Below are 144,179 nucleotides of genomic sequence, written 5' to 3'. Positions count from 1 at the left end.
TGAGCCCTCATCTTATATAAGCCCCTAGTTGGAGGGGAGGGGAGGAAACACAGTTCTTGAGGCATGAGCCTACTGTGTTCCTCTCTCTGCTGGCTGAGAATTAAAGCTACCTTTCTACTTTCTCCAAACTCTGTCTCTGTATTTTTCATTTGTCTTTGGGGGGCTGAGAAAGCCAAGAATTTGGCCAGCCAACAAGTATTACTTTCTCTCTTATACCAGCCACACTGATATAAGACTATTTTTATTTTTTTCCTATGTCAAGGAGAAACAGCAGCAGAAATGTGAGTATTTTGAATCATGAGTCAATGAATAACCTAAAAGTCAGGTCATGGAACAAACTTAAATCCAAAAACAAGACAAAGAGTGGATGAGATTCTTGGTTGATAAGCAGGAACAAAGACGTCAGAGCAGCCTGAGGGGAGCAGCCTGCATCCAATATTCATGCAGCATAAATGGGAATTTTACAGGAAATGAAACTACATAATAAATGAATGAATGTGTGAGTGAATGAATGAATGAATAAATAAGTAAATAAAATGGAGCCAAGCTGTGTGCAGAGAATGAGGTTAAAGTGTAAAAAAAAAAAAAAACCATAAAAACTCTTTGATAACTAAATCAGCTTGTCAAGTCCTTAGTTAAAAAAAAAAAAAAAAAAAAAAAAACCTCAATTCAAAAGAACTAAATCCTTTTGATTTTCCTAGGTTACTCCTCCACAACTGGCCTGTTGTCCCAGCTCAGCCTCTGATGACCCTATGGTCGGTCACTGAACTCTCTACTCAGCTGCTGATTGCCTAAGAGGGTGAGACTGACAGATCTGTTTCTTTAGTATCCTGACACAGCTTTACAAATACATGATTTTATTAAAAGGTTAGGGCAAATAAAAAAGAATTACAATATAGGAGACGTATAAAGCCTTAAAATTTGACTTCTATATTAGTGTAATGGCAAAGCACCCAAGAAACACAATCCTTCCCTGAATAAACTCTGCATGTGTTCACTCTGGGGGCTCAACTTGCTCCATGGTTAGGATGAAAAAGAGCTCTATTTTTAATAGTTATCTGGATAACAAGGGTAAAATCAGAGCTCTCAGCCTTTTTGTAACTAGGCAGTTCTGCAAGAACTTCCCAGGTGACTCATTGGTGAAGAAGCCACCTGAAGGAAGCAAGAGACCCAGATTCAATCCCTGGGTCAGGAGATCCCTTGGAGAAGGAAATGGCAGCCCACTCCAGTATGTATGCCCCGCACCCCATAGTCCTTCTGTTGGTGCTTGTCTGTGAAACCGTCTGCTTCTTCTAAGTTCTGCTATGTGACTCTTCACCTTCTGCTACGAGGCTAACCACTTTTCCCTCAATACCTGTCCCTCTCTCAAGAACTACATTTTTCCTAGCTTGAATGTATTTGGAAATTCTTGAGTGGTAAAGCACAGGAAAGTATTGGTTACGATCTTCAACTTTTTCTATGAGAAAACTTAACAGAAAAAAAAAAAAAAAAAAACACAGAGAGAGAGAACTTAAGGAACTGGAAGCCAGTGACATTCCAAATCCAATCCAGTCTAGGCCTAGGTAGTATACCTCTTTATCCTCATGGTTAATCAGTAGGTAACTGTTCACTCAAACACACACTACAAACACACACACACACACACACACACACTCACACACCCTTCTGAAGGACATTCATCAAATCTCACAGATTGTAGGATATAATCCACTAAGAAGGGTACAAATATTTTTTTTTTTGTCCCATTCTGTACAATGATACTTTTGAGTAGAGGTAAATAATTTTTTTGCTGTCCGGGGCTGCCCTTTGCATTGTAGAATTTTTAGCAGCCCCTGTGGTCTCTAAAGGCTTCCCACGTGGCTCAATGGTGAAAGAATCCACCTGTCAATGCAGAAGAGGCAGGAGACCTGAGTTTGATCCCCAGGTTGACAAGATCCCCTGGAGGAGGAAATGGCAACTCACTCCAGTATTCTTGCCTTAGAAATCTAATGGACAGTGGTAGGCTACAGTCCATGGGGTTGCAAAGAGTCAGACATGACTGAGCACACACACATACAAATCTGTTATATGTCTACAGAGGTAAAAGCAACGAGGTAGAGAAGATAGAACAGTAACCTCAGAGTCAAACTCTTTGGTATAAATTCCTACATGGATTTAGTTCTAATATAGTTAAACTCTCTAATTGTCTCTTTAGTTATCTGTAAAAATGCAAAAATCTGTAAACTTGACAGAGTAATGCCTATTGCATCTATTCATAAAGGTTGCAGTAAAGAGTAACTACATTAAAATTGTTTGAGAATTGGGAATAAAATACAAATAGGCAGGTATGAAAGGACTACCCAGGTGGTGCTAGTGGTAAAGACTCCACCTGCCAATGCGGGAGATACAGGAGACGTGGGTTTGATCCCTGGGTCAGGAAGATCCCCTGGGTTAGGAAATAGCAACCCACTCCAGTATTCTTGCCTGGAGAATCCCATGGACAGAGGAGGCTGGTAGACTACAGTCCATAGATTCGCAAAGAGTTGGACACGACTGAAGTGACTTAGCATGCACACACAGGCAGCTATGAAAGGAGTTTGGAAATGGTAGTAAGAAACAACTTGGTTTAAAATCTTGGGCAAACAAAGGTACCTCTTAATTGGTGGATTTCTCTGGACAGTGACTAGATGCAGAAGGTTTCATCTGGACATTGGTATATGACTAAAACTGAGAAATGGAATATTACCTGCTGTTATAGTGGTCCAAGCATGGTTGGCAAAGAATTTTCAGATACAGAGCATTACAGAAGGTAGTGTGTTCATTAGGAACAAAGAATAGAGCTAATGTGGACACTGCAAGCACAGTGGGTTGACCTCCTGACAGACCAGGGAGAGTCAACTGAAGGGAGAGTAGAGGTTACTAGAGTAGGAGACACTGTTAGAACAGCAGACAGGCTCATGGGAGAGCCAACACTTTTCATGGGCTAGTAGCCAGATTTTATAGTCTCAAGACAAAGAAAATGCCTGCTGGAAGTGTGGCATTAGGTGATTGGTTAAGGCGCTATATGGTATTCACCAGGGTAAGTATTTTTGCCAAGGAAGCTAGTTGGAAAGGATCGGAGGTGGGGAGCCTTTGTCAATGGTTACAATAAGGCTTGGTGAGTTCCAGAGGTGACATTGGTGTGGGGCTCTACATCCATGGCCTGGTACAAGGCCTGGCATCTGTGACCTTGATATAGGGCTCCATACCTGTCATCATGTTGCTTCAGTTGTGTCTGACTCTTTTGTGACCCGATGAATGGTAGCCCACCAGGCTCCTCTGTTCATGGGATTTTCCAGGCAAGAATACTGGAGTTGGTTGCCATTCCCTCCTTCAGGGGATCTTCTTGACCCTGGAATCGAAGGCACATCTCCTGCATTGGTAGGTGGGTTCTTTAAGACTGAGCCTCAAGGGAAGCCTTTAAAGGTAAAAATATATATGTATATTCTCACCAGGGGCTTGTGATACAGCTACAGAAAAAGATGGAGGACAAGCTGGTCTGAGCTGAAAGAGAGGTAGGTATCAAGTGCAGTGGGAGCATTTTTGGAGAACATTGTTTATTTAGCAATACTCTTCACTAAAAAGAAAAAATGTAATTCCCAAATATCACTCTATCCTATTGGCGTGCTCCCAAAGTGAAACTATGGCTTTGCTTCATTAACACCAGATGTGAAATGCATTCATAGTGACCATTAGAAAGTAACTCAGGCCATTACCAACGACAGGGAAGCTGACAAGCTCTTTAAGCTTACACAGGCCAGCTAATTTATATAAGAGAAAGTCAGATCTTTAATGTTCTTCCCTGTATGCTGTTGCCCCCTAGTGGTCAAATCTTTCTGTGAAACACCAAGACAAGAAGATGTGTGTGTGTGTGTGTGTGTGTGTGTGTGTGTGTGTGTGCACACGCGCACACTCAGTTGCTTCAGTCCTATTTGACTCTGTGTGACCCCATGGACTGTATGCTGCCAGGCTCCTCTGTCCATGGGATTCCCCAGGCAAGAATACTGGAGTGGGTTGCCATTTCCTCCTCCAGGGGAATCTTTCTGACCAAAGGACTGATCCCAAGTCTCTGGGGTCTCCTGAACTGGCAGGTGGACTCTTTACTACTAGTACCACCTGTGAAGCCCCAAGACAGACCTAAACACTCTCCGCTTTACTTTTCCTTGGTGGCTCAGATGGTAAAAAATCTGCCTGCAATGTGGGAGACCCAGGTTTGGTCCTGTATTGGAAAGATACCCTGGAGAAGGGAATGACAATCCACTCCAGTATTCTTGCCTGGAGAATCCCATGGATAGAGGAGCCTGGAGAGCTACAGTCCATGAGGTCGCAAAAGAGTCGGACATGACTGAGTGACTAACACACACACATGAGCACAGTAAGTGCTCAATAGCAAAATAGGAAATGAGTAAAGTTTATTGAATAACTTCCATACTCATTATACATCTAGGTTCTATGGAAGATGCATAAGCCCTATTCTTTAAAAGCTTCAAATTGATTGATTCACAAAACTGAAAATAATACAATGTGAGTGGAATGATAATTCCTTTACTTCTGCTCTTACTTTGGTTCTTTCGATACCAAATACAATGGAACAAATAAAATAACTACCATGTGAAGAACAGCTTCATTGTGTCAGGCTTTGTGATTTTAATAAATTATATTCATAATCCTCACATCATGCCTTTATGAAACATTATTATTATCACACAATTAACTCTAACAAAAGTAAGTCTCAGAGATCATACAGTCTTGCTTGCTTGTGGGCTCAGTTGTGTCCAACTCTTTGTGACCCCATGAATTTTAACCCACCATCCTCCTCTGTCCATGGGATTTCTTAGGCAAGAATACTGGAATGGGTTGCCATTTCCTCTTTCAGCGGATCTTCCTGACCCAAGGCTCAAACTTGCATTGCCTGTGTCTCCTGCAATGCAGTATTCTTTTCTGCTTGAACCACTGGAGAAGTCCCATAGAATTGCTTAAGATCACACAATTAGTGATGTAGGTGGGATGTAAACTCAGTTAGCTACTTCCAAATTTGATATATTTTGAACAAGTGAGAATATATGTATTTTAAACAATGCAGAGTCTGAAGATCCAGACTCTGTTTCAGTCTGTTATTGCTTTTAAAGAATTCACCAGTGAAAGTTATCTCCTTTCATTATTCTAAGATATTCTTCCATTGCCTTAAAAAATTAGTGATCTGATTTCTGTTAATATCAAGATCTGCTTTATATAGAATATAACAATGGAATCATGAGGCTTCCCAGGTGGTGTTAGTGGTAAATAGTCCACCTGCCAATGCAGATGATGCAATAGACTCGGGTTCAATCCCTGGGTTGGGAAGATCCCCTGGAAAAGGAAATGGCAACCCACTCCAATATTTTTGCCTGGAAAATTCCAAGGGCAGAGGAACCTGGTGGGCTACAGTTGATGGGGTCGCAAAGAGTCAGACACAACTGAGCGACTGAGCATGCATATACACAGAGGCTACGTATGAGACGGGCCCGGGACCTGGGACCCTTTGCTGCAGTGCTTGCTCCTGAACACACCTCTCCTGAAGTGGCAGAATACCGGGAAACCGCATGGGACTAGGAATGGCTGTGTGCATGCGCAGTTTGGGCAAATTCCGAGCCCTAAAGAGAGAGACCAGAGAACACAAGAGCCACTTTTGAGGAGCATGGAACAAAAGCAAGATGTTGGGAAGCAAAGGCAATCTGCTGAGCATGCGCCCTGTATGCAGCACACCTAAGGGGTGAGCAAAACACCTAAGCCATCCCCAGCCCAACTCCTGGACACACCCCTACCCTCACCACATATAAGGAGGGGACTTTCCCCTGCCTAGGGAGCAAGAAACAAGGGAACCTATTTTTTGTTCTTGCTCCCCACTGCTGCAGCAGAAGCCCTGATAAAACCTTACCTGAATTCTTGTCTGGCCTCTAGCCAGATTTACTGATTGGGGAAGGCCAGGAACCCTGGTCAGTAACATCTAGAGGCTGTGTAGTATCCATTACAGATTCATCTTGATATTTTCCTTGTGACTAATGGTGTTGAGAATCTTTCAAGATGCATTTTAGCTTTCAAGACCTTCAGTAAACTGTTCATTCAAATCTTTTGCCCATTTTATTTGTTTTATTTTGTCACTAATTCATGAGTTTTATCTATTAAGGGTCTTACTTTCTATACATAAATATACACATATAGTAAATAAAATCGTTCAATCTGAGTTTTGATGGTTTTCCCCAGTTCATGCAGGAAAGATTCCTACCATAGAGTTATGAGACACACAACATATAATACTGCACAGATGAGATCAATAGCAGCATATTAGGCATATGCACTCACACCCTGTAAGAGGAGAACTCTGCTACGAAGGGCCACACAGGGATTGCATTTAGGAACAAGGTGAACAACCAGGGACTACAGGAAACAGACTTTGTAGTATCAAGAAAATAGGATGCCCAGGAGTATGTGATTGGCTTGTTTGAATCAATCTGTGGACTGGAAGTGGACTCAAAGTTCAGTTCAGTTCCGTTCAGTCTCTCAGTCGTGTCTGACTCTTTGCTAACCCATGGACTGCAGCTCGCCAGGCTTCCCTGTCCATTACCAACTCCTGGAGCTTGTGCAAACTCATGTCCATTGAGTCAGTGATGCCACAACCATCTCATCCTCTGTCGTCCCATTCTCCTCCTGTCTTCAATCTTTCCCAGTATCAGGGTCTTTTCTAATGAGTCAGCCCTTCTCATCAGGCGGCCAGAGTATTAGAGCTTCAGGTTCAGCACCAGTCCTTCCAATGAATATTCAGGAATGATTTCCTTTAGGATAAACTGGTTGGATATCCTTGCAGTCAGTCCAAGGGACTCTAAAGAGTCTTCTCCAATAGCGAAGTTCAAAAGCAGCAATTCTTCAGTGCTCACCTTTCTTTATGGTCCAACTCTCACATCCATACACGACTACTGAAAACACCATAGCTTTGACTAGATGGAATTTTGTTGGCAAAGTAATGTCTCTGCTTTTTAATATTCTGTCATATGTCATTTAATATGTTGGTCATAGCTTTTCTTCCAATGAGCAAGTGTCTTTAAATTTCATGCCTGCAGACACCATCTGCAGTGATCTTGGAGCCCAAAAAAATAAAGTCTGACACTGTTTCCATTGTTTCCCCATCTATTTGGCATGAAATGATGGGACCAGATGCCATGATCTTAGTTTTCTGAATGTAAAGTAGTAAGCCACGTTTTTCACTCTCCTCTTTCACTTTCATCAAGAGGCTCTTTAGTTCTTCTTCGCTTTCTGCCATAAGGGTGGTATCATCTGTATATCTGAGGTGACTGATACATCTCCTGGCAATCTTCATTCCAGCTTGTGTTTACTCCAGCCCGCCGTTTCTCATGATGTACTCTGCATATAAGTTAAATAAGCAGGGTGACAATATACAGCCTTGATGTACTCCTTTCCTTGTTTGGAAACAGTCTGTTATTCCATGTCCAGTTCAAATTGTTGCTTCCTGACCTGCATACAGGTTTCTCAAGAGGCAGGTCAGGTGGCCTGGTATTCCCATCTCTTGAAGAATTTTCCACAGTTTATTGTGATCCACACAGTCAAAGGCTTTGGCATAGTCAATAAAGCAGAAATGGATGTTTTTCTGGAACCCTCTTGCTTTTTCGATGATCCAGCAGATGTTGGCAATTTGATCGCTGGTTCCTCTGTCTTTTCTAAAACCAGCTTGAACATCTGGAAGTTCACAGTTCATGTATTGCTGAAGCCTGGCTTGGAGAATTTTGAGCATTACTTTACTAGTGTGTGAGATGAGGGCAGTTGTGAGATAGTCTGAGCATTCTTTGGCATTGCCTTTCTTTAGGATTAGAATGAAAACTGACCTTTTCCAGTCCTGTGGCCACTGCTGAGTTCTCCAAATTTGCTGACATGTTGAGTGCAGCACTTTCACAGCATCATCTTTCAGGATTTGAAATAGCTTAACTGCAATTCCATCACCTCCACTAGCTTTCTTTGTAGTGATGCTTCCAAAGGCCCATTTGACTTCACATTCCAGGATGTCTGGCTCTAGGTGAGTGTGAGTGATCACACTATTGTGATTATCTGCTTCGTGAAGATCTTTTTTGTATAGTTCTTCTGTGTATTCTTGCCATCTCTTCTTAATATCTTCTGCTTCTATTAGGTCCATACCATTTCTGTCCTTTATTGAGCCCATCTTTGCATGCAATGTTCCCTTGGTATCTCTAATTTTCTTGAAGAGATCTCTAGTCTTTCCCATTCTATTGTTTTCCTCTATTTCTTTGCATTGATCGCTGAGGAAGGCTTTCTTATCTCTCCTTGTTATTCTTTTGATCTCTGCATTCAAATGGGCATATCTTTCCTTTTCTCCTTTGCTTTTCACTTTTCTTCTTTTTACAGGTATTTGTAAGGCCTTTTCAGGCAATCATTTTGCTTTTCTGAATTTCTTTTTCTTGAGGATGGTCTTGATTCCTGTCTCCTGTACAATGTCACAAACCTCTGTGCATAGTTCATCAGGCACTCTGTCTATCAGATTTAGTTCCTTAAATCTATTTCTCACTTGTAGTGTGAAATGCCAGGCTGGATGAAGCACAAGCTGGAATCAAGAGTGCCAGGAGAAATATCAGTCACCTCAGATATGCAGATGACACCACCCTTATGGCAGAAAGCGAAGAACTAAAGAGCCTCTTGATGAAAGTGAAAGAGGAGAGTGAAAAACTTGGCTTAATACTTAACATTCAGAAAACTAAGATCATGGCATCTGGTCCCATCATTTCATGCCAAATAGATGGGGAAACAATGGAAACAGTGAGGGATTTTCTTTTTTTGAGCTCACGACTGAGAAACTGAACTGACTGACTGACTGACTGACGGACAAAATAAAAACCTCGAATAGCCAAAGCAATCTTGAGAAAGAAGCATGGAACTGGAGGAATCAACCTGCCTGACTTCAGACTATACTACAAAGCTACAATCATCAAGTACAGTATGGTACTGGCACAGAGACAGAAACACAGATCAATGGAACAAAACAGAAATCCCAGAGATAAATCCATGCACCTATGGACACCTTATCTTTGACAAAGGAGGCAAGAATATACAATGGAGAAAAGACAACTCTTTAACAAGTGGTGCTGGGAAAACTGGTCAATCATTTGTAAAAGAATGAAACTAAAACACTTTCTAACACCATACACAAAAATAAACTCAAAAAGGATTAAAGATCTAAAAATGAACTAAAAATGGATTAAAGATCTAAATGAAACACCTGAAATTATATAACTCCTAGAGGAAAACATAGGCAAGACACTCTCTGACATTAATCATAACAGGATTCTCTATGACCCACCTCCCAGAGTAATGGAAATAAAAACAAAAACAAACAAATGGGACCTAATTAAACTTAAAAGCTTTTGCACAACGAAGGAAACTATAAGGAAGATGAAAAGACAGACTTCAGAATGAGAGAAAATAATAGCAAACGAAGCAACTGACAAATAATTGATCTCAAAAATAAGCAGCTCCTGCAGCTCAATTCTAGGAAAATAAATGGCCTAATAGAAAAATGGGCCAAAGAACTAAACAGACATTTCTCCAAAGAAGACATACAGATGGCTAACAAACACATGAAAAGATGTTCAACATCACTCATTATCAGAGAAGTGCAAATCAAAACCACTATGAGGTACCATCTCATGCTGAAAAGAATGACTGTTATCCAAAAGTATACAAACAATAAATGCTGGAGAAGGTGTGGAGAAAAGGGAACCCTCTTACACTGTTGGTGGGAATGCGCTAGTGCAGCCACTATGGAGAATAGTGTGGAGGTTCCTTAAAAAACCTGCAATAGAACTGCCATATGACCCAGCAACCCCACCACTGGGCATACACACCAAGGAAACCAGAATTGAAAAAGACATGTGTACCCCAGTGTTCATCACAGCACTGTTTACAATAGCCAGGACATGGAAGCAACCTAGATGTCCATCAGCAGAAAAGTGGATAAGAAAGATGTGGTACATATACACAATGGAATATTACTCAGCCATAAAAAAGAATGCATTTGAATCAGTTGGATGCATTTGAATCATTTCAATCCAGTGGATGAAACTGGAGCCTATTATACAGAGTGAAGTAAGTCAGAAAGAAAAACACCAATAGAGTATACTAATGCATATATATGGAATTTAGAAAGATGGTAACAATGACCCTATATGAGAGACAGTGAAAGAGACACAGATGTAAAGAACAGATTTTTGGACTCTGTGGGAGAAGGTGAGGGTGGGATGATTTGAGAGAATATCATTGAAACATGTATATTATCATATGTGAAATAGATTGCCAGTATAGGTTTGACACATGAGACAGGGTGTTCAGGGCTGGTGCACCGGAATGACCCAGAGGGATGGGATGGGGAAGGAAGTGGGAAGGGGAGGTTTAGAAAGGGGAACACATGTACACCCATGGCTGATTCATGTGAATATATGGCAAGAACCTCGACAATATTGTAAATTAATTAGCCTTCAATTAAAATAATAATTTTTTAAAAAAGAAAAAAAAGCTATCTACAGATTCAGCATAACCCATATCAAAATTTCAATGGCATTTTTTCACAGAAATAGAACAAACAATCCTAAATTTGTATGGAACCACAAATGACCCCAAATAGCCAAACTAATTTTCCAAAAGAAGAATAAAGCTTCAAGCATTATGCTTCTTTATTTCAAACTATATTACAAAACTATAGTAACCAAGAGTATGATATTGGCAAGAAAATATAGATTAATAAAAAAGAATAGAGAGCCCAGAAATAAACCCACACAGATATGGTCTATTAATTCATGACAAAGAAGCCAAGTATATACAGTGGAAAAGGAACAATTTCATCAATAAATAGTATTGGGAAAACTGGACAGCTCCCTGCAAAAGAATGAAACTGAACCATACCAGACCTACAGAACACTACACCAGACACAAAAATTAACTCAAAATGGATTAATGACTTGAATATAAGACTTAAAATCATGAAACTCCTAGAAGGAAACAGGTGATAAACTACTTGACATAGGTCTTGATGACGATTTTTTAAATCTGATACCAAAAGCAAAAAGTAATCAAAGCAGAAATAAGAAAGTGAAAAAAGCTAAAAAAGATTCTGCACAGCAAATAAAACATTTCACAGAATGAAAAGGCAACCTACAGAATGCTTATTCTTCACTTTAAAATAGTAAACCTCTTAGCATGTGCAGTATCTCAAGATGGATTTCCCTAGTGAAAAATCTGCCTACCAATGCAGAAGATGTAGGTTCTATCCCTGGGTCGGGAAGATCCCCTGGAGGAGGAAATGGCAACCCACTCCAGTATTTTTGCCCGGAGAATCCCATGGATAGTGGGTGACAGTCCATGGTGGGTGACAGTCCATGGTGTGAAAAAAGTCAAACATGACTGAGCAACTAAACAATGGTATTTCTCAATAAGGTTATTATTTCTAAAAAAGAAAATCTATCAGGACTTCAACTTTAAGTCAACATGGAAAAACATATCATTTAACCCTCCTAGCAGACTCAACCCTCCTAGCAGATATAAATAAACAACCCTTCTAGCAGACACAAAAAACTGGGAAAAAATTATTAAGCAACAGTTTTCAAGAATTTGGACATTTAGCAATTTAAAGACAGTGATCCCAGAAAGATGAGAAACATGGAGGTAAATCCCACATCTGCTCCAGCCTGGAAAGATTTTCCATGACAAAGCACAAGAAGGCAGACCCAAATGCATAGTTTCCCTGAGCTATGAAGACGGAGATGAGAATCCCAGGCAAATTTTCAGGGCAGAGTATTTATCCTACAGAAATGAAAGCATGTGCCCATACAAAGACTTAGACATAATGTTCATAACAGTTTCATTCATAACAATCAAAAATTAGAAACAACTCAATTGTCCATCAACAGATGAATGAATAAATATATTGTAATACACTCATGTAATAAAATACTACTCAGCTCTAAAGAAATGAATTATTGATACATACATAGAGCTCAAAATAATTATGCTAACATTTTGCCTTTGGTGGTAAGCTTGGTAATTTTTTGTTCCTTGGTCTAGTTGCTGATTATGAGTTTATATTCAATTTATGAAAATTCATATGACATATACACTTTTCTAAATGTATATTATATTTCAACAAAACAATTTTTACAAGTAAAAGAATTTTCTATATTTTGGTAAATAGTTTTAAAGTTTAAAAGCATATAAAGACCTCATTTGAAACAGAAAAATCACCTTGGAATAAATTTAGTAATTTATCTTCACATAAAATATATGCACACTTGGTTATAAATTATAAATGAATATGTGAATCAATTGCATCATGCTTTAGTCCTAGATGGAAATACTGAGTATTATAAAATGCAAATTTTTTTCAATTTATCTCATTGATTTAAATTTATTGTAATGAAAATCTGAACTCTACTTGATAGTTTCAAACTGTATCATATGACCTTATGATCCCTTTGGAAACGGTAAGATTGAAATGTTGAGAAGAAATGTTTTTCAGAAAGAATACATGAGCAAGAACCTCTCATACCTACTATTTGTCATTGTTTTTGCATCCCAGCAACAGAACTGTTTCCTGTACTTAGAGACTCCTTTTCCTGAAGAAGCCAATGCTGCTTCCTTAGAAGGCTTGTAAATGTGAAATATTTGCATTCCCAGCCTCCATAGCTCAAGTTGCAGTCACATGGTTTATGCCAAGCCAATCAGACACACTCTTCCTCAGGTCCTAATTGGAAATTCACATTGTGTTGCTAGGTAGGAGTAGAAGCACTAGCTACTTGGAGTTTCCATTAGCAGCAGTGACAGCAATGCCTGGGGCATCAGTGAGTGGTCAGCATTCCTTATACACAACAACTATGTCCCCTGGGGCTTCCCGGGTGGTGCTAGTGGTAAAAAACCATCCTGCCAAGGCAGGAGATATAAGAGATGTGGGTCCAATCCCTGGGTTGGGCAGATTCCCTGGAAGACGAAATGGCAACCCACTCCAGTATATTTGCCTGGAGAATCCCATGGACAGAAGAGCCTAGTGGGCTACAGTCCATGGGGTCACAAACAGTCATACTTCACTGAAGGACTTAGCATGCACCAAGTTGGAATACCTAGGTCCCTGTAGTAGTAGAAGGGTGGTGGGAAGGATTTGAAGCATTCTTCCTGCCTGTGTAAGTTCCCCAACATGTATACCTGTGGCAGATTCATTTTTATATATGGCGAAACCAATACAACATTGTAAAGTTAAATAAAATAAAATTAAAAAAAAAATCCTTTCCAATCTATATAAACCTAGCATCCTTTTGCTTATAACAATGTTTTTTTTGACTCTTAACATTATAAGTTATACTCTTATGTTTACAACTAAACTAAAGCAATCAACAACAATTCCACCAAAGAAGTCGGTGAAATTTAGGATATATTACTGGCTCAGTTGATGCTGAGAGCAGTGAAAACTCTTGGTGCAATTAAGGGCTGGAACTCTGGAATCTAGAGGCATGCATGGCTGTCTGGGATCACAAGTAATAAACAGCACATAACAGGCAACACTTGAAAGTCTGAGTGGCCTGTGCATGGAAGAATATATAGTATATAGGGCAAGAGAACTTCAAGGGATTGGAGGTGAACTGGTGGCTTCTAATAGTAGTTGACAGCTTAAAGACAGGAATTAACAACTTACATACAAGTCTAGAATTCTCAGCCCAAGGCATAAACTGAAAAACTGAGAGTTTTAATAATAGTAACAGTTATAATCTCTTACCTCTTGCACCCCAAGGCAAGGACACCTAAAGAAATAAACATTGCAAGTTTCAGTAAGACAATAGATTATACCCACATTAAATCATTTTCTATTGTTATATCCTTCAATTTTTTTCTAAAACATTTCTTATGTTTTATTCATGATATTTTCATTTTCCTTGTTATTCTAAATGAAATTTTCTCATTACAACTTGTTATTGCTATAATGAGAACATCTAATAATTTTCATATGTAACTATTATAATTACACACTTACAATCTCTTGTTTCTAAGTAATTGTCAAAGTAGTTTATTGATTTTCTTGATTGGTGCACCATCTACCTATAATAATAATTCTTTGTCCTCTTTCCCATTACTTATATATTATTTTCCTTAGAAAACATATTACATATTTATTCTAATTATTGTTGTCACTGTTGTTTAGTCACTAAGTCATGTCTGATTCTTTTGCAACCCCAAGGTCTGTGACCTGCCAGACTTCTCTGTCCATGGGATTTTCCAGGCAAAAATACTGAAGTAGGTTGCCATTTCCTTCTTTACCCACGTCTCCTACATTGGCAGGTAGATTCTTTACTACTGAGCCATCAGGGAAGCCCATTTATCTTTTAATTCCAAATGTCCTAAAATATTTTTCACTTGGGAATAGTTGTTGAGCTTTTCATATTTTCAAATAACTTTTCAGCATCGTTTGAGATTATCCAACTTTATTTTGTTTAGCCTATTAAGATGATAAAATACATTAATTGATTTTCTATCAATGTTCTTCCTGGGTCTGGGTCACAATATTTTACTAACAGCAAGTCTTCTTCTCACGGGATGAACCACGTTGATTTAGGAAGATTTCAGGAACTGACTCGAGTCCACACCTCCAGGTCCTTAGCACTTCCTAGCTCTGATCTGGCAGGAAACAGAAAAGAGAAATGATGTTTTCCTGTTTTCACTTCAGTCTGTTTCAGGGCCAGAAAGTCAATGAGCCAAGGTATGAAATGAAAAAGAAAAATAATAGCATTTAAGAGGAGAAACACCACCAACTTTTGTGGAGGGGTAGATTTTTATTGTTCCTTCACCAAATAGGATCTATAGTGTTTTTATAAGGATCAACTAAATTCCATACTCAAAAATCAATCCTGGATATTCACTGAAAGGACTGATGCTGAAGCTGAAGCTCTAATACTTTGGCCCCCGGATGTGAAGAGCTGACTCCTTAGAAAAGACCCTGATGCTGGGAAAGACTGAAGGCTGGAGAAGGGGTCGACAGAGGACGAGATGGCTGGATGGCATCACTGATTCCATGGACATGAGTTTGAGCACATTCCAGGAGATGTTGAAGGACAGGAAAGCCTGGTGTGCCGCAGTCCATAGGGTTGCAAAGAGTCGGACACAACTGAGCTTCTGAACAACAACAAAATTTGTGTTACCTCTTACCTTATCTATCTGAGCTTTGCTCCTTGAAGATGTCACTTGACTCTTTGTTTCAGTCATGTTCCACTTCTTACATGTGAAAAGCTAGATTTCCATCTTAACCTATCTCACTTCTTGGGACAGGGGACACCTGATGACTTGTGAATCTGTTTCAGGCAGCACTGACCTAGGAGGCAGAGTTCCTTGCCTACCTGACAGTGAGAAAATTTTCACAGAACTATAAGCACTCATGTTTGAAAATATTATACCAATTCTCAACGTCACCGATCTACAGAGAAAGTGTTTCTTGCCATATCAGTAAACAAAGGATGTCACAGCCTTCAGCATTTGCAGCCACAGCCTGTAGTTCTGATGAGCCCTGAGGGAACTCAGGAAGGAAAGAACATCTGCCATCTAGCAGCTATCAGACTGCAGTCAGTCCCCACAGTGAGCCCTGAGGAAATTCAGGATATGCAAACACAATATATTGGCCCCAGATAACTGAGGTGGACAGCAAAGGAATGATTTCAGTGAGCTCAAGCTCTTGTATCTTCGCATACACAGAAAAGCACTAAATTCCTTAACTGGGGATATCTGGTTTTCTTTAATTAACAATAATTTTTCAAAGTTCCCAACTACCCACCTTCTGTTGGAAAACTCCTGTATATCCTGTCTGCCTCCATCACCTTCATGGAGCAGTTCTCTCAGGGTTCCTTGAGATGCTGCCTCCTAGACTTGCATGTGTGTGTTGTTGCTCAGTCATGCCCAACTGTTTGTGATCCCCATTCCATGGACTGTAGCCCACCAAGCTTCTCTATCCATGGGATTTTCCAGGCAAGAACATTAGAGAGGGTTGCAATGTCCTTCTCCTGGTGATCTTTCCAACTCAGGGATTGAATCCACTTCTCCTGCATTGACAGGTGGATTCTTTACTATTGAACCACCTGGGAAGCCCCTCCCAGACTTAAAGTCCTACAAATCCCCACTGAGTAAAACACAGTTCTCAATGTTTAGGTTGTGAAATTTTTTTTTTTAGTTGACATACTTATTAAAAAATGAATTATCTGCTTAGAGTAAGGGCTATAACATAAATACATTTCAAAGTATAAGTCGTGCACTTCTGCCATAAATATGCTGTTATTTTCCAGTAGTTTCACATGGCAAAAATAATGTGTAAGTGGAAGCCGAGTGAATGGATTAATATTTTTCTTCACATCCCCCTTTAAAGAGAGAAGCAGAAATGAATTGGTTTCAGTGCCAAATATTTTTATGTCTTCACAAACATTCTTTCACTGACCAAGAAGGAAAGTCAGGGCCCAGCAACAGAGGCGCTGACCCCTGCTGTTGGTCCTCCTGCGTATCACACAACCTCACACAGCTGGTCTCCGTGCATTCAGTGCCCCCACCAAACTTGTATAAAGATCTCATTAACCTCTGCTCTTTTGTGTCTGTCCAAAGTCATGGTTTCTTCTAGTCTGAGTGCATCTCACTTGGTTCTTTTTCTGACTCCTGCCAAAATTGCCTCCTTTTCCTCTGAACAGCAATAAACTTTAGACAACTTTATCACATAAATGTCAACACATATATATTTTAATATGATCCAATTACTTATGATGCGATACTTTATAGCTTTCAAAATTTTGTCAATTAGTTTACGCCTCAACTGGTTTCTTTATCCTGACAAAAACCCAACACCAAGTTGAGTATCTGATACTCAATAGTGTGTGTGATTAAATAGAATCATTTATAGATTTATAAAGTCTCAAAAGCATGAGGATAGACATGAACCTTGGAAGTTCATCTTTTCCACTTTATTATGTTTGTGTGCATGTTGATGACTGGAGTGAGAAAATAGTTTTACTACAGAACAGCAGAAAAATTAAAATTGTAGAACACTATAAGGAAAATGACTAAGTAATACTTTGGAACATTTTTTAAATTGGAGAGTTATAAATAGTAATGATGGCTAATACAATGATTTAAAAACTATATTCCTTGGAGCGCTGAGATTCTCTAAGGTGTATCAAGGACTTTGGGGGGAATCAAAAGGAAAGGAGACTAAGTATGTAAAAATCAGCCTCTTCAGCAAAGCCTAAGCCAGAATGGTTCCACTCCCATTTATTTGACATTTTGGAGTTATAAGGAATATGTCTTTCATAAAGAGAGGCTCAGCTGATTAAACCAATAGATAACTTCAAAAACCACTCATTTGGTTAAGTGCTTTTCTTTTAAGAATAAAGAAATTACAGGTCAACCAGGACAAGTAACTATTTGACCTCACCCAGCTAGACCGTGGCTGACTTGAGACAAGAAAGAGATTCAGTAAATATTTATGAAGAACTGGCTGCCTGTTCAGTATCTGCACATGCCCTCATGCATCCACAATGCAGCCTTCAGTGTAGGGATAGAAAGATTTGTCTCAACAACCTCTAGAGGGGTTAGATATTAAGAAAAAAAAATTTCTGTACTTATATTTTCCTGTTAAGAAGAGATACTAATATTATTTTTTTAATTCTTTTAGTTTTGGCCACATCACGTGGCTTTCGGCATCTTCGCTCCCCAACCAGAGATCGAACCCATGCCCCTTGAAGTGGAAGTGCAGAGTCTTAACCACTGGACCACCAGGAAAGTCCCTTTTCTTATTTTTATTAGAAAATGTTTCTACCCACTAATATTATTTTTAAATGTGATTCCCTGGTGGCTCAGGTGGTAAAGAATCCACCTGCAAGGCAGGACACCAGGATCCAATCCCGGGGTTAAGAAGATCCCCTGGAGAAGGGAATGGCTACCCACGCCAGTATTCTTGCCTGGAGAATTCCATGGACAGAGGAATAAAGTGAAGACTGCCTGGCATTTTTATACATGTAAATCAGTTTGCTTAAAAAATATTAACCTAAAAGGCCTTGTATGCTTTTGTCATATATTGATCCCCCTTTAAACTGTAGAGTTCAAGGGCATTTTCTGTGCCATGAGCTTCAGCTCCGCAGCTGAGTAATTTCTGCCAGAGGAAACCACTTGAGGGCACCAGAGGCATTGCTCTCAGAGTCGCCTCTGGAGGAAGCGTGCCTTCCATCTCATTGTGCATTTAGAGGAAGTGGGTGGGGGAGCCCAAGGCCTGGGAAAATGACCATAATAATAGTACCTTGTGTTTATATAGCACCTTTCTTCAATTAGCTCAGCATGTTTGGATGTGATTATTCAGCTGGGAGCTTCCAGTTGTGGGAAATGAGGCACAAGGCAAACACGTGGCCTAGGTGGGACAGAGGGTGAGGACTAATTCTTACTCATTTCAAATGCCCATTCATTATTTTTACACTAAAAAGCTGATGGTGACCTTTCTGAGCCATTTCCTTAGAAACAATAAGCTGAGAAATCAGAGTCCCAAACTCAAATTTAATGGAAAGGTTCATAAATTCTATGAGGAAAAGAGATGGCATATTTCATACTTCGGTGCCAAAGAGGGAACCAAAACAGAATCATTTTCACCTACCTAGTGTAATTAAAGGTAGCAAGTTGAATGTATTGATTCTAAAGCACATCACGAAAGTAGTATGGCTTCAATTGGCCACTGCGCTTTTAATCCTCAAGTGAATCTAGTCAGATCTGTGTCATAAATCATGTATCTTTTATCCATATTCTGCCAAAAATGACCAAAAGAGGGTAAAGAAAAAAAAAATTGTCGTATTAAAAAAAACTAAACTCTTGTTCCACACAAGAAAATACTTGTCCCACGTAAGAAAATATTATTACAGACTTTAATGTGTTAATTAAATACTCCAACATGATTTAGTAAAGAAACATCATGACAGAGCATTTAATTAACAGAGACAGTGAGGTCTAGCTTAGTCGTCTACTGAGAAGATTGCTATAGTGAAAGTTTCCACTAAGAGCACTTGTAATGCTGATGTGTAATTCATGATTAAGATGTTAGCTTCCTGCAGAGTCATTTAGGGTCTCACTTGCTAATGAAAAGTGTCACTTTTTCTCCAAATACTAAACATATGCCTTTGACCTTTGAGTTAGGATGTGGGCACTCACTCATTCACCCCTGTGTTTGAGGCTGGCTGTTCCTTTACAGGTTTAAACCTAATAGATTCACCCTCCAGGGTCACCTATTTTCACCAAGTCCCTACTTTTTTTTTTTCTTTAAATTTCAGATGATGCTTGAATATGTCTTCATTAATAGTTCAAATGATCTTAACACATGTCTGTTATACAAAGGGTTTCTCCAATTGTTACAGGATTACGGGCATATGTGTTCAGTTGCTTAACGGTATCTGACCCTTTGAGACCCCCTGGACTGTAGCCCGCCAGGTCTCTATGTCCATGGGATTTCCCAGGCAAGAATACTGGAACAGGTTGCCATTTCCTTCTCCAAGGGTTCTTGCTGAACCAGGGATCAAACCCACATCGCCTGCATTGGCAGGGGGTTCTTTATCACTGAGCCACCAGGGAAGCCTGTAACAGGATTGATATGATTGAAATTAACTGACTTTCATTTTATGAAAATATATAATCCAGAGACTTTGCGTATCTTGAAATGGAAATTAATCAAACCATACTTCTTTCTCCCTTACTTACCTCTTTCCCAGGTCCCCATTATACTAAATTTGAGAGATGCCAATCCTAAAGGTACATGTGTGCTCAGTCATGTCTGCCTCTTACTTTGCCGACAAAGGTCCATTTGGTCAAGGCTATGGTTTTTCCAGTGGTCATGTATGGATGCGAGAGTTGGACTGTGAAGAAAGCTGAGTGCTGAAGAATTGATGCTTTTGTACTGTGGTGTTGGGGAAGACTCTTGCAAGTTCCTTGGACTGCAAGGAGATTCAACCAGTCCGTTCTAAAGGAGATCAGTCCTGGGTGTTCTTTGGAAGGAATGATGCTAAAGCTGAAACTCCAATACTTTGGCCACTTCATGCAAAGAGTTGACTCATTGGAAAAGACTCTGATGTTGGGAGGGATTGGGGGCAGGAGGAGAAGGGGATGACAGAGAATGAGATGGCTGGATGGCATCACCGACTCCATGGACGTTAGTTTGAGTGAACTCTGGGAGTTGGTGATGGACAGGGAGGCCTGGTGTACTGCGGTTCATGGGGTCACAAGGAGTAGGACACAACTAAGCAACTGAACTGAACTGAATGATTTATTGGGTTTAATGGGAAAATATTTTTTACTTTATTGATTTGGACACTTAACCTCAGATGTCTACTTTTCTAAGATGGGTACAGATTGACTTCTATAAACTACCTATAATAGTAGATCATGTTCACTCTCAACACAATATATAACACAGATTTTTGCACTGGAAGTTAGGGTTTTAAGGGTGTTAGAATCTCTGGTGACTTGGAAGGTTAAGAACCCTCCTGCAATGCAGGAGACCCTGGTTTGATTCCTTGGTAGGGAAAATCCCCTGGAGAAGGGAATGGCTACCCACTCCAGTATTCTTGCCTAGAGAATTTCATGGACAGAGGAGCCTGGTGGGCTATAGTCCACGGGGTCACGAAGAGTGGAACACTACAGAGCGACTAACACATACACAACACACAGAATCTTTGAACAGCTCAAATACACATAAATCTAAAGGTACAGAAAGAAAAGTGGTACTGCCTCAGACTTGTTCTTATCTTCATCCCATTCCAATTAAAAATAATTGATTCCTCAAACTTTAAAGCTAGAAAACCAAACCACAGCAAAGTAGAGTGACTTGCTCACGCACAGACAGTGGTAGATTCAAGTCTCCAGTCTAGTTCTTCTGTGATAGCCCTTACTTTATTGTTTTCATTTATCTTTATAGTCCATGTGGATTTTTAATTTCCAGGTAATTAGTAGGATGAAAAAGTTACATTTTCCTAAGATAGAGAATAAATTCCATTTTATTTCGTAAATATTTTTGAGGCACTACTCTTTATGGTGTTTTGCTTCACATAGAACCCAAGAGGTAGAGTTTGACTCTCAACCAATCAAAACAATTTCTTACATTTTCTGATCAATTTAGAGAAAACGAAAAAATAAACCTTGGCATGTGCAGATTTAAATTTCCTGATTAGTAGTGTTTCAGCACTGGGAAGAATCCACATGTAATATTGAATTAAAAATAGCATGTCCTTGAAACTTCCTTTCCAAGACAGTTTTCTTTTAGAGTTCTTTCATGTAAATATTCAAACAACAAGCTTACCTGAAAATGATTAAGCAAAAGATTTCATTCAAAATTTGAGAGCGTTAGCCACTATTATTCATATTTTAAGTGTAATTTTATATGAATAACTTTGAATATTGTCAGATTTCAAATTTGTTATCCTCATTAGAACTGGGCTTCCCTGGTTGCTAGGTTGTAAAGAATCTGCCTGCCAATGCAGGAGATGTGGGTTTGTTCCCTGAGTTGGGAATATCCCCTGGAGAAGGAAATGGCAACCCACTTCAGTATTCTTGCCTGAGAAATCTCATAAACAAAGGAGCCTCACAGGCTACAGCCCAAGGGGTCACAATGAGTCAGACAGGACTTAGCAACTAAACCATCATTATCACCACTACATATCACATATAATATTTATTTAATAAAACATGCAGCTTGTTTTTATAGAAGACTATTTTATATTTTCCATTGTAACTAATCTGTGTCTTCATTTAAGAGAGAGCTTTTTCTTGATCATCTTTATGTCACATAGTACATGTAAGACTGGCAGTAAGTACTGGGTAAACAAACGATGAAAGATCAGGCTGAAATGTTGTTATGTTTAAATGTTACTATAGGGTCACTCAAGGACAGACAAAAGAGATAAAATGGAAAATGAACAGTGACAGAAATTTAAGGATCAACTACACTTAGGTCATTGTGAAAAAAGAAGTTGGAGGAAAATATGATAAACAATCAAAGAGCTAGGGATTGTTTGTGTCATGGAAAATAAAGAGTAAATTTTTAGAAGTTTGGGTTGGCAATAGTGCTAAAGGTTAAAAATTATGGGAAATGTGGTAGTTATTAGAACTGTCCATAAATATTCTAGCTTTCTGTTCTTCATGGTACACTAAAGACTGTGTTTTCCGGACTTATTTTGGCTATTGAAATGTGACTGTAAGTGATGCGTGTTATTTTCCATTGAAAGTTTTGCGTGTCAGTGAGAACTTCCCGATGTTTTCTTTCATTGCCTTTACCATGGTAATGGAAGGTTTAGATGAGGGCTGTTTCATTAGCTGGGGACTAAGCATGAGGACACAGTGTGTGCACATCAGATCCCCGTGCCAATCCACAAAGGGAAATGCATCTCATTTGTTTAGAAACATACATGTGGGATTGTTTGTTACCATAGCATACAGGTAGCTTATCCTGACTGATACAGAGAGTAAGAAGACATAAGAGCTTATTAGATAAGACTGATTAAAATAACCAGAATTTTTAACTGCATGCTCCCACACTGGAAGTGGATTTAAAATTTTAATAATGAGTTATTGAAAAAACTTATGATCAAAGAATACCAATTATCTATTTAAAATATTTTACACAAAAGGAAGAGAATCGTCTCTTCTCATTCCTATCAAAATTTCTTTTAAAATAAGCATAGGAAAGAAAATAGTGGGAGAGAAAGTATACTGACACTAAAAACAAAAGAATAGTTCCAGCAACACACCAACACTTTGAACAGAACTGATGGAAAATATCTGAAATATACCTGGGTGTGAGACAGGATTGAGGGAATTACTGAGTGGCCTGCTGTTTACTACAGAGTAGAAAAAGCCTGTTTTTGAGGAACACAGAATTCACTACCAAACAGAGCCCTAGTAACATCTCCTGGTGCAGAAAACAACACACCGGAAGGAAAGAAGTCTCTGGTGGAATTGGTAAAAGCCTATTTTCTATCCTACTGATCTTTTTAGGAAAATGAAGTGAAAGTAAAAGTCTTAGTCTCTTAAGTCATGTCTGACTCTTTGTGACCCCATGGACTGTAGCCAGCCAGGCTCCTCTGCCCATGGAATTCTCTGGGCAAGAAATTTGGGGTGGGTAGCCATTCCCTTCTGAAGGGAATCTTCCCAATCCAAGGATGAAACCAGGTCTCCCACATTGCAGGCAGATTCTTTACTGTCTGAGTCACCAGGGAGGTAGAGTCCCCGCCCCCACCTTTTTTAAGAGACTCCTTTTTTAAAGTCACACCTTTTACTTGCTAAGGAAAGAACAAGTCAAATAAAGTGTGGGTAGTGGCAATATACCACTGGTCACATTTGGGCTTAGCTAGAGAGAATAATTCGGAGAAGGCAATGGCACCCCACTCCAGTACTTTTGCCTGGAAAATCCCATGGACAAAGGAGCCTGGTGGGCTGCAGTCCATGAGGTCGCTAGAGTCGGACACGACTGAGTGACTTCACGTTCACTTTTCACTTTCATGCATTGGAGAAGGAAATGGCAACCCACTCCAGTGTTCTTGCCTGGAGAATCCCAGGGACGGGGGAGCCTGGTGGGCTGCCATCTCTGGGGTCACACAGAGTCGGACACGACTGAAGCGACTTAGCAGCAGCAGCAGCAGCAGAGAGAATAATTATGGGTTATCTTCAGTTCTGTTCAGTCGCTCAGTCCTGTCCAACTCTTTGCGACCCCGTGGACTGTAGCACACCAGGCTTCCCTGTCCATCACCAACATCTTAGCGCATAATTAGATCTTACTGGCGAAGATATAAACAGGCTACCATAATAGCTTTTATTTTTTTTAAGATTTTTATATGGATCATTTTTAAAGTCTTTATTGAATTTGTTTCAATATTGCTTCTGTTTTATGTTTGGGTTTTTGGCCACAAGCCATGTGGGATCTTAGCTTCCTCTGGAGATTGAACTCGCACCGCCTGCACTGGAAGGTGAAGTCTTAATTACTGGACTTCCAGGGAAGTCCTGATAATAGCCTTGCAAAGGCAACTTTTAACCACAGAATCAAAGCTGCTTCCATGACATACAGTCCTCTATTACCACCAAAATTCTTGAATATGTGATGTGGCAAAATTAAACTCTAATAAACATAATTTTTCCACCTCCTCTAGGGTATCAGTGACTTAAATAGGGACCCAAACATTATCCGAAAGTACCCATTTCAACTCTCTAAAAAACATGATCTCGTTCTATTAGATTAGTAAACAGAAGTGTCACTATAAATAGAGGAGAAATCAGTAAGTAAACATATCTTATGGAACACAGCCACTGAAAGAAGTAAAAGAAAACTTTAGACTATCTTTAACTGAACTTTCAAAGAAATCTAAGCAAACACTGCAGCTATGGATATAAAAAAAGAAACAAATTCCCAACAGAAAAGAAGTTAAACACATGATTGCTAAACAAAAAAAGTATAAGGGAGGCAGTGTACTTAAAAATAAAACTTAAAAATTAGAGGGCATTTTAATAAGTTACTTAGAAAAATCAGAGTAAGGCAATAAGGAAGTAAAAGATAAGAAAGAAATGATCAGAAATATAGATCACAGAACAAAGAGCTCAAATATAGTCAAAATAGGAGTTTTTTAAAAAATGAATTGAGGAGAAGACATAATAAAGAAAAGGGAGAAAAATTGCCCAAGGATAAGAAAACTTTGATATTTAGATGCAGAGGGCTCCCAACTAAAAACTAGATAATTTTAATGAAAACATAACCCACTCCAACAATATTTTTGTCACTAAACATTTTATGCTGCTGCTAAGTCACTTCAGTCGTGTCTGACTCTGTGCGACCCCATAGATGGCAGCCCACCAGGCTTCCCCGTCCCTGGGATTCTCCAGGCAAGAACACTGGAGTGGATTGCCATTTCCTTCTCCAATGCATGAAAGTGAAAAGTGAAAGTGAAGCCACTCAGTCGTGTCCGACTCTTCGCGACCCCATGGACTGCAGCCTACCAGGCTCCTCTGTCCATGGGATTTTCCAGGCAAAAGTACTGGAGTGGGTTGCCATTGCCTTCTCCGAAACATTTTATAGGGAAATTTAAAAAAATTATTTCTAGAATAAGAATAAGTATCCAGTCAGAAAATGATATGAACATATAACTTTGAAAAATAGGAAATAATATTAATCATTGGTTTACAAAAGAAGAAATCCAAAAACATATGGAGAAACAAAGATGTGAACAGAATGACAGTTTTCTTATCATATTGAAGTAAATTAAAATAGTACAAAACTTGGTATTATCAAAAGTTTGGGAAAGGTGCACTCTAATACATTTTTGAGGGTATAACTAGAATAAACTTTTTGCATAGCAGTTTTTAATATTTATTGGAGTATATTTGCTTTACAATGTTGTATAAGTTTCTACTGAACAGCAAAATGAATCAGTCATACATATACATCTATCCCTTCCCTCTTGGGCTTCCTTCTCATTCAGGTCATCACAGTGTATAGAGTTCCCCGTGCTGTACAGTAGGTTCTCATTACTTACCTATTTTATACATAATATCAATAGTGATATATATATATATCCCAATCTTCCAGTTCTTTTCACTGGCCTCTCTCCCCCTTGGTATCCATACATTTGTTCTCTAGTTTGCCTAACTAACACATAGCTAATGCTTTTTTCAATTCTGACAAATTTTCTATCTCCTAGTGTTTATTCAAAAGAAAAAAAAATGTGTAAATACCTAGCCGTAAGAATATTCAGCAAAAAGTATAATAAGAGTATAACTTCAGAAACAAATATCTGAAATTTGTCCTTTGGGCAAAGACAATATGATCATAAGTAATACACTTAAATAGAAAAATATTCACAAAATTAAAAGAAAACAAGTTTTAAAATCTATCAAGACTATATTTTCAATTTATGTTTACATGTTAAGTTCATTGCTATGTAAACAATATGTTCACCCCTTTGTTACTACAAAGCCTTCCTCCCACAGCCTCTGGTTATTCACTCTTTTCTGACTGGCTACCCCCATGCACTCTGTATCGTAAGTGTTGTCCTCCTCTGGGCTGTGAGTACATGTGGCTAATAAACTGTCATCAAGCACACCTGTACAGTGTCAGATGTCATGTGTTTGACCATCCCCATAACCCTGCAGTGGGGATCCCTCTTTCACCAGTATGGTTAGGAAGAGGCAAGTAAAACAAACAAACAACAAAAAAGAAATAACAGGGAGCTCAGCTGGGTGTTCTGTGACAACCTAGAGGGGTGTGATGTAGGAGTGGGAGGGAGGCTCAGGAAGGAGGGAATATATGTATACTTATAGCTGGTTCAAGTTGTACAGCAGAAACCAACACAACAGTGCAAAGCAATTATCCTCTAATTTAAAATGCAAAACAATAAATAACTAAGGAGAATCTACTGTATAGCACAGGGAACTCTATTCAATGCTCTGTGGTAATCTATACGGGAAGGAAGGGGGGGTATATGTATATGTATAGCTGGTTCATTATATGCTATACAGTAGAAGCTAACACAAAATTGTTAAGCAACTACACGAATAAAAATTAATTTTTAAAAAAGAAATTAAGGCTTGAGTGAATGGAAGATTGATGGAACAATATCCTAGAGCACGGACAAGCTGATGGATTCCAACAGAAAGATAAATGATTTAATTTTACCAAGAAAGAGAGCTTCATCCTCTTAAATAGAAGAAAGGGAGAATAGAAGGATGGTGATCCAGCTGAGCCCTTGCAGAATAGTTTGGGCCTTATTAGTAAAGTAGCAAACAATGACATCTGCTAAGACCAAGAGGCAACAATAAGGGTTGGACTTATGATGTTGATCCCTTAGGATATTTTTGCTCACAAGTAGCGTAATTGCCAACAAAGAGTAATTCACAAGCAATGAACTATCTCTGATGTAGGAAGCCTAGAAGCAGGCAATTTCAGAATGGGTTGACAGGCTCAACAAATATTAGGACACAGGTGTGTCATTTTAAAAACATTCTCCATCTTCTGAAAGTGCTAAGATGGAGGTTGCATCACAATTTCACATGCCCTCTCCAAAGAAGGGAGAAAGAAAATAAAAAAGAAACACATTTTTGCCTGAATATAGATATTCAGTTAATAGATAGATGATGATGATGATGATGATGTGTGTGTGTGTTACTCAGTTGTGTTAGTTGTTCTGTCGTGTCCGACTCTTTGTGACACCCCATGGACTGTAGCCCACTAGGCTTCTCTGTCCATGGGATTCTCCAGACAAGAATACTGGAGTGGGTTGCTATTCCTTTCTCCAGGGGATCTTCCCAACCCAGGGATAGAACCCAGGCCTCCTGCATTGCAGGCAGATTCTTTACCATCTGAGCCACCAGATAGGTGATACATACATACATATATAGGTTGATAGATATATAGATAGATAGATATTATATATATATATATATATAATGTTTTACAGAAGCCACTGGCCAATATCCCCTAATCTCATTGGCCAATACTAGTCAATAATAGTATTAGTACTAGTACTAATACTAACAGTACAATAGTACTAGTACTCCAGTACTCTTGCCTGGAAAATCCCATGGACGGAGGAGCCTGGTGGGCTGCGGTCCATGGGGTCGCTAGGAGTCAGACATGACTGAGCGACTTCACTTCCAGTTTTCACTTTCATGCATTGGAGAAGGAAATGGCAACCCACTCCAGTGTTCTTGCCTGGAGGATCCCAGGGACAGGGGAGCCTGGTGGGCTTCCGTCTATGGGGTTGCAGAGTCGGATACCACTGAAGCAACTTAACAGCAGCAGCAGCAACAGTCAATAAATAACCATAAATGAGAAGGAAAAAAATGAGATTAGCATGACTGACAAAATAATTCATTTTTACTCTGGGGTTGAGCATTTTTTTCCTTAATTAAATGGGGGTTCTGTTAGCAAATAACAAGGAAAGGAATAATTCAAATCAAGCAACTTACAGAGTTTGTTCAAGGGAGTTAGGAAAAGTTTTGGAAGAGCAGTTGTGGATAATGCCATAAGGAACCCGTAAAACATGAATGAAAGGATTACTGGGCAGCTGTCAATACAACATTGAAAGTAGAAAATCATGAATTTATAGAAAATATAATATTCTAGTTTGAGGCTTTCCTTGGAAACACATAACAGACTAGGAATCAGAAGTAACTATGTAGAGTATCAAAGGAAACAAGAATGCTGGGATGTTCATGAAAAAGATTTCTAATGTGTCACTATGACATTCAGAACTTTAGAAGGATGGACCTAGCTATGAGTTACAAGAATGGACCTAACTATGTTACAAGAATTAAGGGAAAAAACATATAGCTTCGGGCATTTGGAGATCTGGATGAAAAAAAAAAATTGAAGTAGCAGGTGGCATAAAGGGAATAAAGAGATTTTAGTAAAAAAAAAAAAAAGGAATCCAAATTCACTGGCATTTGGAATAATTTTGCCTCAAATTGTAGACATGGCACAGAAAGTCTGAGAAAATTTAGATATAAATGCAGTGGTTGTAAAGAGATTAAGAATATCAGAAGGATATTTTTTGGTGCAATGAGGAGAGTGGCAGGAATAAATTTTATTTTGCCTATATTATCTGTATTCCTAGTTATACTGCATTTTTACTTCAGGTCAGGGAGCATATTTTACATTTTTTTCTTATCCTAATCTATGAAGTTGGAGAAGGAAATGGCAACCCACTCCAGTATTCTTGCTTAGAGAATTCTGTGGACAGAGGAGCCTGGTAGGCTGCTGTCCATAGGGTCGCACAGAGTCGAACACGACTGAAGTGACTTAGCATGCATGCATGCATTGGAGAAGGAAATGGCAACCCACTCCAGTATTCTTGCCTGGAGAATCCCAGGGACAGCAGAGCCTGGTGGGCTGCCGTCTTTGGGGTCGCACAGAGTCAGACACGGCTGAAGCGACTTGGCAGCAGCAGCAGCAGCAATCTATGAAGAAGAGTGAGGAATGGTGATTGTGGTGGGGTTGGAGACAGTCTCCTAGGCCTCCAAGATTTCACATGGGCTTCAAATTTCAATGATCACGTTCAGTTCAGTTCAGTTCGTCGCTCAGTCGTGTCTGACTCTTTGTGACCCCATGAATCACAGCACTCCAGGCCTCCCTGTCCATCACCAACTCCTGGAGTTCACCCAGACTCACGCCCATTGAGTCAGTGATGCCATCCAGCCATCTCATCCTCTGTTGTTCCATTCTCCTCCTGCCCACAATCCCTCCCAGCATCAGAGTCTTTTCCAATGAGTCAACTCTTCGCGTGAGGTGGCCAAAGTACTGGAGTTTCAGCTTTAGCATCAGTCCTTCCAAAGAAATCCCAGGGCTGATCTCCTTCGGAATGGACTGGTTGGATCTCCTTGCAGTCCAAGGGACTCTCAAGAGTCTTCTCCAACACCACAGTTCAAAAGCATCAATTCTTTGGCATTCAGCCTTCTTCACAGTCCAACTCTCACATCCATACATGACTACAGGAAAAACCATAGCCTTGACTAGACGGACCTTTGTTGACAAAGTAATGTCTCTGCTTTTGAATATGCTATCTAAGTTGGACATAACTTTCCTTCCAAGGAGTAAGCATCTTTTAATTTCATGGCTGCAATCACCATCTGCAGTGATTTTGGAGCCCCCAAAAATAAAGTCTGACACTGTTTCCACTGTTTCCCCATCTATTTCCCATGAAGTGATGGGACCAGATGCCATGATCTTCATTTTCTGAATGTGAAAAAGCCAACTTTTTCACTCTCCACTTTCACTTTCATCAAGAGGCTTTTAGGCTGGCACAATTAGATTTTAAGTACTTTTGTAAATAATTTTAAGGATTCATAATAATTTCATATTATTAATTGAGTTGGAGATATTCTATTTGAATACAATTCTTTCTTTTATAACTTCAAAACACATGCTCATCTTATCTACCAGTGATGCATTTCCTCCAAATTCAATCTAGGTGAAGACTAGAAAATGCAGGTGCTGGGAAATTTAAGCCATGCCATTGAATGCCAGTTGCATATCTGGTATCAGAGTGGTATTTATTGTACTTAGTTTAAAAACAGGAGGCTAGAAAAAAAATTGTCAGATTGGAGGTTAGAAAAAAAGGTCAAACAATAGTCAAGAGGTTGAATAAATTGTGATATTTCTATAAAGGAATATCCTATAAGACATAGCCATAGACAGTATTATTTTAAAAAATATGTATTGACATAAAATTAAAGCACAATGAAATTTTAAGAATCAATACTTTTACTCATGTGAAATGTCCAACAGTTTTGTTTATAAGAATGTGGGTGATTTTCAAAATGATCTTTAGGATTTTATTATTTTTCCAAAGCAAATATGTATTATTTAAATAATAAATCTTGGGTTCATGTATAGTTGAATCTGACTCGCGACCCCATGGACTGTAGCCCACCAGGGTCCTCTGTCCATGGGATTCTCCAGGCAAGAATACTGGAGTGGAGTGCCATTTCTTTCTCCAGGGAATTTCCCTGACCCAGGGATTGAACCCAGGTCTCCTGCATTGCAGGCAGATTCTTTACCATCTGAGCCACCAAGAAGCCCAATTCTTATGTAACAAATATCAGTGACAGACCTAAAGCAAACCAGTCCATCCTAAAGGAAATCAGTCCTGAAATATTAATTGGAAGGACTGATACTGAAGCGGAAACTCCAATACTTTGGCCACCTGATGCAAAGAACTGTCTCCTTTGAAAAGACCCTGATGCTGGAAAAGATTGAAGGTGGGAGGAGAAGGGGACGACAGAGAATGATATGGTTGGATGGCATCACGAACTCAATGGACATGAGTTTGAGTAAACTATGGGAGTTGGTGATGGACAGGGAGGCCTGGCATGCTGCAGTCCATGGGGTCACAAACAGTTGGACACAGCTGAGTGACTGAAGTGAACTGTAGGCAAACTATCCTTTAAAAAATAAAGAGGATGATTGGACCCGGAAGGAAAGAATACGAATTGTTGAGAGCACCAGAGGCTTTTCACATGCAGAGGCAAGATTTCCACCCACTCCTGGACTCCTCTCCCCTCCCTCTCTCCCTTCCCTTCTTCCTCTTCCTGCCAGGTAAGTAGTGAGATTAACCTCTGAGTCACCATAGTTCTTATAGCTTTGTTTCTTGTTTGGGACTCAGGCCAGAAGATATGAGCACAGTCTGATTCACCCACTGTTTTAAATAAATATTATTTTAAAATAAAGAAATATTACCCAAGGCTTTTCCGAGTCCCTCAGGCAATTTTCCTTCACCCTTTCAGCATGTTTGTGTTTTATCATCCTATGATGCCTCCTAGATTGCCTAATTAAAAACACTCCATACATGGTCAAGATGCCTTTGAGCTCTCTGAACACTCCCCACGTTCAAACAGGGCTGAGTGCATCACAGCTGTGAGGGTCCTTTGGTTTTAGCTGGGGCTTTATGAAAAGCAAGCGAGGAAGCTGAAGGGTACTCCTGGGGCTGACGACTGGATTCCCCAGAAAGAGCATCTATACCACTTTCACAAGTATCCTCCACTGGTACCCAGGACTGACTCTTCTAAAACTGCAGTATGAGTATATGAACAATCTTAAAGCAAATAAGCCAATGTCAATAATGATTACATCTCAGGATATTGCCATGGTCTGCTCCTCTTCTTGTTTTTCCTGATGCTTTCTTCACTTGTTCAGGTTTCTTCACAAGCCTTTCTTCTTTTTTAAAATGTCAATTATTCTCAAGGATCATTTCTATTTTCTAAACTGTCTGCCTTCATACCCCATCCTCTACTTGTTCTAACTTCTACAAACATGTGGGTGAATTCTAAACTTAGATCTCTTTCAGGATGCTTCAGTGTTCTGTCTAGATCCTTCTCACATCCCTTTTTCTAGTTCCATGTGCCCACCCCCCAGGTTCTGCAAGTTTTGTTTCTGAAGGCTTGCTTCTGCAACCCTCTTTGGAAGGCAGTTCTTGGACTACTGGAGTCACTTTGCCTGAACATGTGAAGTAACTGGAATTTTGTTCCATGGTGCAGACCATAGGTAATGACGGATGCGTGTGTGTATGTGTTAAGTCGCTTCAGTCAGGTCCAGCTCTTTGCGACCGTATACTGTAGCCCACCAGGTTTCTCTGTCCATGGGATTCTCCAGGCAGGAAAACTAGAGTGGGTTGTCATGCCCTCCTCCAGGGTATCTTCCCTATCCAGGGATCAAACCTGCATCTTTTACCTCTCCTGCATTGGCAGGCGGGTTCTTTACCACTAGTGCCACCTGGGAAGCCTACTGATGATGGATGCTACAGTATAAACACCCAGCTCCCTTGTTTTGAGCAGCATTGTTTTGTGTGTGGTTTGTTCTCCAGAGTTCCGTTTGGGATCAGAGAAGGCTGGAACTTCACCTGAGAGTGCATCCTAGATTTTATTGGAGTGTAAGTCTTTACAATATCGTGTTATTTTCTGCCGCACAGCAATGTGAATCAACTATTTGCATACATAAATCCTGTCCTTTTTGAGGCTCTATCCCACCCCTCTAGCTTGTTACAGAGCATCGAGCTGAGCTCCCTGTGCTATACAGCCAGTTCCTGTCTTCCCCTTCCCTATTCAGCTTCCACTACTCCTGGAAGCACTTTTATAAATCACTCACGCATGAATTTTTATCCTAGAATCTCATGGGGAAAACTGACCTAAGATGCTGCTAGACTTGTAGTTTATTTATACAACATATCTATCAACACAGTCATCTGGATGACCCCCGTGTACCTTAAGTTCAATTTGTCAGTAAGTGACTTTCGTCGTTTTTCTGCTAATCCTGCTCCCACTTTCATATTCTCTAATGTCTAAATGTACTCTGCCAGTCCAGGTTCGATGCACGATACTGGATGCTTGGGGCTGGTGCACTGGGACGACCCAGAGGGATGGTATGGGGAAGGAGGAGGGAGGAGGGTTCAGGATGGGCAACACATGTATACCTGTGGCGGATTCATTTTGATATTTGGCAAAACTAATACAATTATGTAAAGTTTAAAAATAAAATAAAATTTAAAAAAATAAATTAAAAAACAAAAAACAAAACAACAAAAAAAATAAATGTACTCAGGCATCTGAGACAGAAGCATAGAAGTTATTCTAGATGTTTCTTTCATCTTCAACCCCCACATTCCCTCAATCACAATTTTTACCCATGTTAATTCATTAGTGTTTCTTGAATATGTCCTCTTGTTTCCATTACCTTTGCCATTATATGTTTCTAGCCTCCATTCTTAACACTTAATCTTACTGAGACAGGGCCCCAGAGACCATCAATTAGCCTTTTACCAGAACACTCCTTTCCTTTTCATTCCTTTCCTTCTGCCACAACCACCAACTTACCACTCTCAATCAGTTCCAGGATGTCTTACGTCCTCTTTCATATAGCTGAATACTGCTAGAAAATTATCACTCAACTATCTTAAGTGTGCTTATATTTAAAAACAGGACTTCCCTGGTTGTCCAGTGGTTACAGCCCTGCACCTCCACTGCAGCGGGTATAGGTCGTTTGGTCGGGGAACTAAAATCCCAAATGCCAGGCAGCACAGCCAAAAAACTTGAAAAAAAAAAACACCTATTTTTAAATGAGTTTGCTCATATAACTCAACTAAATTTACTGATTCATTACTTGTCTTACACAGTACTTTTAAATTTATTTCTGTATAGTATTTTAGGGTTTTTAAAAAATTTATTTTAATTAGAGAATAGTTGCTCTACAGTATTGTGATGGGTTTTGCCATACATCAATATGAATCAGCCATAGGTATCCCTGTGTCCCCTCCATCCTGAACTCCCCTACCACCTCCCTCCTCAGCATATCTCTCTAGGTTGTCACAGAGCACCAGTTTCGAGTACCCTGCCTTATGCATCAAACTCGCACAAGCTATCAATTTTACATATGGTAATGAATATGTTGCAATGCTATTCTCTCAAATTGGGTTAGGGCTCGTTAATTTTGTCTTCTGGGATATAATAAGCAGTGAATTTTGTTTCTGTAGTCTCCAGTTACCTTACTGAATTTTTTCATTAGTTGTGATAACTTTTAGATGTTTATCAAGAGTGCTTAAAAAGAATGTGTACTGGATTTAGTTTTTATATATTCTACTGAATCATATGAAGTTAATTGCCAGTATTATATCAAGAATGTTTGAATAGTGGTAATTTCATAAGTTGTGTATAGACCTATATGTATCTGTTGTTGTTGAGTCATTAAGTCATCTCCAACTCTTTGCGACTGCATGGACTGTAGCCTGCCAGTCTCCTCTATCCATGGAATTTTCCAGGCAAGAATACTGAAGTGGGTTGCCATTTCCTTCTCCAGACAATCTTCCTGATCCAAGGATCCAACCCATATCTCTTGCATCTCTTGCATTGTGAGGCACATTCTTTACCACTGAGCCACCAGGAAAGCCTCTATATGTATCCCTATATCTGTATCTGTCTATGTTTTCATTGTGTAACTTAAGTTTTATATACGCTTACTAAGATTTTTTTCTTTTTGTTCAGTTAATTAGCTAGTGACATACTAAATTCTGTCACTGCAATGATATATTAATATTTAAATTTTTCTTTCTGTAATTCTATCAAGTTTGCCTTATGGAGTCTGAAACTTTATATACTCTGAAACATGCAAGTTTATATCTTCTTGATAAGTTTTTTATCCTATAATTATGTAGTGACATATCTATGTTTCTGCCTTAAAATTTTTTTTTCTTATAGTACTGTAGCTTTACTAGCTTTCAAATGGTGATTTGTCTATTGTAACTTTTATATTCCCACTTTCAACCTCTCAGTGCTCTTTTGTTTTAGGTATGTTTTTGTAACAGTATTTTCTTCCATTTTTCCCTTTTTACTAGATTTCACAACTTTTTAGCTGATAAGCTTTGTCTTATTACTTACATTGCAAAAGTTATGTTTATCACATTTTTCTGTGTTTCTGTTTATCATGTTACTTCTACAGATACTTTCATTTTATTGTTTCTTTTATTCACTAAGCTTGACATTTATACAGTGTACTTCTGTTGATAGTTGATTACCCTAAACTTGTAGCACATGTATTTCCTTAACAATGTATTCAGCCTCCCAAAATCTTCAGGAGCCTTAAAATGCTTAAATTTCAATTATTCCCCTTTCAACTTATACCATATTGTTGGCCAATATGTTAGTTACACCTGTATATACCCTCTGCTAAATTAGTCTTTGTTATTATTAATACTATTATTTTAGTCCATTAATGCTGGTTCTATTTTCCTTCATGTTCACCAGTTTATTTATTTACCATTCTGTTTTTCACATCCTATCTTCTTTTGGTTTTTATTGTTTTTCTTTCATAAGTAAATTGTTTAGGGCTCCTTCAGTGAGAGTATGTTAATGGTAAACATGTTCTTCGTAGAAAATTTGTTTTCCATTTCTGGTTATTTACAGAATCTTTTTTTTCCTTTGGTGTCTTGAAGTTCCCTGTGATGTGTTTAGCTGAATCTAACTTTATTTATCCTTCGCTAGATTCCTTAGGCTTCCTAAATCTGAGCTTCTAAGCCATTATGTCTTCTTTTATTTCTGAGAAAATTCCACCCATTCCTTCTTTAATGCTGAAATCTCTTTGTTCTGTCTTTTCAGTGCTCCAATTGGCAGCACTATCTGAACACTTGGGCAGGAGAGGTTCTTGGATACCATATTTTAAAAGGTCCTGCAGATCACAGCACACACACACAGGGAATATTATAAAACTACTGTCACTTGGAAGTCAACATTCAATGTTGGTACCCTACACTGCAACCTAAAACTAAATATCTGGTCGTACAAGTAACATCATTTAGACCCTAGAAACCTTCTCTTTTGAATTCTTGGTGGGGGGGATGGGAATCAGTGAAATGCCACAAATATTTGAAAATTGCTTGACAACCATTGTCAAGGATGGACAATGCTTCACAGTGAAGAGGTTAGTAAGAGAAGGTTAGTTAGTTAGTGAAGAGTTAGTAAGAGAAAAAAACTATATAACTTGCCAGACCCTTCTTTTCCCAGAGATTGAGTATTAAAAGCTCTTCCGTAACATAATGTATTTCCAAGTAGTGCCTTAAGTCCAGTCTCTTGCTTCTCTCTCTCTTTTGGCAAGGCAGGGTCTTCAATGCTACATGGGCTTTTCTCTAGTTGTGGAGGGTAGGGGCTACTCTCTGGTTGTGGTGTACAGGCTCCTTGTTGAGACGACTTCTCTTGTTGCAGAGCATGGGCTTAGCAGGATGTGTGGGCTTCAGTAGTCGCAGCATATGGGCTCAGTAGTTGCGGCTCCCAGGCTTTAGAGCACAGGCTCAGTAGTTGTTGCTGCGCAGGCTTAGTTGCTCTGCAGAATGTGGGATCTTCTCGACCCAGGGAATGAACCTGTATCTCCTGCATTGGCAGGTGGATTCTTTACCAATGAGCCACCACAGGGAAGCCCTTGTGCTTCTCTTTTTATTATCTTTTAGTTTATTCCAATTTGTAGATTGTTAGTTCTGCCAGTTTTATTGTGCAGGCCTTAGGATTGTGTACAACCTGTTTACACATTACCTGCAAACAAGATAATTTTACTTTTTCTTTTCTGATATAAATGCCTTTTATTTATATTTCTTGGCTAGTTGCTCTTTGGATTTCTGATACTATACTGAATAGAAGTGATGAGAGTGGGCATCCTTATGTTGTTCTTGATCTTAGATGAAAGACTTTCAGTTTTTAACTGTTGAGTACAATGTATTTTGTTGAGAATTTTCACCTCTCTGTACATTAATGATACTGGTCTACAGTTTTTCTTCTCATGTAGTATCTTTGCCTGACTTTGTTGCCAGGATAATGCTGGCCTCATAAAATTAGATTGAAAGTGTTCCCTACTTTTCAGTTGTTTTGGAAGAGTTTGAGAAGGATTGGTGGTAATTCTTTAAATGATTGGTAAAATTTACCAGTGAAGCCATTTGGCCCTGGGTTTTTCTTTGTTGGGAGGTTGTTGATTACTAACTTATTCTCCTTATTCATTTTTAGCTGTTTAGAATTTTCATGACTTAATCATGAGAGGTTGTGTGTTTCTAGGAATTTGTCCATTTCTCCTAGCTTATACAATTTATTGATGTATAATTGTTCCTAGCAATCTATAATATTGCAGTTTATTTCTATGGCATTAGTTATCATGTCTCTTATTTAATCTATAATTTTACTTACTTAAGCCTTCTCTCTTTTTCTTCATCTATCTAAATGTCAATTTTTCATTTTTTTTTCCTGTTGTTCTTCTGATCTCTATTTTGTTGATTTCTCTCTACTTCATTGTTTCCTTCCCTCTGCTAACTTTGGGCTTAGTTTGTTTTTCTTATTTGAGGTATAAAATTGGGTTGTTCATTTGAGATATCTCTTTTTCTTAATGTAGCATGTATCGCTAGAAGCTTCCCTCTTAGAACTGATTTTGTTGCATCTCATAAGTTTTAAGATGTTGTATTTTTATTTTCATTTGTTTCAGGATATTTTAAATTCCCTTTTAATTACTTCTCTGACCTATTAATTGCTTAGGGGTGTGTTGTTTGATTTCAACATATTTGTGATTTCCCAGTTTTCCTTCTGTTTTCTATTTTTATTTTCATACCAATATGGTTGGGAAGATAGTTGGTATAGTTTCAGTCTTCATTAGTTTTTTAAGACTTGTTTTATGGTTGAATATATGATCTTTCCTGCAGAACATTTTTTGTGCACTTGAGATGACTCTATTGCACTGCTATTGGATAAAATGATCTGTATGTGTCTGTTAGGTCCTTTGGTCTATAGTATTCATCAAATTCTCTTTTCTCATTGATTTATTGCTGGCATGTTTTATTTATTGTTGAAAATGGGGTTCTGAAGTTTCCTGTTATTTTATTGCTGTATATTTCACCACTTCTTCCCTTCCTTCCCAAGGGGGAAGTTTCATGCCTGCACACCTTCTCCCAACCTTGCAGATCCATGATGGCTGATGAGCATCAATTGTCCATTTTCTTTGTTCTTATCTACCCCCAGCCCACTCATTGGAAAAAGACCCTGATGCTGGGAAAGACTGAAGGCAAAAGGAGAAAATGGTGACATAGGATGAGATGACTGAATAGCATCACCAATTCAAGGGACATGAACTTGGGCAAACTCTGGGAGATAGTGAGGGACAGGGAGTCCTGGCATGCTACAGTCTATGGGGTTACAAAGAGTCACATGACCTGGTGACTGAACAACAACAACTACTCTCAGACTTTCATACTTTGTTAATTCCCTCAACACTTCAGTTCAGTTCAGCCACTCAGTTGTGCCCAACTCTCTGTGACCCCACGATCCAGAGCACGCCAGGCCTCCCTCTCCATCACCAACTGCCAGAGTTTACCAAAACTCATGTCCCTTGAGTCGGTGATGCCATCCAACCATCTCATCCTCTGTCGTCCCCTTCTCCTGCCCTCATTCTTTCTCAGCATCAGCGTCTTTTCCAGTGAGTCAGCTCTTTGCATCAGGTGGTCAAAGGATTGGAGTTTCAGCTTCAACATCAGTCCTTCCAATGAACACCCAGGACTGATCTCCTTTAGGATGGATTGGTTGGATCTCCTTGCAGTCCAAGGGACTCTCAAGAGTCTTCTCCAACACCACAGTTCAAAAGCATCAATTCTTCGATGCTCAGCTCTCTTTCTAGTCCAACTCTCATATCCATACATGACTACTGTAAAAACCATAGCCTTGACTGGACGGACATTTGTTGGCAAAGTAATGTCTCTGCTTTTTAATATGCTGTCTACGTTGGTCATAACTTTCCTTCCAAGGAGTAAGCGTCTTTTAATTTCATGGCTGCAATCATCATCTGCAGTGATTTTGGAGCCTCAAAAAATACAAGCAGCCACTGTTTCCACTGTTTCCCCATCTATTTGCCATGATGCCAGGGACCGGATGCCATGATCTTAGTTTTCTGAATGTTGAGCTTTAAGCCGAATTTTTCACTCTCATCTTTCACTTTCATCAAGAGACTCTTTAGTTTTTCTTTGCTTTCTGCCATAAGGTTAGTGTCATCTGCATATCTGAGGTGACTGATAATTTTCCCAACAATCTTGATTCCAGTTTATGCTTCATCCAGCCCAAAGTTTCTCATGATGTACTCTGCATATAAGTTAAAAAAGCATGGTGACAATATACAGCCTTGACGGACTCCTCTTCCTATCTGGAACCAGTCTGTTGTTCCATGTCCAGTTCTAACTGTTGCTTCCTGACCTGCATACAGGTTTCTCAAGAGGCAGATCAGGTGATCTGGTATTCCCAACTCTTTCAGAATTTTCCACAGTTTATTGTGATCCACACAGTCAAAAGCTTTGGCGTAGTCAATAAAGCAGAAATAGATGTTTTTCTGGAACACTTGCTTTTTTGATGATTCAGCAGATGTTGGCAATTTGACCTCTGGTTCTGCCTTTTCTAAAACCAGCCTGAACATCTGGAAGTTCACGGTTCACATATTGCTGAAGCCTGGCTTGGAGAATTTTGAGCATTACTTTACTAGCGTGTGAGATGAGTGCAATTGTGCTGTAGTTTGAGCATTCTTTGGCATTGCCTTTCTTTGGGATTGGAATGAAAACTGACCTTTTCCAGTCCTGTGACCACTGATGAGTTTTCCAAATTTGCTGACATACTGAGTGCAGCACTTTCACAGCATCATCTTTCAGGGTTTAAAATAGCTCAATTGGAATTCCATCACCTCCACTAGCTTTGTTCGTAGTGATGTTTCCTAAGGCCCACTTTACTTCACATTCCAGGATGTCTGGCTCAAGGTGAGTGATCACGCCATAGTGATTATCTTGGTCATGAAGATTTTTTTTCTACAGTTCTTCCGTGTATTCTTGCCACCTCTTCCTAATATCTTCTGCTTCTGTTAGGTCCCTACCATTTCTGTCCTTTATTGAGCCCATCTTTGCATGAAATGTTCCTTTGGTATCTCTAATACCATGTGGGGCCACCCAAGACAGATGGGTCATGGTGGAGAGGTCTCACAGAATGTGATCCACTGGAGAAGGGAATGGCAAATCATTTCAGTATTCTTGCCTTGAGAACCCCATGAACAGTATGAAAAGACAAAAAGATTGGACACTGAAAGATGAACTCCCCAGGTCGGTAGGTGCCCAATATGCCACTGGAGATCAGTGGAGAAATAACTCCAGAAAGAATGAAGGGATGGAGCCAAAGCGAAAACAACACCCTCAACACTTCACTCTGGGTTAATAGAGATAGAAGCAGGTCTCTTGGTAGAGACTTCCCTAATGGCCCAGTGGCTAAGACTCTGCACTCCCAATGCAGGGAGCCCGAGTTTGAGCTCTGGTCAGGGAACTGGATCTCACATGTTGCAACTCACTATGAGCTCACCTGCTGCAATTAAAGATCCTGCATGCTGCAATGAAGATTGAAGTTTCAATGTGCTGCAGCTAACACCTGGCACAGCCAAATAAATACATATTTTATTTAAAAAGAATTAGATCTCCTGGAAAATACCCCCAAATACTGGAGAATTGATTGCATACCTCACTCTTTCTCCCAAGGGAGACATCCCAGGTCAAGGTGATCTTAGTACAGATCTGTGACAGTTTGTGGGAGGGTCTAACATTGTAGAGTGATGCTGGTCTTCTTATTCATTTTAATAAGTTTACTCTTGGATTTGTGTTCATCTGGGACACTGCCAGCTCTTAACTGAATTCTGGAAATTGCATAAAGGTATTTTGATCCATACATTGATATTGTCGGTGCTTTTGTGAAAATACAAAAACTAGGGCTTCCTATTCCAAGATCATGATAATAACCCTAAGAGTCACTTTTATATCTCAAAGTTCTATTTTATTTCTTTTAACTCTGTTATCAATTAAAAAAATATTGAAGTATAGTTGCTTTGGGCTTCCCAGGTGGCTCAGTGGTAAAGAATCCACCTGCCAAGGCAGGAGACTCAAGAGATGCAGGTTTGATCCCTGAGTTGCAAAGATCTCCTGGAGGAGGAAATGGCAACCCACTCCAGTTTTCTTGCCTGGGAAATCCCATGGACAGAGGCTTCTGGTGAGCAACAGTCCATAGGGTAGCAGAGTTGGACACGACTGAGTGAGCACACATGAGTATACACATACAGTTGCTTTACAATGTTGTGTTATTTTCATTGTACATCAAGGTGAATAAGCCATTCATATACATACATATATATACCCATATATTTTTATATATATATACACACACACACACACATACATACATATCCGTCTTTTGGGGATTTTCTTCCCATTTAGGTCACCATAGACCATTGCGTAAACTTCCCTGTGCTATACAGTAGGTTCTCATTAGTTATCTGTTTTATGCATAGGTGGCTCAGATGGTAAAGAATCTGCGTGCAATGTGGAAGACCTGGGTTCAATCCCTGGGTTGGGAAGAGCCTCTGAATGATGGCACCCACTCCAGTATTCTTGCCTGAAGAATCCCCATGGACAGAGAAGCCTAACCAGCTACAGCCCATGGTATCACAAAGAGTCAGACATGACTGACTCTTTAATATTTTATTTAATATTTAATTTAAATATTTAATATTTAATTTAAAATCACAACACAGCACACATGGTGTATATATGTCAATCCCAACCTCCCAATTCATCCCACTCCTCCATCCCACCTTGAGGTCCATACATTTGTCCTCTACATCTATGTCTCTATTTCTGCTTTGCAAATAGTTCATCTGTACCATTTTTCTAGATTCCACATGTACGTGTTAATATAATTTATATCATCTTTTTTGTTTTTTTTGAGTCCTTTTTATGTGTATAAAAGCTTTAAACATTTTTCCTTAATAGCTCAATGATGTACTCTTCATTCTAGCTCCACCCCCTTGATTTTCACCGAACACAGTGTTATACAGGTGTATTTGGCTTGAGTGTGCCTATTTCAAGAAGCAGTGAAGATGATGGTGCTGAAAAGGGGAATGTCCACACACTAGTGTGTATATGTGTTTGTGTGTGTGTTTGTATTTTAGGTGGCTATTGAGATGGCAGAGAACACACATAAGATTAAACATCTATAATTTAAAAAGGTATAAGCATGCATTGTTTTACAGAGTGACAAAGTATTAGCAGAGCCTTGAAGGATTCATGCATCTCCAAAACTGAAGAATATTCTCATCTGAAGTAAATTAGTCTCATAGCTGTTGATTATAATCGTCATCATACAATAATGCAATTGCTATTTTGCTCAGTACTTTTTTAAAAGTATGTTTTTTCCATTGTTGAGATGGTTAAGCTGTTTCAGAAAATCAAAACAAAGTACAAATGAGTAAGTGAACATGCCATAAAAGCCTTTCCTAAATGATGAAAACCCTGGCTATCTCAGTTATCGTCAGTATTTTACCTGCCTCCTTTATAAATACTGCTTTTAACAGTCAGCCAGCACATTATTAAAGGTCCGTCTGTACTCCTTACTTGGGCTGAGGGTCTCAGAAAATTGGAATGATTGTTGAAATCACTATATGTTCCCTTCTCCCTATACTGTTATTATTTGTGCTTACAGCAAGGGAAAGTGTTAGTTGCTCAGTCATGTCTGCCTCTTTGTGACTCTATGGACTGTAGTCTGCCAGGCTCTTCTGTCCCCGGGATTCTCCAGTCAACAATACTGGAGTGAGTTGGCATGCCCTCCTCCAGGAAATCTTCCAGACCCAGGGGTCGAACCCAGGTCTCCTGCCCTGCAGGAAGATTCTTTACCATCTGAGCCACCAGGGAAACAGCAAGAGAAGGATATTTAATTTAAAATGCTGGGCTTGAATTTTCTCTCTTTAGATTATCTGATCTCTCTGAGCCTTGTTGATAGCAGATCAGAGGAAAAAGGAAGAAGAGGTACCTATACTCATAGTAATGGTTATTTTCCTACATCATAGACAAAATAATTTCTAAATCTTAGCCTTTGAAATCAACCATTTTAGGTAGGACACCTGACTACAAAAGACAGAAATACAACTTTAAAAAAAAAAAATCTAAGGGAAAAATTGTGGATAAAAGAGACATTTTGTTTTGTTTGTTTGAAGAATACTGAAAGCGTATATACTCAAAGAGTTAAAAACCAACCTCTGAAAACAGAAACTAAGATAGTTCTAGTTCTCAGGCAATGAAAACCAGGATCCAGTTCTCAGTGTTCTCTCCCTCCCCCCGCTTCCCTTTTCATCTCTGGTTTTGCCTATTAGTTTTACTCTTTCCTATTATAAGCCAGTGTCTTCACACAGTGGGGGATTTTGACTCTAACAGCAATAGGTTCACAACCTCACAGCTTCAGACCAGAGATAATAGAGTTCTTTTTCTACAGCTCCAGCTAAAAATATTCTTGGAAAGGAATCCAATTAACCAGGCTCAGCTGGAGCCACATGCTCACCACTTGGATAAACCACTGTGACTAAGGGCTGAGGAGCATTACTATGATTGCCCCCAAATTAAATTATGTCCTCTCCTTTGACTGTCACTGAACTTTGATAAAAGTTACTGTCAAGGGGTATGGAGATGCGCTCTGAGGACCATTGAATGAGAGTTAGAAAAAGCAGTACTGTCCAAACAGCAGAAAAAAGGAGGGATTTAGGCAGAAAAAAAAATCAAACTTAGCATAACATTGATTTTATGGGACGTTATGTTCTCTGTTCCAACAGTTCTCCTGATGAATGAACTTTGTGAACTTACGAGTTGGGGACCGCCTAGATCTGAAAAATTACTCAAGGGAAAAAAAGACAATAGTTATGGGAGAAAATGCATCATGTCATTTATCATCTGTTTTCCCCTTGAAGAACAGGCGTGGCTTTCCTTTGGGTTTTTTGGTGGTTCCAGCAAGGTCGCTTCCTTAATGGAGAGTCCAGAGCCATTGACCTTCAGGTCAAAGCCCAAAGTCAGTCTGATTGTCAGCATTAATAAGGCCCTATGAAGTACAATCTCTCCTGTCCTCTGAGGATTGAATGAAGAAATTCTTCACTTTTAGTGGAGTATAAAACATGTAGGTTATCTCATTCAGGTCAATGTTTCAGGTCAATTATAATATGTATAATATAAAGGTTTAAATTAACACCATAAGATATTTTATTTATATATATATATATATATACTTTCTATATTATTTTACTTTATTCCAAAACACTTACTCTAAAGTTCACATTAGAATACTCTTTATGATGAGATTTTTGTAGTAATTATCCTTATACCAAATAGACATATTTTTGTTAGACCACGCCTACATAGAAACACTATGGTGTGTAGTGTATTCATTTTATATGAATGCCAAAAATATACGAATGAATACAACTCAAAAGCCATGCTATGTTTATTTGGCCACTGAGCCCTGCTGTAGGGCATCTGAGTAACTCATCATTTCTGAAGAAAGATCTATAGGAATAGAGTGCAGGAAAATTTACTCAGAGATACTTGGCAAAGAACTCTGGAAAGATTTTTTTAAAGTCACTTCATAGTATTATTTTACAAATGTTGAAAAAAGAAAAAAAACAGGACATGGAAAGCTTCCAAAAAATGGAAAATGCAAAATCCAACAATCAAAACTGAAATACAGTTCATAACAGCTACCAGATTCTCAACAACTTCCTATGGAATAACTCACAGAACAAGTTAACATCTTCTTGTTTGTGAAATAAAAATGCCCCCTTCTCCTATGCTTTTTTTTTTTTTATTACTTTCTTTCCCTTCACTGTGAGAGAATGTAAGATTTCATAACAGCAGACATGCAGCATGCTTTTGATTCAGTCACTTTATGTAAATGTTAGACTATGCAAAAGAGAGAATTGGGCAAGAAAATACTCTTCCTATCTCTGACTGGCATTCTTCATTTACTCAGTGGAGCATTTGAGGTGACATCCTCGTCCTCAAAAGTTGTCACATTCTGTGATTTAATTAGAACCGCTCACTTTCAGGACAATTGAACTGAAGAGTTTTGCCTTGGGAACAATGTACCCAGTGTGAAACAAGCCAGACTTCATCAAGCAAGCCTTCAACTTCTACTGCAATTGATCTTGGATTTGTAGCATAGAGGAAACAAGTAAGAAACTTTGCCCTGTCTGTCTTCAACTTTGGCAAATCTTTTCTGTGGGATACAAATACTTTATTATTTTCTTCAGTGGGTGTTGAGAAACCCACTAAGATCTGCATCTGCTCTGTTGCAAAGCATTTCAACTGTTTATTTTGGCTTTAAATTATTTCTTTTAGTCAAATCCATTGTCCAACTCATCCCATTGGCATAGATGGAGTATTAATTGGAATTAAAGTTTAACAAGCTCATGTGACTATCATTTCAATTCAAAGGGAAATTTGATCCCTGGGAACAGAAAATGGACTTATTTCATAAGCAGAGTTAGTAGTAACTCTTGTGATTTAATTTTGAATAATTGTCTAATGTCCATATACATCCCCCCAACTTTTAGCTAGACTTCTTAAAATTCACAATTTCAGAAATTATGTTAGGAGAAGCAATGGCAAGTACCCAAAGAATGAGTGTTTTGAAATTCAAGAGTTGCATTTTTTAAGTAGTAATTAAGTGGGTAGTAATCAAGTGGGATTTCTATACATTAAACATCTCAATGATAATTTTTCATATTTTGACTTCTTTTCTTTTTTTATAAAATAACTGAGATTAAACAGTGAAAGGAATAAAGAGAAAGTGAAATCAAATTCGAGATCAGAAATTTTTATTTCCAGCCCCAGCACAAAGTCATATGTCATCTGGGACAATCTGCTTCAACTCACTGAGATTCAGTTCTCTATCTGGGTATTATTGAATGATAACTGCTATAACAAATGGGGCTTCCCTTGTGGCTCAGACAGTAAAGAATCTGCCTGTAATGTGGGATATCCGGGTTTGATTCCTGGGTCAGGACGATCCCCTGGAGAAGGAAATGGCAATAAACTGCAAAAAAATATTTTATTGTGTATAACAATCAATAATTATTAATACATAATAAAATATATTCTCATCTTTAAGCTGGATGAAGATTTTCTATATCAGATGATTCTTAAATGGCCCTTGAGGTAGCATTCTGACAAGAAGTAATTTAGGGACCAGTCCCCTCCCATTGTGGCTCTGTTATTTTGGAGTCCTTCAGTTTTGGCTCCACGGGGAGAAGGAAAGCATGAAAGACCTTATGGGATGATTTCACAGCCAGACCTGAAAACAACTTATATCACTTTTAACTACATTCCATAGACAAAAGCTCCAAGACATCCACAGGGTGGATAATCTACACTAATTCTGACAATTAGCAAACTAAAGAGAATTCTCTAGATGTAAATCAAGTTGCGATGTTGGACACAGGGTATGAGAGCATTATTTTTGCCACAAAATGTAAAATGGCCTGGGCTATATCAGTTTAACATTTCCCTCCAAGGGTCTGTAATTTAGTGGAAAAATTAAAGAGAAAATACTGAGTAGGATTCAAGAAAGGCAGAACTAAGTCAAAGTTGCAAAGTGCAGCATAAAAGACTTGACTGTGAAACCCTGGGGAGTAATAACTGTATGTGTGATATTTCTCATAATTTTCAACACATTTTCAAGAAACTTATGGACATGTTAATATCTGCTGTTGATGATACTGGAAGCATCATTGACTTAAAGATAGGCTGAAACTCTTGCATTGTGTCTGTTGCTGGCCAGGCTCCTCTGTCCATGAGATTCTCCAGGCAAGAATACAGGGGTGAGTTGCCATTTCCTTCTCCAGGAGATCTTCCTGACCCAGAGATCGAACCCACATCTCTTGAGTCTTCTGCATTGGCAGGTGGGTTCTTTACCACTAGCACCACTTTGGAAGCCTGAAACTCAGGCTGAAACTCACAAAGAGAGAAAATAAAGGTTGGGTATTCGTCAAGATAAACTTTTTAACCTCATTGATGGCAAAAGGAGAAGAGGGTGGCAGAGGATGAGATGGTTAGATAGCATCACCAACTCAATGGACATGAATTTGAGCAAACTCCAGGAGATAGTGAAGGACAGGGAAGCCTGGTGTGTCCATGGAGTCCAAAGTCGCGAAGTCCATGAAGTCACAAAGAGTTGGACACAGATTAGTGACTGAACAAAAACAATAAATGTATCAATAGCCAGTCTTGGCATGGTTTAAAAAAGTCACTATGGAGCCAAACAATCAGCTCAGAAGAGAACATACTCCTATATGACCTACCCCTTTACATGTGCATCTCCATTTCTGTTGAAGGGCCTGGGTCATATTCCTAATCATGGCATTGCAATTGTATATATCAAAACAGAGAGAAACGCCTTTTGGGGAGAAGGACAGGCCTTCAAAATCTCCACAAATAATTTTATTTTAAAATTTTGTATTGGGTTTATTTGCTGTTGATGGTTCTTTGTTTATTGTTTTTTTTTTTTTTTTTTTGAGATGAAAAACAAACACTTGTGGATCAAAGAGTCTTGTTTTTGTAGGGATTTTTCCAGAATCCATAAACTATCCATGAAGATAACTCTTCAAAAACACAATAATTTCAACAAAATAAAACAAAGCTGCTGGAGTTTTGCCATGTGTTGTCAGAATCAAAGACGTGTTTCTTAATTAGAAAGCCTTTTACTATAGCCTAGCCACATGGCTTGACATTGCTTGCTGATTTCTATCAGTTATGATTCCAATACGAGCATGGTTTCTCAACTCAACAAGGACAGTGAAAACACTGTCTTAAAAACACTTAAAAACACTCGTACTCTCACACCAATACAGGAACAAACAAACTTCTAAGAAGTTTATCAGCAGTCAACAGTTTTTAAGTACTTCATTTGTGCCAAGCACTGTTCTAAGATGTTTGTATGTAATAACACAATTAATCTTTCCTTTGAGAGAAAGTTGCTCTTATGGGCCTCAGTTTACAGATGAAAAAACTAAGGGAAAAAAAGGCTAAATATTTTCTCAAAGGGACATACTTAGAAAATAAGTAAAGTCAGAATTCAAACTCTTTTATCTATTGACTTCAGATTCAAGTTCTTAACTGCATCATCTATATTGCCTGTGGAGACATGAAATATCACAATCAGTCATTTCCAACCATAAAGAAAAAGAAATTTTGCTCTGAGAAAGATTTTTTTTAAAGAGGACGATGCCTCTATTCTTAAAATTAGAGAATAAAGAGTTAGTATTCTACGGACTTCCCTGGCAGTCCAGTGGTTAAGACTCTGCACTTCAAAAGCAGGAGGTGCAGGTTTGATCCCTGGTCTGGGAACTAAGATTCCACATACCGTGTGGCATGGTCAAAAAAAAAATTAAGAGTTAATATTCTAATAGTTCACATTCGTCTTCCAGCATCTGTGACATATAAAGAGCTTGAAGTCATCACTTTCATCTTTATAACCAGAAAAAATTAAGCCAACTAAAATCAAGGAAAAAATAACAACTCTTCTTAGACCTACTCAAGAACTAAGGTTGTTGGGAAAACTGTCACCCCAAAACCATGATACAGGGGACTCCAAAGAATCACAGCTAAGATCTACTTACCTGAAGACCAGAAACCACTGGAATCACAAACTGGTAGAAACACTTAACCAGTAATTTTGATAAACTGCTGGAGATTGAATTGGACCAACCTGTGGGAGAGAAATCCCTGGTGGCCAGAGTCTTTTGGGGGCCTCATAATTTCCTAGACTTTACCTCCAGGAAACCCACCAGGTTCTCAGGGTGAAATGCTGAGAAAGATCCCCTTCTGGCTCCAACAGGAAAAGGAGAAAAATAACAATTATGAAATATGCCCAAAGCCTTCTCCATAATGGACAACTCTCCAGGGAAAAATAAAACGTCACCAGAGCCTGGTCACACCTGAGATAAGGGCACTTCTCTCACTTTGTTACCTTAGAGCTTTTGTGATTCATGGAAGGAGGTAAGAAAATGTGAGACATACATGCCCAGACACTTAGTTGTGTCTGACTCTTTGTGACCCCATAGACTGTAGCCCTCCAGGCTCCTCTGTCCATGGGATTTCCCAGGCAAGAATACTGAAGTGGAGTGCCATTTCCTCCTCCAGGGAATCTTCCCCACCCAGGGATCAAACCTGTGTCTCATGTTTCCTGCGTTGGCAGGTGGGTTCTTTACCTGGAAGCATATGAAGGCTCATACTTCTCGGCTCACTTGGTGCCAGGTAGCCAACCATCATTAACTTCAATCCCTTTGTGACCTAGGACTGCAGCAAACACTACTTCAATGTCTCCCTTGCCTGTGTGATGGTAGATCACGCCTGCCTGGCTCTCCAAGGAACTGCTGCAGAAGTACAATGTCTGTTTCATGCTCATGTATAAGGATGACGAGGTCCAGGTGATACAGGGATACTACATAGGTTAGTGAATTGGGAATGCAGCACAGGTGTAGAGAAAGAAATATATCATCTACATCAAGTGGATGCAGTGTGAGAAGGCAAACAGCACAATCGTCCACATGGCCATTCATCTGAGAAGGTGGTTATCTCTAGGTTAAAATAGGGGGAAATGTTCTTGAATGTAAAGAAAATCTTGAAAAGTTGGGAAAGAGAAAGACTGTGAGGTAAAAAGATCTTATGAGAAAAAGTAAGATTAAAGGTAACCTGTTGTGCAACCAAGGTTCAACTGTAGATTTTTAGCTAGTTTGTGTTCCTTTGGAATTTTTCGAGATGTCCCTGGTACATTTCGTTTCCCTCATGTTTTGTTATTGATCTGTGGCTCTGTAAATCTAGTTTTTCAATTTCCATCAGTAATCCTAAGGATAAAAATTGGCAATGTTTCCTAAAAAAATAAAAATTGTGAAGGTCACAGAACAGGGACATAGACCTACTAAAAGAAGGCGATTTGATCATATGATTACAAAATGGTTCTTCTCTCCCATCCCACACTACCGCCAAGCCTCCAGTATAATAACATTGGATTGCAGCTGCTAGTTTTGCAAGACACAGACTTCCTTTGGGGAGTAATATTTAGGAAAGTACAAAGTCAACAGAGGAAACAAAAACAAGGACGCTAAATTCATGGAGGACTGGCACCTACAGCTACAGTAAACATTAAACGCAACCCACTCCTACCTAGATTAACACAAATGTCACACTAAAGGCCTACTTAGCGCACTTTCCATTCACCAACACATAATGTCAGGCTCTCAACAAAAATAACAAGGCAGGCTACAAGGAAAGAAAAGGCAGTCGAAGGATCAAAGCAAGTATCAGAACTAAACTCAGATATGGCAGAGATGTTGGAATTACACTGGAAATTTAAAGTAACTCTGATTAATATGCTAAGGGCACTAATGGAAAAAGTGGACAGGATGTGAAAACAAATGAGTAATGTAAGCAGAGTGATGGAAACTCTAAGACAGAATCAAGAGGAAATGCTAGAAATCAAAAACACTGTAACAGAAATCCAGAATGCCTTTGATGGACTCATCAGTAGATTGAACATGGCTAAGAAAAACAGTGAGTTTAAAGACAGATCAATAAAAACTCCCCAAACCAACAAGAAGGTGAAAAGACAATGTAAGAGGAGAAAATTTCCCCAGACACACTGTAATTAGTAGACTTATACTACTATCGAGTACTAGGACTCGTATCTAATAAGGAGTTCAACTTGATTAAAAATCTATGTGTTCTAGTCTCTAGCATTGACATGTATTCACTATTATGTGTAAAATATATAGCTAGTCGGAAGCTTCTGCATAGTACAGGGAGGTCAGCTTTGTGCTCTGTGGTGACCTAGAGGAGTGAGATGGGGGCGGAGTGGGAGGGAAGTTCAAGGAGGGAAGAATATATGTATACTTTGGCTGATTCATGTTGCTGTATGGCAGAAACCAACACAATATTTTAAAACAATTATCCTCCAATTAAAAAGAAAAAAATAAAAAATTTTTAATTGAAGCTAGAGTATAGAGAAGAAAATATTTTAAAAAATGAAGTAAAAAAATCTATGTGTGATTTTTCATATCTGAGCAGAGACAATTATTAATACAAAGGCTTTACCAGGCGGAAGACCTCATGTGGGAAATCTGCCCTCCTCACACGGGACTTGGTGCATAGCTGTGTGTTACAGTTTCTGAAAGGAGGTGTACTCTGGCTGGTTAAGAGCATACTATTTGCATATTTGTATTCCTAGGCCCCTTCCTAAATTTGGGCAGATCTATGTAGATCCCTCTGCTAAAACCTCCTTTTGTAGGGGAACAACTTTAAGATACTGTACCTTCTTCAACTCTGTACCCAGCACTTTCACACTCCTTGCCTTTACTCCTCTCCTCCCAAACCCAAGGTCTATAAAACTGCCAGCCTTTTGCTGGAAGCTTCCTCAACACTGGGACAACCATTATGTCCAGGCTGATCCACACAACTCTCAACTGGTTCCTTGTTCCATGGGGAAAAATGGAATACGAGAGTCAGTACTTTCTCTGATTTTAGCCTCTTGTTATACCGTTTCAGTAAGAGATTAAATGTTTAACTCTTTCATTTTTGCCTTGTGGCTTTAAATGACTACTCTGACAAATGGCAGCTGTACTCTGTCTCCCAGCTCAGCTGCACTCATGAAATCTAAAATACTTTTCAAAAGTTTACAGCTCAATGACAAAACAACAAATAACCCAATTAGAAGACAGCCAAAGGATCTGAATAGTTTTTTTTCCAAAGAAGATAAACAAAGGGACAAAAGCCACATGAAAAGATCTTCACCATCACTAAACATGGAATTGCACAACAAATTAGATAATACTTCATATCCACTAAGATGACTATAATGAAAGAGACACATAATAACAATATGAATGAGAATGTGAAAAAATTGAAACCTTCACTGCTGATGTGAATATAATATGATGCACCTGCTTTGGAAAACAGTCTGGCAATTCCAGGAAAGGTAAAAATAGAGTTACCATATGACTCAATAATTCTACTCTCAGTTATATATGCAGAAGAGGTGACATAAACTGAAAGATAAATGAAAACGTAACCATATAAAAACTTGGGCTTAAATGATCATAGAAGCATTATTCATATTAGCTAAATAGTAAAAACAATAGAATGTCTATCAGCTGAATGAGCAAAGTAAATATGGGATATCTATACAATGGAATACTATTCAACAACAAATATAAATGAAGTATCATTACTTGCTAAAACATTGATAAACTTTGAAAACATCATGCTAAGTGAAAAAGTCACAAAGGATCACATATCACGATACAATTTATATGAAATGTCAAGAATAGGTAAATATACACAATATATATGTATACATATATATATATATTATATATATATATATAATATATACAGAAATCAGATTATTAGTTGTCTACCCCTAGAGGGTAGGGTGGAAGGTTTGAAGAGTTATTTTTAAGGCACATGGGATTTAATTTGAGAGCAATGATAATATTCTAAAGCTGATTGTGATGATAGATGCATTCAGTTCAGTTCAGCTCAGTTCAGTCACTCAGTTGTGTCCAACTATTTGCGACCCACGGACTGCAGCACACCAGATCTCCTTGTCCATCACCAACTCCCAGAGTTTATCCAAATTCATGTCCATTGAGTTGGTGATGCCATCTAGCCATCTCATCCTGTCATCCCCTTCTTGTCCTGCCTTCAGTCTTTCCCAGCATCAGGTCTTTTCACATGAGTCAGTTCTTTGCATCAGGTGGCCAAAGTATTGGAGTTTCAGCTTCAACATCGGTCCTTCCAATAAACACTCAGGACTGATCTCCTTTACAATGGACTGGTTGGATCTCCTTGCAGTCCAAGGGACTCTCAAGAGCCTTTTCCAACACTACAGTTCAAAAGCATCAATTCTTTGACGCTCAGCTTTCTTTATAGTCTAACACTCACATTCATTTGTGACTCCTGGAAAAATCACAGCCTTGACTAGACGGACCTTTGTTGGCAAAGTAATGTCTCTGCTTTTGAATATGCTATTTAGGTTGGTCATAACTTTCCTTCCAAGGAGTAAGCGTCTTTTAATTTCATGGCTGCAATCACCATCTGCAGTGATTTTGGAGCCTCCAAAAACAAAGTGAGCCACTATTTCCCCATCTATTTGCCATGAAGTGACAGGACTAGATGCCATGATCTTAGTTTCCTCAATGCTGAGCTTTAAGCCAACTGTTTCACTCTCATCTTTCACTTTCATCAAGAGGCTCTTTAGATTTTCTTTGCTTTCTGCCATAAGGGTGGTGTCATCTGCATATCTGAGGTTATTGATATTTCTCCCAGCAATCTTGATGTTAGCTTGTGTTTCATCCAGCTCAGCGTTTCTTATGATGTACTCTGCATATAAGTTAAAAAAGCAGGGTGACAATATACAGCCTTGACGGACTCCTCTTCCTATCTGGAACCAGTCTGTTGTTCCATGTCCAGTTCTAACTGTTGCTTCCTGACCTGCATACAGGTTTCTCAGGAGGCAGGTAAGGTGGTCTGGTATTCCCATCTCTTTCAGAATTTTCCAGTTTGTTGTGATCCACACCGTCAAAGGCTTTGGCATAGTCAATAAAGCAGAAATAGATATTTTTCTGGAACTCTCTTGCTTTTTTGATGATCCAGTGGATGTTGGCAATTTGACCTCTGGTTCCTCTGCCTTTTCTAAAACCAGCTTAAACATCTGGAAGTTCATGGTTCACGTATTGCTGAAGCCTGGCTTGGAGAATTTTGAGCATTATTTTAGTAGCATGTAAGATGAGTGCAATTGTGCTGTAGTTTGAGCATTCTTTGGCATTGCCTTTCTTTGGGATTGGAATGAAAACTGACCTTTTCCAGTCCTGTGACCACTGCTGAGTTTTCCAGATTTGTTGGCATATTGAGTGCAGCACTTTCACAGCATCATCTTCCAGGATTTAAAATAGCTCAACTGGAATTCCATCACCTCCACTAGCTTTGTTCATAGTGATGCTTCTTAAGGCCTACTTGACTTCACATTCCAGGATGTCTGGCTCTAGGTGAGTGATCACACCATCGTAATTATCTTGGTCATGAAGATCTTTTTTTGTACAGTTCTTCTGTGTATTCTTGCCACCTCTTCTTAATATCTTCTGCTTCTGTTAGGTCCCTACCATTTCTGTCCTTTATTAAGCCCATCTTTGCATGAAATATTCCCTTGGTATCTCTAATTTTCTTGAAGAGATCTCTAGTCTTTCCCATTCTATTGTTTTCCTCTATTTCTTTGCATTGATCGCTGAGGAAGGTTTCTTATCTCTCCTTGCTATTCTTTTGATCTCTGCATTCAAATGGATATATCTTTCCTTTCTTCTTTGCTTTTTCGATTCTCTTCTTTTTAAAGCTCTTTGTAAGGCCTCCTCAGACAGCTGTTTTGCTGCAAGAGTGATCATCAACATTTTAGGAATCAGCGAACTAAAATGGACTGGAATGGGTTAATGGGTTAATTTAACTCAGATTACCACTCTATCTACTACTGTAGGCAAGAATCCCTTATAAGAAATGGAGTAGCCATCATAGTCAACAAAAGAGTCTGAAATGCAGTACTGGATGTAATCTCAAAAACAATAGAATGATCTCTGTTCATTTCCAAGGCAAACCATTCAGTATCATGGTAATCCAAGTCTATGTTCCAACCAGTAATGCTGAAGTTGAATGGTTCTATGAAGACCTACAAGACCTTTTAGAGCTAACTGGAATGCAAAAGTAGGAAGTCAAGAAACACCTGGAGTAACAGGCAAATTTGGCCTTGGCGTACAGAATGAAGCAGGGCAAAGGCTAATAGAGTTTTGCCAAGAGGACACACTGGTCGTAGCAAACACCCTCTTCCAACAACACAAGAGAAGACTCTACACATGGACATCACCAGATGGTCAACACTGAAATCAGATTGATTATATTCTTTGCAGCCAAAGATGGAGAAGCTCTATACAGTCAGCAAAAATAATACTGGGAGCTGACTGTGGCTCAGATAGATGCATTACTGTATGACTATAACAAGAGCCATTGAAATTTGTACTTCAAAGTGACAAGCTGCAAGTTATATAAACTATATCTCAATAACTCAAAACTAAGTCATACTTAAAGTGTTAAACTATATGCAATTTATGATTAAAGGTGAAATTATTTAAAAATGCCCTGACCATATCTTTATACACTTTAAAATGCAACTACTATATTTTTCTGTGTACAGGTATATTTATAGGTCTCAAGATAGTATTTAGTACATGTGCTGTGCTGTGCTAAGTCGCTTCACTTGTGTCCAGCTCTTTGCAACCCCGTGGACTCTAGCCCATCAGGCTTCTCTGTCCATGGGGTTCTCCAGGCAAGAATACTAGAGTAGATTGCCATGCCCTTCTCCAGGGGCTCTTCCCCACCCAGAGATCAAACCTGTGTCTCTTACATTTCATGCATTGGCAGGTGGATTCTTTGCCACTGAGCCACCTGGGAAGCCATTTAATACATACTGGATGGCATCACTGATTCGATGGACATGAGTCTGAGTGAACTCCGGGAGTTGGTGATGGACAGGGAGGCCTGGCGTGCTGCGATTCATGGGGTCACAACAGTCGGACACGACTGAGCGACTGATCTGATCTGATCTGATCTGGTGTTCAATAAATATTAAATTAATCAAAAGTTGTTATATTAGTGTAATAGAATAGCAGCAGGAGAATAAAATGAGAATAGAAAATGAGAACTATATAAATTTATAATGGTTCTGAACTATTCAAAATTAATAACAGACATCAGCTCAGATCAGATCAGATCAGTTGCTCAGTCGTGTCCGACTCTTTGTGAACCCATGAATCACAGCACACCAGGCCTCCCTGTCCATCACCAACTCCCGGAGTTCACTGAGACTCACGTCCATCGAGTCAGTGATGCCATCCAGCCATCTCATCTTCTGTCATCCCCTTTTCCTCTTGCCCCCAATCCCTCCCAGCATCAGAGTCTTTTCCAATGAGTCAACTCTTCGCATGAGGTGGCCAAAGTACTGGAGTTTCAGCTTTAGCATCATTCCTTCCAAAGAAATCCCAGGGCTGATCTCCTTCAGAATGGACTGGTTGGATCTCCTTGCAGTCCAAGGGACTCTCAAGAGTCTTCTCCAACACCACAGTTCAAAAGCATCAATTCTTCGGCGCTCAGCCTTCTTCACAGTCCAACTCTCACATCCATACATGACCACAGGAAAAACAAAGACTAGATGAACCTTTGTTGGCAAAGTAATGTCTCTGCTTTTGAATATGCTATCTAGGTTGGTCATAACTTTCCTTCCAAGGAGTAAGAGTCTTTTAATTTCATGGCTGCAATCACCATCTGCAGTGATTTTGGAACCCAGAAAAATAAAGTCTGACACTGTTTCCACTATTTCCCCATCTATTTCCCATGAAGTGATGGGACTGGATGCCATGATCTTCGTTTTCTGAATGTTGAGCTTTAAGCCAACTTTTTCACTCTCCATTTTCACTTTCATCAAGAGGCTTTTGAGTTCCTCTTCACTTTCTGCCATAAGGGTGGTGTCATCTGCATATCTAAGGTTATTGATATTTCTCCCAGCAATCTTGATTCCAGCTTGTGTTTCTTCCAGTCTAGCATTTCTCATGATGTACTCTGCATATAAGTTAAATAAACAGGGTGACAATATACAGCCTTGACGAACTCCTTTTCCTATTTGGAACCAGTCTGTTGTTCCATGTCCAGTTCTAACTGTTGCTTCCTGACCTGCATACAAATTTCTCAAGAGGCAGGTCAGGTGGTCTGGTAGTCCCATCTCTTTCAGAATTTTCCACAGTTCATTGTGATCCACACAGTCAAAAGCTTTGGCATAGTCAATAAAGCAGAAATAGATGCTTTTCTGGAACTCTCTTGCTTTTTCCATGATCCAGCGGATGTTGGCAATAGATTCAAGAATCTCAATCACCAAACAAGCTAAATACCAATAAAACAAAACCATACCTAGGTTAACATATTAAAACTGCAGAATATCAAAGACAGCTGAGAGGTAGGATAAGAATTATATACAGCACACTTCTTGTCACAAACCATGCAAGTAAGAAAAAAATAGAGTGTTGTGTGTGTTGAAAAAAAAAATATCTTGTGTGTTGAAGTAAAAATCCAATCACCTAAAATTATTATTCTCAAGAGTAAAGCAAAAATAAAGACTTTCAAACAAAAAAAAAAGCTGAGGTAATTCATTACAAAGAGATAAGATCCTCAAGAAATATTAAAAATAAGTTTTTCAGGAAGAAGGCAAATAATATAGATAATTTTACAGGTTGAATTTTGTCCACCAAAAAAGGTATCTTGAAGTTTTAACCCATAGCTCTATAGAAAGTGCTCTTATTTGAAAACAGGGTCTTTACAGAGGTAGTCAAGCTAAAATGAGGTCATTCTGGTGTAAACCAATATTAAGGGTGTCCTCTTAGAAAGAGGAAATTTGGACCCTGGGACAGACACAGATAAACAGAAGACAAAGTGAAGATGTAGAAAGATGCCATCTACACTCTGAAGAATGCCTGGAGTTACCACAGCCTGGACTATGAATCATACCCCAAGTTTCAGCCATAACTGATTTGAGTAATTTAGATAATGAGATTTTAAACTGAGAGTTGATGCTGGAATAATTAAAATTTGGGGGATAGAGGCATAGGGTGGACAAGTCTCAGAAATAATCGAGATTACTGACATTTTGATTTTGGACTTCCAGCCCCCAAAACTATGAGGTAAGTGTCTATTGTTTAATCTGCCCTGTGTGTAGTACTTTGTTATAGCCACACAAGGAAACTAATACAGAAGATAGTAACAGCAAGTGGACTGCTGCTGTAACAAATACTTTAAAATGTGAAAATGACTTTGAAATCTGGTAATGGGTAGAGGCTAGAAGGGGGCTTCACTGATGGTACTAGTGATAAAGATTAAGAAGACATAAGAGACTCAAATTTGATCTTTGGGTCAGGAAGATCCCCTGGAGGAGGGCATAGCAACCCACTCCAGTATCCCTGCCTGGAGAATCCCATGAACAGAAAAGCCTGGTGGGCTACCATCCATAGGGTTTCAAAGAGTTGGATATGACTGAAGTGACTGAGCATGCACACACTAGAAGAGACTAGAAGAGTTTGAGGAGTTTGATAGGAAAGTCTAGGTTACCTTGAAGAGAATACTGTAGAAATATGAATGTTCAATATGCTTCTGGGGACATCTCAGACAGAAATGAGGACTATATTATTGGTAATGAGAAAAAGTCACCTTATTCACAAAGACAGAGAATTTGTATGAACTGTTTTCTGTTGGTCTGCAAGTAGAACTTGTAAGTGGTGAACTTCAAAAGGAAATAATAATAAACCAAAGAAGGAATATTTTTAACTTTTTATTTTGTATTAGGGTACAGCCAGCTAACAATGTTGTAACAGTATCAGGTGAGCAGAGAAGGGACTCAGCCCTCAACCATACTTATGCATGTATCCATTCTCCCTGCAAACCCCCTCCCATCCAGGCTGCCACATAACATTGAGCAGAGTTCCCTGTGCTATACAGTAGGTTCCCAAAGAAAGAATTTTTAATCAGAATGTGATGATATGGAAACTGTCAGCCAACTCATACTGCACAAAATTAAGAAACAGATTCTGGAGACAACTCCAGTGGGGTAACTGGATAACCATTTGCTAAAGAGATGGCATGTGACTTGGATTCAGTGAACTAGAAACACTTAGCAGAAAGATTTGTAGCTTGGACTGAAGAAGATAGAGATGAAATGAAATAAAGGAAGGCTGTCAGACTTCTGGGATTCTATAGGCAGCAAACAGGAAAAATAGAGCTTCCTGGCTGTGAATGGGTAATATTTTTCTAGAAAAGGGAAGAATGACCTTAAGGGAAATTCAGAGGCCAGTGGACCTGCACTGACATTAGAATTCAAAGACCTAGGAGGCCTTCTCAGTTCCAAAAGGTAGAGCCATATCATTAGCTCCATGGGGTGGTGTTGTTTCCCAGGAGAGAGGAAGCAGGATACTACCCATGGCTGTCATCAGGAGGCCCAGAAGACAAAGCATTGACCCAAAGAGGGTTAGGCTCAAGCCCTAAAATCTAATGGAATTTGCTCTGCTAGTTTTCAGGACCCATGACCCCCTTCCCCTCCTATTTCTCAGTTTTGGAAAGGGAGTGTCTATTCTATGTTTGTCCATCATTGTAGTGGGCTGGCCAACAAGCTCGGTCAGGTTTTTCCGTAAGATGTAATGAAAACACCTAAACAAAATTTTTGTCCAACGCAAACCTTTGAAAGCCCCTTTACATCAGAAAACTTTTCTTCTTTTAATATGTTGTTTGTTTTCACCTACATCCTCCTTCATCCTTTTAGTACAACCATACAGTTCAGCAGAGGACTGACCCACACGGGCGGCAGGAGTGAGTCCTGTCAATGTCTTCCCCTTTGTCAATTTCTATCAAATTGAGTAGAGCTGGATAAATACAGGCTTATGACTATTCATTCACTGAGTAGGAAAGTAGAAAGAGATCCAGCTTAGGCAAGTGGGAAGAAACAACCACCCATCATTCCCTTAGGAAATCGCACAGTGATATTTCTGGATACTATCATACTATCTCAGGCTAAGTAACTGATTCTTTATCTGAAACTCTTCTATGAAATCCAAGTTCTGGCACTACATAATCAAGGAAAGACAAAGAAACAATTTACAAGTAGAGAAAGCTTTTGTGAGTTCCTTTGCCCCACCCCCTCCTCTCCATCTTCTCCACAGTTTCTCAATGATCCATCCAATGACAAACCCCCTTTACTTCCGTGCATTTTACATTTTACAACACATTCATCCAATCATGGAAGCCATCTCTTCAGCCTATGGTCATTCCCAATTTAGTATGCAAGTACTTCATCTGCTCATTCCGATTTTTAGTCAACCCATGACTTTGTAGGGGTCAGCGTTCTTTTACATGATGCTTTTTAGTTCACACTGCAGTGCACATGCAATAAAATTGGTTCTTTGATTAGGTGACAAATAAGCAAGAAGTCCAAACTGAAACTTTATTTTCGGTTCTAGCTTCTATTTTGATAAGGGAATTGCTTTAACTACAAGACATGCAAATCCAAACCCAGAATGAATATCTATCCCAATGAAGACCCATTGGTATTCACCACAGAATCATAATTTACCTGCCAGATATGGGTGGACTCAGATCACCCTGGTATGAAGCCCATGGTTATATCATCTCTCATTTTCTTGTTTTTTTTTTTTGTTTTGTTTTGTTTTTTAATGTTCTATTTTATTGATTTGTTTTTGACTGTGCTGGGTCTTGGTTGCTGCATGGACTTTGCTCTAGTTGTGGTACACAGGCTTCTCATTGTGGTGGCTTCTCTTGTTGTGGAGCACAGGCTCTGGGGTGCACAGTCTTCAGTGGTTGTGGTGCACAGGTCTAGTTGCCCTGCAGCATGTGGGATCTTCCTGGCTCAGGGATGGAACCCATGTCTCCTGCATTGACAGCTGGATTCTTTACCACTGGACCACCAGGGAAGCCCTCTCATGTTCTTGTTGACAAAAATAACATTTTCCAGTCACCTTTCAAGTTTCTGAGTGGGATAGTTGAATACATTATTTTCCTGCCCATCCTCGTATTGCTTGAATGTTGCTCCAGCCTCTGATTTCCTGTATCCAAAACTCTACCCCCAAAGTGCAAACGGGGCTTTTAATTTGTGGCTCAAGTCACCTTAGAAATCGAAAGGGGGCTTTTTGATGTACAACAGAATGTCTCATTTTAATTCCCCCCTTCAAGTCCATAATCTTTTCCATAGCAGAACACCCCAGGTCAATATTCCTTTAATTTTCTAGTCATCTAAGCTCCCCCTTTTCCAAATTACATTACCAGTCCATTATTCCTAATCCAATAATCCTAGCTATTGCCGCTGGGTGGCAGTAACAGACTTTTGCCAGAAGCTCTTGTCAGCAGAACTTCAAAGTAGAAATTTCCACAGCCATGCCAAGTTCTTTATTCAGTTCTCTTATCATGTACAGTTAACCTCCAGGATCTGTTGGCTTTTCTTATAGACTCCACTGAACTAGGAAGTAAAGAGTTTGTGGTCACTGATATCACTGTATATCACAGGCCAATACTTAAAGCCAAAATTGCTTTCCAGGGCATCCTATATTGTTTTAAATTAACCGCTTGAGTAAACTCGGATAATTCTAAAGTTTTCCTTCTAGCATGCCTAATTATAGTAGAGAAAGGAGAAAACTTGCATATCCATTCCCCAGTGATTTAGATGCAGAAAGAATTTCCATTCAGACATCACGTCTATTGCAATGATACATTCTGTGCAAGAGCAAGGCAACAACCATGCACAATTTGTATTCCTAAATCCCCATTTTGAACCATGCTTTCACTTGCAAGCCTTCCACACTTATATCATCATATTCTCCTACTGTAATTACATTGCCTTCAAACCCTTCATGAGGAGCTTTAGGTACCAATGCCCAGGAATCCCGGAGAAGGCAATGGCAACCCACTCCAGTACTCTTGCCTGGAAAATCTCATGGACGGAGGGGCCTGGTAGGCTACAGTCCATGGGGTCGCTAAGAGTCGGACATGACTGAGCGACTTCACTTTCACTTTTCACTTTCATGCATTGGAGAAGGAAATGGCAACCCACTCCAGTGTTCTTGCCTGGAGAATCCCAGGGATGGAGAGCCTGGTGGGCTGCCGTCTATGGGGTCACACAGAGTCGGATACGACTGAAGCGACTTAGCAGCAGCAGCAGCCCAGGAATCCTAATAGATTTGTCACTACCTAAAAGCCACTGGAGCCAGACCAATGTTAATGGCTGGAGTTTTCCTGTGACTTGGGCTCTCCCATCACACAAAGTCCCAATCCTCTTTTTCCTTCACTCTTCTCTTTCCATTGGCAAGCACTCTGAAAAGACTCTGCTTTTGTGTAATACTCATGTTTTTAATCCATCAAGACTATAGGATAAATTGAATAACTTATTTTATAATTTGAGGAGTTGCTGTTGGCACTTGTGTAATCTTTTATAATGATTCATTAAAAGCTACTGACAATTTCATTGATCTCTTCCTTTTTCATGCCTTTTAAAATCAACTATAAGACATTTCTGCCTGGTTCAACTGTCCAGGCCCCCCACCCCTACCATCTCTCATATTCTTATCATTCCATTTTTTCTGAATCTCCTTAATTTTTTTCCCTATCTTTAAATCCCATTCAGGGGAGCTGAGCAAGAAGATCTAAGGCAGCTTCCCTCACATCCTCTCACCCCCTCAATGATGTAGGTACCAAGGATTCCACAAAGTTGAAGCTCTCTTTTATCTCAGCATCATCATCACCCGAGTTTGAGTCATAGCACTGGGTTATGCATCATCATACAGACAATCTAAAGCTAACTAGCATTTCCAGCTTTTCAGTAGCTTCAGGCTATTCCATTTAATACCTAAGAGAGCACATAGACAATATCCCTTTTCAGGACACAAACCACATACTCTTGCCTTTATGCGACTTAAGACTAGGAGTTTATCCCTCTAAACACATTTCTAGGAAAGCTGCAAGCTAGTGTAAGATCCTAGATAGTGTAAGATCCTGAGTAAGATTGTCCCACAGGCTGCCCCTTCTAATCTTCCAAATGCAATTTCCATTTCAAAAGCAATTCCAAAAAGAGCTCCAAAAGCTTTGGAAAAGGTAACTTAACTCTTTATCAAATTCCAGTGAAAGCAAATTCCTCCTGGACATTCCTCCCCGTCACAGACAGTCACAGGTCCCAACACAGTGACTGGCAGCTTCACTGATTTCAGAAACTTTACTTAGAACAGGCTTCCCAGGTGGCTCAGTGGTGAAGAATCTGCTTCCCAAGAAGGAGACACAGGTTCAATCCTGAGTAGGGAAGATGCCCTGGAGAAGGAAATGGCTACCCACTGCAGTATTCTTGACTAGAAAATCTCATGGATAGAGGAGCCTGGCGGGCTACAGTCTATAGGGTCACAAAAGAGCTGGACATGACTGAGCAACTAAACAGCAGCATCAGCAGTTGGAAAAGACAGGGGCAGAAAGGCACTTCTTATTAAAAATATATATAGTTTTATATAATTTTCAAAGGCTGTTTCATTAAAGTTATTACATAATATTGGCTACATTCCCCATGTTGTACAAAGATGCTTGAGCTGATCTTATATCCACTAGTTTGTACCTCCCACTCCCCTTCCCCAATAACCCCTCCCTCCACACACACAGATGGTAACCACTAGTTTCTTCTTTATATCTGTGAGTCTGCTTCATTCTTTTTAAATTAATTTTTACTGGTGTATTGTTGATTTACAGTGTTGTGTTGGTTTCTGCTGTACAGCAAAGTGAATCAGTTCTACATATACATATAGCCACTCTTGTTCTGGATTCTTTTCCCATATACATCATTACAGAGCATTGAGTAGAGGTCCCTGTGCTATACAGCAGGTCCTTATTAGTTATCTATTATTTTGATAGTGGTGTGTCTACGTTAATCCCAATCTTTTTTTTTTTATATTCAGTAGAAAGGCATCTCTTATTGACTTTCCCTCTGTTTGAATCTCTTGTGTTGTCTATTTAGCTTCCTCCTCAGGCCCTGGATCTATAACTACATTTCTGCTCATCAGTAGAAGGAATATTTTTGTGACCTCAGCTTAGGAGTGGACAGGGAGAAACCACATAGAAACAATATTTTCATTCTCCACCCCTTACCTCATTTTTCCTTTCCCTAAACAATGACTTTGCCTTTCTTATCTAAATTACAGCATGGGGGAGGGTCGTTTCCCATGTCCCATCTGGGAGGCTGACTATTTGGTGTTCAGCGAAGTATACTGTGTTCTCCAGTTTGGGTATGCCACCACTGGACTCTACAGCATGTACTCAAATGTACTTTTATTTAAAAGTAAAGGATACCGGTGGAGAAAGGAATGGCAACCCACTCCAGTATTCTTGCCTGGAGAATCCCATGGACAGAGGAGCCTAGTGGACTACAGTCCATGGGGTTGCAAAAAATTCACACAGAACTGAATGACTAACACAAAAACAACAAAAGGATACAGGGGTGCTTTCCTGGTGCCTCAGTGGTAAAGAATTTGCCTGCAATGCAGGAGACTTGAAGGAGACTCGGGTTTAGTCCCTGAGTCGGGAAGATCCCCTGGAGAAGGAAACGGCAACCCACTCCAGTATTCTTGCCTGGGAAATCCCATGGACAGAGGAGACTGGTGGGCTACAGTCTATGGGGTCACAAAAGAGCTGGACACCACTTAGCAACTAAACAACAACAACAAAGGATACAGGGGAACAAGAAACAGAGAATGCAGGGGAGCATCAGAGGTCCAAGAGACATCACATGGCCCAAACAAACAAGGACCTTTTGTCTGAACACCAGGCAAGGGACTGAGCCTCTCACTTAAACCAGAAGATCTATGTCATGAATCTTAGAGAGAAATCCCCCAAAGCTCTCAATGGCTCTTTAAGTAATCAAGTTAGGTTACAAAACTAGTTAGACTTGCAAACTATCAGTAAAGAAACTGACCTAGAGGTCACTAGGGGAGTTTCAGCACATTGTAAATACCACTGCCATTATCTTGGCTAAACGTAAAACCAGACATCCAGGGGTCCTTAGAGATAAAGATCCAGCATTTCTAGTCCAGCTGTAAGTCAGGTCTCTCTCCACATATCACTTCACCAGAAATCTTCAAGCATTTATTGCTTACATCATTATTGAATTGCCAAATATTCAGTAAAAATTTTAAAGTTTTATGTGTATATGTTTTAGCTCTCTAGCCATATCATAAGCTTTTTGGAGAGTGAGTCTATTTATGAATTGCTACATTCACACTTACTGAAAAAAAACATGAAAAATTATATAATTAATAAGTGAAAAGTTGGGGCTTCCCTTGTGGCTCAGCTGGTAAAGAATCTGCCAGCAATGCAGGAGACCTGGGTTCGATCCCTGGGTTGGGAAGATCCCCTGGAGAAGGGAAAGGCTACCCACTCCAGTATTCTGGCTGTAAAATTTCATGGACTGTATAGTCCATGGGGTCGCAAAGAGTCAGACACTACTGAGCGACTTTCACTTTCACCAATACGGTGGGAAATTAGAAAAAAAGTCCCTACTTAGCCAAGATAATAAAACAGAGTCTGTTGTCACCATGGGGCTTCCCTGTTGGCTCAGACAGTAAACAATCTGCCTGCAATGTGAGAGACCCAGGTTTGACCCCTGGGTCAGGAAGATCCCCCAGAGAAGAAATGGCAACACACTCCTGTATTCTTGCCTGGAGAATTCCACGGACAAAGGTCCATGAACTCTCAAAGAGTCAGACACAACTGAGCGACTGACATTTTCACTTTTTCAGTTTTCATAGTCACCGTGATAAAGACACTACTAGCCAGTTCCTGACTAAGGAAATCTAGTATCTAGATTTTGAAGATTTTGAACTTTACAATGTTGTGTTAGTTTCTGCTGTACAGAAAAGCGTATCAGCCGCACGTATGCATATATCCTCTCTTGTTTCTTTCCTTCCCACTTGGGTCACCATAGAGCACTGAGTAGAGCTCCTTGTGCTATATCATGAGCCATCTTTTCTTTATTTACCCATTTTTATTCTTTTTTGATCAAGATATGAAGCCTTGGCCTAATTGTCCGACTTGGAGTTCATTTGATCATGCTAGTTCAACTTTAGTAAGCATGGTACTAAAAAGTATTTGTTGTTTAGTCACTAAGTCATGTCTGACTCTTTTGTGACTCCATGGACTATAGCCTGCCAGGATCCTCTGTTCTGGAAATTTTCCAGGCAAGAATATTGAAGTGGGTTACCATTTCTATCTCCAGGGGATCTTCCCAACCCAGAGGCAAAACTTGAGTCTCCTGCATTGGCAGGTGGATTCTTTTACCACTAAGTCATATGAGGTCATACAAAAAAGTCCTGTATGAGAAAAAAACTATCTGATTGTCTAAACTGGGTTTTCTTCCAGATGCTGACACTCATTTCCTATTATGAATTATGTTTAATTTGTACATGTGACATGATCTAGTCTCCCTATTAGGTCTGTTTCTCTTTAAAGACCAAGATTCCATCAAACTCATCACACTTGCCCAAGTATCCTGACCATTCTAAGCATTAAATTATGTGTGCTAACTTTATTTTTTATAGCTGTCACTCAATTACTCATTTATTCAATATAAAAATAGTATAATGGAGAAATTTTAGAGTTCTGTTTTTTTTTCTCCCCACATTTTGGTATGCAAGGCTAAATAATTAATAGGCACAATACGTTGCATTATTCTTATTTTGGGGAGTAAGAGGAAAACTCGATTCCCTTTGGATTTCATGCTTCCCAAGTCATCTCACAAAGTGGAAATTAAATAGTACTGCTATTTGGCTGAACAGATGCAGAACAACAATTCAAATTGGACTTTAACAAGAACATGCCCAATAGTGATGACACCACATGCATTTACAAAGCATTCTGAAGTTACCAACATTCTTTCACCTTTAACCCTCATGACAACCCTTTAAAGTCAGATATTCCTAAGAGGTATTACCGTAGTTTCATGGATAAGGAAGCAGTTTTTAGTAATGCTATGCTATCTGTTCAAGTGACCTGCCAGAAGCAGGGTAGTCAAGCTTGAATCTAGAACTTTGGAGTCATCCAGATGCTCTTTACACTATATGATACTGAGGTTTGCAGACTTCATATTGCATAAAAAGAATTAATCAACAGAGAAATATTTTGTTTCAAAATGTAAAGCCACTGAATTAAAATAATGAAATATAAATCAAATATCAAATCATACTTAAAGAAGATAAAATGAAAATGGAACTTTAAGCAATATAGTTTTTGTGCATAAAATTAATACTTTTTTTTCCTTCTCATAGATAGATGGCTTATTCACAGCTGAATTAATCAGAGATTTTTAGATTTTTTTTTGTTGTTGTTTATCATCTGTCAACCCAAAATGTAGTAAGACTAAAAATCTATACTTGCAATTTTTTAAAGCTACCATTTTTTGAGTGCCTGGCATGATACAAAGTATTCTATAATTTTCTTTAATCCTCATAATGGTCTTATGATAGAGATAAATATTAACAACTTTCTATTATAGGCAAGAAATCTGATATTTAAAGAGGCTAAAAATTGTCTAAAGAGACATGAACAGTTATGTCAAAGCTAAGATTTGAACCTGGGTTAGCCCAAACTACAAAGTGTGCTGCTACTGCTGCTAAGTCGCTTCAGTCGTGTCCGACTCTGTGCAGCCCCATAGACGGCAGCCCACCAGGCTTCCGCGTCCCTGGGATTCTCCAGGCAAGAACACTGGAGTAGGTTGCCATTTCCTTCTCCAATGCATAAAAGTGAAAAGTGAAAGTGAAGTCGCTCAGTCGTGTCCGACTCTTAGCGACCCCATGGACTGCAGCCTACCAGGCTCCTCCGTCCACGGGATTTTCCAGGCAAGAGTACTGGAGTGGGGTGCCCTGTGAGCTCCTAACAATTCTGCTGTCTGAGCCTCCCATATGTAAACGGAAGGAATTAGAATAAATTTTAGAAATGATCTGATTGTAATTTCCACATCAGTCAGGGTTCAATCACAGACACAAAATCACTAGGCTATGCTTGGATTTGTTACAGAGACTTGATTTTATGCAACTGTTGATCTCAGTCGGGTTGTATTTGTGACCAATTCTGGAGTCCAAAATTCACAGGACAGAAGTTGGGAAGGGGAGATGGGTATGGAATGAGGAAGAAGAAGATCAAGCAGGAACCCATGAGCACAGATGAAGGTCGGTATGAAACCCACATCAGTTTCAGTCATCTCTGAACTCTATGCTGAGGAAAGAGCTAGGGACACAGATACACCTGGCCCAGGAACTGGAGAAATATAAAGAAGATAACTGACACGGTTTAACAATCCAGGCTCATTTGCTGCCTCACACTAGCAAGGTGAGTCAGCAGATGAGTGGCAATGCATACAGTCTACAGAATGGCTCTTACTTCACTTCTATCCTCTAAGTCTCCTGTAAGAATCTCTCTTCTGGTTAATGCTAGCTGGAAAGGAAATTGGGGGTTAAGTAATTCAGCCCAGCCATGCGGACACATCACAAAGGCACTGCAATTCTCTTGTTTTACACATGAGAAAGGTAGGTCTTGGACAAGTTGTGTGATATGTCTAAGACCTCAGAGAGAACTGAGAGGGAAGCAATCATGTTAGCTTGCTGTGCATCCTTCCTTTCCCTATAGACTGGATGGCCTATGGGTTTCATTTTACCAGTCAAGTATTACAGACTGGTAGTGGCTCCTGGAAACACTGTGAAGGATTCTGAGACCATAAGTTCTGTTACTGACTTGAAATGTCTGCTGTGGGCACAAGAGAGGGGAGCCATCATAAATATGACACACAGGTGTCACCTTGTCTTTTACTATTCTGCCTTTTTTCAGAAAAGAAGATTGTAAGGGATATGGATAAATAAATCGGTGATAGCACCATATCTTGCTTAGAAATGCATATAAATCTTTACTTACAAGCACACTTTTGACATGCAAATTATAAACATAAAGTACTTGATATTCTGTAATTACTCATAGAAAGTAAATTAATTGTGTTTTAACTGGTACTGTTTTTAAAGTTGGGTTTTCATTGCAGCAGGCTAGGGCAGTGAAGGGTTGAGAAAATGTTCTTCCACTTAGACATAGGAATGTTCTGCAAAGTTTACTAGAAATTTTTGATTAGAATCACACAAACATGTATCTTTTCTATGCATATTCATTATCTCACTCAGAAGCAGATATAATTCCTATTTTCACAGATGAAGAAATTCAGGTTCACAGATGTAAATTTACTTATGGTCCCATAGCTGATGAATGACAATATAGCAATTCTAATTTCACTTTAACGACTGCAGGGTCAGCTGTACATAGTTTTCCTGATGATTATATCATATATAAATACATATGTTGACACTAGCAAGAGGGAAAAACTTTCATTTTGAGATTGACTCAGGAAGCATGCCAAGGAATTCTGCTTTCCACCTGAGTCTCCATTCATTGAGTGCTTTGTCATTTACTCTCATGAAAACTTGCTTGAAACACACATTGCTATTGCTATTGCTAAGTCACTTCAGTCGTGTCTGACTCTGTGTGACCCCATAGACAGCAGCCCACCAGGCTTCCCCGTCCCTGGGATTCTCCAGGCAAGAACACTGGAGTGGGTTGCCATTTCCTTCTCCAATGCATAAAAGTGAAAAGTGAAAGTGAAGTCGCTCAGTCGTGTCTGACCCTCAGCAACCCCATGGACTGCAGCTTTCCAGGCTCCTCCATCCATGGGATTTTCCAGGCAAGAGTACTGCACAAGGGTAATACTGTCTCCCTCCTTGATAGGACACACACACACATACACACACACACACACACACACACACACGGAAAAGTAGGAACAAAAGAATAGTAGGGCATGCTGGAACATTTTTAGCTCTCTGGCAAATTTCTATCCTCAAGTATATGCATCTATATTTATGTTTGCCTTAGCTACAGTAGAATAAGTGTTACATTAAAACAGAAGATAAAAATAGGGCCTTTCCATCTGAATGTGTGGCGCCTTGACAACTATGAATGTTTTTTAAAATGTGAAATTTGTTCCTTTCAGACAAGCTAAAAGGGTGAAAATCACAGGAATTTGCAAAGGGAGCTAATATTTTCAGAACATGGCATTCTGGGTCTCATTTAACCTTTGCAACCATGCTCTAAAATAAGTGTCATCATTCCTGTTTTATAAGTGAATAATTGAAAAAAACTTGAGGGGACTGCTAATGGCCCCAAACAAGTGAGAGACTTTTATTATTCTTGTTCTAATGGAATTCTTCCTTACTGAGAAAAAATTTTCCTTCTTGTTTCATTTTTTGGCCCACAAATGAAGTATAAATTTTGTGCAAACAATAAATCTTTAAGGACAGATAATGGGGTGAAACCTAAAAGGTATAAATCATTCTTCAGGATGATAAAATACAGTCAAGCAATGGACAATGATCAGGGATTTGAGTAGACTGCTGGTGGGCTTCCCAGGTGGCACAGTGGTAAAGAATTCGCCTGCCAATGCAGGAGACATGAGACATGGGTTCGATCCCTGGGTCGAGAAGATCCCCTAGAGTAGAAAATGGCAACCCACTCCAGTATTCTTGCCTGGGAAATTCCATGGACAGAGGAGCCTGGTGGGCTACAGTCCATGGGGTCATGAAAGAGCTGGACACGACTGAGTGACTGAGCATACACACATCATTAAATATGACATTGGTTGTGAACTTTTTGGTAAATGTTCTTTTCAAGTTAAAAAAGTTCCCCTCTTTCTCTAGTTTGATTAGTTTTTGTCATAAATAGGTGTTGGATTTTGTCAACTGCTTTTTCTGCATTTACTGATATGATCATGTAATTTTTCCTTCTCTAGCCTGTTGATGTGATGGATCACATTAATTGATATTTGAATGTTAAACCTGCTTTGACTATATGAGATGAATCCCACTCAGTCATTGTGTATCATTCTTTTGATATATTGTTAGGTTTGATCTGATTGTATTGTATTGAGGATTTTTGTGTCTATATTCAAGAGACATATCAGCCTACAGTTTTCTTTTCTCATAATGTCATGTCTGATTTTGATATTAGGTTAATTCTGGCCTAGAAAGAGTTAGGGTTTATTACCCCTGCTTATATTTTTGGAAGAGATTATAGAGAAATGGCATGTCTTCATTAAATATTTGGTGGGATTTACCAATAAACCCATCTAGGGTTTATTGTGCTTCTTGCTTGGGAAATTTATTAATTTCTGATTCAATTTCTTTAATAGATATAGGCCTATCTATTTCTTCTTGTCTGGGATTTGACAGACATTTCTTTAAAAGAATTGGTCCATTTCATCTAGGTTATCAACTTTGTGGGCATACAGTTATTCATAATATTCCTTCGTTCTCGGGGTCCAGCCCCGGTTGGATCCAGGGATTCCCTCAGGATGACGGCGTCGGTGATTAGAATAGCAATAGCTTAATTAGGTATTAATTAGAGATATAAAGAGTGGTTAAATAGGGATAGCTCAGTGAGAAAAGTCAGTGGAGAAAAGAGGCTGAATAACTTGGTTTACGTGGAAAACCAATACAACTCCAAGACAAGGAGTTTGCATCACCTACATAGGCCGCAGGCATCCTCCCATTCTCCCAAAGGAGAGGAGACACTAAGCCCTCCCCGGTCACATCTTAGAAGCCCAGGAAAATTAGTAGGCTTGATGAGCCTCCACGCTCCAGATGGGAATTCAGCCAGAAGGTGAGAGAAAGAACGACATGAGGAGACCAAGCTTCGGTGAGCAAGGCCCGTAGCTTTATTTTCAACAGGGGCTTTTATACCCTAAGTTGCACATAGAGGATAATAGGGGTTGTGAAATCATGCAAAGTCAGCAGTCTTTGATGCTTATTGAGACCAGGCTTTCTTTTCTGCAAATTTATCGTATACAAATAGTTTAGGTGATTTACCTCATCTTCTGGCCAGAAGGCCTGTTAACATTTTATGACTCTGATAAAGGTTTGTCAACCATAAGACTTATTTTCTCTAAGAGTAATTATTTTAAAGTTTGGCACCATCCTCCAAAGGTGTTAGATAAAGTTGCATTCCTATAGGGCAAAGGTGCAGTGGGTTTACAACAAAGTAAAGAATTTATTACCTTAAGGGTCTAAACTTGTTAACACCAAGGCCACTACTTATTTTTTCTACATACCAACTATATTAATTAATACACTTCCAAGGATACAATACAGGGGATGTGGAAACTTGGCAGCAAGCATTGGCTCAACAATGAAATCTTCTACTAGTTCTATTCTGACAATTTCTGACTCTCCGAGAGGGTCTATACTATTTGAATATCTTAAGCTCCCCGTGCCTCTCACGGTTGGGAGACTGTAAACAATCCTATGCGTAGCTGTAGGAGTCCTGGTACACCTGTCAGGCAAGTTAGAGAGCCATCTGAGGGATTTGGATTGAAACACTACTATTATGCCCAAGAGGCTAATTAGCTAGAGCTCTAAGTTGATTTCCTTCAGAGACAAGGTGGTTGGGGATAGCCAACCCCCCCCGCACCCCCCCCCACGCCCCCCACCCATGACTGTCAGAGGAGTTGGTGAAAGTCATGAAGCAGTAAAACAGACTGACTCTGGTTTGGGGGTAGATGCTCAGGCAGATCCAGGGAGGGGGGGCCTCAAGCCCTGACTCGCCTTTGCATATCAGGGCTCTCCTCATGACCTTTGCCATGGGTGGGAAATTCCATGCTGGCTCCTGGCACTTCATTATCTTTTTAATATCCATATAATCTGTTCTGAGGTCCCCTCTTTCACTTCTGATATTTGCAATTTGTATCCTCTCCTTCTTTTCTTAATCAATCTGGCAAAAATTTATCTATTAAATGATCTTTTCAAATTACCAGCTTTTGGCTTCATTGATTTTCTCTACTGAATTCCTATTTTTAATTTCATTGATGGCGACTGTAATAGTGTATTTTTCACCTGGTTACTTTGAATTTCAGTTCAGTTCAGTCGCTAGGTCATGTCCGACTATGCGATCCTATGAACTGCAGCATGCTAGGCCTCCCTGTCCATCACCAACTTCCGGAGTCCACCCAAACCCATGTCCATTGAGTCAGTGATGCCATCCAACCATCTCATCCTCTGTCATCCCCTTCTCCTCCTGCCCTCAATCTTTCCCAGCATCAGGGTCTTTTCAAATGAGTCAGCTCTTCCCATCAGGTGGCCAAAGTATTGGAGTTTCAGCTTCAACATCAGTCCTTCCAATGAACACCTAGAACTGATCTCCTTTATGATGGACTGGTTAGATCTTCTTACAGTCCAAGCGACTCTCAAGAGTCTTCTCCAACACCACAATTCAAAAACATCAATTCTCCAGCACTCAGCTTTCTTTATAGTCCAACTCTCACACCCATACATGATCACTGGAAAAGCCATAGCCTTGACTAGATGAACCTTTGTTGACAAAGTAATGTCTCTGCTTTTTAATATGCTGTCTAGGTTGGTCATAACTTTCCTTCCAACGAGTAAGCATCTTTTAATTTCATGGCTGCAATCACCATCTGCCGTGATTTTGGACCCCCAAAAATAAAGTCAGCCACTGTTTCCATGGTTTCTCCATGTATTTGCCATGAAGTGATGGGACCGAATGCCATGATCTTGGTTTTCAGAATGGGAAACTTTAAGCCAACTTTTTCACTCTCTTCTTTCATTTTCATCAAGAGGCTCTTTAGTTCTTCTTCACTTTCTGCCAGAAGGGTAGTGTCATCCGCATATCTGATGTGATTGATATTTCTCCTGGCAATCTTGATTCCAGCTTATGCTTCCTCCAGCCCAGCGTTTCTCATGATGTACTCTGCATATAAGTTAAATAAGCAGGGTGACAAATTTAGTTTGGTCTTTTTCTCTAATTTCCAAAGTTAGACATTTAAATTATTGATTTTAATCTTTCTTCTTTAATAATATGTGCATTCAATGCTGCAAATTTTCCCTAATCACTGCCTCACTCTATCCCACAAATCTTAATAAGTTGTATTTCCAATTTATTTTATTTTTAAACCTTTTAAAATTTATAAACACTCTTGAAATTCCATGGGCTATATTTAAAGCAGTTGGATGAGTAAGATTTTGACTTTAGCTCTGATAGGTTTTTGAGAGTTGCCATCGGTGATACCATCCAGCCATCTCATTCTCTGTTGTCCCCTTCTCCTCCTGCCCCCAATTCCTCCCATCATCAGAGTCTTTTCCAGTGAGTCAATTCTTCACATGAGGTGGCCAAAGTATGGCAAGAACTGAGATCAAAAGCGCTCTGGAGAGAACCAACAGTAGAATAACTGAGGCAGAAGATAGGATAAGTGAGGTGGAAGATAGAATGGTGGAAATAAATGAAGCAGAGAGGAGAAAAGAAAAAAGAATTTAAAAAAATGAGGACAACCTCAGAGACCTCTGGGACAATGTTAAACACCCCAACATTCAAATCATAGGAGTCCCAGAAGCAGAAGACAAAAAGAAAGGCCATGAGAAAATACTTGAGGAGATAATAGTTGAAAACTTCCCTAAAATGGCGAAGGAAATAGCCACCCAAGTCCAAGAAACACAGTGAGTCCCAAACAGGATAAACCCCAGGCAAAACACCCCAAGACACATATTAATCAAATTAAAAGAAGATCAAACACAAAGAACAAATATTAAAAGCAGCAAGGTAAAAACAACAGATAACCCACAAGGGGATCCCCATAAGGATAACAGCTGATCTTTCAATAGAAACTCTTCTAGCCAGGAGGAAATGGCAGAACATACTTAAAGCGATGAAAGAGAAAAACCTACAATCCAGATTACTGTACCCAGCAAGGATCTCATTCAAATATGAAGGAGAAATCAAAAGCTTTACAGACAAGCAAAAGCTCAGAGAATTCAGCACCAAAAAACCAGCTCTTCAACAAATGCTAAAGGATCCTCTCTAGACAGGAAACACAGAAAGGTTTATAAACTTAAACCCAAAACAACAAAGTAAATGACAATGGGATCATACTTATCAATAATTACATTAAGTGTAAATGGGTGGAATGTCCCAACCAAAAGACAAAGATTGGCTGAATGGATACAAAAACAAGACCCCTATAGATGCTGTCTATAAGAGACCCACCTCAAACCTAGTAATCAGAAATCTTCCAACAAACAAAAGCCCAGAATCAGATGGCTTCACAGCTGAATTCTACCAAAAATTTAGAGAAGAGCTAACACCTATCCTACTCAAACTCTTCCAGAAAATTGCAGAGGAAGGTAAACTTCCAAACTCATTCTATGAGGTCACCATCACCCTAAGGCCAAAACCAGACAAGATGCCACAAAAAAAGAAAACTACAGGCCAATATCACTGATGAACATAGATGCAAAAATCCTTAACAAAATTCTAGCAAACAGAATCCAACAACATATTAAAAAGATCATACACCATGATCAAGTGGGCTTTATCCCAGGGATGCAAGGATTCTTCAATATCCTCGAATCAATCAATGTAATACACCACATTAACAAATTGAAAAATAAAAGCCATATGATTATCTCAATAGATGCAGAGAAAGCCTTTGACAAAATTCAACATCCATTTATGATTAAAAAAAAAAAAAACCTCCAGAAAGCAGGCATAGAAGGAACATACCTCAACATAATAAAAGCCATATATGACAAACCCACAGCAAACATTATCCTCAATGGTGAAAAACTGAAAGCATTTCCCCAAAAGTCAGGAATAAGACAAGGATGCCCAATCTCACCACGACTATTCAACATAGTTTTGGAAGTTTTGGCCACAGCAATCAGAGCAGAAAAAGAAATAAAAGGAATCCAGATTGGAAAAGAAGAAGTAAAACTCTCACTGTTTGCAGATGACATGATCCTCTACATAGAAAACCCTAAAGACTCCACTAGAAAATTACTAGAGCTAATCAATAAATACAGTAAAGTTGCAGGATATAAAATTAACACATAGAAATCACTTGCATTCCTATACACTAACAATGAGAAAACACAAAGAGAAATTAAGGAAACAACTGCATTCACCATTGCAACAAAAAGAATAACATACTTAGGAATAAATCTACCTAAAGAAACAAAAGACCTATATATAGAAAACTATAAAACACTGATGAAAGAAATAAAAAATGACACAAATAGATGGAGAAATATACAATGTTCATGGATCAGAAGATTCAATATAGTGAAAATGAGTATACAATCCAAAGCAATCTATAGTTTCAGTGCAATCCCTATTAAGCTACCAATGGTATTTTTCAGAGAATTAGAACAAATAATTTCACAATTTGTATGGAATTACAAAAAACCTTGAATAGACAAAGCAATCTTGAGAAAGAAGAATGGAACTGGAGGAATCAACCTTCCTGACTTCACGCTCTACTACAAAGCCACAGTCATCAAGACAGTATGGTACTGGCACAAAGACAGAAACATAGATCAATGGAACAAAATAGAAAGCCCAGAGATAGATCCACGCACCTATGGACACCTTATCTTTGACAAAGGAGGCAAGAATATACAACGAAGAAAAGACAATCTCTTTAAAAAGTCATGCTGGGAAAACTGGTCAACCATTTATAAAAGAATGAAACTAGAACACTTTCTAACACCATACACAAAAACAAACTCAAAATGGTTTAAAAATCTAAATGTAGGACCAGAATTTATAAAACTCTTAGAGGAAAGCATAAGCAAAACACTCTGTGATGTAAATCATAGCAACATTCTCTATGACCCACCTCTCAGAGTAATGGAAATAAAAGCAAAAATAAACAAATGGGACCTAATTAAACTTAAAAGCTTTTGCACAATGAAGGAAACTATAAGCAAGGTGAAAAGACAGCCTTCAGAATAGGAGAAAATAATAGCAAATGGAACAATTGACAAAGAATTAATCTCAAAAAATATACAAGCAACTCCTGCAGCTCAATTCCAGAAAAATAAGCGACCCAATCAAAAATTGGGCCAAAGAACTAAACAGACATTTCTCCAAAGAAGACATACAGATGGCTAACAAACACATGAAAAGATGCTCAACATCACTTATTATCAGAGAAATGCAAATCAAAACCACAATGTCCTCACACTGGACAGAATAGCTGCTATCCAAAAGTCTATAAGCAATAAATGCTGGGGAGAATGTGAACTAGTACAGCCACTATGGAGAACAGTGTGGAGATTCCTTAAAAAGCTGGAAATAGAACTGCCATATGACCTAGCAATCCCACTGCTGGGCATACACACCGAGGAAACCAGAATTGAATGAGACACATGTACCCCAATGTTCATCACAGCACTGTTTACAATTGCCAGGACATGGAAGCAACCTAGATGTCCATTGGCAGATGAATGGCTAAGAAAGCTGTGGTACATATACACAATGGAATATTACTCAGCTATTAAAAAGGGTGCATTTGAATCTGTTCTAATGAGGTGGATGAAACTGGAGCCTATTATACAGAGCAAAGTAATTCAGAAAGAAAAACACCAATACAGTATACTAATGCATATATATGGAATTTAGAAAGACAGCAATGATGACCCTATATGCAAGACAGCAAAAGAGACACAGATGTAAAGAACAGACTGTTGGTCTCTGAGGGAGAAGGCAAGGTTGGGATGATATGAGAGAATAGCACTGAAACATTTATATTATCATATGTGAAATAGATTACCAGTCCAGGTTCAATGCATGAGACAGGGTGCTCAGGGCTGGTACACTGGGATGACCCTGAGGGATGGGATGGGGAGGGAGGTTGGAGGGAGGGTCAGGATGGGGAACCCATGTACTGATGGGGAACACATGGCTGATTCATGCGAATGTATGGCAAAACCCACCACAATATTGTAAAGTAATTAGCCTCCAAAAAGAAAAATAACAACAAAAATGAAGTAAACATAGGGCCAACATACAGGGGGCATTTTCCACTCATTTGTATATCAATACATCCCTTGGCCATGCCGTTATACAACTTGAGTGCATACTATTTCATAGAGCCTGGGTTTGGAGTCAGTGATAGAGCAGTCTAAAAACACAGAATCCTTTATAGTGATGAACTAGAATTTCAAAGCCCACTTGAAGCAAGTCTGACCAATTGAGGGAGGGGGAATTCAGGAGGATGGATCAGAAACTAAGACATTGATTGGTTTAATCCTTTAGTAATAAAGTAACATTATGATCCTTTGGTACATGTCTCTGACTGTCTGTAAAATTTGCTGAGTCTACAGCAAAGTGTGTTAGTAAGTGAACAGAAAACCCCCTCCCTTTATCAGCCAGTAAGTAATGCAGGACAGTGTGGTCATTTAACACCATGGACCCTTAAGTATGATGAAACTCAGCCATGAGTTTTAGCTCTTGGGCCATTTGTTTAATATGTGTAGATAACTCCGAGGATATGTTTTTCATAACTTCTTTTAAATTCGGGACATGTCTGGCCTCTTAAATTGTTTACTGGCCACCATTGCCATTAAAGAGAACTTATATTTTTCAGAAGCCCCTCTGAGAAACAACTGGGTGGACTCAATATTCATTTCAGCCTCCTTTGGGCTTGCCAAGTCATCATGCTACAACACCATCTGTTGCCTGATAACCTTACTCCAAAATCCCTAAGTGGTAGAGGAGATCTTTGGCCTCAGTGAACATTTTCCACTGACCGTCTGCCCAGGCCATTATGAGACCTAATTGTAGGCTAACAGCTTTCCAGGACTTAAAAATTCACATAAGCAAGGTATATGTGTTCAGTTCAGTTCAGTTCAATTCAGTCACTCAGTCGTGTCCGACTCTTTGCGACCCCATGAATCGCAGCACGCCAGGCCTCCCTGTCTATCACCAACTCCCAGAGTTCACCCAAACTCATGTCCATCAAGTCGGTGATGCCATCCAGCCATCTCATCCTCTGTCGTCCCCTTCTCCTCCTGCCTCCAATGCCTCCCAGCATCAGAGTCTTTTCCAAAGAGTCAACTCTTCACATGAGGTGGCCAAGTACTGGAGTTTCAGCTTTAGCATCAGTCCTTCCAAAGAACACCCAGGACTGGTCTCCTTTACAATGGACTGGTTGGATCTCCTTGCAGTCCAAGGGACTCTCAAGAGTCTTCTCCAACACCACAGTTCAAAAGCATCAATTCTTCGGCACTCAGCTTTCTTCACAGTCCAACTCTCACATCCATACATGACCACTGGAAAAACCATAGCCTTGACTAGATGGACCTTTGTTGGCAAAGTAATGTCTCTGCTTTTGAATATGCTATGTAGGTTGGTCATAACTTTCCTTCCGAGGAGTAAGCGTCTTTTAATTTCATGGCTGCAATCACCAACTTCAGTGATTTTGGAGCCCCCCAAAATAAAGTCTGACACTGTTTCCACTGTTTCCCCATCTATTTGCCATGAAGTGACAGGACCAGATGCCATGATTTTAGTTTTCTGAATGTTGAGTTTTAAGCCAACTTTTTCACTCTCCTCTTTCACTTTCATCAGGAGGCTTTTTAGTTCCTCTTCACTTTCTGCCACTAGGGTCCAAAACTTCCTCTGTAGATCATTCCCACCTCCTCCACTAATTGGGCAAGAACCTATAGTAGTTTTGCACCCAAAACTATAGTAGCTGATTATTTAAATTCAGCCCCTGTTAGCTGGCATTCACTCTCCACCAGATACTTTCTACATAGCAAAGTAGCCTAGTTTGAATTTGTTTCTTGGGTTACTCCTTAAGGAGAGATTGATCCCCAAGGTAAGAGAGAGACTGTGTTTCTGACTCTGAGAACGTTCTCCTCCTTTTTGGCCCTTTACTTTATGTGTGTGTGTGTGTGTGTGTGTGTGTGTGTGTGTGTTTCTTCATCCTCTCTCTCTCTTTTTTTTTTTAATTGTATTTATTTATTTGGCTGTGGTGGGTCTTATTTGCAGCTCACAGGATCTTTGATCTTAGTTGTAGCTCACGGGATCTTTGATCTCAGTTGTGGTATGTGTGATCTAGTTCCCTGATCAGGGATTGAAAGTGGGCCCCCTGCACTGGGAGGGGAACAATGCCAAATTTTTATCTTATATTGAAGCATGTGGCTCAAACAGTAAAGAATTCGTCTGGCAACACAGGAGACCTGGGTTTGATTCCTGGTTCAGGAAGATCCCTTGGAGAAGAGAATGGCAACCCATCTCAATATTCTTTGCCTGGAGAATTCCATGGACGGAGGAGCCTGGCAAGCTACAGTCCATGGTGTCACAAAGAGTCAGACACGACTGACTGAGCGAACACTTTCTTTATTTTCATAGTTGATTAATAATGTTGTGTTAGTTCCAGGTGTACAGAAAAGTATATATATATATATATATATATATATATATATATATATATATATGATAGGTACACACTACAATATTTAAAATAGATAACCAACAAGGATCTACTGTTTTGCACAGAGAGCTCTGCTTGATATTCTATAATAAACAAAATAGGAAAAGAATTTGGCCCTTTACTTTTGTGTTTTCTGTCTTTATTACTCTGTGGGTGGTTACAGGCAAAGCAGAGGGTAAATTACCCCAGTCACTATCTTGGAGGCACTCTGCTGCCTTTGCATCTGGAGAGAACACCAGTCCATCCACCTTCCTAGGGTCTTTCTATTCTGTATAATCTCCCTCAAGACTCTGGGCTTCTCCTTCTGTCTTTGTGAGAAGCTGCCACAAGCAAGGCTCAGCATATAACTTACGGTTTGGAGCATCCATTCAGCAGCACAGCTATCTCTTTGGAGTCCTGGGATGGCCAACAATATAAATTCTCTTGCCTTTACTCACTTAAAGTTATGCTTTTCCTAGTTCACCCCAGGGGTTGCGGTCTCAATATCCCTCTTACGGGAAGCCATGATGATTACATCATAGCATAACCCAGTACCACAGAAGTATTCAGCTGCTAGCAAAGGCTACTCTTCCAACTGTACTTAAAAGATTAGCCACAGCCTCATGTGTGTGCCTTATTGGCTTGTTTACCTACTACACAAGTCCCTAGAGATGAGGGCATTCCTTAGTTTCAGGGAACCCCAAATCACTGGTCTAGCTGTGGAAATTCCTGCCACTAATGTATTAGCTTGTTATGGGGTCATCAATGGCTCCTACATGGTCTGCATGAATGCTCCTTTGCTTCAGTCATGTCTGACTCATTGTGAATCCATGGACTGTAGCCTGCCAGGCTTCTCTGTCCATAGGATTCTCCAGGCAAGAATCTGGAGTGGGTTGCTATGCCCTCCTCCAAGGGATCTTCCCAATCCAGGGATCGAACCCATGTCTCTTATGTCTTTTGCATTGGCAGGCGTGTTCTTTACCACTAGTGCCATCTTGGAAGCCCTTATAATAGAATTAAACTGATAAAATATGCCAAGTAGCTTCTTGTGATAATACATATCAACTAACTTCTACAGATTGAGTTTTGCTATTGTTTTTGGTTTTTTGCATGATGATAGTCTTTATCAAACCAGGGTAAATTAAATATTTTAGTATTTTACATTTAATTAACCAATTAAACTATGGATGGATCCAGTTTTAAAATATGAAGGGTGTAATGTTAGACATTACCATCATACTGATAGAGAAATTTATGTATCCCAATAAAATTACAGCTCACTTCTAACTAAAATTTATTAAAATTTGGCATTATTTACTATGAACTCACTCTCACGATATTTTTAAATGTATTTTAATTCACATCAAATGCAGATTTGGTAATTTGAGTTGTCAGTAAAGTGTGGAATATTTTCCAGTTATGGCCTAATGTGGGAAAGGAAAAACCCACATCACAGGTCCACATCATGGCTACCACCCTTTCAGATTATTCACAAGTGTGTCTGTTCAGTCAGTGAGTTACATGGATATATATTAACCCAGGGCTTTACTTTACTGCAAAAGCTATTTGTCCTTTCTTTTTGTAAAGACTTTTTCATTCCTTCTAGCAAAATACCGAGGTTACACTAAAAATAAACCCTGTCCATTAGTTTTAGATTAAGACCATCACAAGCAACATTGTGGAGAATTACTGTAAATGTGTGTATAATGATTGCTCCAAGTTGTACCAGTAAATTACCATGGACAAAATCTGAAGTATTATAGCTAAATGAAAAGAAGAAGTTGCTTTCGGATGCAAAATCCACACTATCTACTTCCAGAAAAAGGACACGGAAAATTAAGGAAATCATCTGGGTGATTTACGACTAAATTTCCAAACAATCAAAGCTTGAGTAGTTGAATTACTCTATCTCCCTTCCCCAGTTCCCAAAGTATATATGGATCCAGCCAGAATAGTTTTTAAAGTTCATGTATTTCCTAAGTCCTGGTGTTTCACAAGAGAGAATACACAATGAGAAGGCTTCCGGTCCCAGTGGCATAGGATGTTTAACAGGGCTTAATCACATCCATAAATGTCTCTCTCAAAACAAAACATCTTGCTTATGAATGACGTCTGTTGCTGTGTGATGTTTCTTTCAGGTGGTGAATTCGCAGATGAAAAATGACTAACACGCAATACCCCAAATAAATTCTATCTCCTCCATCTCTATTGCCCGCAAACTTCTTCCCACACACTTCTTCCCTCTTGTTTTAACAGAATGGAAATAAAGGCAAAACAATCTAGACTGCCAAATTCCATTGTGTACAGAGGAGTCATTTTCTTCCTAGGGTAGTATCCCAACCTCTTTTCCTCTGCCTTTCATTCATGTCCCTGTTGTTGCTGTTGTTGTTTTTATTTTAATTACAGAAAGCAGTCTTGTTGGACTCCTGCCCATGAAAACTCAGAAGCACTTCTAAGTTGTCTTTTTATTATCAACATATCCTAGTGAGAGATTGTCGAATAGAGGTGACTGAAAGATAACACTGCACCAAAGGATACTGGCACATACTTGAGTCTTCTCTGAGCAGCAAGATTAAAGAACTTCTATAATGTAGAGCTGAGAAGGATTCAGAGACTGTCTAACTCACCCTCTTTGTATTAAACCCAGGACAGAGGCACAGACAAGCCAATACCTTCTCACACCATGGGCTAGTAGGTTGCTACAAAAGTAATTGCTGCTTATGCACTGTTAAAATTTGCCTTTGATGTTGGGATATATTCTTAAATAAATGTGGTTATGTTATACATCATTTTAATGCACATTTTCCATTTTATGTTTGTTTGTTTTTCCTAAATGGCTTATTACTTGCCATTTATTTTGTATTCATTAAGAGTTCAGACTATGGAAATGGTGTTAGACAAAAAGCAAATTTCTTTTTGTGTTAGACAAAAAGCAAAATTCGAGCAATTTTCTTATTCAAGTTCAAAATGAGCAGTTAAGAAGTGGAGATGACTCGCAACATCAACAACGCATTTGGCCTAGGAACTGCTAATGAACGTACAGTGCAGCAGCGGTTCAAGAAGTTTTGCAAAGGAGACGAAACTTGAAGATGAGGATCACAGTGGTTGGCCATCAGAAGTTGACAATGACCAACTAAGAGAATCATTGAAACTGGTCTTCTTACAACTACACAAGAGGTTTCCAACAAACTCAACGTTGATCCTTCTATAGTAGTTCAGAATTTGAAGCAAATTGGAAAGATGAAAAAGCTCAGTAAGTGGGTGCTTCATGACAGCTTTCTGAATCCCAGCAAAACCATTACATCTGAGAGGTATGCTCAGTAAATCGAAGAGATGCACTGAAAACTGCAACCCCTACAGGCGACACTGATCAACAAAATGGGCTCAATTCTTTTCCATGACAATGCCCAACCACACATCTCACAACCAATGCTTCAAAAGTTGAGTGAATTGGGCTATGAAGCTTTGCCTCATCTGCCATATTGACCTGACCACTCACCAACTACTGCCACTTCTTCAAGCATCTCAATAACTTTTTGCAGGAAAAATGCTTTCACAACCAGCAGGATGCAGAAAATGCTTTCCAAGAGTTCATCAAATCCCAAAGCGCAAATTTTATGCCACAAGAAGAAACAAACTTACTTCTCATTGGCAAAATTGTGTTGGTTATAATGGTTCCTATTTTGATTAATAAAGATGTGTTCGAGCCTATATATAATGATTTAAAATTCATCTGAAACCACAATTACGTTTATACCAACCTAATAGTTCTACATAACCCTTAATAAATTGCCTTTCCCACTCTGCCAATCTACCTAGTTGCTAACATAGCACAGACTCAGGATTAGAGCCACTGCCCAAAGCCACGTGGCTGTTTAGACCTCAAGTTAAATATTTTAAACAGGAAGAACCAAATACTGACTAAAATTGAGATTTTCTAAAGGAGTAAACAGGTAAGTAAACACAGAGGAAAAAATTAACAAACTTGAATTATATTTCCTCTCATGTAATCCTTATTTCTTTTCCAGAGGATGTTAATAAAATAGAGAATTAGGAGAGTTTGAAGGAGGAAGGGATTAGCAAAGATCTTGATGACTCCCCAAAACAAGTAATTCATGAACTATTAATTCCAGTCTCATCTATTAAAGTTGATAAACCATGGGTTTCTCAGCCACTCTATAGCATCCAATGGATTTTTTGGTGAACTGAATTAAGTAAATGTGGAGAATAATATTAAATCAGATTAAGCTATCTATTGTATTTATTTCATGTTGTTTTGCCAGGAGGAGCAAGATTCATTTCTGTGAATCTTGTATTGCATATTTTCCCTCTTGCTTTATTGGTTTAGGAAATCCAGACTTAAATTTTTAACCTCTTTGTATCAACAATAGCATTTTTATTGCATATATTTAATATACTAACACTAATTATACAACCAATTTTTTTTCTCTTATTTTTAAGTTATTCACATTCTTTTTGGAATGAGCTATAGTTTAAATCAATCATATAATCCATAAATTATACAGGTTTTCTCATTTCTCAAAACAAGATGAAGTGTTTATAGGCATGAGCTGGAAAGAAACATGCAGGGTAAAATGTATTCTATGTAGTGGTAAGAATGCCATTTATAAAGCTTAACCAATAAATAACACTCTCCTTTATCTCCTGCTGCTAAGTTGCTTCAGTCATGTCCGACTCTGTGCGACCCCATAGATGGCAGCCCACCAGGCTCCCCCATCCCTGGGATTCTCCAGGCAAGAATACTGGAGTGGGTTGCCATTTCCTTCTCCAATGCATAAAAGTGAAAAGTGAAAGTGAAGTCGCTCAGCCGTGTCCGACTCTTAGCGACCCCATGGACTGCAGCCTGCCAGGGTCCTCCGTCCATGGGATTTTCAAAGCAAGAGTACTGGAGTGGGGTTCTCCATTGCCTTCTCCGCCTTTATCTCCTACATGTGAATAACTCCATTAGAACTTGATGTAAGTTGTATGATAATATGCAGAAATAAACAGGACCATCCTCAAGGAAGCAGAACTTGGAAAATCAATTACGCTTCCTCCTCCAGCGCAAAATTAATTTTCAGGTGTTAGGTCCTTATAATAAACACTATGTACTGCCTTTGAAGTCAGGGAGATGTGTTGCAAAATGTGATAGAACTTTTAGTCTAAGGTGGGCCTGAGGCAGGTGTGTGTGTATTTGTAGTTCCCCTTGGTGTCTGCCTTCCATGTCCAATTTCTTCCAGTTTCAATCGATCTCAATAAAATGCTGTTAAAATAATTTTCCTAAACCACACTGTTATTACTCTCCTGCTCACATTTTCAGTGGCTCCCTATTACCTGCAGAGTAAATCCAAACTCCTTGCAATGGCCACTTGGAATTCAGATACTAAAACCCTCTGCTTTTTGAAATTCTACACATTCTTCAAGCCCCAAATTCCTCTCTCCCAATCCCCTACCTGAAAGTAGTTTCTCCATTTTGTGCTCTTATACCACAGGCTGCCAGTAATTTTAGGTATTTGTGCTCACTTGGGGGCCTAGTTGTAAAGAATCAGACTGCCAAGGAAGGAGACACAAGAGACGTGGTTTCAAACCCTGGGTCAGGAAGATCCCCTGGAGGAGGGCATGGCAACCCACTCCAGTATTCTTGCTTGGAAAATCCTATGGACATAGAAGCCACGGCAGGCTGTGCAAAGAGTCAGACATGACTGAGCACACATACATACATGCTCATTTTATCTCTCAGACTCTATTGTGAAAATCTGGATAGTAGGAAAAACCAGTCTTTTTCATCTTCCTGTAGTTCTCACAATTCTTTGCACAGTGAAGACACTGAACAAATGTCTATAGAACTGAATCGAATAGTGGTTAGTAAAATTAAGTTGGCATTAGGTTTTATGTGTGCAGTCACCTTCTCATAAGACTGTACCAATCCTTCTAGTCCAGAGACTGGAATCCATCAAAGCAAAGGACAAAATCTGGAATTACAGATGCCTGATATACTTGAGACCACTGTGGTGAACAGTATTCAAATAAACATCCCTTAGTTGGTTGCTTTTAAAGATGGTAGTAAAATATACATAGCATAAAACTGACCATCTTAACCAGTTTTTAAGTGCACACTTCAGTAGTGTTAAGTACATTCACACTGTTGTACAACTATCACTACCATCCACCTCCAGAAAATTTGACATCTTGCAAAATTGAAACTTCATACCTATTAAACTGCAACTTCCCATTCTCCTCTCCCTGCAGCCACTGGAAATCCTCTTCTACTTTCTGTCTTTAGGAATTTGATGATGCTAGATTGCTCATACAATTCCTCACAATGGCTATTGTGGATAATGCTGTTATGAATGTAAGTGCATAAAAAAAAAAAAAAAAACTCTTGGAGGCAGTTTTCAATTCTTTGGTGGAATATCCAGAAATGGAATGACTGAATCACATGGTAATTTTATTTTAAAATTTTTACAGAACTGCCATAATGTTTTCCATGGCAGCTGCACCATTTTGCATTCCCACAAACAGTGCACAGTGGTTCCAATTTCTCTACATCCTCATCAACCCTGGATATTTTCTGTTTTTGTGAAGGAGCCATCTTAATTGTGCAGAGGGGTATCACATCGTCATTCCATTAGTTTTTGAAACAGAATTTCTAGAAAATTGCTCTGCATTTAAGAGGACAAAAAAGTATTCAGTAAAAGATTGAGTAGATTTACAAGTTATTCATAAGAGACAGCAATCCTCACCAACTTTAACTTTGTCAATAATATGAAAAAAAGACCTATTCTTTCCTAAGCCTCAAACTCCTTGCCTAAGGTCTCAACCACTGACACTGAAAGCTATGTAATGGTGTAAATTACCAGGCATGACTGGTAGTGATTAGTCACGACTGCCGAATTTCTTCTAGAATAACAATAGGTGGCAATAAAGAAGATCCTAAATGGGCCTGTCTATTTAAAGACAAGGAAGACATGATAATATATCCTTTTTACTCTTTTTTCCCCCTAAGCATTCTGCATTTGATAAAACCCAAAACACACTTAGCCTTGAGCAATAAGCACTCCCCTTTTTTTAAACACATGTGTGTCTCAAGAGAATGAATCCATATGTTTCTGATTCATTTACAATTAATTCATCAAAATGTTGTTTTGATGTCCAAGAAGCTTTATTAAGGCTCTCTTATGAGTCTTTTTTCTTAGAAACAGGAAATCATGCCTTGCCAAGAGCCAAACTCAAAACACTCCAAAGGATTTTTGAGCTGAGTTTGAAACATTGAGACTTCATCATCTAAGTGACTGCCAAACTTCAACAAGAACATCTCTTCATCTAGACTTGTAAGCCAAACCCAGATTTAATGTCAGATTAATCTGTAGCTTTTGAGATGCCCAACATGACTCGAGACTTTTGGAAAAGCAATGTAAGATTCCAGGTGAGCAGAAAAACTGTATGAACATGAGAAGGAAGACCAACAGAATTTTTTAAAGTGTAGACTAGCCTACAAGTAATAAATGCTGGAGAGGGTGTGGAGAAAAGGGAACCCTCTTACACTGTTGGTGGGAATGCAAACTAGTACAGCCACTATGGAGAACAGTGTGGAGATTCCTTAAAAAACTGGAAATAGAACTGCCTTATGATCCAGCAATCCCACTGCTGGGCATACACACTGAGGAAACCAGAAGGGAAAGAGACACGTGTACCCCAATGTTCATCACAGCACTGTTTATAATAGCCAGGACATGGAAGCAACCTAGATGTCCATCAGCAGATGAACGGATAAGAAAGCTATGGTACATATACACAATGGACTATTACTCAGCCATTAAAAAGAATACATTTGAATCAGTTCTAATGAGGTGGATGAAAGTGGAGCCTATTATACAGAGTGAAGTAAGCCAGAAAGAAAAACACCAATACAGTATACTAACGCATATATATGGAATTTAGAAAGATGGTAACAATAACCCTGTGTACGAGACAGCAAAAGAGACACAGATGTATAGAACAGTCTTATGGACTCTGTGGGAGAGGGAGAGGGTGGGAAGATTTGGGAGAATTGCATTGAAACATGTAAAATATCATGTATGAGACGAGTTGCCAGTCCAAGTTCGATGCACGATACTGGATGCTTGGGGCTGGTGCACTGGGACGACCCAGAGGGATGGAATGGGGAGGGAGGAGGGAGGAGGGTTCAGGATGGAGAACACATGTATACCTGTGGCAGATTCATTTTGATATTTGGCAAAACTAATACAATTATGTAAAGTTTAAAAATAAAATAAAATTAATTAAAAAAAAATAAAGTGTAGACTAGCAAGACACAATGATCTTACAAAAATGCTTATAGACAGCACATCCGCTGATAAACCTCTGAACATTCTCCTTTCTTTCCTTTTTGTAAGCTATCTCAAATAGGATGGCTTAACACCAGGTGATACTAAGCAACATAAAGTCCAGGTTGTTCTTTCATTTACACGCTTTCCCTAATACCAAACTTTCCTCTTACAGAGGTCAAGGCCATTTCCTTTTCAGTGCTCCAGGCATTAACATTTCAACCATCTGGAGGGTTCTGCTTCTCTTCTATTTGAACTCATTCAAGTTTAAATCTTATATCAGTACTCCACTAAAGCTCCAATCTAGCCAAACATATCAGCTTTCTCCAAATCTCATCTTATGCTTTCAGATCAAATCTTGGCTCACATCATTCCAGGTTTTTCTACCTCTGAATCTCATCATCTTTCCTACTTGAACCTTGTTTGCTCTTTAAGGCCATACAAGTCAACCTTAAGCTAATGTCATCTTGTTTCCTTCAGAATGTATATAGCACTTATTTTTAAGATATATGATTATTACATGTACTCCTCTGTAACACCTTTTTTACTGTCATCAAATATATAATAAAAAGATTAAATTTTCAAATACTTTATTGGCTCCACAACTAGCTGCTACCTAGCTGCACTGGGGAGAAACACTAAATAAAACTGATTGCACTTAGAGAATCCTATATGTGACAAGAAGTATAGAAAAATATTTCAATTTACATATGATTCTAGCTTTATAATTTATGAAAGCAATAAGATGGTGATGACATAAGAATTTCTAGAGGAACAAAACTTAAAGAGGGATCAACTTGAGGTATAATTCTGCTAGAATCAGATATATCAGGTTTACTCCTGAGTTGCCTTAAAGTTAGTTGTAAGTATCAGAGAGAAAAGAAAAGATAAAATATTCTTTTCACCTTAATTCAGATCAATGAAGACTGACTGGTTAATAATAAGAGAGTATGCTATCAGAGTTCTACAGAGAAACACAGAAGCAACAGGAATTATAGGAATTAACTTACGTGATTATAGAGGCTGAGAAGTCCCACCATTTGCCATCTGCAAGCTGGAAAGCCAGGAATTGTAAGGCAATTGTGAGGTAATTGTAATCACAAGTCCATCCCTTGTCAATGAGGCATCCACATGCATTTCCTTAAACCAAACTTAATCCATAAGTAAAAACATTAACAGGTTCATAATTCTACCTAACATGATACAACTATATCCTGCATAGAGCCAAATATCTTCCCCAGAAGAGGAGGTAAAGTCCTTAAATAACATGTATCTGATATTCTGTAATTTAAATACTAGATGTGAATACTGATGTAAATCAATTATTATATAATTGATTATACATTTATATAATTATATAATAACATCCATTATTATATAATAAGGGAATAAGAGAGGAAATAAAACAAAACTATTTGACATATATGAAGTGAAGTGCAAGTCACTCAGTCATGTCCAACTCTTTCCAACCCCATGGACTATAATTTGCTAGGCTCCTCTGTCCATGGAATTCTCCAGGCCAGAATATTGGTGTGGGTAGCTGTTCCCTTCTCCAGGAAATCTTCCCAACCGAGGGATCGAACGCAGGTCTTTCACATTACAGGTGGATTCTTTACTGTCTGAGCCACCAGGGAAGCCCATTTGACATACATCAAAATGTGTGTATATGTATTTTATATATATATATATATATATATATATACACATACACGACATATTCATAACTAAAGAGGAAATACTTATGACAATTACAGTTCTTATTTCTGGAGGTGGTCATATGGTCATGACTGGCATTTATAATTACCTTTTTTTTAATACCCATTCTGTATTTGCTTTGTCTTCAGCAAGCACATTAGCTATTCATTGTTCTTTACCTACTGGAGGGACCCAAATTTTCATCCTTGAAGGGTCTGGGCCATACTCATTCTGCCTAGATTGAATTGTAGTTTCCACTGGCCTTAATTGCAGGGCATGATAATACTAAGAAAGACCCTAAAGGATCTTCTATGATCCACATATAATCTTCTTTACCTCCATTATAGACTAGTAGTCCAGTTTTCTCCAGTCAACCCAGCCAGTACCATAACTCTCAGCTTTGTTTGTTGATTCAGAGGAATGAGTAGCCCAAAGAGGCTTGGTGGTCAACTTAACTTCCAGTTCAATGACATCACTGTTGTATCTGCTGGTGGAAGATTCCTCCCTCTGGAAATGAGACTTGTGAACCAGTGGAGCATAAAGTCATGGAAACAGGAAGTAAAAGTTTGCTAGTGGAGTACTAGAGCTACTATTGAGTGGTGTCATTCCTGTTTCCACCCCTTAATCTCTAGACCTATGAATTCTTACTATGGGAGAAACAGCACCTATATTGGATACTGACTCAGAATATATATAGTCTTCTGGAGGCCCCAGCCTTGCAAATCATGGTCATCTAACTGCTGGCACCCCACTCCAGTACTCTTGCCTGGAAAATCCCATGGACGGAGGAGCCTGGTAGGCTGCAGTCCATGGGGTCGGAAAGAGTCAGACATGACTAAGCGACTTCCCCTTTGCCTTTCAACTGCCACTGTAACTGAGTCTTCAAAGGGCTATTTTCATTGTTCCATCAATCCAACTGCATCAGGATAGTAGAAGACATGGGTAGATCAGAAAATTCCTTCGTCATGGGCCCACTGCCACATTTCTTTTGCAGTGAAATAAGTTTCCTCATGGGCTTCCCCAGTGATTCAGTGGTAAAGACTCTGCCTGCAATGCAGAAGATGCAGGTTTGGTCCCTGGGTCGGAAGGGCATGGTACCATATCAAGAGCTCAGTGTTGGTCTCTGCTGCTAGCAGGTTGAGCTTTCATGCATGGCCATAGTCAGATAAGCATTGGTGAGTGGAATTTAATGTTTCTGAGTCCATGCCTAACCTCCATCCCTGACACCATGGCCACTATGTTCATGAGCCCATTGGGCAATGACAGGAGTGCTGGGGAAAGAAAGTGCTGGATGGGTAGATTCTTGATGATTAAATCTTCCTCTGCTGAGGTCACCCTTTTGTGGAACACAAATATCTTCATGTTTTTGCCAATTCAGTGAGGTCTATCTATATACCTGTTTGCTGACATTTCTTTGTCACCAATTTTCCAATCATGTTCCATGAAGTATTATCTTTCACCAAGGTACATCATACACTGGGGAAAGGGAAGCAGTCAGACCTCTTGGGGACTATTGGACAAGAGCTCCAAACTGACACTGATTCCAGGAGACCCAAATGTCACTGTGGCCATGCAGTCAGAGTAGGGGCGTATAGGTAGGGCTCTTGAATCCCTTCTGTGGTTATTTCCCCAGTTGTAGAGCATATAATTATAATAGACCTACTTAGCAGTTGGCAGAATCCAGCAATGTTTCTCTGACCAATGTGGAGTGAGACCTGTTGTGATGAGAAAGTCTAAATAAAAGCCATCAGAACTGCCTCCACCTAGGAAAATAGTAAATCAAAAGCAATACACATCCCTGGAGGAATTACAGAGTCTGGTGTCACCATCAAGGACTTTAAAGATGCATAACTGGTGATTCCCAGGGCATCTCCAGTCAGCTTTTCTGTTTAGCCTGTGCAGAAGGCAGATATGACCTTGGAGAATGAGAATAGATGATTTTTTTTAATTTATTTTTAATTGGATTAAAACTACTTTACCAACATTGTGTTAGTTTCTGCCATACAACAACTCAAATCAATCATAAGTGTACATATATTGCCTCCCTGTTGAGTTTCCTTCCACTCCCCCTGCCCCATCCCATCCCTCTAGGTCATCACAGAATGCCAGGCTGGTCTTCCTGTGTTATACAGCAGCTTCCCACTAGCTATCTATTTTACGCATGATTCTGTATATATGTCAATGCTACTTTCTCAATTCGTCCCACCTTCTCTCTCCCCAGCTGTGTCTACAAGTCTTGGAGAGTGAGAATGGATTATTGCAAGCTTAAGTGGCGGCTCCAATTGCAGCTGCTGTACCAGATGTGCATTCACTTCTTCAGCAAGTTAGCATACCCTTTGGTATGCAGATAATAATCTTGCAAATGTCTTTTTCTCCATACCTGTTCATACCAGAAGCAACTTGCTTTCAATTGCCAAGGCCAAGAATATACCTTCATTGTTCTATCTTAACAATATATCAACTCTCCAGACCTATGTCAGAAATTAGTTTTCAGGAATCTCAATGACTTTGTGCTGATTGGATAGAAGGAGCTAGAAGGAGAAACTACCTAAGACTTATTGGTAAGACATGTGTTTGTTAGAGAGTGGGAAATAAACTATATTAAAATTCAGGGGCCTTTTACTTCCATGGAATTTCTAAGGGTCCAGTGGTGTAGGGCATATTGGAATATCCCCCTTGTAACATGAAAGATTAGTTGTTGCATCTGCTCTGTCCTGTAAGAAAAGGCTTCCCTGGTGACTCAGCAGTAAAGAACCTGCCTGCAAATGCAGGAGATACAGGTTCAATCCACGTTTCGGGAAGATTCCCTGGAAGAGGAATGGAAACCTACTCCAGAATTCTTGCCTAGGAAATCCCATGGACAGTGGAGCCCAGCAGGCTACAGTCCATGGGGCCACAAAAGAGTTGGACACTACTTAGTGACTCAACAACAATAGCCAAGAAAGAAGCACAACACGTAGCAGTCCTCTTCACATTTTGAAAGTAGTATCTTCCTAATTTGGCTGAGTTATCCCAGTCAGTTAATAGAATGACCAGAAAAGCTGCTCATTTTGAGAGGAGCCTAGAAAGAGAGAAAGCTTTATAATAGGTCCACGCTGCTGTGTGAGATATTCCACCAGTTGGGTTATATGATTCAGAAGATTCAATGATGTTGAAGTGTCAGTGATAAGAAGGAATGCTATTTCAAGACTTTCAGTTCAGTTCAGTTCACTTGCTCAGTCGTGTCTGACTCTTTGCAACCTTATGAATTGCAGCACTCCAGGCCTCCCTGTCCATCACCAACTCCCAGAGTTCACTCAGATTCATGTCCATCAAGTTGGTGATGCCATCCAGCCATCTCATCCTCTGACGTCCCCTTTTCCTCCTGCCCCCAGTCCCTCCCAGCATCAGAGTCTTTTCCAATGAGTCAACTTTTCGTATCAGGTGGCCAAAGTACTGGAGTTTCAGCTTTAGCATCAGTCCTTCCAAAGAACACCCAGGACTGATCTCCTTTAGAATAGACTGGTTGGATCTCTTTGCAGTCCAAGGGACTCTCAAGAGTCTTCTCTAACACCACAGTTCAAAAGCATCAATTCTTTGGCGCTCAGCTTTCTTCACAGTCCAACTCTCACATCCATACATGACTACTGGAAAAACCATAGCCTTGACTAGATGGACCTTTGTTGGCAAAGTAATGTCTCTGCTTTTGAATATGCTATCTAGGTTGGTCATAACTTTCCTTCCAAGGAGTAAGTGTCTTTTAATTTCATGGCTTCAAGACTTTAGCAGGCCTCTATATCTGCAAGGCAGCATAGGCTTTTCAGAGTTGGGACAAAAGCCCTGCCATCAAATACAGTTAATTATTCTTCATTTGTTAAACAGCTTTTTGCCTGTTTCTGTCTTTACTAGAGACTGAATGCTTGACCATGGGCCACCAAATTACCATGAACCTGAGCTGTCCTTCATGCACCGGGTGCAATATGACCCACCAAACCATCAAGCAGAGTGTTCAGCCCAGTGTCCGTCAATAGATGAATGGATGAAGGAGATGTGGTTATGTGTATACAGTGGAATATTACTCTACTCAACCATAAAAAATATTGAATTCTCACTATTTGCAGCAACATAAATGGACCTAAAAGGGTATTATAACAAGTAGACTAAGTCAGACAGAGAAAGGCAAATGCTTTACTATTTTACTTATATATACAATCTAAAAAAATAAAAAAACAAATAAACAAATACAACAAAACAGAAACAGAGTTATAGATACAGAGAACAAATTGGTGGTTGCCAGAAAGAAGACAGTTGAGGGGGGCGAGGGAGGAAAGGAATTGGTGAGGGAGATTGAGAGACACCAGCTTCCAGCTGTAAAACAAAAATAAATGAGTCACAGTTATGACATGTACAGTGTGCAGAATATGGTCAATAACTATGTATTATCTTTGCATGGTGACAGATGGTGACTAGACTTACCATAGTAGTCATTTTGAAACATGTAGAAATATTGCATCACTTTATTGTGTAACAGGAACTTACATAGTATCAGAGGGCAATTATACTTCAAAAACAAACAAACTCATAGAAAAAGAGATCATATTTGTGGCTACCAGAGGTGAGGGTTGCAGGAGGGGGAATTGTATAAAAACAATCAAAAGGCATAAACTTTCAGTTATAAGATAAATAAGTAATAGGAATGTAATGTATAATGACAAATATAATTAATGCTGCTATATGCTGTAACAAAATTGTTAAAGTAAATCCTAAGAGTTCTCATCACAGAAAAAAAAATTTTTTTGTACTCCTTTGATGCTTTTATCTATGTGGGACAGTGATGTTCACCATTTGGCAATCATTTCATGATGCATGTAAGTCAAATTATTATGCTGTATACCTTAAACTTATATAGTGCTGTAATTCAACTACATCTCAATAAAACTGGAAGAAAATAAAAATAAAAAAGTAAATACTAAAAAACTCTCTGCAGCAATATAATAAAGAGAATCCACATGGAAAGAAGCAAATTAATAAACAGAAACAATGAAGCAATGTGGAAACATTAATGGTAAACTGAAACTTTCTAAAGGATACAGGGGGAGATGAGTATGCTGGAGATATTTTTCTGTCAATCTTAATCTGGATATGTAGTACAAATCCACCTGACACGGGAACAGCAAAAGTGGAATGAGGTTTTCCTTTAAGGATTCTTTTATGCTAGAAAGATCGAAGAAAATGAGGAGCCCTGCCCTGGAACTCAAAATTACCAAAACCATCCCCTGACGTCAGATGAAAGAGATCAAGTCAGGGAGAGTGCTTGATATCAATATGCTGCCTGTGCTAGTGGTAAAGAGCCTGCTGCCAATGTAAGAGACAGAAGAGACACAGGTTAGATTCCTGGGTCAGGAAGATGCCCTGGAGGAGGGCATGGTAATCCACTCCAGTATTCTTGCCTGCAGAATCCCATGGAGAGAGGAACCTGGTGGGCTACAGTCCAAAGGGATGCAAATAGTCAACCTTTGGCAACTTGGCACGCACACACATAAGAATAAAATTTCCCTTAAGGCCAAGTCATGCTAGGTTATGCTTAACTCCATAAAGTTACAGTTTCCAGTTTGTGTGGAGAAAGGGTGAAGTATTGAAGAAAGTTTCTGATAACTGCTTGAAAACATTGTACACAATCAGGTTTCATTGTCAGTAGAATTATGGATTTATGGTTCAAAAGGATAGATATTTGGTATTTAATTTTAATATAAAGGAGGCTTCCCTGGTGGCTCAGACAGTAAAGAATCCGCCTGGAATCTAGGAGATCTGGGTTCAATCCCTGGGCTGGGAAGATCTCCTGAAGAAGGGAATGTCTACCCACTCCAGTATTATTGCCTGTAGAATTCCAAGGACAGAGGAACCTGGAGGGCTACAGTCCATGGGTTGCAAAGAGTCAGACATGACTAAGCGACTAACACTTTAACTTTTTCTTTAACATAAAGAGAATTTGACTGATTAGCCTTAGTGTTCAACATTCTAGACTTTCAAAAGGCTGCCTGAGGAACCAGTTTCTGATTCACAAATTTGCAGTACTGATGATAGCCGGCATACTCTAGAAGCCTGGGGACTTGTGGAAACAAACAAAAAAAGAGAGCTGAGGACAGGCAGCGGAACTCGAACACTTGTGGTACCATTGATAGACATGAGAGGAAGCAAGAATTCACAGATTTCTGAAAAAGGAAATCAGCAAATTCATCATACTGATATTTACACACAAACCCAGAGAAGATACATCCTCAGAAAAGGTTTGAAAGACCCCCATAATCTCTAGACAAACTTATTGGTGAAGTTCTTATAAGGTCAGTTCATACAGATTGTGAAAGGTGTTTTTTGTTTGTTTGTTTGTTTGTTTTTCCAGTGTATAGATCCTAACAAAGACACATTAAGAAACAGGAAAACATGGGCCATTCAAAGGAGAAAAATAAATGTGAATGGAAAACCTAACTCTAAACCTAACCTAACCTAACCCTAAACCTAACTCTAAACCTAACCTAACCCAACCCTCCAAAACCTAACTCTAAACAAATGGAAGTTTATGAATTATCCAACAGATAAGTCAAAATAACCTTTATTAAGATGCTCAAAAGCTCAAGAAAACAATGCATGAACAAAATGAGAATACAAATTAGAGGTTAAAAGAAATTAAAAATAACCAAACAGAAATTTGGAGCTAAAGAACATAATAATGCATTTGAAAAACTTACTAGGGGCAGGGGAGGAGCATTCAACATTAGACTTTTTCAGGCAGAAGAAAGACTGTGGAAATAAAAGAAAAGTGGACTTGAAGCCATATCATTTAAAATTATCCAGTCAGAGAAGCAAAAAGAAAAAAAGGATGAAAAAGTATAAAGAAAGCCTAAGCAATTGATGAGATACCACCATAAAGAGGAATACATGCATTATGGAAGTCCCAGGAGAAGAGACAAAAAGGAAGAAAGATTATTTGAAGAAATCATGGCCAAAAATGTCTCAAAGCTGGTGAAGAAAAAGTACATTTAGTTTCAAGAATCCCAGTGAATTCCAATAAGGATGAACCAAGAGTGAACATCCAGACACGTTATAATCAAATTGTCAAAAGTCAAAGACAAAAACAATTTTAAATGGAGCAAGAGAAAAGCAACTCATTACATACAGGGGAGTAGCCATTAGATTATTAGCAGACTTCTCAACAGAAACCCTATAGGTAGAAAGGAATGGAATGATATATTAAAAGTACTAAAAGAAAAAAATTCCCATCCAAAAATGCAAATTCTGGCAAAACTGTTCTTTAAAATGAAGGGGAAGTAAAGAATTCTACAGATGAGCCAGAGTGGAGAAAGTATCTCACTTCTGCTGCTGCTAAGTCGCTTCAGTCGTGTCTGACTCTGTGCGACCCCATAGACGGCAGCCCACCAGGCTCCGCCGTCTCTGGGATTCGCCAGGCAAGAACACTGGAGTGGGTCGCCATTTCCTTCTCCAATGCATGAAAGTGAAAAGTGAAAGTGAAGTCGCTCAGTCGTGTCCGACTCTTCGAGACCCCACGGACTGCAGCCTACCAGGCTCCTGCATCCATGGGATTTTCCAGGCAAGAGTACTGGAGTGGGGTGCCATCACCTTCTCTGATCTCACTTCTAACCAGCCTTAAAAGAAATGTTAAAGTGAGCTCTTCCAGGTGAGATGAAAACATACTAGATAGTTACAAGGCATATGGAAGTATAAAGCTTGCTGGTAAGGGTAAATGCATAAACAAATACAGAATACAGTATTACAAGAGTGGTGGTATTAAATCACTTTCAATTATGGTGTAGAAATTAAAAGGAAAAATGTTATAAGAACATGTTAAAAGATATAAAAGATATAAATTGTGGCCAATAATATAAAGTGTGGTGAGAGAGGGAAGAAGTTAAATAGTTTCTATATGTAATTTATTATCAGCTGAAAACAAACTTTTATAAATAAGACCATATAAATGAATTTGCTTACAAAACAGAAAGAGACTCACAGACTTACAAAATGAACTTATGGATAATTATTTTTTGGCCTGTATGAAAAAAATATTTTGCCAGGGGAAAGGGATAGTTAGGGAGTTTGGGATGGTCATGTACAGACTTCTATATTTAAAAGGACCTATTGTATAGCACACGGAACACTGCTCAGTGTTATCTGTAGTCTGGATGGCAGGGGTATTTGGGGGAGAATGATACATGTATACATATAGCTGAGTTCCTTCACTGTTCACCTGAAACTATCACAATATTGTTATACTCTCATACAAAATAAAAAGTTTAAAATTTTTTAAATAAATATAAATAAAGCTGACAAGTTAAAAAAAAAAGAAAAAGAAATAAGATGTTCCATGTAAGCACAATTGTAACCATAAAGAAAATATCTGTAGAAGACAAAAAGAAAAAGAAATGAAAGAATCTCACCTAAAAATCAATAAAACACAAAGAAGAAAGCAAGAGAGAAAAAAAAGGGACAAAAATGTTATAAACCAAACATAAAATGATTAACAAAATTGCAACTATATGAGCAGCTATATGCCCTAAGTTGGATAATATAGAAGAAATGGATAAATTCCTAAAAAACACACAACCTAACAAAACTGAATCATGAAGAAATAGAAAATCTGAACAAGCTTATAACTAACAAGTGTATTGAATCAGGATGCAAAAACCTCCCATCAAAGAAAAGCTCAGGACCAGATGTCTTCACAGAAGAATTCTACTAAACATTTAGTAAAGAATTAGTCCCAATTCTCAAACTTATCCAAAAATCTGAAGAGGAGGGAATACTTCTTAACTCATTTTATGAGGCCAGCATTACCTTAATACCATAGCCAGGAAAAGATACTATAAGAAAAGAAAACTACAGCCCAACATTCCTGATGAGTACAAATGGAAAAAATCTCAACAAAATACTCATAAACAGAACTCAATAGCACACCAAAATGATCTTACACCATGACCAAGTGGAACACATCTCTAGGTTGCAAGGATGATTCAACATATGAAAAACATTAACAGATCAAAGGATTAAAATCATATGATCTTCTTAACAGATACAGAAAACCACTTGACAAAACTGAACACACTTTCATGATAAAAATTTCAACAAACTAGGAATAGAAGAAAATTACCTCAATATAATAAAAGCCATATCTGAAAAGCTCACAGCTAATATTATATTCAAAAGGGGAAAACTGGAAGTTTTTCCTTTAAAATCAGGAACAAGGCAAGGATGCCCACTCTCACCACTTTTGTTCAACATAGTACTGGAAGTCCTAGCCAGAGCAATTCGACAAGAAAAAAAGCATCTAAACTGGAAAAAGAGAAGTAAAATTATCTCTGATTGCAGATTATATGATCTTATATGTAGAAAATCCCAAAGATGCCAAAAGAACTGTCAGACCTAATAAAAAGAAATTCCACGAAGTTTCAGGATAAAAAATCAGCACACCAGAATCAGTTGCATCTCTATACACTAACAACATGCTAGCTGAAAGTAAAATTAAGAATAACAAAATTATTTATGATAGCCTTGAGAAACTAAAATGGGATAAAACTTAACTATGGAGGTAAATGATTTGTACACTGAAAGCTGCAAAACACTGATTAAAAAATAAAAGAAGATACAAACAAATGGAAAGACATACAGGTCCATGGATTGGAAGACTTAATATTGTTTAAATGCCTATACTGAAGCATTATAATGATTCAATGCAATCCCTGGCAAAATCCCAATGGCATTTTTGAAGAAGAAAAAAGAGCGATTCTAAAATTCTTAAGAATCCATAAAGAGCTTTGAATAGTCAAAACAATCTTGAGAAAAAAGATGGAAGTACCACACTTCCCCACTTAAAACCACATTACGAAGCTATAATAATCAGAACAGTATAATACGGGCATAATGACAGTCATATAGACCAATGAAATAAAATAGAGAGCCCAGAAACAAACCCACACGTATAGAGTCAACTCATATTCTATAAGGGTGCCAAACCTACATGAAGGGAAAGAATACTCTCTTCAACAAATAGTGTTGGGGAAACTAGATCTCCACACACCAAGGAATTGAAATTGGACCCTTAATTTATACCACACACACAAAAAACAACTCAGAATGGATTAAAGACTTACAAACAAGAACTAAAACTACAAAATTCCAATAGGAAAACATAGGGGAAATTTTTTTATAACATTGGTCTTGGCAAAGATTTCTTGGATATGGCCCCCAAAACACAGGCAACAAAGGCAGAAATAGACAAGTGGGATAATATCAAACTAAAAACCTCCTGCACAACAAAGGAAACCTTCAAACCAGAGTGAAAAGGCAACTTACAGAATGAAAGAAACTATTTGCAAGCCATATATCATCTGATTAGAGGTTAATAACCAAAAAAATATAAGGAACTCATAAAGCTCAAAAGCAAAACAAAATGAAACAAAAAACAAATAATCTTAGTAAAAAATGTGCAAAGGACTTGCATAGACATTTCTCCAGAAAAGATTTACGAATGGTCTACAGGTATATGAAAAGATGTTTAACATCACTAATCATCAAGGAAATGCAAATCAAAATCATAATGAGATACTACCTGTTACCTATTGAGATGGCCTACCTCTCCAGAATTACTGAGATGGTAACTGTAGCCATGAAATTAAAAGACACTTGCTCCTTGGAAGGAAAACTATGACAAATGTAGACAGTGTCTTAAAAAGCAGAAACATCACTTTGCAGACAAAGGTTCACATAGTCAAAGCTATGATTTTTCCAGTAGTCATGTATGGATGTGAGAGTGGGACCATAAAGAAGGCTGAGCACCAAAGAATTGAAGCTTTCAAACTGTGGTGCTAGAGAAGATTCTTGAGTGTTCTTTGGACAGCAAGGAAATCAAATCAGTCAATCTTGAAGGAAATCAACTCTGAATATTCATTGGAAGGACTGATGATGAAGCTGAAACACCAATACTTTGGCCACCTGATGCAAAGAGCTGACTCAATGGAAAGGACCCTGATGCTAGGAAAGATTGAAGGCAGGAGAAGAAGAGGATGACAGAGGATGAGATGGTTGGATGGCATCACTGACTCAATGGACATGAGTTTGAAGAAACTCCAGGAGACAGTGGAGGGAAGGAAAGCCTGGGGTGCTGCAGTCATTGGGGTTGCATAGAGCTGGACATGACTTAGTAACTGAACAATGATTAAGATGGCAGAAAGAAAGAAAGATAGAAAGATATATAGGAAGTAAGAAAGGAAGAAAGAAAGGAAGGAAGATGGAGGAAGAAAAGAAGAAAGGAGGGTGGGAAGGAAGGAAGAGAAGGGAGAGAGAAAAAGGAAGGTAGAGAGCATAGAAGTGAAATAGAGAAAGAAAGAATAAAAGAATATAACAGGTATTGATGAGAATGTGGTGTGTTTGGAACTCCTATGTCTTGGTGTGCATGTAAAATGGTGCAGTCACTATGAAAAACACGGAATTTTATAAAAACATTAAAAATTCAGCTACCTTATGATACAGTGATCCCACTTCTGGGGATTTATCCAAAAGTATTTGAAGTAGGATCTTGAAGAGGTATTTGTATTCTCATGTTCATAAAAGCTTTATTCACAGTCACCAAAAGCTGGAATCAATCCTAATGTCCATTGATGAATGAATAGATAAAGAAAATGTGGTCTACAGACACTTGAAATATTAAAGACTTGGAAAAGAAGGAAATCTTGTCATACACTACAATATGCATGAACTTTGTGGACATTATGCTAAGTGAAATAAGTCAGTCACAGGAAGACAAATACTCCTTGATTCCACTTGTACAAGGTAAATAAAGTAGCCAAACTCACGTGCTGTGTGCTAAGTCGCTTCAGTCGTGTCTGACCCTTTGCCATCCTATTGAGAGGGTAACAAGCAGGAAGGCTAGGGGTCTGCAAGCAGAGTAAATAGACTGCAAGTGTGAGACACTTTTTTTTCTCACTTAAGCAGCAGGAGGAAACAAACTACAAGTGTCAGACTTCTTCCTTTCTCTATATAAAATTAAAAGGAGGTTTCTTTTAAAATTCTTTGTTGTTCTGACAACACCTGGTTCCACCCTAACTTAACTTTTCTCAAACCTTTAGCTAGCTGATGCATTTTTCTTATGGAAATGTTTTTCTTAAGCCTTGTTAATTTTCTATTAATTTACTTTAAACTCTTTCTTCAAGTAGGTTCCACTTAAGATTCAGAACTAATAATGGCTCAACAAATCAGTATGTTTTACTCATGGAAATGTTCTCTTAAGCTATGTTGATGAAACTATATATTTGCTAGGAAACCTGCCTTTCTTCAAGATTCCTGTCAATTGTTTTATGGCCCGGGATGACTCCCCTTGTGCCAGTGTTATCTCAAAATGCATGTTGTGGATGAGGGGCCTGGCGCCACTCTCTGAATTTGGAGACATTTCCTTTCTCTAAATAGCAGCTTGCTAATAGATATATAACTTCTTGCTAAAAACTAGCAAGATGGCACTCTTTCTGCCCCCTTCTGATGTCTCTGTCAGAAGTTTTCTCTATCTCTTTTATACTTTAATAAAACTTTATTATACAAAAGCTCTGAGTGGTAAAGCCTCATCACTGGCCCCAGATCGAATTCCTCTCCTCCAGAGGCCAAGAATCCTGGTGTCGTTCATTGCTCATAGTGGCAACCTTTCACTATGGACTGTAACCTGCCAGGCTCCTTTGTCCATGGGATTCTCCAGGCAATAATACTGGAGTGGATTGCCATTTCCTTCTCCAGGGGATCTTCCTGACCAAGGAATCAAACCCCTGTACCTTGTGTCTCCTGCACTGGCAGACAGGTTCTTTACCACCAGCGCCACCTGGGAAGCCACTCATGGAAGCAGAAAATAGAATGGTGGTTGCAAGGGGCTCAGGGAAAATGGGGCACTGCTCAGTGAATATAGAGTTTCAGTCATGCAAGATGGGAAAGTTGTTGACATCTGCTGTATAACCATGTGCATGTAGCTAACAGTACTGTTTGTAGTATACACTGAAGTACATTTTAAGAGAGTAGATTATGTGTTATGTGTTATTTAACCACAATTTTTAAAAAAGCAATACAAAGGTCAAATATAAGCAAAATAAGATTCATAATGCTCAAATAAATATTAGTTGGGGAGATTTGTAACATTATTAATTCAATACAGTCTGGCAATCATGGTTCATGGTATTTACCAAAAGAAGTTAAAAACTTATGTCTACAAAATTGCATACAAATGTTTATAGCAGCTTTACCCAACCCTACCAAAACTTGGAAGCAACCGAGATGCCCTTTGGTAGGTGAGTGGATAAATAAATGTTGGTATATCCAGACATTGGAGTATTGTTCAGCACCAATAATGAGCTAACAAGTTATGAAAAGACATAGAGGAAACTTAAATGCATATTGTTCAGTCGCTAAGTCATGTCCAACTCTGTGCAACCCTGTGGACTCCAGCACATCAGGCCTCCCTGTCCCTCACTAACTCCTGGAGTTTGCCCAAGTTCATGTCCTATGAATCAGTGATGCTGTACAACCATCTCATCCTCTGCTGCCCTCTTCTTTTGCCTTCAATCTTTCCCAGCATCAGGGTCTTCACTGCCAATCTTAATGCCACTCTTAAAATGCCAGCCTTCAAATGCCAATCTAAAAATTCTACATATGGTATGATTGCAACTGTATGACATTCCAGAAAAAGCAAAATTCTGGAGAGAATAAAAGATCAATGGTGTCCAAGCTGAGGCAAGGGATGAATAGGTAGAGTACAGAGGATCTTGAGAGAAGAAATGTATAATTTGTTGATGAATCTTAGAGCCTGTAGCCTTTCAAAAATTATTGCCTAAAAAAAAAAAACATATGTATCTGTCATGTTTCAGTCTATTCATACATGTGTCTTGAATCTTCACATTGTTGTAAATTAGATACTATCTTTGTTTAATGAATGAGGAGACAGTGGCTTCCAGAAGTCAAGCTACTCACTAGAGTTACACAAATGGGAAGTGCAGGGCTGGGTTCAAGGTCTTCTGAGTCTGGTCCTCATGCTTCTATCGGGCTGCTGTCTCTAACACTTTCTATTTAGCTGTTTGACCTGGTCAACACCATTACCTGTTGTCTTAGTCAACTGCAGTGACTATAACAAAATACCATACTTTGGGGGCCTAAATGGGGCTCCGCTGGTAGCTGAGTGGTAAAGAATCCACCTGCAATGCAGGAGTCACAGGAGCTGCGGGTTTGATCCCTGGGGCAGGAAGATCCCCTGGAGGGGCAACCCACTCCAGTATTCTTGCCTGAAGAACCCCATGGACAGAGAAGTCTAGTGGGCTATAGTCCATAGGGTTGCAAAGAGACACGACTAAAGTGACTTAGCAAGCATGCACAAGGGCTTAAATGACAGGCATTTATTTCTTGCAACTCTGGAGACTGAGAAGTCCAAGATCAAGGTGCCAACAGATTCAGTTCTTGGTAAGGACCTGTTTTATGCTTGTAGACAGTTTCTTCCTTGCTGTGTCTTCACATGGCCCTTCCTCAGTGCCTTTGAATAGAGATAGAGACTTCTGGTCTTTCTTCTTCTAAAGACACTAATCCCATCCTGAAAATCCCACTCCCATGACCCCATCTAACTCTAATTGTCTCTCAAAGGCCCTACCTTCAAATACCATCATGTCAGGTGTTAGAATTTTAACATATGAATTGGGTGTGGGGTGACACAAATATTCATTCCAAAGCATCTGCTCTCTATCAACTTGTCAGCTCTTGGTCACTGTTCTGACCATCTCTGAGTCCTCAGCTTCTCCTTAAAGCTAGAAGGTGAAAGCAACACCAATCATCATCAATCCCTATCAACACTTGTCAATGACTTTCTGCCCCTTTGACTACATAGATGTAATTATGATGATTTTATGCATCTTTAAAAACATTTATATGAGCTAGTATGACTTCCCTGGTGGCTCAGACGGTAAAATGTGTGCCTACAATGTGGGAGACCCGGGTTCGATCCCTGGGTCAGGAAGATCCTCTGGAGAAGAAAATGGCACCCCACTCCAGTACTCTTGCCTGGAAAATCCCATGGACAGAGGAGTCTGATAGTCTACAGTCCACAGGATCGCAAAGAGTCGGACACGACTGAGTGACTAAACTTTCACTTTCAGTATATTTCATTAATTCACATATTCAATAGATCCTTAGAAGTTTTAAGCTGAAGGTGAACATCTCGTTTTTATAGATGAAGAGATTGAGGTTCAGGGAGAAAAAAGAACTTAATTCACAGCCTCATTTATTTATTCCACAGTATGCATTACCAAATGAAATCATTTCATTTATGTGGTTTTTGTTTTATTTTGTTTTAAACTTACTAAGCCCATAAGATAGACTCAGTGAAGGCAAAAGCTGTTTTTATCTTCTCAATGAGATTAATTCCATGAGAACAGGGATTTTTGTCAGTGTCATACCCTCAGAGTTTAGATAAAATATATTTTTTAATATTTTAATATACTCTCAATTTAAATTATATGATTTTGGAGATAAACACTGTATTAAGTATAAACATATATTTAAGTGCAGTGATAACATTCATTCATACAAATGAACATAACTACAGTCTCTTCATACTTGAAGGCTTATTCTAAACCTTCTTATATATTCAGAAATTACGGTCTTTTGAAACTTTCTGCCTTTCAATAGCATGTGAATCCTCAGACATGTAACTTTTATATCAATTACTCTTTTTTTTTTTTATGAGACTTAAGTCAGATACACATATAAAAACATGGATGGCATCATCAACTCAATGGAGATGAGTTTGAGTAAACTCCAGGAGATGATGAAGGGCAGGGAAGCCTGATGTACTACAGTCCATGGGGTCACAAAGAGCTGGACGTGACTGAGCAACTGAACAACAAAATCCCAAAGTAACTTGGATGTCACATGATCTTAGTTACTTTAGATCACCAATGTAATTTCATGATATACAAAGAATCCTGAAAATTTTTTCTTGTATTTCCTTTTGGTTAAATTTGTCTTTCATATCTCCCAAAATTCACTCATAAACAGCTGACAAAAAGATTGTTGATAATTTGAATCTCATATTATTTTCTTGAAGTTTTGTTTGCCTGCATTTTTTGCGTACACCATGAGTCTAACTTGAGAGACTTGACAGTTTCTGAATGACTCTCCTAGAGGCTTCCCAAATGGCTTAGCAGTAAAGATTCTACCTGCAATGCAGTAAGCACAGGGGATCCAAGTTCACTCCCTGGGTTGAGAAAACCTGCTGGAAGAGGGAATGGTAACCCTTTTCAGTATTCTTGCCTGGGAAACCCCATGGATAGAGGAACCTGGTGGGCTATAGGCCATGGAGTCTCAAAGAACTGGACATGACTGAGCACATGACTCTATTTCTGTATACCCAGTAACTTGCACTAAGATACTGCCACATAGAGCTATCTTTTCATTACATAATTCTTGAATGGGTAAATAAAGGCAGAAAGCACTGGACTATAATTCCCAATTCAAACTTTATCCCCACCACATCAGGTTGAAGAGCAGCTGTGAGTATAAGCTTATATAGCATTGATAGGTATTTTAAAACTGCTTTGTGCTCTGTGCTTTACAAACCATAATACCTCAGATAAAATTTTAATAAAGATCTTATTAATATTAATATTAATCAAGAAACCAAAGGGGTAAGCTTGTTGCTAATGCCTTAAGGAATCTTAATGCCAATCAATAAGATGTAAAAAAAAATCACATACCTCCAACAAATATACTTAATTCTTTTACTCTGAATACTATTCTGAAATAATGGTGTATCTCAGATTCTTGTGAGTACCCATAACCTCCTTTGTCTCCCAATAAAATATAGAACCAATAAATATTTAAACAGGGAAAAAAGAGATAGAGGAAGAAATTTGGAAAGTCAAGTTTCTTGCAATAAAATGTGTTTCTTAAACTTCAGTGTTTACTTGATTGAAATATATCTTTGCCCATAATTGATTACTTTTAAGGTTTCTGATGTTTGTACTATGTCCAAATCATAAGATTGACTGAAAGGCAACACGTTTCCATATAAGCTGAATAAAGGATATAAGAACAGTGGAAAACAGAGTGAGACATGTGAAAGAGCAAAACTAAAACAGGAAAATATGATGGCAAACTAATGTGGCACAGTGCCCATGCTCTCTCAAAAGGTTTGGCTTCAGTTGTTGTTTTGAGAAAGCATTCCTTGGAAATATTTGTCTTTAGCTATTAATTGCCCCACATGGGCACTGTCAGGCCATCAGTAACTTCCAAAGCTTTAATTTCAAATGAGTAAGCAAGAGGAAAGTATTTCAATGTCACCCAATTTCGAAATGGAAGGTGGTTTCCTGAATCAAACACGAGGGTGCCTTTCACGAACTGGTATCAGGCAAGGGAAGGGATATCAAAAATATTCAAGATGTTACAAAACAGATTTTATAAGCAGAGGTATTGACTTCCTTTTAATTTTTTTTTAATTTGAGGTATGGTTTGCCTACAATGTCATGGTAATTTTTCCTGTACAACAAAGTGATTCAGTTATTCCTATATTCTTTTCCATTTTGGTTTATCATAGGATATCAAATACAGTTCTCTGTACTATACAGCATGACCTTGTTGTTTATCCATTCTATAATGGTTTACATCTGCTAACCCAACCTCCTACTTCACCCCTCTCCCAACCCCCTTGGCAACCCCCTACCCCTTGGCAACCACAAGCCTGTTCTCTATGTCCATGAGTCTGTTTCTGTTTTGTAATAGGCTCATTTGTGTCATATTGTAACACCAAAAACATTTTGTACTGGGGTATAGCTGATTAAAAATGTGATAATTTCAGGTAAACAGTGAAGGGACTCAGCTATACATATGCATGTATCCATTCTCCCCCCAAGCCCCCTCCCATCCAGGCTGTTGTGCCAAATTTTAGATTTCACATATGAGTGATATCCTATGGTATTTGTCTTTCTCTTTCTGACTTACTTCACTTAGTGTGATAATCTCTGGTTATATCCATGTTGTTACAATGATTTTATTGTTACAATGGTATTATTTTGTTCTTTTTATGGCTGAGTAGCACTTCAGTATATATATATATCACATTTTCACATTTATGTATATTCATACTGACATATATTTACATATAAATATATGTAATGTGTGTAAATAAATATATTTACATACATTCATGTTTATATGTTGAATAATTGTATTTAAATATTATTCATATTAACATGTATGTGCATATACATATCACATTTTCCTTATTCCTTCATCTGTTGGTGGACATTTCAGTCATTTCCACATCTTGACTATTGTAAATAGCACTGCTCTGTGTCCTGGGTGTTCATTGGAAGGACTGATACTAAAGCTGAAACTTCAATACTTTGGCCACCTCATGCGAAGAGTTGACTCTTTGGAAAAGACTGATGCTGGTAGGGATTGGGGGCAGGAAGAGAAGGGGATGACAGAGGATGAGATGGCTGGATGGCATCACCGACTCGATGGGCATGAGTTTGAGTAAACTCCAGGAGTTGGTGATGGACAGGGAGGCTTGGCGTGCTGTGATTCATGGGGACACGACTGAGCGACTGAACTGAATTGAACATCAGAGTACATGTATCTTTTTGAATTATAGTTTTATCTGGTTGACTTCTTTTAAGTGTATACAATTGAAGCTCTGTTGCACTTTCTGAGAGTCCCAGGATTTAAAATGAAACGGTATACTTCCTTCCTTTACATCATGTTGGAGAAAAAATTAAAAAACCGTCTCTGTCCAAGTAACCAGCTGGTCTGCGAAAGGATGAGAGTAAACAATATCTAACACCCAAAAATAAAAATACATTGAGTATTGTAAAATAAATGGAGGGAAACTATTAGGAAGAAACTCAGAAGCTTGTAACAGCCAGTCTATAACATTAAGAAGGTAAATACACCAGCCTCTGTCACTTTGACATCAATTGACTAATTGGCTCCAGGTTTTCTTGAGGTTTCTCTTAGTGTATTTATAACCACAAAAGCATTTATTTTGGTCCCAAGATAAAAAGGTTTTTACGCAATGGTGCATATTTCTAAGGTAACTATGTTTCCATTGTCAAAACTCCCATCAAAGAGGGGTAAAGGGATGAATGCTACCTACCCCATTTATTTTGTTAGGCAACAGCTTTACCAAAGTATTGGTTTGGAACTTAACCTATTTTCTATTGCACAGTTGCTAGTTGAAAGAAGGAAATATGCTTTTCAAATGATTTCATCTTTTCTGATATCATGAAGAAGGAAAATATGTTAGACACCATTGTCCTAGGACATTCTATTCTCTAACCTGGTACCCAGAACTCGTGCATGCTGGTTAAATGCAAGGGAAGAGGCAGATGTCCAAAAGATAAGTGAATCCAGATGTTTTCCCTGCTTTTTATTAATGCCGTGCTCCAGCTGTTCCATCTTTATACTGGTAAAGTCTCAATCAGTATAAAGGATGAAATAGCAGAAAGTAGAGGTGTTCTGGAACACTGAAGTGACAAAATAACATATTATACAAAATTGAAGATAACACCCAAAAACTAGGCCCAAAAATTTCTGCATATTGACACTTTACAGAAGGAAACAGTTGCTGACCACTATCCTCCTACTGGAAAACAAGACAACAGTCTCCATCACTCTATTAGCCAATTGGCAAATCCCCAATTGTCCTCAGTTAAGACTATCCCCAAGAAAATACCAAAAGAAAGAGAGAGAAAATATGTGTGGGTTTTTTTTAAGCCTTGCTTTCTCACACACAAATGAAGTAGACCACAAGAATGAACAAAGTTTAACAATAGCAAAAACAAATTAAAAGTAGTACCAGCCTTCACTTTGCTGGAAGCTACATGCAGCTCAACGATGACAAGTAAGATGTTCATTCTTAGTCTAAAAAATGTTTTCCTGGGACAGCTGGAGGGCATGGCTCAGTCTGAACATCTGGTTTGATGTACCTAGACTCCTTGGAGCCATGGTCTGAAGTCCTGGTATGATTTAGTTAACTCTTTATCTTTTGCAGAACTAAACAGAATTCCCAACATTTTAGTGTGTGATTCTTGAGAAGTTTGTGGGAAGATGTATCCACCCTGGCTCTGCTCGGAGATAAAAGATTTCAAAGGATTAAACTTGACACTTTAGCCCCAAGTTTCTGTCATTCTATTGTTTACTGCCACTGGAAAGCCATATATGTTGTTTATGTAGGGTCTTTCATTTCAGGATTTCAAAGTACTCACTGACATGGTCTGATGGCAGAAATGCATAACGTTCATATTTGAAGGATGAGAAAGAAGAGACATCAGAATCCCACAGTAAGTTAAAGGAAATGCAATAAAAAAATCTGGCCCTTACATTGTAACGCACAGTCATTTTATATGATAGAGTTCTCTAGGGGGAGGATGAAAGTCAGATCAATGTGCATCTTGGACCTTAAATAAAAAATCGGTACAAGTGAAATTGTAACCAAACCCAGGCTCAGTTGCTCACTGCTTATAAGCCAATAACTCAAAAGACAAATCTCAGTATAAAGGAAAGCTGCTTTAATCAGAAAAGGTGGTAATCTGGAGAGGTTGTGGTGGACTCATGTCCAGAGACAAACTCCAAAGATTCTGCTCAGTCATGGCTTTTTGTTTGTCTGTTTGTTTTCTTTTGACTGTGCTTTTGACAGCCCAATGACTTTCTCTAGTTGCAGTTCATGGGCTTTTCTTTTTCAGGAACATGGCCTCTAGAGCACGCAGTCTTAGGAATTGTGGTGCTCAGGCTTAGTTGACCTGCAGCCTGTGGCTCTTAGTTCTCCGAGTAAGAATTGAACCTGGGGAGGCGATCCTAAGATGGTGGAGGAATAGAAAGGGGAAATCACTTTCTCCCCCACAAATTCATCAAAAAAACATTTGAACGCTGAGTAGATTCCACAAAACAACTTCTGAATGCCAGCAGAAGACATCAGGCACCCAGAAAAGCAGCCCATTTTCTTTGAATGGAGATAGGAAAAATATAAAAGACAAAAAGAGACTAAAGAGGTAGGAACAGAGCTCCATCCCAGGAAGGCAGTCTTAAAAAAGAGAGAAGTTTCCAAACACCAGGAAACACTCTCACTGCCGAGTCTGTGGCGAGCCTTGGAACCACAGAGGGCAACATCAGTTCAGTTCAGTTGCTCAGCCGTGTCTGACTCTTTGCGACCCCATGAATTGCAGCACGCCAGGCCTCCCTGTCCATCACCAACTCCCAGAGTTCACTCAAACTCACGTCCATCGAGTCAGTGATGCCATCCAGCCATCTCATCCTCTGTCATCCCCTTTTCCTCCTGCCCCCAATCCCTCCCAGCATCAGAGTCTTTTCCAATGAGTCAACTCTTCTCATGAGGTGGCCAAAGTACTGGAGTTTCAGCTTTAGCATCATTCCTTCCAAAGAATACCCAGGACTGATCTCCTTTAGAATGGACTGGTTGGATCTCCTTGCAGTCCATGGGACTCTCAAGAGTCTTCTCCAACACCACAGTTCAAAAGCATCAATTCTTCGGCACTCAGCTTTCTTCACAGCCCAGCTCTCACATCCATACATGACCACTGGAAAAACCACAGCCTTGACTAGACGGACCTTTGTTGGCAAAGTAATGTCTCTGCTTTTGAATATGCTATCTAGATTGGTCATAACTTTCTTTCCAAGGAGTTAGCATCTTTTAATTTCATGGCTACAATCACCATCTGCAGTGATTTTGGAGCCCCAAAAAATAAAGTCTGACACTGTTTCCACTGTTTCCCCATCTATTTCCCATAAAGTGATAGATGCCATGATCTTAGTTTTCTGAATGTTGAGCTTTAAGCCAACTTTTTCACTCTCCGCTTTCACTTTCATAAAGAGGCTTTACAACTGGAAAGAAAAATAAATAATTAAAACTCACAGATTACGTGCCCAATGTTAACTCCCCCAGTGGAGAAGCAGCGCAGACCCCTGCATCCACCACTACCAAACGGGAGCTGGGCAGGGAGGCACAGGCTGCATTGCTTAGAGTAAGGACCAGGCCTAAATGCCCTGAGGGCAATCTGAAGGCACTAACTTGGGCTAGCAAACCAGACGGTGGGATAGCTACCATACGAAAAGCCCTAACCTAAGACACCATCAGGCCTGCTCACAGAACAAAGGACTGAGCAGAGCTAGATGGCTGCAAACCATCCCCCTCAGGTGACAGACAGCCAGAGCCGGAAGGGGGCAATCGCGGCCCCAGAGAGGCATTATCTACCAAACTGCAAGCAGGCTTCATTGCTAAGACTTCTTGGGATTCTGGACGGTCAACATCCGCCTTAGAAGATGTGCCGGTTGTACACCCAGAAAACCGAGCGGCAGGGAAGGGGGAGACGATAATTCACAGCAACTGCGCTCGCCAAACACCTGGTCACCTGAGCTTCTTGGACCTGGGAAAAGCACAAAACACAGGCCCAACCAAGTCTGCGCCTCTGAGGACTACCTGAGTACTTGAACCTGAGCGGCTTAGACCTGGGAAGTGCATACAACCCAGGGCCGGCCTCAGACAGTTCCCAACAGAGCAACATAGAGCCTAAGCAGTGTTGACAGGGAAAGCACACATGCCGTCAGTGGGGCCAAACGCAGTGTGGCTGAGACACTGCGAACACACACCACTGTTATTTGTTTGCAGCGTCCCTCCTTCCCCACAGCACGACTGAACAAGTGAGCCTAAAAAAGTGTCCACCAGCCCCTTGTGTCAGGGTGGAAATTAGACACTGAAGAGACCAGCAAACAGAAGAAGCTAAAACAGAGGGAACCTCCTTGGAAGTGACAGGTGCAATGGATTAAAACCCTGTAGTTAGTACTGACTGCACAGGAAGGGGCCTATAGATCTTTAGAAATATAAGCCAGATCAAGGAACTATCCAAAAATGAACTGACCCCACACTGCCCACAACACCACCAGAGAAAGCCCTAGATGTATTTTTACTATTTTGACTATCATTCTTTATTTTTTAATTTTTTAAGCCCTCTATTACTCCTTTAATTTTCATTTTTATAACCTCCTATTACTTTGCAAAAAAAAAAAAAAGAGAGATCTTATTTTTTAAAGCAAACTTTATATATATATATATATATTTTATAATTTTTGTGACTTTTTTTTCCTTTAATTTTATATTTTTGAAAATCCAATCTCTAGATTTTTAATCTTTGCTTTTTGGTATTTGTTATCAATTTTGTACCTTTAAGAACCCAATCTTCAGTACTCATTTTTACTTGGGAGAGAGATTACTGGCTTGACTGCTGTCTCCCCCTTTGGACTCTCCTTTTTTCCCACCAGTACACTTCTATCTCCTCCCTCCCCCTTCTCTTCTCTACCCAACTCTGTGAATCTCTTTCTGGGTTCCAGATGGTGGAGAACACTTAGGGAACTGATTACTGGCTGGATCTGTCTCTTTCCTTTTGATTCCCCGCTTTATCCTCCTGGCCACCTGTGTCTCCTTCCTCCCTCTTCTCTTCTCTGTATAACTCCATGAACATCTCTGAGCAATCCAGACTGTGGAGCACACATAAGGAAGCGATTACTGGCTAGCTTACTCTCTCCTCTTTTGATTCCATCTCATCTCATTCGGGTCACCTCTATCTCCCTCCTCCCTCTTCTCTTCTCCATGTAACTCTGTGAACCTCTCTGGGTGTCCCTCACTGTGGAGAAACTCTTCATCTTTAACCTAGATATTTTATCAATGGTGCTGTATAGATGGAGAAGTCTTGAGGCTATTGTAAAAATAAGACTGAAAACCAGAAGCAGGAGGCTTAAGTCCAAATCCTGAGGACACCAGAGAACTCCTGATTCCAGGGAACATTAATTGACAGGAGCTCATCAATTGCCTCCATACCTACACTGAAACCAAGCACCACCCAAGGGCCAACAAGTTCCAGAGCAATACATACCACACAAATTCTCAAGCAATACAGGAACACAGCCCTGAGCTGCAATATACAGGCTGCCCAAAGTCACTCCAAACCCATTGATATCTCATAACTCATTACTGGACACTTCATTGCACTCAAAAGAGAAGAAATCCAGCTCCACCCACAAGAACACCAACACAAGCTTCCCTAACCAGGAAACCTTGACAAGCCACCCATACAGCCTCGCCCACAGTGAGGAAACTCCACAATAAAGAGAACTCCACAAACTGCCAGAATACAGAAAGGCCACCCCAAGCACAGCAATATAAACAAGATGAAGAGACAGAGGAATACCCATGAGGTAAAGGAACAGGATAAATGCCCACCAAACCAAACAAAAGAGGAAGAGATAGGGAATCTACCTGATAAAGAATTCTGAATAATGATTGTGAAAATGATCCAAAGTCTTGAAAACAAAATGGAATCACAGATAAGTAGCCTAGAGACAAGGATTGACAAGATGCAGAAAGGTTTAACAAAGACCTAGAAGAAATAAAAAAAAAGTCAATATATAACGAATAATGCAATAAATTAGATCAAAAACACTCTGGAGGGAACAAATAGTAGAATAATGGAGGCAGAAGATAGGATTAGTGAGGTAGAAGATAGAATGGTAGAAATAAATGAATCAGAGAGGAAAAAATTAAAATGGGTTAAAAGAATGAGGACAATCTCAGAGACCTCTGGGAAAATGTTAAATGCCCCAACATTCGAATCACAGGAATCCCAGAAGAAGAAGACAAAAAGAAAGACCATGAGAAAATACTTGAGGAGATAATAGTTGAAAACTTCCCTAAAATGGGGAAAGAAATTATCGCCCAAGTCCAAGAAATCCAGAGAGTCCCAAACAGGATAAATCCAAGGCAAAACACCCCAAGACACATATTAATCAAATTAACAAAGATCAAACACAAAGAACAAATATTAAAAGCAGCAAGGGAAAAACAACAAATAACACACAAAGGGATTCCCATAAGGATAACAGCTGATCTTTCGATAGAAACTCTTTAGGCCAGGAGGGAATGGCCGGGCATACTTAAAGCGAAGAAAGAAAATAACCTACAGCCCAGATTACTGTACCCAGCAAGGATCTCATTCAAATATGAAGGAGAAATCAAAAGCTTTACAGACAAGCAAGCTGAGAGAATTCAGCACCACCAAACCAGCTCTCCATCAAATGCTAAAGGATCTCCTCTAGACAGAAAACACAAAAAGGGTGTATAAACTCAAACCAAAAACAATAAAGTAAATGGCAATGGGATCATACTTATCAATAATTACCTTAAATGTAAATGCATTGAATGCCCCAACCAAAAGACAAAGACTGGCTGAATGAATACAAAAACAAGACCCCTATATATGTTGTCTACAAGAGACCCACCTCAAAACAGGGGACACATACAGACTGAAAGTGAAGGGCTGGAAAAAGATATTCCATGCAAATAGAGACCAAAAGAAAGCAGGAGTAGCAATACTCATATCAGATAAAATAGACTTTAAAACAAAGGCTGTGAAAAAAGACAAAGAAGGATGCTACATAATGATCAAAAGATCAATCCAAGAAGAAGATATAACAATTATAAATATATATGCACCCAACATAGGAGCACTGCAATATGTAAGACAAATGCTAACAAGTGTGAAAGGGGAAATTAACAATAACACAATAATAGTGGGAGACTTTAATACCCCACTCACACCTATGGATAGATCACTAAACAGAAAATTAAGAAGGAAAGACAAACTTTAAATGATACGATAGACCAGTTAGGCCTAATTGATATCTATAAGACATTTCACCCTAAAACAATGAATTTCACCTTTTTCTCAAGCGCACATGGAACTTTCTCCAGGATAGATCACATCCTGGGCCATAAAGCTAGCCTTGGTAAATTCAAAAAAAATGAAATCATCCAAGCATCTTTTCTGACCACAATGCAGTAAGATTAGATCTCAGTTATAGGAGAAAAGCTATTAAAAATTCCAACATATGGAGACTGAACAACACGCTGCTGAATAACCAACAAATCACAGAAGAAATCAAAAAAGAAATCAAAATTTGCATAGAAATGAATGAAAATGAAAACACAACAACCCAAAACCTGTGGGACACTTTAAAAGCAGTCCTAAGGGGAAGGTTCATAGCAATATAGGCATACGTCAAGAAACAAAAAAAAAAAAGTCAAATAAATAACCTAACTCTACACCTAAAGCAACTAGAAAAGGAAGAAATGAAGAACCCCAGGGTTAGTAGAAGGAAAGAAATCTTAAAAATTAGGGCAGAAATAAATGCAGAAGAAACAAAAGAGACCATAGCAAAAATCAACAAAGCCAAAAGCTGGTTCTTTGAAAGGATAAATAAAATTGACAGACCACTAGCCAGACTCATCAAGAAACAAAGGGAGGAAAATCAAATCAATAAAATTAGAAATGAAACTGGAGAGATCACAACAGACAACACAGAAATACAAAGGACCATAAGAGACTACTATCAGCAAATATATGCCAATAAAATGGACAACTTGGAAGAAATGGACAAATTCTTAGAAAAGTACAACTTTCCAAAACTGAACCAGGAAGAAATAGAAAATCTTAAGAGACCCATCACAAGCATGGAAATTTAAACTGTAATTAGAAATCTTCCAGCAAACAAAAGCCCAAGTCCAGACAGCTTCACAGCTGAATTCTACCAAAAATTTAGAGAAGAGCTAACACCTATCCTACTCAAACTCTTTTGGAAAATTGCAGAAGAAGGTAAACTTCCAAACTCATTCTATGAGGCCACCATCACCCTAATACCAAAACCTGACAAAGATGCCACAAAAACAGAAAACTACAGGCCAATTTCACTGATGAACATAGATGCAAAAATCTTTAACAAAATTCTAGCAATCAGAATCCAACAACATATTAAATAGATCATCCATCATGACCAAGTGGGCTTTATCCCAGGGATGCAAAGATTCTTCAATATCTACAAATCAATCAATGTGATACACCACATTAACAAACTGGAAAATAAAAGCCATATGATTATCTCAATAAATGCAGAGAAAGCCTTTGACAAAATCCATTTATGATAAAAAAAAAAAACCCTCTAGAAAGCAGGAATAGAAGGAACATACCTCAACATAATAAAAGCTATATATGACAAACCCACAGCAAACATAATCTTCAATGGTGAAAAATTGAAAGCATTTCCCCAAAAGTCAGGAACAAGACAAGGGTGTCCACTTTCACTACTACTATTCAACATAGTTTTGGAAGTTTGGCCCACAGCACTGCTACTGCTGCTAAGTCGCTTCAGTCGTGTCCGGCTCTGTGTGACCCCATAGGCAGCAGCCCACCAGGCTCTGCCATCCCTGGGATTCTCCAGGCAAGAACACTGGAGTGGGTTGCCATTTCCTTCTCCAATGCATGAAAGTGAAAAGTGAAAGTGAAGTCACTCAGTCGTGTCCAATCTTAGAGACCACATGGACTGCAGCCTACAATGCTCCTCCATCCATGGGATTTTCCAGGCAAGAGTACTGGAGTGGGGTGCCATTGCCAATCAGAGCATAAAAAGAAATAAAAGGAATCCAGATTGGAAAAGAAGTAAAACTCTCACTGTTTGCAGATGACATGATCCTCTACATAGAAAACCCTAAAGACTCCACCAGAAAATTACTAGAGCTAATCAATGAATATAGTAAAGTTGCAGGATATAAAATCAACACACAGAAATCCCTTGCATTCCTATACACTAATAATGAGAAAATAGAAAGAGAAATCAAGGAACCAATTCCATTCACCATTGCAATGAAAAAAATAAAATACTTAGGAATATATCTACCTAAAGAAATAAAAGACCTATATACAAAAAACTATAAAACACTGGTGAAAGAAATCAAAGAGGACACTAATAGATGGAGAAATATACCACGTTCATGGATCGGAAGAATCAACATAGTGAAAATGAATATATTACCCAAAGCAATCTATAGATTCAATGCAATCCCTATCAAGCTACCAACGGTATTTTTCACAGAGCTAGAACAAATAAGTTGACAATTTGTATGGAAATACAAAAAACCTCGAATAGCAAAAGCAATCTTGACAAAGAAGAATGGAACTGGAGGAATCAAACTGCCTGACTTCAGGCTCTACTACAAAGCCACAGTCATCAAGACAGTATGGTACTGGCACAAAGACAGAAATATAGATCAATGGAACAAAATTGAAAGCCCAGGGATAAATCCATGCACCTATGGACACCTTATCTTTGACAAAGGAGGCAAGAATATACAATGGAGAAAAGACAATCTCTTTAACAAGTGGTGCTGGGAAAACTGGTCAATCACTTGTAAAAAAATGAAACTAGAACACTTTCTAACACCATACACAAAAATAAACTCAAAATGGATTAAAGATCTAAACATAAGACCAGAAACTATAAAACTCCTAGAGGATAATATAGGCAAAACAGTCTCCGACATAAATCACAGCAGGATCCTTTATGAACCACCTCCCAGAACATTGTAAATTAAAGCAAAAATAAATAAATGGGACCTAATTAAAATTAAAAGCTTCTGCACATCAAAGGAAACTATAAGCAAGGTGAAAAGACAACCTTCAGAATAGGAAAAAATAATAGCAAATGAAGCAACTGACAAAGAATTAATCTCAAAAATATGCAAGGAACTCCTGTAGCTCAACTCCGGAAAAATAAAGACCCAATCAAAAAATGGGTCAAAGAACTAAACAGAAATTTCTCCAAAGAAGACATACAGATGGCTAACAAATACATGAAAAGATGCTCAACATCACTCATTATCAGAGAAATGCAAATCAAAATGACAATGAGGTACCATTCCATGCCAGTCAGAATGGCTGCTATCCAAAAGTCTACAAGCAATAAATGCTGGAGAGGGTGTGGAGAAAAGGGAACCCTCTTACGCTGTTGGTGGGAATGCAAACTAGTACAGCCACTATGGAGAACAGTGTAGAAATTCCTTAAAAAACTGGAAATAGAACTGCCTTATGACCCAGCAATCCCACTGATGGGCATACACACTGAGGAAACCAGAATTGAAAGAGACACGTGTACCCCAATGTTCATCGCAGAACTGTTTATAATAGCCAGGACATGGAAACAACCCAGATGTCCATCAGCAGATGAATGGCTAAGCAAGCTGTGGTACATATACACAATGGAGTATTACTCAGCCATTAAAAAGAATACATTTGAATCAGTTCTAATGAGGTGGATGAAACTGGAGTCTATTATACAGAGTGAAGTAAGCCAGAAAGAAAAACACCAATACAGTATACTAATGCATATATATGGAATTTAGAAAGATGGTAATGATAACCCATATGCAAGACAGCAAAAGAGACACAGATGTATAGAACAGTCTTTTGGACTCTGTGGGAGAGGGAAAGGGTGGGATGATTGGGCAGAATGGCATTGAAACATGTATAATATCATATGTGAAACGAATCACCAGTCCAGGTTCTATGCATGATACAGGAAGCTCGGGGCTGGTGCACTGGAATGACCCAGAGAGATGGTATGGGGAGGGAGGTGGGAGTGGGGTTCAGAATGGGGAACACGTGTACACCCGTGGTGGATTCATGTTGATGTATGGCAAAACCAATACAATATTGTAAAATAATTAGCCTCCAATTAAAATAAATAAATTTATATTTTAAAAAATAAAATTAAAAAAAAATAAAAAAGAATTGAACCTGAGTCCCCTGCATTGGAAGGTATATTCTTAACCACTGGACCACCAGGGAAGTCCTACCATGACACTTTTTAAAGAGAAAATGGGGAGGACAAATCTCAGCAAATCTTGGAGGCAGGAGGTTGGGTTCTGCATCATTCTCTATTGAATGTAGACTGATTCTTTCCTGAGTTGTTTTCTAAGATTATGGCATCCTGTCCCATCACTTCATGGCAAATAGATGGATAAACAGTGGAAACGGTGGCTGATTTAATTTTGAGGGGGCTCCAAACTCACTGCAGATGGTGATTGAAGCCATGAAATAAAGAGATGCTTACTCCTTGGAAGAGAAGTTATGAGCAACCTAGACAGCATATTAAAAATCAGAGACACTACTTTGCCAACAAAGGTCCATCTAGTCAAGGCTATGTGGTCATGTATGGATGTGAGAGTTGGACTGTAAAGAAAGCTGAGTGCCGAAGAATCGATGCTTTTGAACTGTGGTGTTGGAGAAGACTCTTGAGAGTCCCTTGGACTGCAAGGAGATCCAACCAGTCCATCCTAAATGAGATCAGTCCTGAGTGTTCATTGGAAGGACTGACGTTGAAGCTGAAACTCTAATACTTGGCCACCTGATGCGAAGAGCTGACTCATTGGAAAAGAGCCTGATGCTGGGAAAGATTGAGGGCAGGAGGAGAAGGGGATGACAGAGGATGAGATGATTGGATGGCATCACCAACTCAATGGACATGAGTTTGAGTAAACTCTGGGAGTTGGTGGTGGACAGGAAGGCCTGGCTTGCTGCAGTCCATGGGGTCACAGAGTCAGACACAACTGAACGACTGAACTGAACTAAATGTCTGATCCCAGACTCCAGTCCTTCCCTATGACTGGGATTAGCAGAGGCAAACTCTTATATGTAGAAAGAGAAATAACAAGGTCCCACTGTAAAGTACAGGGAATTATATTCAATATCCTGTGGTAAACCATAATGGCCAAGAATATGAAAATGAATATATTTCTATATTTATGAATACATAAGTGAGTCACTTTATTGTACAGCAGAAATAACACACATCATTGTAAATCAACTATACTTCAATAAATTAAAAAAAAAAGGCAAACTCCAAAATTTTCCAGTTGTGAATGTAATTTTCAGTCAAAATAATAATAGATTTTATATAACTGCATTTATAAGATATGCATATAGGAATTCCATAGTATATAGGAAAGTAAAGAAACTAAAAGGAGCTGGGAAAAATACCAAAAATAAGGCAGAGGGGCCTTGATGTCTGAATAATCTGGAAAGAGCAAGCCAGCAGAATTTCCTTCACTTGCATTACTCTCTTTAATACAAGACACCCTCCATTCACCTACCCATTCAGCCATTCTGTTACACAATCAGTTTGCCCTTTTTTGTTTTTGTCTGCACCACACAACTTGTGGGACCTTAGTTCTCCCACCAGGGACTGAACCCCAGCCCTCAGCAGTAAAAGCCCGAGTCCTTACCACCAGACTGCCAGGCCATTCCCTCTGTTATGCATTCACTACACATTGAAGTATTTACTATGTGGCAAATGCTGCTGCTGCTAAGTCACTTCAGTCGTGTCCAACTCTGTGCGACCCCATAGACGGCAGCCCACCAGGCTAAACCCCGTCCCTGGGATTCTCCAGGCAAGAACACTGGAGTGGGTTGCCATTTCCTTCTCCAATGCAGGAAAGTGAACAGTGAAAGTGAAGTCGCTCAGTCACGTCCGACCCTCAGCAACCCCATGGACTGCAGCCTACCAGGCTCTTCCGTCCATGGGATTTTCCAGGCAAGAGTACTGGAGTGCTAAGGATACCCAAAATAATAAGTCAGATCCTTACAAATGGTTTAAGAGTCTAGTGGAGACAGACAGATGTGTATACAAGTAGTTGGGAGGCAGAAGGATGGATGACACAATAAATTGTTTAACTACTATTTAAAGGCAGCCAATGTGAGATATAATTCCCTTTACTTTCCAGAGTATTCTGCCCATATCAACTATTCAGGAAGATTTTTTTCCCCAAAATCAGATTTTAATAATGATAGCTATTAGCATATAATCTTCTTATAGTAATCTGCATATAATCCACTGTTATTCTCATCCATCACAGAGGGTGGCTGAAAAGATTAAGTGAGTTATTTTACATAAAGCAGTCAGCATGGTGCGTGTACCCACAATCCTTAAGGAAATCAATCCTGAATATTCATTGGAAGGACTGATGCTGAAGCTGAAATTCCAATACTTTGGCCACCTGATACGAACAGCCAACTCATTAAAGAAGACCTTGATGCTGGGAAAGATTGAAGGCAGGAGGAGAAGGGGACAACAGAGGATGGTTGGATGGCATCACTGACTCAATGAACATGAGTTTGAGTAAGTTCTGGGAGTTGGTGAAGGACAGGGAAGCCTGGCATGTTGCAGTCCATTGGGTCGCAAAAGTCAGACATGATTGAGCAGCTCAACAACTGCACCCATAAAGAAAGCACTCACTAGCATTGTTATTTTAATTATCATAATAGGGGACTTTCCTGGTGGTCCAATGGTTTAGAGTCCTCCTTGCAAACAGGGGATGTAGGTTTGATCCCCGGTCAGGTAACTAAGACCCCAGGTGTCCCGGAGCAACCACGCCATGCACCCCAAACTCTGAGCCTGTGTGCCACAACTAGTCTATCCATGCACCACAATGAAAAAGCCCACACAACACAATGAAGTTCCCATATGCTGCAACTAAGCCTCAATGCAGCCAAGGCAGCCAAATAAACAAATAAATATTTTAAAAATAATTATCATCATAATAATAACATAACTAGTACATCATGATAATAACACAATCATGTTATTACTATAATGCTATCATTAAGTATAGAAAAATTATGTCCCAACCATCCTAACAACGGGGAAAGGTCAGTGGGAATGAGGAGGCAGACAAAGTCTAGGCTCATGTATACAATCAAAAAGGGTCCTCAGTCTTATGGACTCTGTGGGAGAGGGAGAGGGTGGGAAGATTTGGGAGAATGGCATTGAAACATGTAAAATATCATGTATGAAATGAGTTGCCAGTCCAGGTTCGATGCACGATACTGGATGCTTGGGGCTGGTGCACTGGGACGACCCAGAGGGATGGAATGGGGAGGGAGGAGGGAGGAGGGTTCAGGATGGGGAACACATGTATACCTGTGGCGGATTCATTTTGATATTTGGCAAATCTAATACAGTTATGTAAAGTTTAAAAATAAAATAAAATTGAAAAAAAACAAAAACAAAAACAAAAAGGGTCCTCAGATAAGCTGTAGATGTTTGATTTACTCAACCTCTATCCAGGTTCAAGGTCACATAAGTCTGAACTTCAGCTGTGCTGAAAGGTAAATGAAATAAACAAGTCACTTTAAAAGCATTTCAAGAGACCTCCTGACAGATGTGTGTTAGTTGCTCAGTCATGTCTGACTCTGTGACCCCATGAACTATAGCCGACCAGGTTCCTCTGCCCATGGGATTTCCCAGGAAAGAATAATGGGGTGGGTAGCCATTCCCCTCTCCAGAGGATCTTCCCAACACAGGGACTGAACCTGGGTCTCCTGTATTGCAGGCAGATTCTTTACTATCTGAACCACCAGAGAATCCCTCTCCTGACAGATACCTCCCTAGTATACTGATTATAGGTTCTTCATAGTCCCCTATTGAGAAACTCATCTTGAATATCCTTGGAAAAATCAAATACTTCTCTGCAAGCACTGGTCTTCAGCCAGCAGGATATTTTGCTCCCACTCTCCCAGAAAATATTTGCAATGTCCAAAGATATTTTTAATGGTCACAACAGGGTAAGAGAGTGTGGGGAGTAAAGGAGTGCTACTTGTACCTAGTAGATAAAGGGCAGAGATGCTCTAAAGATCCTACAACAGCATCATCTGGTTCAAAAATGCCATACTGTCAAAGTTGAGAAATCTTGCCATAAAGGAACACATAATTATTATACCTACTTAGTTAGCCATTCCCATACATTGTCTTTTTCATCTAATTTCAAACTATGGTGCAAATAACTGAGATATATCTTCCCTAAACAAGGATAAATGAGGTGAGGTGGGCTAGAGAAAAGGTAATGAGCAACAGGATATTTAAAGGTAAGGGAGAAGAAGGAAGGCATATAAGAGATATGAAATTTTCCCTACTCCATATTTTGTTGGTGTTTAATTGCTTACTTGTATCTCACTCTTTTAAGACCCTGTGGACTGTAGCCCACTAGACTCCTCTGTCCATGAGATTTCCCAGGCAAGAATACTGGAGTGGGTTGCCATTTCTTTCTCCAGGGGATCTTGCCAGCCCAGGGATAAAACCCACATCTCCTGCATCAGCAGGCAGATTTTTTGCTACTGAGCCACCAGAGATACCCATTTCATATTTTACCCAAGGCCAATCTCAATGCCTTTCCTTGCAACAAACATTTTTCTTAAAATAGTTGGAATGCACACATACCAGGAGTCCATAAATTCCCACTGTATAATTGACTTCAATTATAAGTCCAGATTGCATTTTGTCATGCCTCTGAGGAAAATCAAACTAGAGTTTAGAAGATTCAAGAGTTTAGCAAATGATTTAATGACATATTTTTAGCACCTATTATAAGTCAGGCAAGGTTCTAGATGCTTGAGAAACATCAGTAAAGAAAACAAAGATGCCTAACCTGGTTGCCCAAATTCAATGAAATTTTGAGGAAAAGACCAAAAATTCTTGAGTTGGAATGTCTCTACTTATGGCATATTTTCCCAACCTATTTCTCTTTCTTGATTAAAAAAGATAAATGAGTTTTAGGAGAGCTTTTATCTACATTAGAAATTAATCTATTTCCAAGGCAACAAAGCAAAATAGATGACATTAGTAAGCCAGTATCCTGCAGATTGTTGTTTAAGAAATTAAAATTTATGGTGTGTAAAAAACCAACATGAGGAAGACATCCAAGCCTGGGTGTATTGCTCTGGTTCAGGTAAAAATGGAGTGAAAGATGGAAAGATTTTTACTATGATTTGCCCTGCTTTAGGAGGAAGGCTTTTAAAAAAAAATCTTTATTTTTAATTGGAGGATAATTGCTTTACAATATTGTGTTGGTTTCTGCCATACATCAACATGAATCAGCCATTAGGTTTACATATGTCCCCTCCCCTCTTGAACTTCCCTTTCACCTCCTACCTCATCCAACCCCTCTAGGTTGTCACAGAGCACCAGAGTTGAGCTCCTTGTGTCATACAGTAAATTTCCATTGCCTATCTACTTTACATATGCTAATATAAATGTTTCAATGCTACTCTCTCAATTCGTCATATCCTCTTCTTCCCCCACTGTGTCCACAAGTCTGTTCTCTGTGTATGTGTCTCCATTGCTGCCCTGCAGATAGGTTCATGAATATCGTCTTTCTAGATTCCATATATATGCATTAATTTGTTTTTGTCTTCCTGATTTACTTCACACTGTTTATAGGAGGAAGGCTTTTGTAACAAGACAACTGGCAACTTTTGAAATAGCCTGCTATGATGGTGTTGATAACAAAAACCGTTTAAGTATTTAGTTTGGGTGTGGCTTACACTTGAGAGTGCAGAGCTATTTACACTGAAATCTCCCTGATTAACTTCAGAGATGGCATTTATTTATTTTTACGTTTTTGTTTGTTTTTTTTTCAATGTGGGCCACTTTTAAAGTATTTATTAAATCTGTTACAATATTGCTTCAGGTGTTTATGTTCTGATGTTTTGGCCATGAGGCATGTGGGAATCTCAGCTCCCTGACCAGGGATTGAACCCACACTCCCTGCATTGGAAGGTAAGGTCTTAAATATTGGACTGCCAGGAAAGTCCCCAGCGATGGCATTTAATCACTCCTCCAGTAGTTCCAATATTGAAAGACTAATGACAACCTGGGTTTGTCCCATTTCTATACTCTGAGAGCCTATATAATATGCAGGCAGATAAATGTTAGTGTAGCTTGAAAGCTCTGCTGAAGCTCTGTCCCTGTGAAGACACCAATAGCTCCGGGAGACTTTCCTGGGTTCTCTTTTTCCCCGTGTTTTTCCTATAAATTTGTATTTATTTGTTGAACTCATCAGATGTGTGGAATTCCATGAGGAGCTTTGAAAAGGATTTGTGTTGGAGACTGTTCATATGTCTCAGCACTGAGGCATATGACTCCTTTGCTTCTTTTTGCCGGCTTCCCACACAGATGCTACAAGTCAGTAGCCCCCAAAACCACTGGAGCCACCAGCAACAGCAAGCCTTTATATCACTTTGGGTTCTAGAACTTGGACTGGGGCATAAGTTAAGCAAAGAATGTCACACATTTATACTAACATTTATGTAGGACGATTTCTGTCTTACAGTATAGTTGCTCAGTCATGCCCCACTCTGTGACTCCAAGAATTGTAGGCCGAAAGGCTCCTCTGTCCAGGAGATTCTCCAGGCAAGAATACTGAAGTGGGTTGCCATTCTCTTCTCCAGGGGATCTTCCCAACCTAGGGATTGAACCTTTATCTCTTGCATTGGCAGGCAGTTTCTTTACTGTTTGAGCCAGCAGGGAAGCCCTCACCTCTGTTCTTATTTGCCAAGGTCAACTTTGCAAACTAAAGAAATAGTACTGTGAGGTCAATGTCAGACTGTTTTTAAAAAGGAGACAAGGTGGCATACTGAGTCTTTTGACTCATGATAAGGCTCATGGTATGACTGATGAATTCTAAGGTTTATACCCCGGCGCTCTGGATATCCCTGTGGCTATGATGAAATATTTATAGCTCCAAGAGGCCATCATTCAAGCCATGCAAGTTTCTGTTCACTTTTTGACCTTCCCACCAATGCATCAATGCAGAACATTCATCAGGCATCAGGCATGGCATCTTAAAGCAAGGAATCAGAGAAAGCTATGTGGTTTAAGATGAGAGGAATTCACAAACTTAAAACAGATAAAATACTTATACCTTGATTTTTTTTAATTGGAGAATATTTATTTACTCCTGCACAACAAAGTAAATAAGCCATTTTCATACATAGATCCCCTCTTTTTGTGGATTTCCTTCCCATTTAGGTCACCATAGACCACTGGGTAGAGTTCCCTGTGCTATGCAGTACGTTCTCATTAGTTATCTATTTTATACACAGTAGTGTTACATGTCAATCCCAATGTCCCAATTCATCCTACCCCATTCTTTCCCCCTTGGTGTTCTTTACATCTGCATACCTCTACCTTTTATTAAGACTTAATATGTGGCTTTGAGAAGTCAAATTCAAATCTTAGCTTCTATTAAATACACTCATGGTAGTCAAAGATCTTCAGTGAGCACACTAGTTAGAAGGGAAAAGTGAATTCAGCAGTTAGATCTTGAAATGAAGACTGTTAGTGGGAGGTCAGAGAATGTTGGAGAAATATTTTAAAAGATCTGGTGAGGCTAGGGATTGAACTTTTTTTTTTTTTTCATTTTTGTGATTTAAGGTGGCAGGTCACTATATAAGTGATCGTGAAATCAGTTTAGTGGTGCGCCAACAAGCATTTTTCAAATAACTTTAAAAATAGTATAGCACAGGGAGCTCAGCTGGTGCTCTGTGATGACCTAGAGGGTGGGATGGTGGGTTGGGATGGAAGGTTCAAGAGGGAGGGAATATGTATACCTGTGGCGGATTCATTTTGATATTTGGCAAAACTAATACAGTTATGTAAAGTTTAAAAATAAAATAAAATTTAAAAAAAAATTAAAAAAAAACAAGAGGGAGGGAATATATGTGTGCATGTATGCTAAGTTGCTTTAATCATGCCTGACTCTGCAACACTATGCACTGCAGCCAGCCAGGCTATTCTGTCCATGGGATTCTCCAGGCAAGAATCCTGGAGTGGATTGCCATGCCCTCTTCCTGGGGATCCTTTTGACCCAGGGATCGAACCTGCATCTCTGACATCTCCTCCTGCATTGACACGTGGATTCTTTACCACTAGTGCCACCTGGGAAGCCCAGGATATATGTGTACATATAGCTGATTCACTTCATTGTACACCAGAAACTAACACAACATTGTAAATCAATGATATTCAAAATAAAGCAGTCTGCATGTGTTTATTTATGGGTTACAATATAAAATGGGTTTCTAGAAAACATATCAAGTCTGTTGACCTACAGAGATGTTTACTATGTGCAAGAGAAGGTGCAAGAGGCTTTTTAAAACTTTTCCTGAATCTTTTTGGGAACTTCATCATCACCTGGTCTGAATTAGTTCAGCATTTCTTCCTTTCAAAGTGGTCAAAGAATTTGATGACCAAGTTAACTATTCAGCAGGACTGAGAGTTGTTGTTAGCCAAAGAGTATTGTTGTATGGCCTTAGCAAGTCTCTTTAACTTCCTGAGTCTCAGTTTCTGCATCTATAAAATTGGAGTACTGATGAACTATGGATGGAGGTTCGTGACATTGTACAGGAGACAGGGATCAAGCCACCCCCATAGAAAAGAAATGCAAAAAAGCAAAATGGCTGTCTGGGGAGGCCTTACAAATAGCTGTGAGAAGAAGAGAAGTGAAAAGCAAAGGAGAAAAGGAAAGATAAAGCATCTGAATACAGAGTTCCAAAGAATAGCAAGGAGAGATAAGAAAGGCTTCCTCAGCAATCAATGCAAAGAAATAGAGGAAAACAACAGAATGGGAAAGACTAGAGATCTCTTCAAGAAACTTAGAGATACCAAAGGAATATTTCATGCAAAAATGGGCTCAATAAAGGACAGAAATGGTATGGACCTAACAGAAGCAGAAGATATTAAGAAGAGATGGCAAGAATACACAGAGGAACTATACAAAAAAGATCTTCATGACCAAGATAATCACAATGGTGTCATCACTGACCTAGAGCCAGACACCCTAGAATGTGAAGTCAAGTGGGCCTTAGAAAGCATCACTACAAACAAAGCTAGTGGAGGTGATGGAATTCCAATTGAGCTATTTCAAATCCTGGAAGATGATGCTGTGAAAGTGCTGCACTCAATATGCCAGCAAATTTGGAAAACTCAGCAGTGGCCACAGAACTGGAAAAGGTCAGTTTTCATTCTTATCCCAAAGAAAGGCAATGCCAAAGAATGCTTAAACTACCACACAATTGCACTCATCTCACACACTAGTAAAGTAATGCTCAAAATTCTCCAAGCCAGGCTCCAGCAATACATGAACCTTGAACTTCCACATGTTCAAGCTGGTTTTAGAAAAGGCAGAGGAACCAGAGAACAAATTGCCAACATCCACTGCGTCATCAAAAAAGCAAGAGAGTTCCAGAAAAACATATATTTCTGCTTTATTGACTATGCCAAAGCCTTTGACTGCGTGGATCACAATAAACTGTGGAAAATTCTGAAAGAGATGGGAATACTAGACCACCTGACCTGCCTCTTGAGAAGCCTATATGCAGGTCAGGAAGCAACAGTTAGAACTGGACATGGAACAACAGACTGGTTCCAAATAGGAAAAGGAGTGCATCAAGGCTGTATATTTTCACCCTGCCTATTTATCTTATATACAGAGTACATCATGAGAAATGCTGGGCTGGAAGAAGCACAAGCTGGAATAAAGATTGCCAGGAGAAATATCAATAACCTCAGAAATGCAGATGATACCACCCTTATGGCAGAAAGTGAAGAGGAACTAAAAATCCTCTTGATGAAGTGAAAGAGGAGAGTGAAAAAGGATACTTGGGGCTGGTGCACTGGGACGACCCAGAGGGATGGTATGGGGAGGCAGGAGGGAGGAGGGTTCAGGATGGGGAACACATGTATACCTGTGGCGGATTCATTTCGATATTTGACAAAACTAATACAATATTGTAAAGTTTAAAAATAAAATAAAATTAAAAAAAAAAGTAAAAGTTGGCTTAAAGCTCAACATTCAGAAAACAAAGAGCATAGCATCCGGTCCCATCACTTCATGGCAAATAGATGGGGAAACAGTGAAAACAGTGTCATACTTTATTTTGGGGGCTCCAAAATCACTGCCGATGGTGACTGAAACCATGACATTAAAAGACGCTTACTCCCTGGAAGGAAAGTTATGACCAACCTAGATAGCATATTGAAAAGCAGAGACATTACTTTGCCAACAAAGGTCCGTCTAGTCAAGGCTATGGTTTTTCCAGTGGTCATGTATGGATGTGAGAGTTGGACTGTGAAGAAGGCTGAATGCCGAAGAATTGATGCTTTTGAACTGTGGTGTTAGAGAAGACTCTTGAGAGTCCCTTGGACTGCAAGGAGATCCAACCAGTCCATCCTAAAGGAGATCAGTCCTGGGTGTTCTTTGGAAGGACTGATGCTGAAGCTGAAACTCCAATACTTTGGCCCCTCATGCAAAGAGTTGACTCATTGGAAAAGACCTTGATGCTGGGAGGGATTGGGGGCAGGAGGAGAAGGGGATGACAGAGGATGAGATGGCTGGATGGCATCACCGGTTGATGATAGACAGGGAGGCCTGGCATGCTGCAGTTCATGGGGTTGCAAAGAGTCGGACACGACTGAGCAAATGAACTGAACTGAACTGAGTGTCTACTTCATAGAGTGTCACAGTTATACCTGATGGCAAACAAAAGCATTTAAGACAGTTTCAATACAGAGTAAGAGCTATATAATAAATGTTTCCTTTTTTTTCAGCTTTCATTCAGGGAAAAAGACACCTTCTTCCATTGCCTGTTCTCCTATAAAGAACCGGGGTCACCTTTCACACACTGCTCAGAGTCGGGACACTGTGACATTGTCAAGTGCTTTTCTACTGTCAAGTTAATGAAGGATTGCACCTGCCCCCTCTCCCTGGTCAGTACAGCTTGCTTATGGAAAAATCAGAAAATATCTGAGAGCACTAAGCGAGAATCAGCTCTGTATAAAAGCAATTTTCTCCAGCTTTATGAGTGAGGGCAGTTGTAAATCACTCCAGCTATTTGCATTTATACTGCTTTAAAAAAAGGGGTGGTAATGGGAAGATGGGAGGGTTAGTTACCCAGTGAGAAACGTTACCCTGGGACAGAGAGCAAATGTTTCCAAAATCACCCCCCTTGTTGGGCCAGTGACTGGTTGTTTATGCCAGGAGAATGGGAAGAAGGGGTTGCATCAAGCTCCTGGAGTAAAACTTGGAATTGAAATACCTGTTCACAGAATTAGTATCTAATAGTTCTCTTTACTTGGCTTTTCTTACCAAATGGAGGGGGGAGAAAAGGTTACTTTAGATAGCTTAATTGTTTTGTAATGCCTGATACATAAAACCAAAGAGAACACTCACAGTGTCAGTGATGGACCACTTGGCTTCAACCATCTCAATGACATTTACTCAATTTCTGAGCAATTTTAGATAAGCTCAGTAAGCAGCTGGGGAAATCCCAGCTGTAACTAAGCCTGATGGCCTTGCTTCAGTTAAGAGAAAGTCCATGAGGCTGAATCCAAGCATGCCAAGAGAGAGAAAATATTTTCCACTACCAAGGACAGATAATGTGAGCTATGCTAAACCCAGTCCCTGTGGAATTCTTACTTGAACATTTCTCACTTGGAGGTAAACCGAGGTCGCTTGAAGAATGTCATAGAAAATTTATTGAGGAGTCTTCCATTTTCAGTAATCGTTTTGCTTTAGAAATAAAAGCATGCCAGCAGAGATAGCAAAGGAGGACTGTTAGCACAGGCTTGGCCCGGGTCAGTAGTCGGTGCTATGATCTGACCATAACTGGTGCCCCAGTCAGGAATATTTCCCAAATAGTAGAATTTATACCTCCTCCTGGGAGATATGGGAAATCATCAGCTAGATAAAAAATAAAATCATATTTTAAGTTTAGGTCAAGAGAGGGAACAATTGTTTGGAAAAGCAGATGGAGTCCAATGTCAGACCTCCTCCTATTTCCAGACTCCTGTTCCACTCAGACTCATATGGAGGGAAACAGGGCAATTACAGCCATGTTACCATTTCTGTGTGAAGGCTAATTTTCAACTACTAGACTAGATTTCTCCTTTCCTTTAAAACATGTTGCTCAATAAACATTGTATAGTTTTCACATTCACTGTCTTCTTTGAGGCACCAATTAATTCTTGGTAGCCAAATACAATTTTTTTAAATCCAGTTTTATCATCTGTCTATCTTATCTAATCTACATTTATAAGTCTGAATCTTTTCCTTTTTTAAGTATCTTGAGCTCTCTTTATACCCCACTTTCATTTTGGCTTCTTATTTATATAATTTTGACTTATTACTGTATGATCTTACCACTTTTACCAATTTTCTCAACTGGAAAATGATGTCATAAAGCATTATATTTATGGTTTTCTTCTACTTCCCAAGCCACTCCATTTGTTTTCTTCTTTAACTACCTTATTTTCAATACATCCCTTTTCTTCAATGCTGATATCCAAAGATAAATCTAATGAAAATCAGTGCCCTGAAATTTCTCCAAATATCTTTCCTTCTCTCTGGAATGTTCCCTCTCTCTCCATTAACTTAGAGATTAGAGTTAAACTCATTCCTCAACACTTGGTTCAAAGATTGTGACATTTAAAAGCCATAAACAGGAACATTTGATTAGGTTTCTATGTTTGGGAAAAATAAAGATACTTTTACAGTATAAAAACAAAAAATGTCATCTAAATACATTTTGAAGAAAAATTGCTGAAGAAGTATTCTATATAAGCAAAATTGAATCTGAGCTATACTTCAGGACTGGAGAAGACATGCTATATCAGAAACAGTGATAAACTCCAAACAGATAAAACTTTGAGTAAATCTAAACACAGGTAAATCTTAGAGTAAATCTAAACAATTGCTCATGATGTCTGTGAAACTGACTGACATTATTGGGAAAAATATTATTTATATACAAGTGGGAAATATAAAATAAAGTTGATAATATTAATAGCACCTAAGGCTAAAATTTCAGATTAGGTTAACAAAATTTATATTTTTGAAAAAAGACTGGGAGAAAAAAAGGAGGAACGTTCAAACAGGCTGAGACCCTATCTTGTTCAGAAAAGGAAGACTGTTAAGAATTCTTCATTTTTCAATTTTTTGTTTTCCCCCAGTATTGTTGAGATATACTTGACATACAGTACTGTATAAGGTTAAGCTGTGCAGCATCATGATTTGACTTATATCATGGAATGATAGCAATAAGTCTAGTGAACACCCATTATTTCATATAGATATAAAATGAAAAAAAATAGTTTTCCTTGTGTTGAAAGCTCTTAGGATTTACTCTTTAACAACTTTCATAAATAACACACAGCAGTGTTAATTACATTAATCATGCTGTATATTACATCCTGAGTTATCATTTATCTTATAACTGGAACTTTACACCTTTTGACCTCCTTTGTCACCATACAAAGATCTATTATTATTCACTATATTCCCCATGCTTTACATTTCATTCTTGTAACTCATTTATCTTGTAACTGAAAGTTTGTACCTCTTAATTTCCTTCACCTATTTCACTCAGTCACTCACTCTTATCCCCTCTGATAACCATGTTCATAGCCTGTAACTATGACTCTGCTTCTCCTTTATGTTACTTCTTTTGAGTTTTAGATTCCACACACAAGTGGAATCATAGGGTATTTGTCTTTCTCTGTCTTATTTCACTTGGCATACTACTTTCTAGGTCCAACCATGTTGTCACAAATGGCAAGATCGCTATCATTTTTACGGCTGAGTAATATTCCAGTGTATATATAATACGCACCACATCTTCTTTTATTCATCCACCTACTGATGGACACTTAGGCTCCTTCCATATCTTGACTGCTGCAAATAATGTAGCAGTGAATATTGGGGCACATGTATCTTTTCAAATTAGTGTTTTTATTTTCTTTGGAAAAGTACCCAGACGTGGAATTGTTGGATCATATGGTGGTTCTATTTTTAATGTTTTGAAGAATCTCCATATTATTTTCCATAGCAGCTGCACCAACTTATATTCCCACTAACACTGCACAAAGTTCCTTTTTCTCCACATCTTCACTAATGCTTGTTATTTGTTGTCCTTTTGATCACAGACATTCCATAAAGTGTGAGGTGATATCTCATTGTGGTTTTGATTTACATTTCCCTGATGATTAGTAAGGTTAGCTTCTTTTCATGTATCTGTTGATCATCTACACGTCTTCCTTAAAAAATGTCTATTCAGTTCCTTTACCCATTTTTTATTTGGGTCACTTGGTCTTTTTGAAATTGAGTTAAATATGTTCTCTGTATATTTTGGATATTAACTCCTTATCGGATATATCATTTGCAAATATGTTCTCCCATTCAGTAGGTAGACTTTTCATTTCATTGAAATTTTCTTTGTAGTGTAAAATTTTTTAGTTTGATACACTCTCATATGTTTATTTTTGCTTTTGCTTTCCTTGCAAAAGGTGACGTTTCCAAAAAAATATTGCTAACATTGATGTCAAAGGGCATACTGCCAGTGTTTTCTTCTAAGACTTTCATGGTTTCAGGTGTTACATTCAAGTCTTTAATCCGTTTTGAGTTTATTTTGTGCATAGTGTAAGAAAGTAGTCCATTTGATTCTTTTGCATGTAACTTTCCAGTTTTCCCAACACAGCTTAGTGAAGAGTCTGTCTTTCTCCCACTGAATATTCTTGCCTCCTTTGTCATAGATTAATTGACCATATAAGTGTGGCTTCACTTCTGGGCTCCCCATTGTGTTCCATTGACCTATGTGTCTGTTTTTGTACCAGCACCACGCTGTTCTAATTATTGTAGATTTGTGGTATCATTTGAAATCAGGAAGCATAATACTTCCACTTTGTTCTTCTTTCTCAAGATTGTTTTGGTTATTCAGGGTCTTTTGTGCTTTCAGGCAAATTTTAAAATTATTTGTTCTAGTTCTATGAAAAATGCCATTAGTGTTTTCAGAAAATTACATTGACTCAGTAAATTGCCTCGAGTAGTATAGCCACTTTAAGAATATTAATTATTCTAATCCATGAGCATAGTATATCTTTCTATTTGTTTGTGTCAGTATCAATTAATTTCACCAGTATCTTCCAGTTTTCCAAGTACAGGTTTTCTATGTCCTCAATTAGATTCCTTCATAGATGTTGTATTCTTTTGATGAAATTACACATGAGACTGTTTTCTCAATTACTCCTTCTGATAGTATGTTGTCAGTGTATAGATTTTTCATTTTAATAAATAATTCAAATAAATCTGTTAAAAATTTAAGCATACCTATTATTAGAACATACTTGAGATATATCATGCCCAAACCACTTAAGGAATAAAGAAGAAACAGAAAATGTATTTAACTTACAGATTAGGTAATAGAAAGTGGGAAAGGACATTAACCTTAAAAAACAGAGTATATACAAGTAAAACAAAATAAAGCAATATACTCTAAAATAAACCAAGCCGATATGAATTTATAATAAATAAATTAAAATTATCTATTTAAAATCAAGAATATTATATTAGTTTCAAAACAGCTCATTATTTCTCAAGGAAATATATAAAACAGAATGATACAGAAAGATTAAAAATGAAACCTGGACAAATATATCAGTAAAATGAAAAAATTAAAATGGTCATATAAATACACACTAAATATTCAGTTCAAATAATACTTCAGGTAATCCATATATAAAGAACTACAAACCCATACACAAATTCCAACAAATTTGAAAACATTCTCAGCCTCTCACGTTTTATAAAATTCAAAAGAAAGTGATAAAGGGATGCATCTGGAAAAGGAAATGGCAACCCACTCCAGTATTCTTGCCTGGAGAATCCCATGGACAGAGGAGCCTGGCGGGCTACAGTCCATGGGGTTGCAAAAAGTTAGACAGGACTTAGTGACTAAACAGAACAAAGAGATTCATTTTTCCATATATCAGGTTGGCGAAGATGTGCTTGAGAATATTCAGTGTTTACCAATAAGAAAATAAGCCCACTCAAATGTTGTTTTGGTGGCTACAAACTGAAACAAAATTTGCAACTTGGCAATAGCTTCAAAATTTTATACACATACATCCTGATCCAGCTGTTTACTTCTAGGAATTCATCCTATAGATGGATTACACAGAATTACAAAGATATATTTGCAAGAATTTTCTTTGTTGCATTTTTAATGACAGCAAAACCTAGAAAGAATTCATATATTCATCAATAGGGGGCAAAATAGATACATTTTTTATATTGCTACAATAAGATTTTAGAAAACACTTTAAAAGAATGGATTATATATAGAAAAGCCCTAAAATATATATGAAATAAAATCAGTTAAATTTTACAACATTACTTTTATGTTGCAATTCCATCTGCAATTTTAAGGGAAAAGACAAATTTCATTCATTGCACCATTGTGAATATCTTCATCAACTAGAGAAACATATAGAGTCAAATCAAATTTATTTTTCTGATTATCAAACCTCAAATGTTCTATCAGTAGAAAATCCAGTATCTTTCTGGAAGGCTTCTCATCTTCCTAACTTTAAATTCTGTAACAAAATCTGACGGTTGGGGGAGGGACGTTTCCTTCAAGCCTGCTTCCATATATGAGGCAGTTTAAGAGCATTGAAGGGCTTCTTAGGTGGCAATAGCAGTCAAGAATCTGCCTTCTGTCACGATACTGTAAAGTAATTATCCTCCAATTAAAACAAATAAAATAATTAAAAAGAAAAAAAAAAAAAAAGAATCCACCTTCCAATTCAGGAGACCTAAGAGACGTGGGTTTGATCCCTGGGTTGGGAAGATCCCCTGGAGGAGGAAATGGCTACCCACTCCAGTATTCTTGCCTGGAGAATCCCATGAACAGATGAGCCTGGTAGACTACAGTCCATGGGGTCACAAGGAGTCAGACACAACTAAACAACAACAACACACACACACACACATTGATCATAAACAGGACCATTCAGTTCTGTTGATTGATTTACTACTGTAACAATTCCACATTGTTTTCATTATTATGCTTTCATAATATGCTGACATATAAGGTACATTCATTTATATTTTGGTGTTGCTGTCAAACATGCTTGCTTTTCTATCCATTTTATCTTTCATGGAATTTTAAAATCTGCTTGTTTAGCTTCATAAAATATCAGGACTTTAACTTCACGGTCCATTGAATTTTACAAATAATTTTGCAATAATTGGCAGTCTTTACAACATTCAATCCTTCTATCCAAGAACATGGTTTGTCATCTTGTCTTTATTTTGTCTTTCAATTGTTTTCCTATTGTCTTTGTATTGATGATGTACATTTCCTGTTAAATGCTCTATGATTTTGCTACTATTGTAAGATTGGCTATCTACTTCATCATATTTTCCAATTGGTTGTAAATACTCATTAGGAAAACTGTTGATCACTGAACATAGATAGTCTAAGCAGCCAATTTACTGCTGTCTTACATTCTATTAATAATAGCTTTCAATTTGACTTTCTTGAATTTTCTAGGCAGACATATTATCTGTTAATATTAAAAATTTGTCCTATTGTCATTACCTATAATTTTTTTTTAATTGCTTTCATCTTATTTCTTTGTGTTTAACCTCCAATACACCACCAAATAATGTTGGTTATTGTAAGCAATTGCATTCATCTCGCACGCTAGTAAAGTAATGCTCAAAATTCTCCAAGCCAGGCTTCAGCAATATGTGAAACGTAAACTTCCAGATGTTCAAGCTGATTTTAGAAAAGGCAGAGGAACCAGAGATCAAATTGCCAACATCCGCTGGATCATCAAAAAAGCAAGAGCGTTCCAGAAAAACATCCATTTCTGCTTTATTGACTATGCCAAAGCCTTTGACTGTGTGGATCACAATAAACTGTGGAAAATTCTGAAAGAGATGAGCATACCAGACCACCTGACCTGCCTCTGAGAAACCTGTATGCAGGTCAGGAAGCAACAGTTAGAACTGGACATGGAACAACAGACTGGTTCCAAATAGGAAAAGGAGTACGTCAAGGCTGTATATTGTCACCTTGCTTATTTAACTTATATGCAGAGTACATCATGAGAAATGCTGGGCTGGAGGAAGCACAAGCTGGAATCAAGATTGCCAGGAGAAATATCAATAACCTCAGATATGCAGATGACACCACCCTTATGGCAGAAAGTGAAGAAAAACTAAAGAACCTCTTGATTAAAGTGAAAGAGGAGAGTGAAAAAGTTGGCTTAAAGCTCAACATTCAGAAAACAAAGATCATGGTATCTGGTCCCATCACTTCAAGAGAAATAGATGGGGAAACAGTGGAAACAGTGTCAGAATTTATTTTGGGGGGCTCTAAAATCACTGCAGATGGTGATTGAAAGCATGAAATTAAAAGACCCTTAATCCTTGGAAGGAAAGTTATGACCAACCTAGATAGCATATTCAAAAGCAGAGACATTACTTTGCCAACAAAGGTCCATCTAGTCAAGGCTATGGTTTTTCCAGTGGTCATGTATGGATGTGAAAGTTGGACTGTGAAGAAAGCTTAATGCAGAAGAATTGATGCTTTTGAACTGTGGTGTTAGAGAAGACTCTTGAGAGTCCCTTGGACTGCAAAGGGATCCAACCAGTCCATTCTAAAGGAGATCAGCCCTGGGTTTTCTTTGGAAGGATTGATGCTAAAGCTGAAATTCCAATACTTTGACCACCTCATGCAAAGAGTTGACTCATTGGAAAAGACTCTGATGCTGGGAGGGATTGGGGGCAGGAGGATAAAGGAACAACAGAGGATGAGATGGCTGGATGGCATCACCGACTCAATGGACGTAAGTCTGAGTGAACTCTGGGAGTTGGTGATGGACAGGGAGGCCTGGCCTGCTGTGATTCATGGGGTCGCAAAGAGTCGGACACGACTGAGCGACTGAACTGAACTGAACTGATAGTAAGCATACTTGTCTTATTTCTGCATGTTTCAGTTAGATGTGTCCAGTCATAAATCATTTGGCTGAAATCATTTCCTTCTCCCTTTATTGGTTAGGAGTTCACAGGTTGTTTATATGGTACAACTCCTCAATAAAAGTGCCAACAGTGAATTGAGCTCTTTAGATCTTCCTCTGCATCCTCCTTAGTATGATGGATTTCCTTTAGATTCACTGTTTGTGGGTTTCAAAATGGCTCCTTCTCACAATCAAGGCAAAAAGATGAGGGGAAATTAGGGACACTCTGGTACCTCCTATCAAGAAAGCAAAAGAAGCCTTCCAGAATGCACAGAGGACTTCCATGTACAACTATAGTGGGAGGGCCTCAATCCTATGATCACCTCTAACAGCAAAAGAAGCTGAGAAAATGAGTATATAACCAGGCATCTAGTTAACATCCCAGGAAGGACGTTGACATTTTGCTAGCAAGGAAGAAGAGAGGAATAGATAACAGGTAGACAACCAAGAGGATCTGCAATACTGACATACTAGGGGCTGTGTATAATGTTCCAGAAATCACTAGGCTCATTTGTATCATATATAAAATGGATAAACAACAGGGTTCTACCATTATAGCACAGAGAACTGTATCAATAACCTATGATAAACCATAATGGAAAAGAAATTTTAAAATGAGTATATATATTTTTATATATATATGTATAACTGAATTATTTTGCTGTTCAGCAGAAATTGACATAACATTGTGAATACCTATACTTCAATTTAAAAGAGAAGAAATTATTAGAATGTGTACTGTAATTTCCTGATAGAGCATTTTATCAGCCTAAGGAAGCTGGGTTCTATTCTTAGCTTGCTGAGGTCTTTTAAAATGAAGAAAGAATATTAAATGTTGTCAAAACTCTTGTGGCATTTATTAAGAGAGTATGTATTTGTATTTTCAATTAATATGCTAATTCAGAGTAATAGGTTCCAGTTGTTGAATCATTCTTGCAACCCTGTAATAAACAATGCCTGGAATATGATTTATTCTGTCAGCTATTACTATTTTTAGTTTGAAAACATTATTCTCATATTGTATTTGCATTAATGCTCACAAGTGAAATTGATCTATAGTTTTCTCTATGCTATTGCTGTCCAGTTGTTTTTTCATGAGGATTCTGTAACCACATAGAATATATTAGTGGACTTCTTGCCTTTTTCTACTTGAACAGTTCAAATAGAATTACCTATCCTTCCGGCTTAGGTAGGATTCTTTTCAGTAATGTAACCCTGTTGTTTTATTAAAGTGACAGTTATGTAATTGTTTTCTATTTTCCCTTGATTATTCATATCTTCAGATATTCTATCCTCGTTGAAACAGTGGTTATTTTTCTAGTTTATTGAGTGATGTGTTTGACCTTCAGTTTTTTCCCCCAATACATAATTTTGTTAAAAACTTGACTCTTAAGTATTGCCTGGCACTTTGATTTTGCTAACATTTTTCTTCCTTCCAAAATAGACTGTCATTTCAACATTAATTTCTTCTTTTACTTGAGCAATTTAACAGAATTTTCAAGAAAATATTCATACAAATAGCAGGGCATATTTCTTTTGTCTTTTGTTGTTGTCATTTCCAGTACTCAGTGTCCATTGTTTTATGCCACCTAGCATTCAGCCACTCCTCTAATTTTGAGGTCAGCCTCTGTAGGATGAGTCTTAGTGGAGAATCCAGAGATGAAGGCAGCAGCAAGATTCCAGTGGCAGCAAGTATGAAAAGATCATGCACGTGATGACACCTTGGCTGTTAGTTCTGCCTGGTTTGGCCTTCCTTGCATCTCTCCTTGTTTCCCTACCTGTAGTCAGTTCTATAGGCTCTCTACTATCCTTCCAATAAGTTTCTTTGATGCTTAAAAGAGTCATAGTAAGTTCTGTTGCTTGCAACTAGAAGTAAGTTTACTGGTAATTTATAATCTCCTTCTTTAGACCTAGAAAATGTTGTTCAAGATTCTGCTTTATGAAAATTTATGGACTTTTTTCTTTGGGGCCTAATACACAAATTTTATTAATAGTCCATTTTTGCTCATTCCCAGTTTATTAGATACATTTTATGTATCAAAGCTGTTTCTAACATAATTCAAGACCTTTTTTTTTCCTCTTTGGCTCATTACCTTCTGAGATAAGTAGATTTAAGTCTCACATTGTTGTTACAATTCTAGCTAGGTCACGGACATTTCATTGGTGGACTCCCAAATGTTAGTATCTGTAGGCGTTTCTCTTGGGCCAGTTTTTTGGAGAAGAATCTTCCAATCCTTTGCCAAGAGAGATAAAAGGCTAGCTGCCAACAGGCGAGCTGAAGAGTATCAAAGGACAGCCAAGAATATCCTCACCAGATATGTATTTTCTCTTGAAATACACGCTTCTCAACTGCTTTTTATACAATGCTTAACCTCTGGCCTAAGACAAGGCATTCCACGGTTATTTCTATTCCCCATAGAAATAACCTCCTGTCATCTGAAGAGCTGGAAAGGTGAGCAAGTAAGTGTTTGGGACAGGAGGAGAGGTGTGTGTGTGCTTGGTTGCTCAGTCATGTCTGACTCTTTCTGACCCCATGGACTGTAGCCACCAGGTTCCTCTGTCCATGGAATTCTCCAGGCAAGGATACTGGAGTGGGTTGCCATTCAGTTTACCTAATCCTTACACATACTTCCAACTCTAGTAGCCAAGGTGACCTACTGCCTTCCCAGGATTCTGTGATTCAAATGCCCTTGCTTTTCATTTGCTTTTCTTCTCCAAGCCTTAGGTGTCAGCTTTCTCCTCTATGCTGAAAATATTCTATTCATCCAGTTATTTCCTTTGTTCCAAATCTGCTGACATTTCTGGTCCACATTTTTCCCCCTCAGTTCTTTTTCTTTGTGGAGATTATATACATATACACTATATGTATATGTGCAGTGTGTGTATTATATATATATATACACACACCCACTAAGGGCTTCCCTGCTGCCTCAAACAGTAAAGAACGTGAAAGTGAAAGTCACTGAGCCGTGTCCGACTCTTTGCGACCCCATGGACTATACAATCCATGGAATTCTCTAGGCCAGAATACTGGAGTGAATAGCCGTTCTCTTCTCCAGGAGACCTTCCCAACCCAGGGATCAAACCCAGGTCTCCTATATTGCAGGCAGATTCTTTACCAGCTGAGCCAGCAGGGAAGCCCAGACAGTAAAGAATCTGCCTGCAGTGTAGGAGGCCCAGGTTTGATTTCTGGGTCAGGAAGATCCCCTGGAGGAGGAAATGGTAACTGGACAATCCGACGGACAGAGGAGCCTGGCAGGCTACAGTCCATGGTATCACAAAGAGTTGGACACAACTGAGCGACTAACACTTCCATTTCATACGTACACACTAAGCCCCCTATATATGAACGAGTTCCAAGAGCACATTCACAAGTCTAATTTGTTAAGTCCAACAAAGTTAGCCAAGGCACCCAACTAACACAATCAGCTACATAGTACTGTAGTGTAATAGTTTTATAATACTTTTACACAAATAATACATAAAAACAACATAAAAAGTAAAGACAACCGCTTTAATCTTACAGTATAGTACCTTGAAAAACACAGTAGTCCAGTAGAATGGCTGGCACACAGAGACTGGGATCAAGTGAACGGGCCAGAAGAGATACTGATTGGAGAAGGGAAAGGAGGTGGGAAATGGTAGAGCTGAAGGATTATCAGCAAAAGGAGACAGAAGGCAAGCTGCAATTTCACTCATGCCCGACAGAAAGCCTTCCCTAGTACTGTATTCTAAATGCCTCCCTTGTCTTACCTTATTCTTAATTCTGTTTAAGGCATTCCCTTGTCTGCAAGTGCACTCAAAGCATAGCACTCAACAGGGAGTCATACCATTACTGGAGTCATGAGACAGAATTTGGAGCTGCCAGAGTGGTTGGAAATTAGTGGAGGAAGTCACAGAAGGGGAGCTACAAAATTTATGTATAAATTTCTCTCAAATTTTTTGCTGATCCCTGAGTAATGCATGCATGAGACTCTAGGGAGCCTAGAAAAGGCTCAACATCCCTCAGAGGGTGATGGGCATGTGCTAAGTCACTTCAGTTTTGTCCAACCCTTTGTGTCCCTATGAATTGTAGCTTGCCAGGCTCCTCTGTCCATGGGAGAATGATACCAGCATCCTAATTCTCTAAAATGTTCTGCAATGTCAAATCTAAAATAATTTATCACTCTTAGATAAAATAAAGTATTTTTAGATTCATAAAAAGTTTTAAAATATGGTCTATAATAAAGAAAAAATAATTAATAGAAACAAAACTACAAATATCCCCAACACCCCAAATTTAATTAACAAAGACTTTAAAATAACCATAATACATACTATGTTAAAGAATCTACAGAAAAACAGAGGGGAAAAAAAATCTACAGGAAAAAATATATCTAATGGCAAAAGGGTAGGGAATTTCAAGAAAGATATATTTTTTAAAGTAGTGAAGCCTTATTTCATATATTGAAGTTGTAAATAAGAACCAAAGGAAATCTTAAAACTAAAAACATACAATTACTGAAATCATTGTTGGATGGTAACATTAATAACAGCAAACTGGACACAACAGAAGACTGGTAGACATGAAAACAAGTCAAGAGAAAATTTAAAAATTAAAGCACAATAATTTTTTTTTAAAGGATGAAGAACATGTCAATGACAAGGGGACAGAGTTAACTGCTCTAATACATGTGTCACTGTAATCTCAGAAGGAGAGGGGGAAAAGCAATGGAGAATAAAAAAATACTTGCAGAAATGCTAGCTGAAATTTTCCCAAAATTGATCAAAAGTGGTATCAGACAAATACAGGAAATTCAAGTAAGAGAAATACACAAAGCCATACATAGGTATACCACAGTCAAACTTCTAAAAAGCAAAAATAAAGGGAAAACCTTATAAGAAGTCCAAAGAAGGAGGCACATTGCCTATAAAGAAATGAGGATAGCAATAAGCTGACTTCTCAGAAACTATGGAGGCCATAAAACAGAGGAATGATACTTTTTTTAATGTTGAAAGAAAGGAACCATTAACCTAGAATTTTATAATCAGGTGAAAATATCTTAAAAATATAGCAAAAGAAAAGTCATTTTCAGATAAACCGAAGCTTAAGAATTTGTCTTCTATAAATCTACACTGTAAAAAATGCTAAAAGGAATTTTTCATATAAAGGTAAAATGGTATCAGATGGAAATTTAAATCTACAGGATTCTTATGCATCCAGACAGTGCAATGGAAGCTATGATCTAGGAAAAAAATGTTCTTTGTTATACAATGGAATGGCAATAAAAATAGATACAGGTACCTTAAACTAACAGTAGGAAGCATTAAAGATGTATGATCTATCAGAGATAAATGAGTTGAAATACTATTAAGATGCCTTAACAATTACAGGTTCTATGCCTGCATTGCAGGCAGATTCTTTACCAGCTGAGCTACCAGGAAAGCTCACATATAGGTCCATGGTTATGATTAAATGCCTGAATTTTAATTAATATATATGGACTAAAAACATGAAGATATGGTTCAAGGAGGGAAAACAAATGAACATTCTATCATTTTCAATTTGTATCCATGGTGATTAAGGCCAGAAAAGGAAAGTGAAATTCTCTTTTTCCTCTGTGTTCCACCCTTCTGTCTCCATCTGTG

The sequence above is a fragment of the Bubalus kerabau genome, chromosome 4, assembly GCF_029407905.1.
Source record: "Bubalus kerabau isolate K-KA32 ecotype Philippines breed swamp buffalo chromosome 4, PCC_UOA_SB_1v2, whole genome shotgun sequence".
Lineage (NCBI taxonomy): Eukaryota > Metazoa > Chordata > Mammalia > Artiodactyla > Bovidae > Bubalus > Bubalus kerabau.
Note: the sequence above shows the minus strand (reverse complement) of the source record.